At 40.0% G+C, this 144,179-nt stretch overlaps 4 protein-coding genes across 5 annotated transcripts; 1 reads left to right on the forward strand and 3 right to left on the reverse strand.

The window, feature by feature from the left end:
• Window positions 1-370: 370 nt before the first annotated feature.
• si:dkey-119m7.4 (uncharacterized protein LOC560629 homolog) lies at window positions 371-13,397 on the reverse strand. Its single transcript, XM_042503975.1, has 10 exons — window positions 13,041-13,397; window positions 11,792-11,895; window positions 10,665-10,819; window positions 9,955-10,123; window positions 9,242-9,365; window positions 7,498-7,604; window positions 5,525-5,736; window positions 4,419-4,527; window positions 1,144-1,356; window positions 371-455 (listed from the first exon to the last, which is right to left on the reverse strand). The coding sequence occupies exons 1-10, from the start codon at window positions 13,395-13,397 to the stop codon at window positions 371-373; spliced, it is 1,635 nt and encodes a 544-aa protein (XP_042359909.1).
• Window positions 13,398-17,369: 3,972 nt separating this feature from the next.
• Window positions 17,370-39,649, reverse strand: tube1 (tubulin, epsilon 1). Of its 2 annotated transcripts, none has more exons than XM_042503465.1 (13): window positions 39,554-39,649; window positions 39,273-39,346; window positions 36,435-36,487; window positions 36,280-36,337; window positions 35,907-36,022; window positions 34,427-34,548; window positions 33,047-33,234; window positions 32,775-32,947; window positions 31,650-31,790; window positions 28,580-28,720; window positions 27,452-27,626; window positions 26,000-26,160; window positions 17,370-17,729 (listed from the first exon to the last, which is right to left on the reverse strand). In XM_042503465.1, the coding sequence occupies exons 1-12, from the start codon at window positions 39,576-39,578 to the stop codon at window positions 26,002-26,004; spliced, it is 1,425 nt and encodes a 474-aa protein (XP_042359399.1). In that variant the 5' UTR covers window positions 39,579-39,649; the 3' UTR covers window positions 17,370-17,729; window positions 26,000-26,001. The 2 variants fall into 2 exon arrangements, with proteins under 2 accessions (XP_042359399.1, XP_042359398.1); XM_042503464.1 differs by having other exon boundaries at window positions 25,987-26,160.
• On the forward strand, window positions 18,828-25,482 carry ccn6 (cellular communication network factor 6). The gene is made up of 5 exons (XM_042503466.1): window positions 18,828-18,875; window positions 22,637-22,913; window positions 24,089-24,325; window positions 24,924-25,117; window positions 25,201-25,482. Exons 1-5 carry the CDS (start codon window positions 18,828-18,830, stop codon window positions 25,480-25,482), a joined length of 1,038 nt encoding a protein of 345 aa, XP_042359400.1.
• A 1,120-nt stretch (window positions 39,650-40,769) lies between the features above and the next one.
• Window positions 40,770-82,173, reverse strand: lama4 (laminin, alpha 4). Its single transcript, XM_042503348.1, is given in 42 exon segments — window positions 40,770-41,361; window positions 41,452-41,571; window positions 42,975-43,068; window positions 43,175-43,302; window positions 43,824-43,983; window positions 44,766-44,921; window positions 45,029-45,218; window positions 45,349-45,542; window positions 46,481-46,622; window positions 46,930-47,094; window positions 48,125-48,258; window positions 48,404-48,541; window positions 48,818-48,947; window positions 50,810-50,952; window positions 51,048-51,179; window positions 51,744-51,761; window positions 51,763-51,916; window positions 53,026-53,159; window positions 53,270-53,293; window positions 53,295-53,433; window positions 54,698-54,843; window positions 55,655-55,819; window positions 56,368-56,507; window positions 57,100-57,285; window positions 57,918-58,034; window positions 58,133-58,226; window positions 58,313-58,454; window positions 59,698-59,846; window positions 60,437-60,553; window positions 64,461-64,654; window positions 65,401-65,565; window positions 66,309-66,420; window positions 67,219-67,329; window positions 68,580-68,731; window positions 68,817-68,900; window positions 69,381-69,561; window positions 71,453-71,553; window positions 72,114-72,328; window positions 73,694-73,774; window positions 73,870-73,997; window positions 74,120-74,221; window positions 81,616-82,173. Coding segments are annotated over 42 exon segments (5,631 nt in total). The 5' UTR covers window positions 81,724-82,173; the 3' UTR covers window positions 40,770-41,215.
• Window positions 82,174-144,179: the final 62,006 nt, after the last annotated feature.

Consider the following 144,179-nt stretch of genomic DNA (forward strand, 5'->3'; position numbering starts at 1 on the left):
CCTGCACCCTCCAAAATTTTTGAGTTACTGGAGTTGCTATAATTCACTACATATTTCATTCTTAACATTACATTAAGTGAGTGGTTTAAGTCTACAAACAAAAAATGATATTTAAAACACATTCAAACAAAAAATGGGCATATAAAAGCAAACTTGTATAAAAGAAAGTGAAAAAGAGTAAAAAAAAAAAAAAGAAATTAACAAAATACACAAACTCTTGTAAACGTGTTCAGAATCTGGGTTTCTTGCAAAGACACATAAAAGTCTTATTTTAACTTCCACCGGAAGCACTGACGTTTGCCTTTGGAATAGACCTAAAAATTAGTGACTGCCTCATGAGATGTGGCAACTCACACTGCGCTGTTTTTCATTAGTCCGTCCTGGTGCTGCTGACGACGTCTGTTTTCCTCAGAGAGGTCTCAAAGATGACTGGCTTCAATCCGCCATCCTCCTCACTGAATGAGAAAAGATGGAAACATTTGATACAAATCAGGTTTGAGCCTTAGTACAGCTGCAAAACTGCAGAGTATGGATGGAAAGTTTTCCAGTGTTTTATTTCTTTTCTTTGAATAAATGTCGCTTGGGACATGCGTGACCTAACCAACCCAGCAATAAATTGAATTGTGTCTACATAGCAGAATCCATCAGTTAATATTCCACCTATAGATCAAAGCTCTCACACTGAGATTTCAAGTCGAGGTTAACAAGGTTCAAGTAAATCATTAGTGAGAAAGTCAAAGTCAAACTGAAGTCTGAAATAAAACTGTCTACATTGTAATTTAGGTGAACAATGAAGTCATCAGGTAAGGCAAGGTAAAAGCCCAAAATGGCATTCAGAAATTTCATGTTTTAATGCTTTGGTGGCTGTGGGATCAAAAATTGCAGTTTGAATGGATTTTAATGGTGCATTTTTTGTACTTAACAGTAAGAATGTAACAATTTTGTTCACACAGTGTATTTTAGACTTATTGCAGGAGCTAAGTTGGAGATACAGAGATTAAACAAAAATACACAATCTTGCTAAAATGTGTGCCATATGCATGGACACAGACAAAATTATCATAAAATGAAGAATGAAAGTGCATAAAATGCACCAAACAGTCCCTACGGGTTAAAACCAAATGAAAGTGGTGTTTGTCAGACCTGAGGTTGGGTCCCTCCACGTCTTGGATGGTGTCAGGCAGCGGCTTATTGGCTGTCTCTGGTAGCATCAGGGTGAGAGCAGAGCCCAGCAGGGGGCAGAGGCCACACAGCACCATGGGAGCGTGTGGACTGATGCTCCTCAGAAAGTACAGCATAGGAGCCAGGACTCCTCCGGTCCGTGCACACATGGAGCCGATACCGATCCCGTTTTGTCTGTGAGCGACAGGCAGAGAAAGCCACAACCTAAAGGCACATCCTTACTGATTCTGCTGAGTCACTTCTTCTGTTGTGTAGAAATCTGTATCGAACACGATAAGCAACACTATGGATAAAACATGTATCCCACCTTTGTGCAGTATTAACCTGTAAGTGACGGTAGAATTTAGGTCCCTTTTGTAGTGATTTAGCACAAATGCAGGAGGGGAGCAGGGTGGTGGTTTCTGGAGCTCCAGCTCCAGATGTTTTCTCAGCAGCCCTCAGCAGATTAATGCTATTCTTCTGTTTGCCTAATATTCAGTTCACAATATAGAAGACTGCATTCACTAGGCATTGTTTCAATTAATGTTGGTGACACAACACAGTAGCATTCCAGCTTTTTGGGAATTCAGGTTATAATAATGACACTTTACAGATGCCAGTTGATACCTGGGTAAAAAAAATAATTAAGTTACAATGGTCCTGCAATAATGCTGATTTTATGTTGAAACTGTTTTAGAGAAATGTTGATTATAATCATTTTTGCTGTGGCGCTGTTATAAAAGGGATGTTCATCTGTGTTTATCTGTATATTTGCATCTGTACCACACTGTAAAATGCTCTCTGCAGTGTGTTTTCGTATACTCAGTAACTGAGAAGCTAGTTCCATTGAAATAATTTTAAACTGGATGCTTTTTAACACTATAAATTGCATAAAAATGGTATAGGTGTGATCTTTTTTTTTGTGCAAGAAATAGTGTTCCTGGAGTTGCGAAATCTTGTGCTTTTTTTCCCATTTCTTCAGTGTTTGTCCTTTTGTACAACTACACTTGTGTCTACTATTGTTAACATTGAGCAATCTATTGTGATTCCCATGTTTACAAAGCATGCAGTGTTAAGTCTTCCAGTCGACATCGGACTAAACTCTAGGTTGGTTATTTTCTGCTGTGAGGGAGTCAAACTCTTTGACACTTCACCTTAATTAGCAGCTGCTCATGTATGCAGACTGTGTCCTCCTGAGTCTGTCCAGAAGACAGATATGCCTGAATAACATGAGATAAAGACATTGAGTGCTGGGTGATGAATGGACGGCATTCTGAAATCACTTCAGAGACAAGCTGCCAAAGTCTTATCTATGTTCCCTAAAGTCCTTTGTCGACCAGACAATACGTATGGACGGCTGATTGCTTTGAGTCAAACGACTTTTATGGCATCACACCTCAATTACCTCAAAACAATCACAGCTCAATATAAACAGCAGACGGGGTAATAAAACACTGAGCATCGCACAACCTTATCTAGGTTGTTGAGTGCATTCTGTTCTCATTCACTACTTGTACTTAAACAAAAGTAATGCATAATGTTTTGTGTATAGCCCATGAAACTGTGAGCCAGGAGCAATGATCATGTGACCTATGTGACCACGTTGGAGGAGGAAGTCAGGTCACATCTTGTAATGAACATCGAGGCGGTCAGGTCAAACAGACAGTGAACTTCAATCAAGGACACCACTGTTTGTGTCCACTGTGAAATCACAAGTCAGCATTAAGTTATTTTGAGTTTGGACTTTAATGTAATGTCACATCGTCAGACTCCCTTTAAGGCCACATTTAGACAAGAATGGCCCTAAAAATAGCAAAGTCTTTCCTTTGCGTTTAAAAAAAACCCTTCTGTGTTCATATAATAACATTGTGAAAACAAACCTTGTGTACATGGATCCGCAAAAAAAACAATGCTGTAGTATGCATGCCAGGCCAGTAGTTGGTGGAGTAACTTTGACAACAACATATGAGAACACCTGTGCAAAGTGCCGCCCTGACATCATCACTCTGACAGGATCCGTGCGCTGCCAGTTTACATGGAGACAAAAGGGGTTGTGTTTTCAAAAGATTACACCGAACTCAGTTTCAAAAGTTTTGTGTTTTTTGTCATGGAAACGAAAGGCCAAACTGTAACAAAAGTTTATTGTTTAATGCAAGAACAGTTGCCGTATAAACGGCCCCTTACACAACATGATAATGCCCAACTTTGATTCCCTTCCTAATCCTGACCTAATATACAGTAACTGGTAGAGATGCTGTTGTCTTTACAGTATATAATCATTGTAGGATATCATGCAAACTGCTGTTTGACGATAAGTTGTTCATAAACATCAGGTTTCGTTTTAGTAAAACTTTATAGTCAAACCAAATGTGGCTAAAAACCACAGAAAGCTGGCTATAGCTGTGGCTCGAGGTATTTTGCTTTCAGCTTGTTCTGTCCATCCCAGTTTCATGAACGTGATATCTTAAGGTCTAACACTTTAAGGTAATTTCTGCGACTTTGGCACAAACTTTTACTTAAGACTTAACAATGTAAAGGTTAGATTTTGATGGTCACAGGTCAAAGGTCAAGGTCATTGTGGCCTTATATCCATCTAATGATGTTTAAAAAACACCTTAAGGGAATTTCTTCTAATCTGGCACTAACATCCACTTGGGCTCAACAGTGAACAGATAAGATTTTGATGGTCATAGGTCAAAGTTTAGGTCACTGTGACCTCATCTGTCTTATTCCTTTGACCATGATATCTTATGAACACCTTGTAGGAATTTTGCAAATTTGGCACAAACATTCACTTTGAATTCAACAATGAACTGATTGTGGTAGAAGGACAAAGGTCAAGGTCACTGTGACCTAACAGAGCATGTTTTTGGCCTTAACTCAAGAATTCATACACTAATTTTGAAAATGTCACACAAATACGTCATAAGTAAATAATGAGGTGATGGGATTTTATATCCAAAAGGTCAAGGTAAAGTTTACAGAGACATCATAATGCAAAAACATTTTTCTGGCTGTTGCTCCATGCCGTATGTTAAGTAAATATCATAACTCAGAAATAGAAGAGGAGGCATTATTACCAGATACTGAATTGGTGACACAAATCTTCGGTGTCTAATTTGAATTTTTTTGTTTTCACAAAACATCTTTTTAAGCGGAATCGGTAACTTCACTGGTCCGTTTAGGCGCAGAAATGCAAGGTAGTAATTCTAGTTTAGTCTGGAACACACAGTAGTATTTGGGAGGGAAACACTCACCTGATAACAGTGGGGAATACTTCGGCTGAGTAGACGTAAATGATGGAGAGAGAAGCTGTGATCCCGAACTTCCCAATCATTGCGAGCACGGTTTTAATGACAGACAAGTCTAAAGGAGGTCAAAGACAAGGGAGAAAACATTTTTGACACAGACTGGAAAAATGGCAAAAAACATTGACAAATGAAACGTGAGAACCAGCTTATTTCCCACCTGCTGATTACAATTAGAAATAGTAGAGTAGAAAGTAGGGGTCCAGCTATATTGGTTTTTCAGGGCAGATGCTTATTATTAGTAGTTAATGGGAGCAGTAATCGAAAATTTGAACCAATTTGCATTTACAATAAAATTGAAACTCTCTTGCCAATATTTAGAATTAAGAATACAACAAGGTCCAACACAACGCTTTGTTTAACCCTTGAAAACCTGGGCTAATTGGCTTGATTTTTTTTTTTTTCAAAAACATGGGCAGAAGGCAATAAGCAACTTAAGAAATGACCCAGAAAAAAACATAACTATTTTATAAATAAAAAAATGTCTTGCAATTTGAAGGTCATTTCTTGCAAAGTTGCTCATTGCCTTTTCCCCATGTGTCTGAGAGAAATCAAATCAATTTGCTCAGGGTCCAAAGGTTCAAAACCTTGTGGTAGGCATCTGAATGCAGAAAAGTGATGACATCCAGGTTTTAAAGGTTTAAATGCCTTTACAAATGTGAAACTGTAACTTTCAACATCATATACACCAAGTTACCAGCAACTTTCTTTTATAAAGTCCAGTGAAAATCTATATAATCAGTGAATAAAAACAGCCCCCTGACGTTTTCCAAAGTAAAAGCTCCTCCCATGTTGACACTTTCTTTGCACTTTTTAATTAACTGATTTTATCAGCGATTGTCAAAATAAAACATTGATACAGATAATCGGCAAAATGCCAAATATCGGTTCCAATGATTGGCCAGAATGATAATCTGTCAACTCCTAATAAAACGGCCTTAAAGTGTAAGTTGCCACAATGAGAAAAGTCAGTCACAGCAAAAACACACCCCTGAACTGGCTGGTGTTATTGCCTCTGACTGGTCTACAGTTTAGCTGCACGTGTGTGTTCGTACCGCTGGGGATGAAGATGGTCAGCAGGCAGGCTGTGCCACCCACAGCCAGGAAAACCAGCTGGGAGATCTTGCGAGAGCGGTTGAGGGTGAACAGGGTGATGGTGCGTGCAGGCATCTCTACCAGGCCAAAGATCATCTGGGTCAGATAGATGTTCATTCCAAAGTCAGAAATGTTGAGAGACAGGCCATAATACACCAGCATGTTGGCAAACCTGAGACAGATGGAAGAAAGGTAGAAATATAGCATCGTTTTTGGGGACAAACAATGTCTTTCATAGAGCTGTGTGACTCTGTTCTTCATTGTATAACCAGCAACAGCAGCAGACAAACGAGACTACATTAAAACTAGTGCTGCATGATTTGGTAAAAATGTGTGATTACGATTATACTGAACAATATTGTGATTATGATAAAAAAAAAATAATGATATCATGAGTCTACCTTCTTGGTTATCAAGGAAAATGCAGAGAATAATAATAGTTTTGAAGTGTGTATTTCTCAACTCAAAACATAAAAATATTAAGTAGAATGAGAAAAATACAAAACTTTTTACAGTACTGTTTTTAAAATAACTTAACATTTTCCAAAAAACTTTCAAATGACAGCATATGTTAATATTTGTAGAAAAATTAAGCAATCTTCAACCCACTGGTGCTTACGGAAGGGAATACTTCAAAAAAGGAGGAACATATATCCAAAAAACAGAGTGTGTCAGTACACCCTGAAGAAGGTGCGAGCCAGTATGTTTTGGTGTATGTCTAATGTTTCTAGACCTACAAATTAAAGAGCTTTTATGCTTTTGAAACCATCCTAAGTGCTGAGTGCAGTTACATGCTAATAGGCAAGAGTTTTCTTGAACATGTTCCACTTCGTGCAGTTGGAAACAGTCTTAAAAGGCTGAGGAAGCTCCAGCTGACCAGACTCTGGTCTGCCTCAGAACCAGTTTAACCCGTTCATCAACTGGTTTGCAAACAGGTAATAGTATCCCAGACTTGTAGTCTAAATTGCCATGGTGGGGGCAGGGCGCAGACACTTAGAAGTCTTGATTGTTTGTGTAAAACAGGTCCAGAGCGTTCACCCTTCAGGCTGCAATGTTACTTGTTGGTAAAATTTCAGGAAAACAGTTTAGAGATTTAGAGCCGCAAGACTTCTATTAAAAACCACTATACTTAATACCCAGTAGTTTATATCATAAAACAGCTGGTCTGGTTAAGAATTTACTGTTCAGTCTTGCCAACTTGGGTACTTTGAAAAGCAGGATCAGCTGCCATATAACACAGACGATAAATGATTATTATATTTTATTGTAGGACGTTAACTTCATATCTCAACATTTCAATACTTTGACTTTTTTCATAAATTAATTCTATTGGTCCCCTCCACATCTATCTGTGGGTTTCACCATCTCTCAACCAATGAAATGTATTTATAGAAGCTTGCGAACGAACCTCCTATCTCCACTGAATCCCAGAACAAAGTGCTTTTTCTTATTCTTAGCAAAAAATAGCAATTTTGAAGAGAGGAAGTTTGCGCCCAACAGTAGCTATATTTGATGCCATGCTAGAGGCAGACGCTTGTGGGTTATAAACGTCACGACCATCATGCCTGTTTTGATTGCAGGATGCCGAGATGAAATGTATAATCACACACTGAAGCAGAATTATGCCGCTGTGGGTTCGTTCTGTGTAAAAATGTGTAATTCTAATTCATGTTATACAGAGAGATGAGTGCTTTGGAGAAGCAGCGCTCCAGACGGTCAGGAATGTGGGAGGGCAACAAAACTACAAATGCCTCTCAGCCCCTGCGTAAAACAGGGGCTGAGAGGGTCTGCTGTTTGGGTGTGTCACTGTAAAACACATGTTGGTTCAGCTTGGACATCAGGCCAACAAAAGCTGGAGTAACAAGAATGCATTTTTGATAGCGATCTACACACTGCTGTAAAAAGAAAGAGGAAACGCCTTGCTCGTACTCACCAGAGATAAAACACAATCAGAGACTGCTTCCTCATTTTTGGGGTTCGAACAAGGTCTATGAATGAGTGCTTTTTCTTCTCCTCGGTTTTATCTTCAATTTGATAGACCTGGTGAGAAAGCAAGGAAGAGAATTAGGGTTATAAGGTGACATAATGCAGCACACATTTTCATGGACAAGTTTTCAATATTTTTCCATGACTTTTCAAGGAACCAAATATATATACATATATATATATATATATATATAATATATAATAATAATACATATATATATATATATATATATATGTATATATATTTTGGGCTCCACGTCAGAATAAATCAGCAACTGACAGTTTCCTTAACTCCTCCCCTAAGTGACTGTCCAGTTATAGCAGTGTACATGAGGCTGCACAAAAGAACAATAAACAAAGCTTTTCAAACTTTTGAGTGCCGAGTTTTTTCTTTTGTGTGTGTGTGTGTGTGTGTAAAAAACATTTATTTTGTGTGTATGTGTGGCCTATTTCTATCTTAAAGTTTCACTTTTCTGTGCCTCACATTTAGCTGCTCCATCTGTGTCCAGAGTATGCTCTGCACTCCAACAGTATGGTGCAATCAATAACCAAACGGTATCTATATTGCACCAACACTTCTAATGAACGGTGGTGGGATATGAGAAAAACCCTGTCACATCAGTGTTTTTAAAGTGACTTGGTTCTGAGTGCATTAACATGAGCTAATCTTGTCAACATGAGGTGAGGGGGATGGTGAATACAGTTACTGAGCAGCTGTATTAGTCATCCACTTCAGACCAATGTTTGGAACTTGGTGAGCCTCAGTTGTCCTTACTTGAGTATATGTTTATTACATATATCTGATTAGAGAAGCCCTTGGCACAACACGTGCATGGCCAGAGACCCCCAAAAGCTCCCAGTAACAGAAGAGTCATTCAGCTTTAAACAGTACATTTCACACGTCACACAGCTATGCCTATCGACATAGTCAAAACATCTACAAGGTCTCGTCTTTGCAGCATCTTAACACACAAACCTACTGGAGACAGCGAGAGACTCAAAAGCTCCTGATGACATTACTGAATCACATCACACAGTACCGTTACTCATGATTACATTCACATTATTAGGAAATTATTTTCTACGACAGACCAACAGCAAAACTGGTTGTACTTTGAGACATTGGCGGCATTTCCATCGCCATCTTTTTTTATGCCATGACAAAACCGCACCTTAAATTCACAACGTCGTGTACGATTTTATCTGCTACATAGCATCATTAAAAACACTACATATTAGCAGTCTGAAATGTACATTGCTAACATTTTCTCTGGTGATCGCGTTGCCTCTTTTTACACTGCGAAGTTATAAATTAGTAAATTAGTTTTTCACTGCGTGAGAGAATGTTAGTTGTGTGAATCTAATGGTCAGTATTTAAGAGTCCTGTTCTGACTGACATACTCATAATACTAAGACTGACTAGCTCTACACTGCAATACAAGAATTATACTGTTCATTTCTATGTTAAATCTGCTATTATTATTCCCTGTAAACTAGCAAGTGTACCGCACAAGAACAGAAAATGGCATGGACCCTGACAGGTGCAGCAGTGATAACTAAGGGGAGTTGTTTTGGCTGTTTTGGCTGTTTTGGCTGTGATTGGTATTTGTTTTAACTGGAGACATCTTCAAAAGACCTGTCAATTAAAAATATCTATAAACTGTAAATAATATTCAACAAGGCATCTCTACCTGACACATCTTAAAATCTTTGTTGAGCGGCTTCCCATTCATCTGCGCTGCTTTCTGGATCAGTTCCCATGCTTCTTCTTTTCGGTCATTGGACATTAACCAGCGAGCTGACTTTGGCAACACCCTAAAAATGTAAAGGCAAAATTAATCAGTTGACCTACTTACAAACACCCACTGTGCTGTAGGGGGGAACTTTGATAGACTGTGGATTTATTTATTTGTTATTGAAAAAGGGCGTTTGCAAACACTGGGACACAAAATTCATTAAAATGCCACGTTTGTTTGACAAGTGAAAATGAGAATTATGAAAAAGTTGTATAGCAAGAGCAATCTGATCAATTGAGAAATGATTTGATGTTTTATAATATGGCCTTGACATATTTTTTTTGTATTTCCCTATGTGCTTTTTCTGTGTATTTTCTCGGTAATTTATTTAATTATAGATTGCCAAATGTTTTACCACCCTGAGTGGTTCAGATGGTTAACCCCCATAGAGCTCATCAGCATATTGGTGTGCATTATGTGTAAATAGAGGTGTGGTTTCATCTTTTCAAACATTTGACCTGACAAAGATCCCAGCAGGATGGAAAGGTTGTCTTGAATAAACTTGTTTGGCATGAAGTAAGTGTGCAGGCCTTTTTTCTTAAACAATCACAACACAACACAGACAGTGTTTTTTTTTTCATCAATCTGGGTCACTGCTGCCCACTCACCAGATGTAAAAGATGAAGAGGAAACCAGGCGCTGAGATAGCCAGCTGCAGTTTACGCCAGTCTCTTATGAGGTACGCCACTCCGGCCAGCAGAATGTAGCCAAAGCCAAAAAAGTAGTCAGTGATAATACCAGCCAACATTCGCTGCTTGGATCCCGTCCACTCTGTACCTGTATGAGTCACACAAATTAACACATAAGTGTTATTTTCTCAGATCTCAGCTCACCCAGAGCCACAGAGGACAACTGTTATGTTATCTCATCAATATAAGGTCTTTTTGTCTGAAATCGGTGGACTGTCCTTTTAAAAAAACACGTAACCCTGATTATTTATGTACAAATGCAATATTGTTACATAATTAAATGTTTTAAACTGACAGAACTCAAACTGTGCTAAAAAATGTCTTGGGAAAAGAAAAAAGGTACAATTACATTATTATATTTTTAAGCACTTATTTAAAATTTGTCGTTGAATTTTTATATATTTATTTATTTACAAATAATAAGATAATTTTTTGGTGCTTTTTAATAATTTCTTGCTAATGAATATGTAAGCATTTTGTATTACACAAACAGTTATTACTAAAATCTGTTCACAGTCAGGTCTGTCAATTATCTTGATTACCAGAGAGAGAGAGCGAGAGACTCATTACCATGGTTTTACACCACACACACACAATCACACGTCTTTGACACTTTTGGAGACTCTGACCTAGGACGAAGGCATTCATGATGACACCAGAGATGGATGTTCCAACCATAAAGCGAAGGGCAGTGTAGACGTAGAAATTAGGGGCGAAAGCAGCACCGACCCCGAAAACAGCTTGGATAGCCAGGTTCAAGAGAATGACGATCCTGCGACCGTACCTGAAAGAAGACATTTGTCTGAACTTGGACAGTCCATGTAAACTCTGAGGTTGTATCAATGCACAGTTCTGGATTATACACAGAAGCCCTGAGAGACGAGCGAGAAAAAAAATCTGCTGATACATTTTCTCAATCGGATCTAAATTCTTTTCTCTCCTGTGTTTAACTCAAGAACAGGGGAAAAAGAGGTTTAAGTTATAACTCGAAACATGAGTTAAACGCCGTTACCACGACATACGTCTGAGTGAACTAACATGAGCTGTGCGAACAACCTAAACTGTAAATGTTGGCTAGACATAAAAAACGTTTTTCACTCGCAGGCTAATGGGCTAACGTTAGCATGGCTAATGCTAACAGCACATCAGCGCGATTTAAATATATTTCTTGCGAAAAGAAAGTCATGAAAGTGATGTTATATTACTTGCTACCATACAATATACAATATACAGCATGGGGTAGTGATCTACTTGAGCTTATTGTGACTGAAATGTGTATTACAGCAACAAACACAGAAAAATAATTATAAAAGAACAATGTGCACATTTAAAAAAAAACAAAAGAAAACAAAAATTATTAATTAATAAAACCATACAACTTAAAAAATGTCATGGTAAAAAAATTACAGCTGTTTCACATATGAAAAAAAAATGAAGGAACCTTAGCAAGATTATAATAGCAAGCACCTTTTCCCCCCCTTCTGTTCTTAAGTCATAAGAGTCATAAGAACACACAAGAAAACATTTTAAAAAATTAATTTAGAAAATTAATCGTCACGTTTCCCCTCATTCCTTCTCAGGGATTCTGTAAGCAACAGAGGCTTTAATTTTTAAAATATATTGGTGGCAAAATGTTTTTTAAAAAAATAAAGTAGTTTTAGAGTAATGCAGCAGACACATTCCAGGGGCAAGTAGTGAGGATTTACATCCACTAGTCAACAGTGCTCTGAAGATGAATGGATGTCATCAAACGTACTTATCTGCTAAGCTCCCAAACACAACTGCTCCAACTAAGAGGCCAAACATGTAAATTGAGGAGCCCACGTTGTTCAGGCTGGCACTGTCACATACCAGGTTCCACTGCAAGAAGCACAGAAAGTGTTTCAATGAAAACATTTTTGATTTTGGAAATTTTATCTTACTATTCTGACAATTAAATCCTGAAAATGGTGAGTCAAGAATGGTAAGACCTCAAAAGTGTTTTTATAAATGCATGTCATGGATACATTTGAACTAAAGCCTTTGATTTGGGGCCGTATATACATGCATGAACCTGCATGTGGGTGGGGCCAAGTCAGTGTTTTACAAGTAACAGGTAAGTTGCAAGTCTATATACTCAAGTTCAAAGTCAAGTCCCATGCCCCTAAATTTTGGGTTTCAAGTCCTGAACAAGTTATAATGCACTCTTAAACAAATGCAATGCCATTATGTAAATATCCAGATACCATGCTTTTAAAAATTTGCTGTACAAGTTTGTTATAAAGTTATTCAGCTAAGTTAACAGGGGTTAGGCATTGGTTAAATAACTATATTAAAATGGGCCTTGACTTACTGTCTCCATGGAATTTAAAACATTGAACAAAGTTAGAGTTAGATGCATTTTTGTTGGTAATTTTCAAGCCGTACATTTTGTATACTGCTCCTTGTTTTTGTTGATCACTGTGTAGGCTTTGTGTATTGTGTAAACAAAATAATCTTCAGTATCGTTTTTTTCCCAACTGCTGCTCAATAATGTAACATTATTTCTCTTTGTTTCTGTCCTGCAACTTTAGTTCATGCTGTGAAGTCGGTTTGAACAAAGTGGATCAGGGGAATTAAGTGTTGACTTGACGCTGATGTTGTCAGGAAATTAATTCATAGGTGGCACACTTTTTAAATAACATACTTTTAAATATTTGGTAGACTGCTTTGTCTAGTTACATCATTGTGATCATGTAACTGCTCTTGCTGCACAGTCCTCAAGTTCATGTGTTATAAAACTCAGCAGGGTGTATGGGCGGGCCAGATGATGTCTGCGCTGCAGAGGACCATTGCTCAAAGAACACTCTGTTAAAACCTGTATCCAGGGTCACTAGAGACCACCGCAATAAAACGGCAAGGCCCCTTCACATTCCTTAGCAGCATGGACTCCTCATGTGAAACACAACAGCTGAAAACTTAAGTATTTAGTATACTCGAAATCCTGAATTGAGAAGCTGTCAAATATGATGTCAGCTTTCACTCACCTCAGTTACTATGGTGCTTTCAAAAGTCTCTTTGCTGTACTCCCAGCTGCCCCGGCAGCTTTCTGTAGGGTGTCCATCAGCAAGAGCTGCAGCACCACTGTGATTCATGGGAACCGTGCAGGACAGCTCAGGCCAACCATCAGCGTTGGACAAATTGCTGAAGTTAAAGTTCGAAAAGGCGGGAAGATCCGCTGAGGGCGACGAGGAGCGGCATATATGCGGAGGAACAGCTCCAGTGAAGATGGAGACCAGCATGTGGAACGCCAGAAAGATCTGAGGTAGACAGATCCATATGTACAAGATCTTCTGGAACTTCCCAAAGCCTCCAATTAGACTGAGGATTTCATCAAAATTCATCTTTGTGGCTTGTTGTTCAGGCACAACTGTGACTAGTCTGATTGAGAGAGTCCAAAAAAGTGATCCTGAAATGGAGTTGCCAAAGGTGCACAAGCAGATAAAGGCCAAGAGGAAAGTGTCGGTCAACCGTCTGAGATAAAAGACTGAAATTAATGTCTGTACCACGCTGATGATTAACAGGAAGAGAAAGTGTCAAATGCGGTCACACCTGTGTTGTGCTCCATTGTGAGAGCAACCAGAGTCCATCTGCAGAGAAGTGTGCACCTCACAGAGAGGGGTTAACCCTCAGTGTGATGGGAGTGAACCAAAGCAGGAGGGAGGTGTTTGCTCTCTGTGGGAGGAGCGGTTATGTGGGGGTGTCTTGTTCTCCTCCCTCTCTAGTTCAAGAAGTTTCACGGGTCATCTTAGAAAACCCACACTGACTTTACACCAGGAGTTTGTGGCCATCTTTTGATTGAGAACAACCTCAGTCTGGAATCTGATGGAGTGAGGTGGCAAAGGGGTGTAAAAACACTTTTGGGCTGTCACGAACCTGTTATGTTTGCATTGTTTTTTTGAGAAAAAGCAAAGGCATCATTTGGCCTTTGTGCCTCAGCTGTCAAACTTTTTTAGGTGCTCTCAGCGGGACATCAACAGCGGCTGAAAGACACGCACATTCCAAATGGTATTCAGTCATTCATGTGACATGGGATCCCATATGGGGGGTTGGTGGGAGCCTCTAAGCTGGTGACACAAAAGAAGGAGATAAATACAGCAGGGAGGAATTAAAGGCTTGCACATACTTTTTGCATTCTGGATAGAGCTTCAGACATGAACCAATCCCACAAACATGCTTGTGGTTCTATTGAAACTACAAGTGAGGGCCCGCGTCGGTCTCACATTTCACGCAAGTGCATTTCCCTTCACATATCTGTTTTGCACACAGTGTATTTTTACTTTTGACAGCAGGTATAATCATAACTCCAGAGCACGATTTCTTTGGCACCACTTAGCTGTCTTTGTATTCCTTTGAAGACAATGTATGTAAATGTGGGCAATGGCTCTTTCATCAAAACACGCACGTTATCAAAACAAAGGGATTAAATTTGCCTGAAAAACTAGGAGTGAAGACACGAGAATGACACACACGATTTCTAGAGATGAGTGCAATTAGCCCACTGTACACTGCTTCTGCCGCGAGTCAGCAGATTAACTAGTCCGTTAAACTTATTGTCAAGATACCCAGAGGAAAAAGGAAGGAGCTTGGATCAGTATGCAAAGTTAACCGGCAGCTCTGATCAGAGAGAGCTCTCTCTGTCTCTTGGCTGGACAAGAGAAGGGATTAGGCTAGTCATTAGTTCAGTGCACTGGATCCTGGGAAGCCTGGACCAATGTATGTGTCTGTGTGTGTTAATTTGCATGGACACACGTGCATGAGAGTGACTGGGTTAGTGTGTGTGTTTTTAAATGAGATAAGTTAGTACTTAAAATCCCAGTAAATAACTGTAGTTTAATGTTTGTTTAGTGAGTTGCATTTTTTTAGAATAATGTGCAATGTTCATAATGCATGGTGCAAAGTGCTGAACATGTTGGTGGCATTTAAAATTTATTTAGTTATTGAAAAATGTGACTGACGATTTCAAATGGCTATAATTATAATACACAATATTTTTTGGACAACCTTTAACCCTGTGGAATAAATTGTGCTTAATTTTGAATGTTTTGGGTGTTTTCTTACTTTTAGACTAGTTTAACAGTCTAAATGTGAACTTTTGGTTAAACATCAGGCATTAGGAACATCCTTTAACAATACCAAGTGTTGGTTGTAGTATTTGGGGTTAGTTTTTGTCAAAGTTGGGCAGTTTCCACCTTTGAAAAGTCATGCCATGTTCAAATACATCAGCCTCCTCGCCTGCAAATAGTATGATTAAGGTAGAACCTTAGTTCAGTCAGATCAGCTTGACGGGTAACACTAATAAATGAAGACAACAGAATCAGTACACTTCTGTTTGTTCTTAATAAGTTGAAACTCTTTTCCTAATTGGCTTCTTTTTGTCAGTCCTATCTGACAAGCACCTTTCACCTGGAATTCTTCAGAATTCCAGGTGAAAGGTGGTATACAGTATGTTCGATCAAAATATAGTACAAAATGATCTCAAACATTCTGAGACAAGTAATTTTTTTTGTTTAACTAAATTCCAAACATTTATAAAGATAGGTCTGTATGCATTTAAAATCTTACATTTGGCATAATTTGGCATATGTTTCTATGTTCATGAGTGAAAAGCTTACATCCTGACAGTGTGGGGACAAAGCTGGAATACTAGACTAATAGACCTAGCTGGACACAGTGTTAAAGAATCTCACAAAGAACATAATTATGGTCTTTAAGGTCTGGACAGTCATCCTCAAGCATCACCTTTAACAAGGGAGGGGGGTTGTAACACAAGATAATAAATAACAAATTAAAACAGATAATTCAACATTTATGGAAATATGCATATTTCAGGACTTTAATCCCCTTCGCTCTAGAGATAATTTCTTAGATTCGAAGTCTGCACATCAACTGAAGATGTGGAGTCCCCAAAAAATTTGAATCAATGGAGGTGATTACAAAGACTAACAACAAGTGTTTATTGGCGTTGTTAGGACATGTCACAGGGCATTCTTTAAATTCCTTGCTGCTGATCTAATTATGCTTTGTTTTGGGAGTGGTCAATTTTATTGTCAAATTTCCGAGACTTCTGCGGCACACTAAAAATGTGCATAACCCGCTCCTCACAGACTGTTGTTGTGAAATGAAATCTTTACAGATTGTGGACAACAAAAACTGAGCAAGAATGTTTCAACATGCAAAAGCACTGCTTTGCTCTTTATTGTGTGTGTGCGTGTGTGTGTGTGTTTGTCTTTGGGGGAGGAAAGTGCGAGTATTTACAACTGTGGATAACTTTCTACTTGACAGACTATTTAAGCTCTTAACCTCCTCTGCTTCGGGGAATCTCACCTCCTTTATGGAGCTATGAGAAACCACCTGATAAAGGAAAACTACAGTTCAGTTTTTTCCCAGGAATGCTATCACAGATGTTGTGTTCAGACAGATTCCAACACAAGCACCTTTCACCTGGAATTCTTGAAGAATTCCAGGTGAAAGGTGCTTGTCAGATAGGACTGACAAAAAGAAGCCAATTAGGAAAAGAGTTTCAACTTATTAATAACAAACAGAAGTGTACTGATTCTGTTGTCTTCATTTATTAGTGTTACCCGTCAAGCTGATCTGACTGAACTAAGGTTCTACCTTAATCATACTATTTGCAGGCGAGGAGGCTGATTTATTTGAACATGGCATGACTTTTCAAAGGTGGAAACTGCCCAACTTTGACAAAAAGTAACCCCAAATACTACAACCAACACTTGGTATTATTAAAGGATGTTCCTAATGCCTGATGTTTAACCAAAAGTTCACATTTAGACTGTTAAACTAGTCTAAAAGTAAGAAAACACCCAAAAACATTCAAAATTAAGCACAATTTATTCCATAGGCTTTAAAGGTTGTCCAAAAAATATTGTGTATTTATAATTATAGCCATTTGAAATCGTCAGTCACATTTTTCAATAACTAAATAAATTTTAAATGCCACCAACATGTTCAGCACTTTGCACCATGCATTATGAACATTGCACATTATTCTAAAAAAATGCAACTCACTAAACAAACATTAAACTACAGTTATTTACTGGGATTTTAAGTACTAACTTATCTCATTTAAAAACACACACACTAACCCAGTCACTCTCATGCACGTGTGTCCATGCAAATTAACACACACAGACACATACATTGGTCCAGGCTTCCCAGGATCCAGTGCACTGAACTAATGACTAGCCTAATCCCTTCTCTTGTCCAGCCAAGAGACAGAGAGAGCTCTCTCTGATCAGAGCTGCCGGTTAACTTTGCATACTGATCCAAGCTCCTTCCTTTTTCCTCTGGGTATCTTGACAATAAGTTTAACGGAGTAATTAATCTGCCGACTCGCCTGGAATTTTTCAGAATTCCAGGTGAAAGGTGGTTGTGTTGAGACAGATTCCAGGAATCCATGTTCGAAAATCTGCAGCAAAGGTGCCCTCTTGGAAGCGCCTTTGGTAGATAAAACATGAAAAAATGTCCTGTAAGGTGACATACCAGTGGCATATCTAGATACCAGTAAGATGCCCTTTAAGTGGAGAAAATGTGAAGAGGTGCCCTGAATGGAGAAAACACAATAAAGTGTCCTCTAGGGTGTCCTTCAAGGGGTCAAAATGTGATGAATCTTCTTGGGTGCAAAAAGAAAAGGATGCCGTGACCTCCAGGGTGCCCTTAAATAGAAAAAAACATGATGAGGTGCCTTGTAAAGTAGCATTTTAGTGGAGAAAATGTGATGCAATGCCCTCCAGGATGTCCTTTAAACTTTAGGGGTGAAAAAGGTAACACAGATATGAACACCCTGGTGGGTCTAGGGGTTTGTTTGTAGCTGTTGTGAAATAAATCAATACAGCCATTATAATTTAGGCAATAACCCACCATTGAGCTTAACAACAAGTAACCTCATCCTGTGTAGAATCACATCGTCTCCCTCCAACTCTCTGACAGATTCGGGTTCACAAACTGCCTGGAGTCTTTCCACGTCCGCTTGTCTTTAAAGAGCAAAACTCAACTAAATATCATGTTAACGTCTCCCACACTGCAACTCTGATAATCTATAAAAGAAATCTGAAATGCTGTTTGGTATGAACATGCTGTGATGACAACATCACAATTAATCTGAATTTTTTCTGGTCTGTGAATTCCAGAAGGGGCGCTGGTTTTTGCGTGGACGGAGGTGGAGGGCTGGCTCTGAGAGGGACCTCTTTACTCAGTGTAAATAATTATGGAATGTGGACTCAAATGCATGTCAGTCCACATTAGTGGGACCATACAGCTCAGGCAGCACATTAAACAAACAACACACTGTACAATGAATGCATTTATAAAGCAGAATTCTACTGGTGAATTCAGTTTTTGTCCACTAAAGAATAAACTCTGCAGTATTTCTTGAAATGTGCTTTAGTGAGCGCTATGTAGCAGCCTGTCACACATGGCTTACAGATTTTACTGTTAATCGCACCCAGATAATTGTGTGCGAGGTCTGCAGATTAAGAATAAACAAGTGAGCAGGACTTAAAGGCCCTGGAGTGGCCCGGCAGTTATGAAGACAAATATTTCCTCTGGATCTGTAAGGAGGGGAAAGGTGTGTTTGGAGAGGAGACAGAGGGGTGCTTTGTCCCCCTTCTCCGACAGGTCAGCTCTCCCAATCTCTCCAATCCCCATTCCTCTCTCCCTCTCCCTCTGCCAGTCTTCCTCCCTAAATCCCACCTTCCAGCTCCCTCGTCCCCCTGCGCCCTCCTGGAGCTCACACAAACCTTCTCACTTAAGAGATGCTATCGCTTCTCTGCCGTTCCCTCCTGCTCATCCTTGCTCAACAGGTAAGAAAAGCATGAACTTTTTATATTCTAAAACTGCAGACAGACAGGGTTTAGATAGGGCAACACTTGAAGGCACTCAACACCTGCCGTATCTGGAGCAACAAGAAAATACACTGCTGAGATGCTTCTGTTTTCTCTATAGCAGAGCACCAGAGTTCTTCATAAAACTCTTGGAATATATATATATATTCCAATATTTATTTATTTCTACTGGTGTTATTCTAATTTATTGGGCTCAAGGTTAGTATTTCTTTTAGGGAGTAAAAACTTGCAAAAGTGGAGCAAAGTCTGAGGTCTTACAGCTCCTCTGGACTCATTTTCACACCATGAAATGAGCTCATTCAGTAAACCTGGCAGACAGGCTTCAGATTTTTGGCATAACCCTCAGTGACCCTTGGAAGCAGCGAGCAGTCAGGGGAATTGGAGCACAAGTGGCACCGCGCATAGATTGCATCATAGCAAGCAAGCGATCAAAGCCATTAGTTTTACAGGATTAAACACAAGCATATTTCTAAGCTGTTGAGTTATCACCTCTCCCAGCCAACTGCAGTTTTTACCTAATATACACTTGCATTTTAAAGGCCCTCTTACTCTACGAGCAGTTAAGCTGAAGGTTTAAAACATGGCTATGTAACTACTGCAGAAAAAATACTCCAATTGCAAACTACAAAAGAGCATTATATTATTTGTGCTAGTAGTAAAAACCGACCTCTGTCGGGGGTTGTGGGGGAAACTTTTACTGACACCTTTTTGATAAATAAGTTCTAATTTTAAAACATTTCTAGAATTTTAGGAAGATTCTATGATTTTGGGTTATTTCTGGGATTTTAAGACATTAGCAGCTTAGCTCTGTCGAGGGTTGTAGGGGATCCTCCACTGGCACTAGGTTTTGGAACATTTTGGGGAAATTAGAAGGATTCTAGGATTTCAGGATGTTTCTAGGATTTTAGGACATTAGTGGTTTAGCTTTGTCAAGGGGTGCCAGGGATCCTCCACTGGCACTGTTTTTCTTTTGATAATCAAGCGCTATTTTAGGACATTTCTAGGATTTTAGTAAGTTTCTAGTATTTTAGGATTTTAATGCTGTTTATGGACTCTTAAACAGCATTAAACCTTATGCATACTAAAAGTACCACAGAAAAAAAATCCCATCGTGAATCACTTGATTTTTACTGTGAATTAGAAAATGGTCGGGGGCCAGACTTGTCCTGCAGGTTGTAAGTTTTTTATCACTGTCCTGCATTTTTGTTACTTTTAACAAATCCAATTAAATAATCAAAACCAACTATTTAATACAATGTGTTTTTTCATCTCTCTACACTTCACTACACTGTCTGTGACTCTGACTTTGAAGCCCATTGATCCTACTAAAGACATAAATCTTTAAAAACTGGTCACCATTTGTTTGTAATTTTTGTTAAAACTTCCTTGAACACCTGGGCACTGTAGTTTTTAGCGCACATTACTCAAACAGCAGGAAATAGTGCATTTATTAGGGACTATTCTCAGTGGTCAATTAATCCACATTTGGTGCTCCAGTGAGCATTTGGGGCAGCAGGACGGTGTATGTGGGATTGCGTCAAAATAATTTGACACAGAATATCAACCTTGGCTGAAAATAGCACTTCATTAAAGGGCAAAACTAAGTGTGAGAGGGCATTTTATAATCCTGTGGTGCTCCATTAAGGTTTCTGCAATTCAAAAAAACTGCCTCACACTTGGCATGCTCCGACTGACCAACTTTTTCTAACGTAGCAAAACGAGGAGGTGGAAGAAGAAGCTGTCCATTAGAATGAGGGATGGAAGATTAACGCGAGGGAGTCAGCAAATAAAAAAACAACAACAAAAAAACCAAAAAAAAAACCAATGCCAGTTGGAATCTTCACTGCCAACAACATTAAAGTTTGGGTTGGACTAAACGTACTGATACATACTGAACTACTATTCCAAGAGCCTTACAAGTAGTGGGCCAAGCACTAAAGGTAAGGCCAAGGGGTCATTAAAATCTAAAGCACTAATCCCCCCTGGGACCATGAATGCTCTCATTTAATGTTTGACCAATTTGTCTGTTAGAGCGTGAGATATCTAATGTGCAAGTCTGACAGTTTGTACTTGAGGAAATACGTTTTTGAGATACTTTGTCTTAGACTTAAGTCCAAGTCTGAGGACAAGTTGAAATGACCTGGAACTATAAAATCATTAGCAACACTCCACTGGAAACCATGTCCACATTTATGAAAAGATGTTTTGAACCCAGTCTGATCTCAAACATAACTTAGTCTGCTTAAATTATTTTGTGATTTGGAGTCACATCATAGTGTATAACTATAACTATGAATATCCAAATCAAATGTCATAGTAACAGCGAGCAAAACACACCAAAGTGTTGGACGATAAACATATTGACGGACGAATCATACATAATTCATAGACTAAGATAAAAGCGTTACTCAATTGTATTTAACATGTTCTGCTACATATTGAACACCAGCTCTGCAATATACTTTGGTGTATTCAAGGTATTACAGTGTAACAGGGTATTTCAGGGTAGAAATCCTGAAGGTGTGTTTTTCAATACTTTTATAAATATTTAATACTTTCTTTCAACTCAATGCATGTAGTGCACAGCATGCACCACCAGAGCTCAGTCTCTACTGATGAAACAGGCAGCTGAGATGAAAGAGACTGCCATCTAGTGGAGAGATAAGTTACAATTTATGACTGTAAACAGTCGACGGCCAGCAACAGAAGAGAGAGAGACCGTGGGGAATAACAGCATGTTTTTTTTTTGGTTTTTTTTTAACATCTAACTTGTAGAATTAAGGATTCATTTTGTCCAAACCAGAGCTGGTAATTGCTAGAACAGTGGATTTATTAACAAAATTACTAGCAAAAGTAACCAAGACAGTTCGAGTGAATCTTTATTTTGTTTCTGTTGAGGCTGAACGAAGTGTGTGATTTCAAAAGGTATACAGTTGTATTTCTCTGATTGAGAGTGAGCAGTCAGTGTGCGGTGTTCTACTTTGTTTTTCTCATTTTAATAAGAAAAATAGATGTGAAAATATAACTTTTCTTCACATTTTGTGGGTTTCTATTGTGTATTTATTATTCTAAAAAGCTAAAAGTAAGAAGGGCACTTGCTGTTGGATGGGAGGTTAAGGTTGGGTGCATTACTGTAATTTACCATATAAAAATATAAATATCTGGACGGTATGAAATATTACATACCGCCCAAGCCTACTCTGCAAGTATAAATTCAAAAAGGTGGCAGTGACTTTTTTGGGGTGTGCTGACCAACACTGTCCTTGCAAAACATACAAAAGCTAAAAGTGATGCAAATGTTGGTTCTTTTCATCTAAAGCCTACTTTGTGTATGATAAACAGATCAAAACTGAATACAGTAGCAGCAGCTGCTGCGTCAAGAATTGACCAAATGGGGCGCCCATTAGCTCAGTCGGTAGAGCTGGCATCCCATGTGCAGAGGCTGTGCTCGAGACACAGTGGCTGCGGGTTTGATTCCAGCCTCGGCCTTTCTCCCCATTTCACGCTTGATCAGTCCTATCAAGAAAGGCAAAAAAGCCAATAAAAATGATCTTAAAAAAAAAAAAAAGACATCTTCATCTAATACAAGGCAGGATACTATAAATCCCATTCCAATCCACCAGAGGAGTGGTAGAAATTTGAAAGCTCCAGTAAAAACTGGTGAGCAAAATTGGATTGCAAAAGGACATTCAAAATGGATTTTTGTCCTTCTTACTCAGTGCTTTAGCAGGGCTCAGAACAATGGGCAGCTGGCTCCTCAAGATGGGCGAGCTGCGTCTGAGAGGCGGCAGTTCTGCCAGTGGCCCTGCAAGTGTCGGCAAAGACCCCATTGTGCCCCGGGAGTGAGCTCCGTCCTGGATGGGTGTGGCTGCTGCAAGAGCTGTGCCAGGCAGATCGGAGAGCCGTGCAACGAGAGGGACGTCTGCGACCCACACAAGGGCATGTACTGTGACTTTTCAGCTGACCAACCACGATACGAGGTCGGAGTGTGTGCATGTGAGTGCCCATCATCTTTTCCATTAGTAGTCTTCGAAGGATACAAGGAACACTTTTGTCTTTGCTCCCATTTTTGAAGTTGAAGTAAAAGATGTAAGACTTTCGTTTTCCTAAAATTTGGTGACAAATTTGTTAAAATCTGTGTTAGAGCACTTGTCCTCTCTTCTTTTCTAACATCCACCTGACAGGTGTGGCAAATGACAAGATGCTGATTACGCAGTACAGTTAGACTCTGTAACATCTAACATCTGCAGTTTAATTTCATACAACTTAATGCTGCAGATGTCACAAGTTTTGTTGGAACATGCCATTGGCATGCTGTTTCATGATAGTTTGGCCTCCAAATCCAGCATCTTCACCTGCAAGATCATCTGAGATCAGCTGATGCAACAGTTGGTTTACAAAACTGATTTTTTGCACAAACTGTCAGAAAGTGTTTACGCAGTATCTACGTACTATTTGCAGCCGTGCATCGTTGTAACCGACATGAGTGAGAGAAAATGCTCACATCTGATGGCATCTGGCATTTTGAAGAATTGTTCTCTTCAGAGATGAATCTCACATGATCAACACTGAAAATACGTACTTTTAGTCATGTGAAATCTATCGGTCAGAATGCCTAACACTGGGTTCACACTGGACACGGAAGCGCCATGGTATGATAAGTGTTGTGAAGTCGCCCGTTAGCAGTCGCCTGGCCGTTCACACGTGCAGTGCATTTTTCTGCGCTATTCCTCAAGGTCTTTTATATTGAGATAAATATATATATATATATGTGCGTTGAAGCAAACAGGAAATCTGGCGGCTCAAGCAGAAGTCTGGGACGTGCACGATCTCAACCAGCTTGGCAGGACAAAAACAGAAAAAAAGCCATTTACAGCATGTACCCATCGAGCCAATTTCATCGGGATGCTGTCTTTGAACGTGGTATTAGTTCTCCATAATGAATATTTCACATCCTGTCGAAAATAGGAAAATACTTTTGCCAGTACTTTTGAGGTCCTTTTTGATTCCTTTTGTGCGCCTATGAAAATAACTGTGATAAATTCATTGGATCATCACACAAAGGACCAAAATTATACATGTAAAAAGTTTCTCAGTAACATCAAATCAAGAGAGAGAGAGGTGTTTTGCCTGCATCAGTGAGCCCAGATATGTTTCCCTCATCTTCTCAGACATGATGGCAGTCGGCTGTGACCTGAATGGGGCCCACTATGAGAACGGAGAAGGTTTCCAGCCCAGCCCCCTCTATAAGTGCACATGTATTGCTGGAGCCATCGGCTGCACCCCTGCTTTCATCCAGAAGCCTGCTGGCCTCTTAGGCCCCGCCCCGCTGATGGGCAACATGCCAGCCGGCCTGCGCAGCGGCCAGAGCCCAAAGAAGCACCAGCAGGATACTACCTACATGTCAGGTGTGTGTTTATAGAGTAAACCTGCGGAGCAGGGCCAGCCTGGCGGCTTGGAATGCTATTTGCTGTCCTGAGTTAGCTGGTTGGGAAGGGGAGTGGGGCTTTCATTACTCCTGCAGTGTGAGCAGAGGGGGAGTGACTCGCTGTGGTTAGACTGCCTCACAGAGGAAAACAGGAAGATAGATGATTCCAATTATAAACAGGAGGAGGCACTTTTTATTAAAAGTGCCACTTTGATGTACAAGTGTAATTTGCTTCACTTGGCCTGAAAGTGCAGAAACGTATCGATATCACAGCCTGTCAGGGAAACACTAGTATAATTTGTTAATGTGGAAAAACAGCACATTGATTAGATTTTAAAGTCAACACATCTGAGATCCACACAAGGAAACTAAAACCTTTTGAGATGTCTGAAAGACCATTTAAGTTCAGCTGAAGTTCTGCCTAACTCCTGTGAGCACACCTCAAAGGAGACATTTAGATCTTGAAAATTAATGGCCTTGTGGCAGGTGAGACCAAGTATTTGGGTTCAGTGGCACACAGACTAGTCCTTTGTGTCGGGTGTTGTTGACACAGTACCCTTTAACTGTAATACTGAAAGCTTACAGGGATCCTCCTTTAGCCTGGAAGAAGAACTGCCTGATCCAGACCACCCCATGGAGCCCCTGCTCCAAAACCTGCGGCCTGGGCATCTCCGTACGCGTCAACAACGACAACAGCAAATGTGAGATGAGAAAGGACCGACGCCTGTGTCTGCTGCGACCTTGTGAGAAGAGCGTGATGAAGACTGTTAAGGTAACAAGATGGTCAAATCCTACTGAAGTTCTGACACAGTTTTATATAAAATTGAAACTATAATCACTGTTTTTGCATCACAGGTGCCGAAGGGAAAGACTTGCCGGCCTAAATTCCAAGCAAAGAAAGCGGAGAAGCTAACACTCTCGGGCTGCACCAGCACAAAGAAGTTTAAGCCCACGTACTGCGGTATATGTACAGACAAGCGCTGCTGTGTCCCCAACAAGTCCCGCATGATCAAGGTCGACTTCACGTGCAAGGGAGGCTCCAGCACACAGTGGAAGATGCAGTGGATAACGTCGTGCGTGTGCCAGAGGAAGTGCAACGATCCAGGCGACATGTTTTCTGACCTGCGGTTACTCTAAAGGAGAAGTCCAGAGACTCAGACGAACCCTGCTGTGGCAGACTAACGACTGAAACATTCATACTTTTGGTCATTAAGTTCTCCGCAGCAGTGGTGACGTGCCTCTCAGACAGACTCAAACTGAAACTAAAAAACCTCATTTCATAAGAATGGCTGGGATCATTAAATAAATGAAGATGTGTGTTTTAGTTATGATAAAAAAGCTTTTATGAACTCTGTCTTCAGAACGTGTGTGTGCAATAACAACGAGCAATATGGCCAGTACCTCATAATATTACGGTCAGGGAGCCAAAAATGGCAAATTGGGTCGCACTACGGATTGAGTCAAACTCTTCCGGTCTTTTAACATGTTGTTCCTGCTTATTTCCAGACGGAGAACATTTTAATCAGGTCAGAAATTAGACAATATTGTATAACTTATAAAGGTATATACAAACAATGTGGTTGTGTGAAGTTCTTATTGATAAATAATCTCCGCTCTACCAGAAGACAAACAAATATGTACCACAGAGTGGAACCTTCATCTGGCGATGCAGAGTCGGGGTGCATCAGGCATGAGTCTCCCCTTGGTGGCGTCTAAATGGTGGTACTCTTCAATCAGTGAGCTGAGAGAGCTGACGGCCTCTGTGAAGAAGCTCTGCTCCATCCCGTCGACATGCAGGTAGTGGTGTAAGTGAGCCTTTGAAGGAAAAACACAGTTTAGTGTCAGATTAAAGGAGGCCTACGATGCTTTTCTTTATTTGCTATCAAACATATAATGTTACAATGTCTGATGTTCATCCTAAACTTCTCCAAAGTTTCAAATAATGAAATAAACATATGTAAACCTGTGAGCAAAAACCTCAACTTCACACCGTTCTGAAGACTGTTTCCAACGTTGTTGTTTTTTTTACTTTGGCTACTTGTCATGACTGACTTGTAATGTCAGCTCTTACAGTTTTCCTTATATGGTTATCTGTTCAAGGAACATCATTGCAAGTTTTTACATCATGTAGCCTACAATGCTACATGTAGCTACATGCTAACGTCAAGGAAACATGTAAACTTGATTGACAAAGTTTTAAATATTTCCCCAAATTAAGATCATATTCCTGCTGGAACATGTCCGGGTATGTTTAGAAGATTTTATTGGTGTTTTTTTGTTTCGTTTTGTTTTTTAAGCATAAAAAGTGCAGCTATTCTCCGTAACACTCATCTCCTGGCTGCAGAGCTCCAGGACACAGAAGACTCGGAAATGCTGACCATTCAGATCAGACTGGGCTTTTTTCAGAAGTGGGGCTTAAAGAGACAGACTCTAAATCAGAGCGTCTGATAGACAGTGGGTGACAGTATGAGGAAAAATTAGTGTTTTTTGACCATTAAAGCAGGTAAACATGTTCTCGTAGAAAGCCAAGATTTGTAGTAGTGTCAAGTATGAACCTGAATGATAAGCATAACAGGTGCCCTTGAGCCCAATTACACAAAGGCATTTCAATCTGACTGTGATTCTTCTCATTCTTCATGAAGTCTATAATATGTTGAAAAAACAAATGACCGGATTTTCACATTTGTTTGTGACGGCCCACCACGATTAAAACATATTTCTTTGAAGCCCCATTGGAATATATCTACCATTCGGTTATTGAGTGCATCATATTCTCAGAGCATAGAGCTTATTCTGGGCACAGGCGGAGCAGCAGAACATCAGGCAAAGTTCAAGCGAAACTTGTTTTTTCTGCTGGGTGTAAACATTTAATTCTGTAGCGGCTGTTCCTCTAATTTCTCTATCTGATTTGCTCTGATGGGAAGACTATATCAATGATCCAACCTGTGACTCAAACTGCTGCCTGCTAAAGGAAAGAGTTCTACCTATGCTGTGTTCACAGACCAGAAGGGACAGTATAACTTCAGTAATACCTAATAAACTGTAAAATATAGCACAACAATTTTAAATAGTAATCATCACATTTGAAATGATATAACAACGGCACCTTCTTCCTGTAGAGCTTGGTAAAGTGATCTCTCAGCTCCATGAACGTGGGCTTCACACACGTGTTGTTGGCCAGGGCTAACAGGGAGTGGGAGTGACCCACAGGAGGCACTGAACACAGGCCCGTCTTCCAGCCTTCCTGGTTCCACGAGACAAATGGCAACGAAGGCTTCAGTCTGAAGGGAGAAAAATTACTTATCAAAAGCAAGAAAGTGTTGCAGGGAACTGAAAGGATTACTGAGACAATGGGGAACATAAGAGGACATTTTACATTTCATTGATGGAAGAATCTTAATAACATTAGAAACAATTAAATGGAACTCTATCTATTATCATCTGTTATCTTGTGACAGGGTGAAACATATGGGCTCCAACTAAAAGAAAATGTCATATTTGATTAATTACCACTTAAAAATTGTCTAGCTGATAAAATGTCAGAACATTGTGGACAATGTCTGTCAGTTTTCTAGATTCCAAGGTGAGACTGACTTGTTTTGTTAAAACAGCTGTCCAAAACTTACTTGATTAAATAAAAATATTTAATTCCCAATAATAAAAAATAGAAAATAGCAGCTGGAACCCACCATGTTTGGCATTTTTGCTAAATGAAAATGGCAAACAATTGAATTGTTGATGTTAAAATGTTCATCAGCACATTAAGAACTGACAGGAAAAAGCATCCAATTAAGTTTTTCTTTGTTTTATGAAAATACAGACTGAAATTAACAGGAAAATATGCTGCAATATATGCCCAGTGATTATGTGTGCCCTTAAGATTCTTTGAGTGGGCCACATTTCTGCTCTTTCCGTCCTCCTCCCTATCCCTTTCCACCTCTTTTACACCATGGTCACGCAAAAATATGCACTCTCACAGCAGCTTCTGTTTCAGTTTCTCCTGACAACACGCCACATGAAAACAAGGTCTGCAGGGAGAGCGCTGAAGGGAGAGCAGAGGAGAGGTGCGTGATGAATGGACCAGTCATGAATTATTGCTGTTGGGGCTGAATGGAGGTACTATTTAGGCAAGTGAGTGTGAAGGTCATCTTTAGGCCTATCAGGGTGGGTGTACCGATTCGCTGCCTGTTTTGGTAAAGAAGGAGGAGACGGAGAGGGAGGACGGTAATCTGACCTCTCGATGTTCCTGCGGAGGTCAGACACCTGCACGTTGCCCCTGACCATGAGGGCGCAGGCCAGGTAGAGGCTGTGCTTCGGGTTGGCTCGGATTAGCTGGTGGTCTTTACAGAAGGCGTCACTGAACATCTGATCCAGTCTAGAAAAGTAAAAAAACATGACAATCACCTCCGCATGTAATATTTAACTTTGCATCAGCAACAGTAACAGTCTGTGTTGTTTGCTCATCCAGCACATATTGAGCTAATGTAGTATCATTGCATTGAATTTCTATATTCTATATTTCTAATTCATTTTCTAGTGAGAGAAAATACAAGAGAAGTCAACTACAGGTGCACCAAACATTCTTAACCCTTTAAAACCTGAGAAAAGTTGGCTTGATTTCTTTCAAAAACAAAGAAACAAAACAAAGAAGGCAGCGAGCAATTTAACGAGAAATTAGTAAAAGTTATGATAAAGTTACTTGACAATAAGCAAAAAAGAAAAGTAAACCTGCTATTAGATGTATTTCTGGTTTCATTGGTTGTGTTTTGTTATGGTTCCAAATAGTAGTGTCGAATGCTGTTGCAGACCAAATTGCCCCTCTGGGACAATAAAGACTTCTTCTAAGTCACCTATTAGCACAGGTAACAGCCCCTAAACACCATACAAGGACAGGTTTTGTATGTGCTGTGTGCAAATACTCAGAAAAAAGAAAAGGAAAAAAACAAAAGGTTGTTGAAGAAGGAGAAAATCTGCAATAGTAAGACTGATGTTGGCCTACTGTTAAATAACTTTAAACAAAATGTGATTAACTAAATCAGAATAATTAAAATATCAAATTTAAAACAAAATAAAAATATGAGAACCTGGAACAAAGTTTGTTTGTAAATTGTTTCTTGCATGAGGCCCGATGTCTCTGTTTAATGGCTATAGTGAGTGAAATGGCTGTGCAGTTTTTTCAGGTACAGTCGAGTTGGACTTGAGGCTAAAGGGGGCAATGTTAGAGAAACTTTTGTACCTTATTTATCCAGGCAAGATCTGCTGAGCAGGCAAGATATTTTTAAGCAACACCCCGCTCTGCATTCATACAGTCACATTTATTCACCTCAACCACAACCACTACTCGTTTTGACCGATGAGCAGGTCCTCTGGAGCGCATGAGGTCTGCATGGCTCACACAAGGCCACTTTCATGGCAGCTGTTATTGAGAGGAGGAGGGGGGGCAGCTGGGTAAGTGGGTGGATCAAATGGTGTTTTTCCTGTCACAAACCTGCAGCACTAAACTTGTAATTGCCACCATCCGACTTGATAAAATGAAAGCCCGCTTTGTGGTGTTTGAAAATCTTATACATCTAGTTTAAATAATAGTGCTAAAAAGAACAAAAATATAATGTTAAAATAAATTAAGAAAAAAATGGAAAAAAAATACAAAAAACATTCTTGTTTTGGGGGCTCTTCAACAGGTCCACAGATGATTTTTATCACCTCTTAAGGGTAAAATGTGGTGTGTTTCTGTTAAATGATATATTTACATTTGAAAACATAATGTTTCGTTGGAACATTCGTCAAACATGTATGATTTATCATGTTACCATTACACAAAGCTCAGCTGTTTAACCGTTCTAAAACAAAAGAGGAACAAAATAGTTAAAGTTTTTGTTTTACAAATGTTGAGTTTTGTTTTTTGCAATGCACAAGTTTGACAATTTTACTGCTTTAACACATTTGTTATAATGTTATATACAGTAAACTGATATCCAGAAAAAAAATATTAACATTGTGACACTAGTTTTGACCTTCTTGCCTTGCGCTATCATGATTTGTAAAAACTTGACTTTGATATTTTTCATCCTGAACCCAATTTTCCCATGTTTTTGTCTGAGTGACAGTAGTTTCAGCACGTATACAGCCAACATATTTTCACACAAAGAGGGTGAATCAAGGGACAAACCTTGCGCAGACCACAGACCTATTTATTGGTGCAGACTTTGCAAGAATTGCAAAATAAACAGATCTAAAAAAAAGATTAAAATATCTGCTTTGTAACAACATTGGTTTTTAAACCACTGCGAAAGAATTAAAAAATAGCACTTCATTTGTTATTCAAGGTGCAATTCCATCTTTGACCACAATGTGTTGCAATGGCAGAGTGGCGCTGTCTGTGTTTTCACTCACTGACACAAAGAGCAGAAGAAGCAAGTCAAAGTTATGTATGAAGTATTTTTGTACAAAATGGGCACGAGCAGTGGGTGAATGAGACTAAGGGCTTCGTCGTCAATACCCACATGCAGTTTGACTGGGCAACCCATCAAGGAGAAAAATGGATGCAGAAAGAAAGATGGAGTTTTGCTCATTCTGTCGTAGGATGGATTCTGGGGTAATTATAGGGCTTTTTCTGGTTAGATACAAGGGATCTTTCTCTTGTCTATCTCTGTAGGGATCCTTTCCATGATATTGTTAGATATGATAATAGCAATCTGAGCCTGTCAGTGGCAAAAACAAGCACTTTTAGTGGGTAACAGTTAAAAGTGCATTATTGCCCCCAGTGATTACATTATAGCCTGTTTTGCAGCTGCCAGCTGCAGCCCTGTCACTCTGTGCTGGGAGTGTAGTGGTAAGTTACCAACCAGAGGGTCAGTGGTTCAATCCCAGGCCTTTCGACATGTTGAAGTGTCAAAGTGTCCTTGTGTAAAATGCCCCAAAATGAGTGACTTTTCATCTGATAAGCAGGTGGCACTTTATATGGTAACCGCAGCTGCCAGACTGTGTGGGTGAATGTGTGGTTGATGCCTGTCTTATAAAGCACTGTCAGTTGTCCCTTAAACTAGAGAAGTGCATTATAAATACAGTCCATATACTGGCCCATTTTTAAAATTTGTTGTTTCCCTTGTCAGACACAAAAAATGGAAAAATAGAGTCCAGGTTCAAAAATAGCAAAGTTTCCTTTGAAATTCTAAAAACTTAATTTATTATTCTCATTCATCACTACGGTCAACATTAGGGCACGTGCAGAGGGGATGACATAGTTCAAAGCAACCATTAGGTTAAAAAAAAAAAAAAAATGAAATGAGAGCCAGGGAACAGACCTTCTGGTGGGGACACTGACATCTGCGAGTGTGTAGAGAGGGGTGAGGCTGGGCACCAGGTAGTGTAAACGAGGGAAGGGGACCAGGTTCATGGCAATCTCATTCAGATCCATGTTGAGAGATCCCTCAAAACGAGCCGAGCTGAAGCAAAGAACACATAAGGTGACACATACGCCGCATTTAAAGGGATTAAAAAACAGATTAAGAAGTGATTGGTTGTCACAGACACACCGTCATGTGAGCCTGCAAGGTGCTGACACCCCGTAGAAATGAAATTAACTGCATCACAATTGAGACTGTGAGAGCACTGATTTTGTGATCACGCTGTGGCACTGTTATAGTTTTCCACTAATCTGTAACTCACTGTCATCTAGCATTTGAAGAATATTTCTCCAAACTCTTTGTTTTTCTGCCATTTTAGCCTTTGCTTAAGAAACTCTTAACCCCCCAAAAAGTCTTCCTCTCTACTCTTAACAGTTTTTCCCCTTAGGCGCTCTCTAAAGGGCTAGGACGCTTTGTGAATAACTTCTGTCTTCACCAGGACCTAGTCTTAACTTTAAGCGTAGAGTCTTAGAAAACATCATAATTCTGATTTTCTTAGAATTTCACTTGAAACAACTCTTTGTAGTAGGAAACTTTGTGAATATGGTCCCTGATGTTAGCCCAGGTTTACTGGCTCTGAACTGCTTGAAAACAGGAGCAGGTACTCTAAAATTCAATGATGCAGTCTGTTTGAGGTTGAGTTTTTAGCTCATTGAACTCTGTTAATGAAGATTTTTTTGCCTTCACTAGACAAATGTGAATTGGAAGGTTAACCACTTAGAAGCACAGAGAGTTATCTAGCTTTTGTTGATAAACCAGGAGAACAGAGCAGGAACTTGTCTTCAACGTTTGGTGAATAAAATCAGGAGCACTCACTGGTATAATGAAGTAGAATTGTAAATATTATGATATTTTGGTGACCCTCGCACCACTAACAGATTAAAATTCAAGTTCACACATAAAAACAACAACAGTACCAAAACCACGGGAGCTTGTCTAGTGTTAAAATAAACTCTGTGAGACAGGCCTCTTTCCCTGTGCAGACAGGGCTCGACTGTACGAGAGCAAACAGAAACACTATACCTGGTCATATTGAGCAACAGGTTAGCCACAATATTATTCATGGCATCAAAGGGTTTCTCTGCCCCGCTGAGGCCACCCTGCCCGGAGATGATGCTGCTGTCTCTCTTGATCACCGAACCCGGCTTTCCACCGTGAGACATCTGTTTGATCTTGGTGACAATGTCGACCAGCGACTGCAGGAGGAGCAGTGAGGGAAGCAAGAGTTCATGATTTCAGTTTCTACATACTGCAGGGAGAGAGGGGGAATATGAAACATTTACAGTGGCACAAACCTGGTTGTCAACAGGCAGGACACAGTCGGCGTGCTCTGTGAGCTCCCTCATGGCCAGGACGCTGTTGTAGGGAGAGGTGATGACATCATCCTCCGCAGACGGATAGATGGAGGTGACGATTCGACACACATCGGGGAACTCCTCCTCCAGCAGGCTCAGCACTCTGGTCCCCAGGCCAGAGCCCGTACCTCAAATTCACAATCAGTGCATTAACTTTCTGCTGTTACAAGAGTTCTTCAGTTTAAAAGATTTTAGAAACCTCATTTTCCCACCAAAATTTCCCCCAGAGAAACATTTCTTGAATATTAGGGGTTGACAGATATCGGCCTGGCCAATTATTGGGAACAATATTTGGCATTTTGACAATTATCTGTATCGTTTTATTTTAATGATCACCGATAAAATTAATTAATTACAAAGTTGAAAGAAAGTGTCAGCATGGGAGGAGCTTTTACTTTGTAAAACCTCAGGGAGCTATCTTTATTTATTCATTTTTGATTTGAATTTTCACTTGACTTTGACTAAAAAAAGATGTTGATGATAAAAGAAAGTTGCTGTGAACTTGCTGTTTAAAGTTTCAGTTTTGATTAAACATTTACTAAAGGCATTTGAACAAAGTTTTGTGTTGGAGTTTATGTTCCAAACTCTAAATATTGACAAAAAGGTTTTAATTTTTATTGTAAAAGCATATCAGTTCCAAATATCGGTTATCGGTCTTAATAATGAATAATAATTGTATCAACTCTATTGGGTTTGTATAAGTGTTTGTAAAACTGAGGCATATTTGTGCTATATAGAAAAAGTGTCACTCCAAATGCTTTGACATACTCGCACACAAAACATATGATTGTTGGAGTTGAGATTTAAGCAGCCACACACTCTCCACACAATCTGTGCATTAGCCCTTTATTACGGCAAACCTTCTTTAACCCTCTATGGTACCGTGTTGCCTCATGATTTACCCAGTTTTGGCTTTTAACACTAACACAATACATCAGGAGCCAGGGCCCTAATGAAACCAATAGCCCAGTTTATATTGTGTTGTTGAGTCCCTTTTCCGGGGCCCTCCACCTTTGGTTCAACTCCCACTCTCCGCAGAAATGGTCTGAAAACATCTTTTTCTCTCATTTTACAATCTGGAAAGAAATTTGATTCACAATTTAAGAATAGAAACCTACCCTGACATTTAAAAAAAAAATCCTTAAATTATATTAACTTGATTAGATCAAGGTGTGCATGGTGAATACTGGGTAAGAAAATGGGAATATTTACGCTGAAAATGACATTTTTATAACTTTGAAAAAAGGGTTGGGATTTGATAAGTATGCACTTCCTCATACTCCTTTTTAGACATGAAATACTAAAGTTTGTGTGTCTCACCGCCTCCCATAGAGTGAATGAGAAAGAAGCACTGCAGACAGTCGCAGTGCTCTGCTGCCTTCCTCAGCTTCTCCACGATCTGCTCCCTGTAGGCCGAGCCGTACGTCATGTATCCAACGGCCCTGGAGAGGAACAAGCACACTAATGAAGGGAATGAATGTCTTGGGTTTTTGGGAGCCAAAATGGGTTGCAGGTTTGTTTCTGTTAACTTCACATATAATGATGAATATTGTGCATAAGTGAATTTTGGTTCTAGAATGATCAATTCATTATTTTGAATTTGGGTTTGTTTTTCAGCTTCGTTGGAAGTTGAAAATAAGACGGGTTGCTAAGAGCATTTAAACAAGAGGTTGATAGCTGTTTTCAGTTTATTCATGACAAAGCAGAGCAAATGAATCGCATACAGGTGAGTCATGATATTAAAGGTATGTATTATAATCATTAAAACATCTGCCTTTTAAAAGCTGTAGGCGATATGAGGGGGATGCTATGTTCATAGTTTGATTTTTAATACATGAATTAATAAAAAAGCCCCTTACTGTTCTTACCATGCCATACTACCAAACATGGACTTTAGCCCGCCGTGTGTAAGCATTTATGATGTCAAGATGGCGAGTCGTGATATAAAATCTCAGAGTTGCTGAGTTGTTTGTGCAACATGTTCATGTGAATTTTCCCAGTGGGAGTATTCTGAGTACTCTGACATCACATGAATGCAGCATTAAAAATGGTGCTTGCAGTGTTTCAGGGCCTCACTGAAGACTTGTTTCGGCCCTGTAAAAGTTCTCGAAAATGCTTCTATGGGGGTCACTACTGTGATGGAGACATGCACCAACAGGCGAGACCCCATATAAAAAAAAACAAAAAAAAAAACAGAGTTCCTGCAGTGGAAAAGGGCCTTTTATTCTGTAATCATTACATTGTGCAATCAATATTCACTCCATCATAATAAGATAAAGCAGACGTGATCTATTTCCACTTTAATATGCTGCAAAATCCACTCCCAGTGTTTGAGGCATTGCGTCTTAATAAAAGCTGTCAGGCTAAAACCTTTAGAGGGAATATTCATCAGCCCTGTCAAGAAGCACTACTGACCTTTCCCCAAATGATACCATGTAGGCTTTGAGAAAGGGCAATGTGTCAAAAAACAACACCCACTTGGTGATACTGCTTAGCCACCAGTCATCTTCTCCTTCTTTGCTCTGTTGTGTTGTTAGGAATTTGAAACTAGGAGTCTGTATGAGACAGCAGGCTTTATTTCCTCCAGCCAAAGAAAGATTATTTTAAACTTTCACAGCATTATTCTGACTGTTTTATTCCACTGACTCAATCCCTGAACACCACAGTTACAACTCTGTGTGATGCAACAGCACATGGAAATTATCATCAACGAGGTGTATTTAAGAGCTATGGCTGGCAACAGTTGCTAGCGGCTGTGTGATTTTGCGAGCAGACGTGCTGTGGCTCGTCTGTATCTTACCAGTTGTTGCCTGAACCTGACACGTCTGTGAGGAGCTGCGCGCTGTCAAACACTTCTCTCAGCGGGCCCTGCAGGATCTCATTGACCACACCCTCCTCCATGTCCACCAGGACCGCCTGTGGATTCAAATATGTGAGCACATGAGGTCAGCACATTGATTTCATCGCTATTATACCCTGCAGACACGCCTGTGAGCCCCTGCCATCATTCCATGACTCCTTGTAACCTTAACCTTTGGAAGCCAAATCTGTCTTTCTATGAATCTAACCCTCACCTTGACCCTGACTCTAAAATAAGTTGCTACCCCAGTGAGGAGCAGATGATTAAAAAAAATGTGCTGTCAAGCTGTTTTCTAATAATGAGCAGAACTTACTCTGGCCTTCAGATGTTGGATTCTCCCACCAACAACGCAGGCTCCGCCATCACTTTTTCTGGAAAAACAAACCAAATATAACGGAACAATGTTAGGAATACTATAGGCACAAATCCGTACCAACGCAGCAGCTGGATGACAGCAGGTGAGATTACCTTGAGTCTACGTTTCGGAAAAAGCTACTGAGAGCCTCATCATACAATCCTTTCTGTAAAGGAGAAAACACAGGGTATATTAGGGATGACCTTGAGCTTGGCTGGGCTTCACTTGAAGGATAATAATTTAGGTTTATTACAATACAGGTTTTCTTTTTATAGTTATGAACATCATTCCTATCTGCAAGACTTAGTCAAAGCAAGTTCTTTACAATTATTTTGGTGAGTACAAAGTTATCAGAATAGAAACAAAGACCACAAAAACTGCAAAAATAAAAACCAAGTTGCAATAAAATGTACTTTCCCCTTAAATTATGCATGATAAGAGTTAAACAGATTGGGTCAACCATGACTGAACTGAAGCAATTTCTGACTTGTTAGCAGGTTAATCAACTGAAGAGCAATTTCTTTTTTAAATGACACTCAATTTTGTAAATTACAATTCCGTTTAGTATATCTGGAACAAACTACCAGAAAATATCAGGTCTGCTGAGAGTCTGAGTTCTTTTAAGTCAAGGTTAAAGACTCACCTGTTCACTGCTGCCTTTGACTAAAAGGCTTTTTACTTTTTAAATTTTATATTTTACTTCGAAACTCTGCACTGCAACTCTTATTTCAATATATGTTTTTTTATTTTTGGGGTTTTTATCTGTTTTTCCCCCTCTTTTTTTTTTTTAAATCACCTTTTACATGCTTCTTTTCTAATGTTTTAAATGTGTTTCCTTTCCCCCTGTTGTTGTATTTCAATGTTCTGTGTGAAGCACCTTGAATTGCCTTGTTGCTGAAACGTGCTATACAAATAAACTTGCCTTAGTTCAGTAACTGAAGAAGTGTTGTGTTTTTTCTGTATAATATAATAAGTAGTTATGTATGAGAGAGTATGTTTATTCATATGCATGTGTGTGTTTGGTATGCATGATGTCTATACGTCTGTGTGTATCTCAGTATTTATTCATACTTATACATATTTATTCGTATATACAAGTTACCTTTTTGCTCATACTGCATTCTTTGATGCACAATGCTTAAGTTACAATAGGAGGTAAATTTAATCAATTTCTTTGTTAATTGTTTTTTTCTTCTCTATTCAATTGTTGGAGTTTCAACTGTTCTTTCCTCGTGTGTGTGTGTACGTATTTTTCTGACCTTGTGTAAGAATAATTAATAAAGAAGAAAAACTTCAAAAAAGCTATGAATTTATTAAATATGTGTGCCATGGCATAAGTGAGTCTACTCGGACAGCAACTAACAGTTATTCTCATTATTGATAAATCTGTAGATTGTTGTTAAAATTAACTGATTTTTTGATGAAATGCTCATCACATCACAGTTTCCGAGAGGACTTCCCAAACTTTCACTTTCTCACAGTCCAAACACAAATGTAATAAATTGACCATAATATAAAACAGAAAAAAAGAGTGAATTTTCACATTTGAAGAGCCGGAGTTCGCAAATGTAAACCAAAACAATTAATCAGTTATCAGAATTTATGTCAATTAAATATCTGACTCGTTTCAGCCCTTCTTTCACACAAGGTGAGAAACTCAGTAAATAATGTTTCAAACATTTTCCTAATGGTAGTGGTATGAACTGGAATACATGTATGTATGTCATATATTTAAAAAATATTAATTTGAAAAGTTGATTGAAACTAACACTTTAAAAAAAAAACATAAACATCTCGCTGGAGTCAGAAAGATAAAGTCAAAGCTAGACCTTGAAAGGCTCACCCACGCCTTTATTTCCACTAGATTAGGTTACTGAGACAGTTTGTTTGTAGGTCTGTCAAATCTAGCTGTTCAGCAACTACAGCATATTCAGCATGCTCTTGCAAATGTCCTGACAAAAACCAGGAAATATGACCACATTACTCCAGGTCTAAAATCTTTACACATTTGCTACCTGTCACTCAGAGAATTAATTTCAAAATCTTGCTGCTTGTCCATAAATCACTCTGTGGCACCAAAATATATCTCTGACATGCTTGGGCTCTCAGAACATCTGGGGCCGGCCTACTGACCATCCTAAGACTTAGAACTAAACACGGTGAAGCAGCATTTGTTATTATGCAGCACAAATCTAGAATAACCTCCCACATGATCGATAAGTCACGACTCTGACCACTTTTAAGTCAAAGCTAAAAACGTTCCTTTTATCCACTGCCTTCCCCACCCAGTAACTGACTACAAACTTTTTTTAAAATTTAATTTTCAATCACTTTAAATAATCTTTTTGTCTTTTCACCTCCTGTCTGCACTTTTGCCATTTTTATTTTTTAAAACCATTTAGTAATTCATTTACCTCCTCTATCTTATCTCTTCACTCTTTTATTGTAAGTCTATATCTTTTATTATGTTTTTATATTTTATTGCTGTGTAAAGCACTTTGAATTGCCCTGTTGTATGAAACGTGCTACACAAATAAAGCTGCCTTGCCATCTTTAATTTCTCTATTGTACTAATACTGTAGAATGAATATATATAGTATACATTTTATTTCTAATCATAGCAGGGAAGGGATGTATGAATATGAGTCATAACAGCTGAGGGAGAACTGGTGAGAATGTGGATCTTATAGCCAAAACCAAATTACTGGATTATAGCCTTTTCTCATTGTCAACAGCAAGTCCAGAACAGCACAGGTATCAGCAGCTACACTAATTAGTGATTGCTCTAACCCATCATTACTGTTATTGATTACACCTGTGGTTTTTTCCATGACATGTCATGATGTCTGTAAAAATCCAGTATCATCAAATTCAACTTAAGCTTAAACATAATGTAATTAAGCGTCTTATTCGACTGAGTGCCTCCTCTGTTGTGTGTGTGTAGCACTTACTTTATTAACGTGGGCATGTTCTCGCAAAGCAAGGTCCCAAAACCTGCAGCCAACCTGGTTCCCGCACTGACCGACTGAGAAACACGGATTCAAAGTTTAACATCAGTTAGCATAGGTTAGAGGAATGTATCCATGTGTTAAATAAGCCGTAAACCAACTAAACAAGCCTAAAGCGCAGATACCTGCAACACAGCAAGAGACAGCTAAGTGAAGCTAGCTTGTTTCTGGATGCTAACGTTAACTACGTTTGTTTAATGAGCTGCACTCCAGTTTTAACTCACCTTGGACGACAACAGACTGTGTCATGACGGCCAAAACACGCTGGCCCCTTTGTATCGCTGAGCTAAGTCATACTTAATGTTAATATTTGTCCATAACTTGCCATTAAAACGATTTTTTTAAAAAGACTTTTGAACGCCTCGCGCCTCCACAGTGTTTGGACGAGTGCTGATGACGTATTACCATGGAAACGACGTGATTTGCTACGTAGGACGTAAGCTGTCGCACCAGGACCTACTTTTTTGGATTGATACTTATCATAGTTCTAAGTGTCCACTTTTTTTTTTACTTAAACTTATTTTGCAAGACGGCAAAAAAGAAAAGTAAAATACAAAGTGATAAAGCGTAATAAACAACCATAGAAACATGCAACGCAAAGTGTTATTAACAAAGCTCGACACAAACTGAAAATAGTGCAATAATAATAACAATAATAACAAAATTAATAATAGCAATTGATACATTGAAATTAAATTACAGCTTTTTTTAATTGTGTGAGGTAGATGGTGTTCTCTCTGACTGCTTCCCTTTTGAAGGGATTCAGGTGCTAGTTATGTCATGTATTTAACTCCTCAAATGCACATAAGATTTGTAATTGGTTTACTTGTTAAAAGAAGTCCCCTGAAAGACACATTTTGTAAAATATGCCAATTTAAATGTATATGAGAAGAGACGCCACTTAACTTTGGCTGTACAATGATAAATAGCCCACTTATGGCATAGCAAACAAGGAAAACTATTAATTTAATTAGTATTGATTGAAGAAATGCTTTGTATACAGTCAAAATATCAGATTTCACATGTCTCAGCTTCTCAGTTGTTTTTCCTCATGATTTGCTATATGGTTGGAAAATTCACTAAATAAGCAGTAGAGGGCAGTATTTGCATATTTACTGCAACTGGTATTTGATATCAAGACACAAAAATAGAGAAAAAAATAATAGAATATATGTAGCTTTTACAATAGGAAAGTGTGAAGAAGTAATTTCCTTGTAAAGTGCTATAAACTGGCAGAGCCCATCCTGTTTTAATTATATAGCATTCTATGTTAGTCATGGATGATAGCTGATAGACTTTAGATGTCTATCAGTCTTTTTTTCTAATGTAGCAGCTCTGTTTAGGTGTCACTGTCTCTGTGTCACTGTAACAAAAATCCAAACAACATTCCAAATCGACATCAAAATCACAGATAAACAAGAGAAAAAAGCCAAACTCACATGATTGTAAAATATGTTTTATTTATCAGAAATTAAACCGTACAAAAAGGAAAGTTTTTGAACATGAGCTCGTACAAATTGTGCCATTGTAATTATAAGAGGGGCTGGTGAAATACAAAACACATTAACATTAAGTGTCTCATTCACATTATGCACTGTAAAAAAAAAATTAATCTGAACTGTAAATGTAGTCATTTTCTCTTGTAAATTTTTAAGTTTCTTTTCGGTGATTTCTACAATTTGGGAAATTTGGTCGTAATCTTGGCATGAGACGTTTTCGGTCAAAACAATAAACAAGAAATGACGCATTACAGTAAAACAAAGAAATGAGGACGAACATCTGACAGAGTGAATGAACGGTGACAATACTTCTCCTTGTGGTTATGTCGAACAGAGAGAGAGATTTTAATTTGGTCAGTGCTGAATTGGGGATAGTGATGGTTAGTGTTATGCTGCCGGACACGTTCCGACGCTGACCGCTCCGCTGACCAGGACGGCTTTGCTGAAGCTCACTTTGCTGTTACTGATGGTCAGGTTCCTCATACAGCCCACGTAGGGCTCCCTGGTGGCGATACTCTCTGGGAGGAAGAGATCTGAGAAGGAAGAGGAGTGCATCACATGATTAAAAACGTGCTATGTTAGAATAAGAGAAAAAAAAATCAGAATTGTGTTTCCCGGCTCACCTGGAGCACCACCGATGAACACCGGCTTCTTGGTACCTGTGGGGCTCGGGTTCAGAGGTCCCACCACATGGTTTACCTCAGAGTCCACATCCAGCTGAACAACATTGGCATCCCGGATTACTGAAATAAAGCAAGATAGAATGCCTTAGTTTAGCCAAAAACTCTACTTTATACCATAATACTCCAAATATAAGTCTGGTACCAATAAGACGCAGGGTCCCTTTTATTAACCCATTGTGGTTACACATTTTGACAAATACAGTCCTGTCTCAATTAAGGCTCCCTTACTATGCAGTTCATTCTTTAAGTTCTTTGGATGTACAAAACCGGGTTTTTAGCTAACTGCTGGAGATAATGCCAGTTAACTGCTTAGATAACACATACAAATATACATACAATTTAAATTCATTAAATAAAGTATAAATGTTAAAACTTTTGTCAGTATGGACATGCTACACACACTGCTAGCGTGGTTAAATTCTCTACAATCTAATCATTCAGTTGATTTTACTGAAACTATGAGCACCAAAGAAAAAGTAATACTGGCAGAGTGAACGAAAGAGGCAAAAAGGGGTTTAAAGAAACTATTTGATTGTATTTCTATCTTTTCTTAGCAACAGTTTTATGTGAAAGGAATTAAAAGCCCATCCCATATAGACACCTGTCCCAAATATAAGCCTGTTGAGTTCAGGAGTTTAAGAAAATAATGGTCCGGGCTAGTAACTGAACTAATACTATAAAAGCCCTGTGGCTTACTGTTGTGATTCTTAATCAGGGAGCTTTAATATCATAATTATGACACATTTAGTGTGATTATTGTGTATATGAAGGTCTATTTAACTAGTATTGAGTTTTTTAGGTGCTAAAATATGTTTTGCTGCAGCTCCGTCCACAGCAGGACATCATTTAGTTTCTGTGCTGGTGTTGTGGGACTGTACTTTCTTTACCAGAGGAGGGGGGTGGCTGCGGGATGACCTTTTTTTTATTTAAAATAAGTATAAATTACTACTTTCATACCATAATTAAAAATTTTTTTTAAAAAAAACAAGCCTCTGTTCAGTGCTCACAGTTTTTAAATGCCTTTCCCGTTTTGCAGCACCCCTTCCCCCCTCATAAATAACAAACAGTCCCTATCTCTAACCACAGATGGAGGCTGGCTCGGTAATGAGGAGCATGGTCCAGCTAAAGTTCGACTGAGGTGTTAACATGGCAGGATAGCTTGATTTCCAACTGCATTTTTTGGGTGTGTTAGTCCAATTTTGAGAAATTCAATTTCGTCCGATCTCAATCAAACTTACATCTTTACATGTGTTTTAAAAGTACAGTTTTAGTTGCACTAACACAAGAATTCAACTTTTTCTAACATCATGTAAATGTTTTGAATGTGATCTGTTCAGATTCAGATATTGACCATATTTAAAAACTTTTCTTAACAAAGACATCAGTAAACCAATCAGTGTTCCTCTGATCCCTTTTTGTTTTTCTTTAATGTATTTAAGGGGTGTTATTCAGGAAATCCTCACCAGTGATTTTGTGCCAGTTGCCGGCACACAGACCCTGTCTCGGTGACACCTTTGTGAAGAACTCATGAGTCCCATCGTTCACAACAACCACCACCTGGAAACACACACCAACACTGTATCCATACTTTTGAACAGAAGATCCATGTTTGAGTCACATGATTTTACCTAAATATGTAAAGGTGATTTAACCAAAGACTTACCGCCCCTTGGTGAATGTACATAGTGAAAAAGCCCTCTGCTGTGCGCACATGCAATAGCACCCCGGATGCCACACGGGGGCGCACCTCCATCACCAGCTCAAACCTCAGCCCGAGGTTAAATGTCTCATCTGAGGAAAAGAAGCACAGAAAGCAAGATGAAGTGAGTTCTGGGCACCTTATCCACCGCGGGCCTCACGTTTTTTTTTTTTGCTGCGTTAACCAGCCATGTTTCTCTGTGGTGCGTGCACGTGTGAAATAACTCTACTCGTTCGACAGCTGCAGCTCAGTTCGCATGTTCTTTGGGGCCTTCACCTCCCCCTCCCCAGTCCTCTGCTCTCCGTCCTCAGCAGAGACACAGTTTCACCACAGTTGCACAGAGGGTATCATGTTCCCTCGTGCAGCCAAACTCCATGCACATGGGATGGTGAAAGACCAGGGGGGGTGCTTGGGAGTTTTCCAAAAGGAAATCTAATGAGCCATGTAATCTAACAGATGTTCACTGTGCAAACACTTGCCGATCCTGCCAGATGTACTTGGTGTTAAATTTGGGAAAAAAAGACTGCAAAAAAATCAACACTGTGCAAACCTATGTATCCAAAATGTTTAATTCCTTCCGTCTTGAAATAAAAAAATAAAAAAAAACTACTACCCAACACGATGTATCCTCCTGCCTCTGCGAAGTATGTCCCTGCCTCGGAGAGTCCCTCGAAGCATGGAGTGACCCCAAAAGTCTCCGCCACATTGGACAGCCACTGTCCATCCAGCTGAAGGTTCTTCAAACAGCCGGTAAAGCTGTATGCAGAGTTCCTCTAAAGGGACACACATGGAGACGCAAATCAGAAGGTTTACTTATCATTATTATTAAAAAATAACAGGGAGCTCCATACTTAAGTGGTTTAAATTTTTGGAAGAAAACACTGAAGAAATTAGGGACTGCTCCTTATATATGAGAGGGAAAGGGGTGGCACAGGGACGCCACTTTAAATATTTTTTTAAGGACTGGGGAGAGAATGATGTTTTTAGATTTGGCTCAGGGGAGGGACTTTCAACTTTAAATGCTTGTGTTTTGTATAAATTTCAAATATCCTCCGAACCCCAAAAACTACAAGTAGGTTTGATTTCATTGAAAAATTACACCATTTATTAAAACTGTGAAGCAAACTGTGAAATATGGTTTGTCGGTTGGTATCTATCTATCTATCTATCTATAGATATAGATATCTCCAACACTTGACAACTCACACCAAAACAATCTATATTGATAAATAGCACTTGCAGTAGAGAGAAAAACCGGTATATTTGACTTTGGGTTGAACTGTTCCTTTAAATGTTAAGAGGACTTCCTGCTGAGTTCTAAGGGGGACAGGGTCAGCATGTGGTTTCCTGCTGTCTGTGGGAACTAGTGGCGCAGTCCGCTGGTATGACCATATATGTTCCAGAGGACACTAAAAGGTCATAAAATACAGAGCTTTGTGAGAGTTTACTCGGCTATTCAGAGCTACATACCTTGATAGAAAATTCACGTGTTTCATATGACCCACATTGAGTATGTTTTTATTGTTAAGTCTTTCATATAAACTTTAACTCATACCTGAATATTCTTTTGGGCTCTCCCTGGAGGCACACCTCCAACATAAAGGGGACTGCTGACATGCCAGGAGACGTTGCTTCCCTGAGCTCTGTCTTCCAGCACTGTGAGCCCATCAATTATTAAGCGCCCCATGCTCCCATCACGGATAAAAATAACCTTTAGCAGGAGAAGAGAGGAGGTTGTCACTGTGGAAATTGTTGACACATAACCAAACACGCATCCACCCATGCGTACATACGGTATTGACAGATGGAAAGACTTACATTGTGCCATGCACCATCATTGTATTTCTCCTCGCTCCTGATTTTGACTTTTTGGTCTGCTACGTTGAAGGTGTACACGAGCTTCCCGTGGGCAAGGAAGAGAGCCATGAAGTTGTCCTCTTGGACGTCAGATACATAAAAGATGAGGCCAAAGGATGAGTGCGTCTTTAGGGACAAGGACAAGTGGGACCTGGGAGGTGGTAGATGCATTAAGTCAAGCGTGCAAACACAAAGAAACCCTTGAAAGTGCATGTGCAGAGCGAGTGTTTGAGCAAAAATGACCTTGAGGTTACTTGTTAAGAGTTCTCCGCTTGACGTACCTCTCAGAGAAGGAGTCTGGGAGGTCCGTGTAATGATGCCTGCTGTTGGCGACGCCGCCGTAGTGGAAGGCTTGGCGAGTCGCTCTGGGACTTGAGGAGAGATAGCAGGGCTCGATGTTCGGCTCTGATGGCTCTTGCTCTTCACTCCTCAGTTCCATCAGGCCCAAAGGGAGGTTGGACTTCTCCCTACTAACCTATGAGAGTGTTTATTGAATGTCAGGAAATTATTGCAACCACATGTAGAAGGACAGATCATCAGACTAGAATTACGGCCCTGCAGAGGTACGCCTCTGTGAAGATCTGTGCAATCAGCATAGTTTCAAGGTGTGCACCCAAGATTAGTGTCACCAGTTCAACATCTGTACAATTTTTCCCCCTCTGTTACTGAGTTATGAAGTTGAAAAATGGCCAAAAAAGGTGTTTTTGTAAAACAATATAATGTCAATATGACCTTTGACCTTTTGGATATAAAATGTCATCACTTCATCTTTGTAGCATTTGAGGCATTTGTGTGAAATTTTGTCATAAATAGCTCACAAACTCTTGAGTTATGGCCAAAAACATGGTTCGTGAGGTCAGTTCATCATTAAGTCCAACTGGATGTTTGTGCCACATATAAAGATATTCAGTCAAAGCATTCCTGAAATATCATGTTCACAAGAATAACACAGATGTTAGGTCACTTTGGCCTTGACCTTTGACCACCAAAATCTAATCCGTTCATTCTGGAGTCCAAGTGGATGTGTGTGCCAAATTTGAAGGAATCATCTAATTAGATATCGCATTCACAAGAATGAGATGGATGTAAGGTCATGGAGACCTTGACCTTTGACCACCAAATTCTAATGTTGAATCCAAATGGAAGTTTGAGCCAAATCTGAAGGAATTCCTTCAAGCCGTTCTTTAGACATCGTGCTCATGAGGGCGGATGAAAGGTCAGAGTGACCTTGACCTTTGACCTGTGACCACCAAAATCTAATCTATTGAGTCCAAGTGAATGTTTGTGACAAATATGAAAAAATTGAGAACGTTCACAAGAATCAGGCAGACAGGTGGACAGATGGACAACCCAAAAACATAATGCCTGAGGCATTAAAGACAGCATTCCAGCTCCTTTTTTGTTTTGTCCTACCTTCTGTTTGGCTCTAGAAGTGTGCTCCCTGCTCCTTGACAGCAGAGCAGCAGGGGGACGCTGGACTGGACAGTCTTGCAGGGAGGTCTGGACCTTCTCGGTGTATCGCTGGAAGTCCTCAGGCTCAATGTCCCGGTCTTGTCTACAGAAATACATGCAGAAAGAGTGACAGGAGGAGGTAGGGCTGAAGAGACCCTCTAAAAACACCAGCCTGTCTCCATAGCAACAAACTTCATATCCTTAACTACTCAGCTCTCAGCTGTCGTTGTGAGTCTCTTCCTCGGATAGAGGGAGACAGAGTAACTACGCAGCATCTAGAGCCAAATCTTTGATTACAAAGCTGTCTGTGGCAGTTTGGAGAGATACAAAGGGAGGAATTTGGCCTCTTATAGCCAGTTGGACAAATCAGTCTTACTCTCGGCTGTAGTGAAGGTTCAGTGGTGATTTACCTGTTGATGTAGGCGTAGCTGATGCAGCCTGTGAAGTTCTTGAAGCTGCTGCTCGAAGACCCTCCGTAGTAGAAAGTCTTTATATCAGGACCCGATGAGGATCGTGTGGCAGATGCCGGACGTTTCTTCTCCTGCTTGTCTTTGTCGTCTACCACCAGTGAATACCTGAAGTGAATAGTTCAACCAGTCAGTCATTAAATTGTGATGCTTGGTGTTCTCTTTTGTTACCAGTGCACCTTCTTTTCAAACTTCATACTTACTGTAAGTCTGAGGCATCGAGAATTAATGAGCTGAAACATTGAATGTTATCACTTGATTGAATGGGTATCAGCCTCATGTAAGATATGGGCAGTAGGCTGCTACACCTACTAGTAGGTTCAGAATGCCGTTATTAACCCATTTAATGACTATGTTAATTATTAGGCGCCGATGCCTAGTAGCTGCAGTAATTATGACAGGAGCAATTAAGGAAGTCAGATGACATAACGTTAGTATAAAGAGTGAGAAAGTCTATGTTGGGAGAAGGTTAGTGTGATGGATGGGTCAAATAAACATAAGGCTTTCACCCAGGAGACCAAGGTTCATGGTCTGTGTGAAACCAGAAGTCAGTGCTGATTTATTTTAGATGAAATATGTTAAGTTTGTGCTACTGCATTACAGGACAAACATTTTGGTTATTTAAACCCCAACCATTATCTTTTTTTAACCTAATTACATAGTTTTGGCACCTTTAATGAAAACTGCTCCAGATGACACCTGATAAAAAACATTTTAAGGGTTAACAGCTGTGTGAACCAACTAAAAGATGTAGCAGGCCCTTTCTAACCCATATTGATAACCACTGACAATGCCCATTCAATCCAGTGATAAGATTCTAAATGGGTGGATGAAAGCAACTCATAGTCTGCATTCATTTTCAACAATAAATATGCCAGAAAGACCAAATTAAAAACTTGCTATAATCAAATAAAACTCTTCACATAGAGGCTCATATGGTTTAAGCAATTAAGTAATCCTGAGAAAAATCTTACAGAGATGGAGAACTACGTTTCCATGTGTCTAAATTTAAGTCCAACATCATACAATTGAGAGGAAACAGGATGCAGAGATGGTTAAACTTAAAAAAAAAAGACATAATGGTGGACAATAGAACAGCTGTTGGCTGGACACAACAACTGTGAAACTGAATACTCACTTCTGGTTGTTTACGGAGGCCACTAAGAAGTGTGTCCTTCCGTCATTGTATTGTTTCTTGTGTGATTTAACCCTTGTGCCTCTGTTGTTGAGCACAACGGCTCCGTTGTCCAGTGAGATGCTGAACTCATCAGACTGAAGGGGGACAAAATAAAGTAACGGCACATTTACGAATTATTACAAAAATACCCCAGGTAAATTCTTGATGTCTTTTTATGACAAAATGAAACTAAAATGTGATTTTTTGCCCATGTGTATGAAAACAAAGATCAGTGTGTACCCCTTCACTGTGGTAGAACAGGAGTCCGCTGGGCTGCAGCGTTCTGAAGTTGAGTCCACCCTCAAAGTTGTTGAAGGGTGAAATCTTTGCTGTCGATCCCAGGTAGCTCTCTCCAGTGAAATAGGCTTTACGGGACATCTGTCACAAAGAAAACACATCTCACTTTCATCGCCTCATACCTTTCATTCTCTGTTCAGTGCACAGTTCAGTGATCCCCGATGGGAATACTGATTGAGCAAAGTGAAACATGAAACACCTGATTATTTTTTCTCAATTGTAACTGAGGGCTTGTGTGCAGATGTGTGTTTCAGTCATTTTGAGACTGTCCTTCATCCATATTTGGCATTGATTCTGGTGAGACATATGCGGTGCATTATCAGTGACAGTGTGTGAAGTGGTAGAGGTAGCACTTACAAAAGACTCCTCTGGGCAGCCGCTGCTGATGCCAATGGTGCCGGGCTCCTCCAGCAGATTGAAGTCTTTTTTCTGGAACTGGAAACCTTTCACGCAGCCTTTCAGGCCTACGACAGCAGACAGCTCAGGCCTGTGGTGATACACCATCTTATAGTGAAATTCTACACCGGACTAGACAGTGGATTATACATATTTAGACTCCAGGTCACCTGTTTGCCCCAGATTTTGGTATAGCTACCACAAGGACGTCTTTGACAAACATGAAATGTCATGAGTTGAAACTCTACAGTGAAATCCAATGTTTATTTTTAAATATCACAGAAGAATCACAGACTTTTTGGCCACTTGAAGGCAGAAGTTTAACAATTTTCGGTTCCCTCGTCTTTAAGTCAATGGATTTTTTGAAATGCCTGAAAAAAGGTCTGGGGTAAACACATGCTAAAGAGATTTTCACATTTTGTTCTACAACATAAAATATGTCTTTAAATAGTATTTACTCCCATGGTGTTTATGAATAGGGACTGTTCTTTACTTATGAGGGGGAAAGGGGTGCTGCAAAACAAGTCAGGCAAGGGAAATATAACTTACAAAGGTAGTATTTTATAATTAGTTTAATTAAATAAAGTCACATCCCAGCCACCCCCCTCCTCTGATGAATAAACAGCAGTCCCACAACACTGGCACAGAAGCTAAGCAATGTCCTGCTGTGGCTGCAGCAAATCATACTTTTTTTTTTTTTGGATTGTGTTTTTGGGCGTTTTATTTGCCTTTAATCGACAGGACAGTGTAAGCGTAAAAGGTGTAGAGAGAGAGGGGGAGACATGCAGCAAAGGGCCGAGGCCGGAGTCGAAACTGCGGCCGCTGCAGCGAGGACACAGCCTCTGCACATGGGGCGCCGCTCTATCCACTGAGCCACCAGGCGGCCCGTGCAAATCATACTTTGACCAACCCCCCACCCCCCCAAAAAAATCAGTATAATTTGTACACAGTATTTGAGTATTTTCTCCTTCCACAACAGCTGATGGAGGCAGCGGTAGACCAGCAACTCTGCCATTCCGTGGAGTAAAATCACGTAAAATGATGCCTGCCTGTAAGGACTGTCTTACAGCAAGGTAAAGCGATGAAAATATTCTAAATATAGCATAGACTACACTGATATTGTTTTTTTTAAGTGGCTTAAAACCATCAATGAAAGCGGAGTTTGCTCAGCGCTGTTTGATTATATGTACATGACACAGTAGTTTTCACCCTGAAGTTATTGTAAATAAAATGTTGTGATTGTGATTCAGTCTATATCATAGACTGTATAGATAATATAGGTGTATTGCAACTAGCTGAGAGGGAGCATATCTCCACCTGCCTTGGTGGAGTCAGACATACTTCCATTAATATATAGATTTCCCCCCCGCTGCTTGTATACTGGGACAAAGACAGTATTTTAGACAAATGGCCTGATCGAGCTATAAAGGCAGCTCCACTAAACTGCATGAACATACTGTGTTCAGTGAAAAAGCTCTGCTAAACTAGACACAGTTACTGAGTAGCTGGTGAAAGAGAGAAGCATTTAGCAGTTATAAAGCAGATATCTCTCCTGAAATTTGGTTGAGACCAATAAAAGTTAAAGGGAGAGTAAATATTGGACTTGTATCTGTCAGGTGGCCAGAAATATAAATGCCTAATGTTGCTCTGCGCCTGCTGGATGTGTAAATAACATCTGTTGGCAAATACGTTCGCTATAATAATTTTATAAGGTGATATACTGTATGTCAATACTGCATTTACGGCTTGTTCCCCTGCACAGAAGTCGGGGAAAAATCCGTTCACGCAGCATTTATAGCAACTGTGTCATCCAGCAAAGGCAGAATTTTATCGCTTTCAGCTGCCTCTTGGGGCTTCCAAAAGGTGTTCAGTTCAGCTTTGAGTGTTTTGGTCTACACATGCGGTTGCTGGAAAACAGAGCTCTGTGGTGTTGAGTGTTCGGCTTTCACTCACCTGGATTTAAGAACGCTTGTCGGAGCCCCACCTATGTAAATATCTGAGAAAGGCAGCGTGGTTTTTGGATTCTCCATCGATTTTACGTGGCTTTTGTCCACTAGTAGGATAACTTTCTTTGACTGATGGTAAATCACCGACACCTGTGCACACAGCCCAACATTTCAGTCACAGCAACACATCACTCTTTTACAAGGTCAAATTAAAATTGTAAATTGAATGTGAAGAGAAAATCTACCTCGTGGTATCGTGCGTCATTTATTTGCAGCTTTGGTAAGTTATTCTCCAAAAGTTGTGGCCCCGTGCTGAAGCCAAAGTCGTACATAAGGCGCAGGAAGCCGTTCTTTAACTCTAACAGGAAGTATTTATCCTGAAAAGAAGAAGTTCAAATACATTAGGTTGTGATTTGCTTGTGATAAAAGTTAGACTTGTGTTTTTATTTCAATATTAAAAAATGTCTTAAGGTCTTTTGTGGTGAGGTTAAAGATACAAGCACATCTAACCCTTTAAAAGCTGAGCATATTGAAAACAAAAGACCAAGTTTTTTTAAATGACAAAAAATATCTAGTATGTATTTGTTTTCTATTTTTTATTATGTTTTATGTTTTGTTCTTTTGTTTTCAACATGCTCAGCTTTTAAATGGTTAGATGTGCTTGTATCTTTAACCTCACCACAAAAGACCTTAAGACATTTTTTAATATTGAAATAAAAACACAAGTCTAACTTTTATCACAAGCAAATCACAACCTAATGTATTTGATATTTTTGTCATGGTGGTAATGCCCTTTTTTCACTTCCTTTTTTTTTTAAAGAAATCAAACCAGTTTACTCAGGTGTCAAAGGGTCAAATAGCTCATGAGAGGTATCTGAGCGCAGTACAGGAAAACTGATGTCGATCCAGGTTCCAAAGGGTTAAACAGTCTTCAGACTTACCCCATTGACCATGAGGAAAAAGGACGCCATCGTTTGCGACGGTTCGTACTGAGATATCAAATCTTGTGACGACACCAAATTTGCCCCTCCTCTCAATGTTATTGATGAGTGCGAAGCCCGTTCCATCAAACAGGTAGCTCGCAATACGACTCTGGGAAAATGCCAACTTGTACCTGAGAGCAGAAGACAGAATGTTAGTTTTTAATCCGTCTATATGATAAATTCAGAATGTGTCAACATCTTGTCTGGGTACATCCTGTAAATTTTAATTCAAGTCAATTTTATTTATAAAGCCATTATCACAAAACACAGTTTGCCTCAGAGGGCTTTACAGCATACGACATCCCTCTGCCCTTAGACCCTCACATCATCTAAGGAAAAACTCCCCCCAAAAAAAAACCTGTAACGGAGGGAAAACAATGGTAGAAACCTCAGGGAGAGCGACTGAGGAGATCCTCAGGATGAACAGACGTGCAATATATGTTGTAAATAACAATTAAACATATCAAATAGCTGGATTACTAAATGGGAAAAGTGGACAATATATGGGGGCTGAAAACCACTGAATGCCTGTTGGTTTTCTTAATTAGTAGAGTATTAAATAAGAAACAAAATCTGGGGTAAAAGCTTAATTATTTTCTATGAACAAAGCTCCCTGTGCACAGCCATCATGATCGTCAGGTGTTGGTTGGTAGAAGAAGCATTTAAAGTGAAAAACAAAATCACCCCCCCCCCCCTAACACACACACACACACACACACACCACACACACACACACACAGAAGAACCTAAACTGTGACTTTATTGTTGATTTCTGTTTTTTTATTTAATTATTTTAGTTTATATTGTGTGCTCAATTTAGGCTTCATTCCTTAATCTGTGCATAGAAATGCTCTTTATACACACGAAATAAGGGGTAATGCAAAATTATCGTCAGATTCATGACGAAATTCGTGAATTTTTGTTCCTGCTTATGTTGCTGAATCAGAATCATTCTACATTATCAAGGTGTCCAAACAAATGTGTGTGCGTTTTAAAAACATTTACATGGTTTTTTGAGTGATGCCTATTGCGCATACACCTGAATAAAGTGCATTTGTTCACATCACCACAAACTAACTCTGTAGTCTGCTATGTGCACCACTGTAATGTGGATGTGAACGTGTATACTGCACAGTGAGTGATGGACGGGGAAGAGGGGGGTCAAGTGGGGCCCAACAGCAAAATTCTGCCCCAGGACCCTAGAAAAGGCTTAATCTAGCCATGCAAATGTGCACTGTACCTGGGGCACGGTGTTGATGTAGTGACATCCATTTTGTGGGTCTCTTTGAAATTGTACAGACTGATCACTTCGTTGTTCAGCGAACTCAACTCGATGCAGCCCACAAACGGAGCGAGACTCAGAGGAGGTGGAAGCTGGTTAAATTAAAAAAAAACAACAATAAAAAAACGTCATTATTAAAGGAAAATAAAAGATTAATAAGGACTTATTTGTAATAAGGAAAGTTTGTAAAGGGCATTATTACTTTGACATCTGGTGGGACGCCACCATACAAAGAAGACTATATCCTTGGGGTCGATGTCAAACAGCGAGTCAGTGCCCGGAGCTTCGCCTTTCTGGATGAACTTCTGCTCGTCTGTGGAGCCCTGGCTGGGGATGGTCAGGAAGACTTTTCCATGTCGGCCCAACCTGCAAGCAAACAACGCAAAGCACAGTCAGGTTAACGCAATCTGGCTCACACTCGGGAGCAACTTTAAGTATAATCTCATTTCATATCCTGATTTCAACTAATTGCAAAAACATGCTGAAATTCCAAAGTCTGTTTGAGAAAATGTGTTAATGTGACAAGTTCTATTAAATAATTTGTATGTGTGTGTGTGTGTGTGTGTGTGCGAATGAATCTGTACTAGTTATTCTTTCATGAGGCCCACAGTTAACACCTAACCCAGCTGCCAAAATGAAGTAGGGAAGACGCTGGACTTCTGTGTTGGACTGAGGTTAAATTTTGACCAGAATGAAAATCAGGTTCACAATATTTTAAAAGTCTATATTGCTTTTAATGTGTGAATAATGTTGTGTGTGTATACTAATGTGTAATATGTGTGTATTTTAGTGTATTTTTTAGTGTTATCTTTATATGATCTGAAATGTCTGTAAGTAACCATGAAAAGTTTTTCTATGAATAATTTGTATTATTAATTACTATATATATTTTTCACACAGTGTGGACATTAACATTACACTGTTTGGCAGATGGTGGGTTATTCTGCGACAAGATGACGTTGGTATGAGATATTTGGAAGACATTGGCTTTGAGTAACGTAACAACACAACTTAACCTTTGAAACCTAAGCAAATTGGCATAATTTCTCTCAAAAACATACAACTTAAAATGAATGGCCCAAAAATGAGCAAGAAACTAATAAAAAGTTTAAAGAAAAATACCTAAAAATATAAATTAAAAAACATTTAAAAAAAAAAAAAGAAAAAAGAAACAAAACAAAAGAATGACCCTAAGAAAGTGCTAAAAAATATATATTTTTTTGTTCTGTAACACAATTTTTAAATATATATTTAAATGAATTAAATATAGTTTTCTGGACATTTTTAAATATTTTTTTGATAATATCTTCTAATTCCTCCTGGCTAATACTCAGATCATTTCCCCTGTCAGCTTTTTTTCCCCTGCAGTTTGCTGGACATCATTTCTCATTATGTCTTTTTCCTGCGTTTTGCAAATTTCTCAGGTTTCAGGTTTAAATACTAATAAAAAGCACAAGAAAAACTGATGCTGATCCAGGTGTTAAAGTGTTAAACCCAACAAATTATCAACAGCATCTGTTGTCATTAATCATTGAATTTTGGTCAACCAACGTGATGTCCAAATTTCAACCCAACCTCAACGTCGACAGATGTCGGTGGCCAGCTGGGAAGGTTCGTTAATGAATATTACCTCTCTACTTTGATGTAGTTGAAGACTGCAGGCCATTGGCTGACAGGCTTGGAACCCAACGGGATCTCGACATCCTCACCCCCGAGGTTGTACACGTATACCAGGTTGTCATTTTTGATAGCCAGCCCCATGTAGTCTTTCCTACCCTGTGAGAAAACACAGCAGAAAAACCTCATGGTGAGTTTATACCCTGTTCATTTTTCCATCATGGCTTCTTTTTTTCTTTTTTTTTTGTGTGATTGTACACCAGTTCACCACTGCAGTATGAGTTTCCAACAGGGACATGATCATATTTTATGTTATGTAACCTTGAATTATAGTGGTTTATAAAAACACAAACATCCATCATCTGAGACTGTCTATAGCGCTCATGCGGAGGCTATTATTAACACTGAAAAGCTGCGGACAAAAAGCACTGCATGGATTACAGTGGCGGTGAAATCACCAAGGTGAAGCGTGGCTAAAGAGAACAGAGAGGCCTCACACTGGGTAGCTGCGCTGGGCTTACAGTTTTTATGCAAATGAGCTCCGACTTTGAAGGCGCACACACACGCGTTATTGTCACGGGCGTCTCTTGGAGACCTTTTGAAAGGGGCAACTGTGCACTTTCAAAGCTCGTCATTCCTGCCTCCACGATCACAACAAACTATTCATGTCTGCGGGCTGCTCCCTGCCTTTTATCTCTGCCCTGGGCCTCTGGGTGCAAGTTTGTGAAGTTTCAGCAGCAGATTTGGGCCACATACCTATCCCAAAAACCTATTTGACACATACAACAGGGAGGACCAGGCCAGGTTTCACACTTTTTTTTTTTTGTTGAGTTGTCAGCTTAATGTTCATGCCTAATTATTCCCTAAATGTGCTTTTATTTGTTATGAATTAGCATTCCTCCTAGTGAACATTGGTTTTATAGTGGCTGAATACCCCTAATCACAAAGCAACCAGTTTTGTTTTCCTCACATTTTTGTCTCCCAGGTATAAGATGAAACGGTCCTCGATGGGGTCCTTGTCAGGGTCCACTCTCATGAACAAGCTGATGGACGTCACCGTCTTCAGGTCCTCCAGGTTGCTGTGAGGATGAACCTCCACTGAGGACTGACCGTTGAACTTCATGGACACTTGGACCTGAGGAAGAAGACAAACCAAAATGACTTAGAGCTTACAGTGAGATCTATATGGTAAGCTGTGTTTTTACCATAAATTTTAACACAAAAGTATTAAAAATCTTCAATAACCACAGAAAGAAAACATTCCCTGGTAGCCATTAGTATTTGAATATTTGGTCATGGCCCAGAATTTTAATAAGGGTTATTGTTGTTTAATGAATCATGCAAAATTTTATCGGGCTCTACGATCCATGCAGTGGTAATCAGCATGCCAGAAGCTCAAAGAAAACTAGAATTATCGCCTTGTGTTTGAACGTTTGTGCCAAAATTTAAAAGAAATTCCCTCAAGGCCTTCTTGAGATATCGTGTTCACAAGCATGAGACAGATGCAAGGTCACAGTGACCTTTGACCACCAGATCTAACCAGTTTTATCATTGAGTCCGAGTGGATGTTTGTGCCAAATCTGAAAAAATTCCCTAATGCTGTTCTTGAGATATAACATTCATGAGAATGAGACAGATGAGCTCACTGTGACCTTGAGTATGTTCCAAAAATGATGAACTTACTTTCTTGGCCACGCTCCTGGCCTGGGCTATTAGCTCTCTGATCCTCAGGATGTTGTTGGTCGCATTGTTGACAGGTTTCTTCTCCTCAACCACCTTCAGCTTGTCCAGCAGCTCGGGAACGAGTACATTCAGGTTCTCCACTGTAGAGTACATTAAACAAGAAGAAACCAGGGAAAGTGAACAAAACCATGAAATTATTAACATGGTTAATACATATTTTAGGGCATGAACTGGCTGTTAATTGTTTGGTGGCAACCTCCTGTTGTGGTTGTAATAACTATGATGGGAGCAAAGGAGGACATCAGGTGACGTGGTATAAAGAAAAAAGTCAATGCCAGGGGGAAGGTTGACGGGTGGTTGATGGGTCAAACAAACAAAGAACTTTCACTCAGGAGAGCTGGGTAAGTGTCCCGTCTGAAACCAAAAGTCCGGGTTGACTTATTTTAACTTTAGCCGATTGTTTTAACTGACGTTCAATGGTATGTTTCCTAAACCTAACAACATAGTTTTTGTGCCTAAACCTAATGAATACAAAGGGAAACCTTATGAAACCGCAACCGTTTCACAAAGGTTAGTACACTGCCATTAAAAGCACTGATATGTCCTTTGATCCCCACAGAAGGTATGGCAAGCCCCTCCTAATCCATATATAGCCATGGAGCTACAAACCGCAGATATTGGCCATTTAATGAGCTGATAACACTGCTGTGAACAATCCTGCAGTTTTGCTACCTGCTTCCCCAGCAGACACGACAGCCTCTTCATAGGCATCTGTGGAGTATTCGTTGTTTCTCATGTTTTTAGACCACTCCTCCACTTTGGTGCTGATGGGGGTGATGGTCTGAAGGACCTCTGCTGAGCGGTTGAGAGTCCCCTCAGCCACCTCCAGAGTAAACTCCAGGCGCTGCGGTGTTCTGTCTGTAATGGATGCAGATGGTGACATAGAGCAAAATGTTATATGTCAAGATCTTGAGTAGATGGTGAAAGGGGGACAGGCGTAGGAATAATGGCCTGCTGTCAATAAAACCAAACACTTCAAATGGTCAGTTCATCTAAATGACTGAAATCTGGTTTTCTCATTTCTTTATGTTTTTATTTAGTTATTTATGTATTTACAGAAGGGCAGTACAAAAAAACACCAAAAAACCTACAGGGTTGGCAATGCATACATGGAAGTAGACGGAGACAGAAATTTAAACAAGATTAGACAAGACAGAAGAAAACCATATATATAAACAAATAAAAAAACAACATCAAAATTACCAAAAAGAAAACCACCCAAAAAAGATCAGGCATGATGGTATTCTTACAGATGTTTATATACAAACCAGTTATTTTTTATTTTTATATGCTGTGGGTGCTTATTGAGGTCATTCATGTGTTTAGGTGCATGTGTGTCTGCAGCTGCATATAATAATAGTAAATATTATAATAATACTACAAAACTATAAGTGTAACTATAAGTAAAGAAGTAAATATAAAACTAAAGTACAGGAGTAAACAAAAAGACAGGAGTTTAATTACCTCAAAATAACCAAGCACTGTCTTACCTGCATGAATTCCATTGATATCCTCTACTAGATCTGAAAGTTTTTTGGTGTTTTTATCCATCGTCTCTTTGGTCTCCTCGATGTATTTCAGCTTGTCGATCACCTCCGTTTCCACCTCTGTTACAGGGAGACACAGTAAACATCAAATGGACATTGGATAGTGGACACATTAAAAATGAAAAAAACTGATATCTTTTTTTGTGACAGCCTCGTACCAATTTGCTCTGAATGTAGTGAAACAGACTCCTTGAAAACGTTGTTGCTCTGCGTCACCAGGTACCCAAGCTGCATGTTGATCCCAGCGATGGCCTAAAACGAACAACACGTAAAGTTCCAGAGTGTGCTGACAGGTATTACGGTGGATGTGTGCTGCATATTTTTGTGATATAACATACATCCTCAGCTCTTGTGGATAAGTTGAAGGTGGTGAGCGAGGTGATGTTGGCGTCGTCGACGTATTTCACGATGTTATTGTAGACGTTGGCTGCACTAATGGCTTTCTGCACGAAGCCGTTGGCGTCACTCTCTCTCAGATCCCTGGTGGAGACGGGATGATAGATGTTACAGTCTACGGTAATTTCAGCGTTTCTATAATAGCATCAAACATCTCCAGTGCCCGTTGAAATCAGATTAAATCAAAGCTCTGCTAATCAATATTTTTATATTAACAATGGATCAAATGACAGAGTGGTGATTCGACCACTTTCATCAGCTTTGTTTCCTGTCAGCATGCAGCACTGACTGCACACTACATGCACCAAATGAGACATAATGTTAGCGACTAGCTGGTGGAGCATTTAGATCTGAATAGCCACATATTTTTTTCTGGAGGTGGTGGAGACCAAAGCTAGTCTCCACAGGGTCATATGGTAGAAAAACAAACATTAATGTGGAAATCCATGCTGCAAGATGAATAAAGCATGGGATCAGATTGGTAAAAAAGCTCTGACAGACGAATTTTGACACTCCTAAATTGGTGATGGAAATACAAATCAATGCAACAAATCAATGCAGCAAATACATGCGGTTTGACTTAGCATGGACAGTAGTGCCAAAGTAAAAGCCCTCCTAGTACACTGCATGCTGGTTTACTGTCTCACTGGGACACAGAACAGCCAATGTTAATGTTTTTAGAAACACCTGTGCCTTCCTATTGTGTCAAAATGCATTGGGTGACACAGTCCCTCATTACACATTGTCATTTGTTTTGAATGAATCCCATATTACATATATAAACACTTACTAGCACATGAAATGTGTATTAATCCGCAGTTGAAAATAGTTCTAAACAAATGCACTACTGTATATAAACCACTCATACAGATTTTTCCAAAAAAGTTCTGCCCATTAGATATAGAATTTTACAGAGCCTTTTTGAAAAAGAAATCGTCTACAGTCATCTACATTATGTTGGTGAAGATTCTCAGTCATCCAGTTTATGGTAATCCTAATTGCTTGTATTTTAGAAAATAGAGTTTCTTGAAGAAATTTCACCTGTCATCCAAAAGACTTTTTCAGCTCAGTTCAGAACTGCACCACTGTCGACTCAGTTCTGAACTGAGATGAAGAAGCCTTTCGTATGAGAAGTGAAATGTCTTCAAGATGCTAGTTGTATTCAACATAGCACTTAGAGACAGACAATACATTTTAAAATGTTTAGATTTTTTAGTGCCAAATACAGCATTGAAAACTGAAAAAAGATTGACTGTCGCATTGTTGATTTTGCTTTTTTTCATGAGTCTGATCATTAATATAAGTTTAAATCAGCAGGGTGTCTCACTCTTCCAGTTGGTTGGCCTGTCTGTCCAGCTCGTCGGCGTGTTCATCGGCCCTCTGCACCAGATCTCTGTCAGCCAATGCGAGCCGCTCCGTCTTCTCCATCAGCTTTTGGCTGGCGCCATCGATCGACGCATGGTACTCAGTCACGTTCTGAACAGATGGACACATACAGACACATAGACATTTCACTAACAATTTGCAAGACATTCCACTGCTTTGCATTCATCTCCCACTCTCAGAATCCCTAATAATCTCTGCAGCTGTCTTTTTCCTTACATTCTTAGAAATTCTGTTTTTACCTTGTGATTAAGTTAAGTCAAGCCAAGTTATGATTACCCACACACAGATACGCACATGACCAAGCTAACATTGTTATCTCAGGATGACTGTAATTCCCCTCAGAGTAACTCGATAGAGAGCTACTCGACCATGAGGGGAGAGCTGTTTGAGAACACAGTTCGTACAATCTCTGGCAATCTACAAATTGCTTCCAAATCAGATTTCAGAGTTTTAGAAAATGACCCAGGCTGCATCTCAGGAATCCATTTTGCGAATAAATTCAATGCATGCCCTGAGATGCTGCAGCCCCACATCAAAATCTATTAGATTATAATACATACTCCCTCAATCAGTGAGCCATGAAGAAAACTTGATCATTGGGCGGACGAACAAGAGATATTCCATTCTCACCCCTGATCCCTGCTTATGATACCACCATAACTCCAGTCATGGGGCCTCACCTGCACCATAGCATCCACCTCAGCCATGGTGCTCTCTGCTTCAGAGATGGAGTCTCTGGCTACTTCCAGTGTGTCGTTGACGGCAGCGTGGTCCTCTGTCAGCCTCTGCTGCTTCGCCTGGGGGCACAGGGAAATAAACATGATCAAATTTAGCCACATTTCAAGCTTCACAACGAGGACAGTTGAGATAGATGTTAAATGAGAATCTCCGTGTTGCAATAACATGTAAAGCATCTGTGAATGAACATTTTATCATTAAGTCAAATATACTTTTCGACTTTCTTGCCGAAAGTCAGACAAGAAGATATATAAATTTGTACAGTAGCTTTTTAAATAACTTTGGAAAGGCCTCTCTCATATAGAAGAGCAATTTGTGCCGGACTTGGTGTATAGTGAAGGATAGATTCTTCAAATACAGCATATTATGCTAAAAATCCTCAGTAAAAGCTATCAAAATGTTTAAAGCCAGACATGTATATGTTTCATAATAGGGGAGGAATCATCAAGAATGGCAAACAAAATTACATTTTTCCCTAATAATAGCATGTAGCTACATGTAACAGTAAACTTGAAGCCAGGAAATGACTGTAACGGAGTACAGCATCATTTACTACTGTGAAAAATCACAAATAGGCCTATAAGCCCCTATATGAAAATTTTCCCATCTCACATGTTCCAGCAGAATTATGATAAAAAATTCAGGGAGAATGTAACAAGACTGGTGACTAAAATGTATCTTTGCCGTGACTTTAGCATGTAGCTACATGTAGCAGTGAACTTGCACCGAGGGAGTACAGTAAGTACAGCGGCAATTTCTACCCTGAAAATCACCATTAAAAGCTTCTAAAACCCAAATCTTCACAACCCAATGTGCTCCAACAGGAATATGATCCCAAATCGGGGAAAGATTAACAACATCAGCAAACAAGGTTACAATTTTCCCTGACATTAGCATGCAGCCACATGTAGCAGTTTACTCGCAGCTGGGGAATGACTGTAACAGAGTAAAGCGGCACTTTCTACTGTGAAAGTCACCGACAAACGCTTCTACACCTAATTCTCCTTAGCTGAACATGTTTCGGCAGGAATATGATGCAAAATTCAGAGAGAAATTAACAGAATCAGCAACCAAGAAACACTTACAGTAGCATGCTTGGACCATGTACTTTATAAAGTAAGCTGCCATGAGTTGACGTTAGCTTGTCTGGGAAGTGGAAAAAAACTGTTGGAAATAATCTGTCTTTGCTTATAGTAATTACTTTTCCAGACATTCTAGCATCTGACATTGCAACAGTATATATATAGCAGAAAATATGGAAAAGCACAATGGGGACCTATTGTGATTTTTAGAAAAATAACATTAACCTCTTTTCAGGCTGAGTTGTCAATCTTTATAGTGCATTCATAATATACATACTGTTTAATAAGTAGATTCTTCTTATACGAGGTACAGTATGTGGTTGTTGGCCCAACGCGCCTTCAATTTGCCTGCATGACTGAATATGGCACAATGATGAGATCATTTGATTGGCCGTGGTCACCCAGCAGTGTGCACACTGTGTCTGCAGCTGGTGTCGGCCGGTCTGTGCTGAGGCGAGGAAGAGCCCCAGATTAGAGAGGCTCCATGTTTGGTTAGTGCGCCATTCATTGCATTGATTTACAGCAGAGACCCTGATCATGGAGATCCCCACTCCTGATAACACACGCGCTACCAAAAATACACAATCACAGACACACACACACACACACACACACACACACACACACACACACACACACACACACACACACACACACACAGAGAGAGAACTCAGCAGCAGCTGTTCTGCTGGACAGCAGACCCATAATGTCAACCAGGGCATGACGGCAAGGGCTGGATCATAACTTCCTGGATCCAAATTCCAACCACATTTGATTTTACACAGTTGTAAATCCAGAGATCCAAGGAAACAACTTTAAAATACAATAAAAACTCAAGGACTGGAGGTCCATACTAGTGATTTAGCATGTTTTAACCCACCAAAAATCATGCGCATTGATGTTACGGCACACAATTTTCCATGGCGAATGTTTGGATATATGTCCTCTCCTGCTAGGCAGCATGTGGTTTCTACATCTCTCGCTACAGTACGAACACACACAGGATTGAAACTTGCCTTAGATACTGCAGGTAATCCATCACGTTCTTATGTTCATGAGTTAAGTAATATGCCAAAAAAGGATTAAATTCTATCCATATTACTATAAAATCATATTTCGACAGTACTTTCACAATATATAGGATATCTATCTTTTTATTTTTCCAAAATAAAACCAGACATAATAATAACTATGTTGGGTTACCTTCATTAAAGGCCATTTTATGTCTCTTTATGTTGATTTTCTTTCTTGATGATGATAGTTAGCAGTGATATATAGGGAAATTACAAGTTATTGTACACAAAATACACAAATTTGCACCGTCCTGGTTTCCTCTGCAAAAATCTGATGGGATTTTTCCGCTGGATTTTGGATCATTATAGAAAATAAGCTCTGTGGCAAACAAATGTTTATGATACTTGTACATTTTTGTCCAGCAAGATCATCTTTACACAAATGGACACCACTTTTATGACTATTTAGAAGTAAATGCTAATGTAAGGTTAGTTAAAAGTAATGTTAGGCTATAAAAAATAACATTACAGTCATCCCTACAACATTGATAGTGTAAAGCCAGGTACAGCTTGTGATTTTGTAGTCTCATTTGGCCACTTGTTAGCAACCTCCTTTTTTAAGACACTGAAAAGCTTCAAAGTTCACACTGGGTATTTACTGACATATTTTCTGTTGCTGACCAAAACATGAAAGTCTCTTCAGTTTGTGTGGACCACAGACCTCATTTCAGGACATCTAACCAAAAACCCATTGACTCTGAGATGAAGGAACTGAAGGTGCTATAATGCAAATTCATTTTCAGGTTTTTAGGACTCATTCCTCTTTTTGCTCTGTTTTGGTTCCAACCGAAGACATCCCTGTCAATATGACAACATTTAAGGTATTTACACCATTAACTGATGCAGAAAAGGCAAAAAATGTCCTTTATATCCTTTGTGTCCCTTTTTATACCCAAATGAAACCCACAGCTTTGTCTGTAGTTCTCCATTCCCACTAAAGGACTGCACTGGGAAGAATATTTGCTTGTGATCAACAGTAAGATTTTTCATATCACCAGAGATAAACTCCACTGATGTCCATAATTTCACTTAAATATATTAAAACTTCAGCTTAGGTTAAATGTAACCCCGGCCTTTAGGGTAGTGCATCTGTTGCCAGGGAGACTTCAAGACAAATACTAATAGAATATTTATCTCTGGCTACATTAAGGGAGATATATGGTAAATCCTCCCCCCAGAGGTGGGATATATGCTCTTTATCATACACACCACTATGTATGCACTGTATCTATCATATAGCCTACACTGGGTAATGCTTGCTGAGCAGTCCTAAATGCTTTTCAGTGTTTGGTTTTCTCTCTGGGATCAGATGAATCTCTTCTGTGCAGTAATGATTCTGCGTGTTGGCTGGGGGCTTTATCATGGGAAAATAAAGTCATATTTTTTTGTGTGTGTAGGCTTTGGATATTATCATGGGAAAAGAAATGTTGTATTGCAGCATTGCTGCTCCCCCTGTGTGGGCCTCCTCCTAATGTAACAGTGCAAAGCTCCCACAGATGGTTTTGTGTTTCTGTTCTCGGCGCTTAAATACCACCAGTAATAGACTTCTCGGACATGCCTGGCAAACAACAACCACATCTCTCTCTCACAGACTTCTGCATGCACACAGTGCATGCTGAGGATAGGTTCTTCTTGTGTCTTCTAGAGCCAGGTGCCTCAGAGCAATTTAGCAAACTCAACATTGTTTGGTAACATAGTGAGAGGAGATAAAGCAGACATCACTACAGTACACTTCCTACCAGCAGGGAGGATGGAGGGGGTGGGGGTGGGGGGGTCATACAGCAGGAGTCTGGGGGGTCACTGGAAATCACCTCATTCCTATGGAATTTCTGGACGTTGGCCTTGTTCCTGTTCTCTGTCTCCTGGACGGCGCTGGCCGCTTTCTGCAGAAAGCTCTGTGCATCCGACAGTTTGGTGGAGAAGCGGGACAAGATCTCCCTGACAGGTGGGAGGCGGCCGTCTGTGATCATCAACTTCTTCTCCAACTGTCGGATACGCCTTAGCACTGGGGACACAGTCACAGTCATTACTTTATCATTAATGTCACATCTGAATGAAACATGACTTGCTACTGTCGACACTAAGGCCAACGCAATTGACAGCAATGGACTTGCTATATTTCATACACAAAGTATTAAATGAAAAATCAAAAACAATTTTGGCTCAGTCACCCTCATGATCCAGATGTTATCGGGCCATGAAATGGCTGTTGTCTGAGGTCAAAAACGAAATTGGCTATTACCAATTTGTTAAGTTTCAATTTGACTTTCCTTAGATTTAGGTGCATAAAGGATGTGGTTAGGTGCAGAAAAATATGTTTTGTTTTGTTTTCACTTCCTTCTACCCTTAATGTGGACTTTCTTGCACATGGGAAAAAGTTCCAGGAAAGCCTTTTCTTGCAGAAAGTTTCATATAATGGCCTGATAGTGGCCTTCTCAACCCAACAGTAGGTGTGACAGGCCCCCTTATATCGATGACTTTTAATACCACTGATAACGGCCATTTAATGGACTGATAACAGCTAAAATCAGCTGTTGTTTCTGAGGTCAGATGCTACCGCTGATGTAAATGTCAGCTAATATCTGCAAAAAGTCCCTCCTTAGCTTCCTGTTTTTATTTTCATATGCTTAACCAAATAGCACTCTATTAGCCGTTTCATGGGACCTTTAATATATTTGTTGAGAATGATGAGCACAATAGTATCCTGATATTGGGATATTGTGTTGTGTGAACTGCTGTGTGTCTCCTCACAGTCATGGGCTTCAGTGGACTCGTCAGTGGCGATGGGCTCTCGTGGGGACAGATCCAGCGTCCTCATCCAGGTCACCATCCCCTGGGCCACCCTAGTGTTTCGCCTGGCCACCTCTGGATCCACCTCCTGTTGAACACTGTACAGCTCCCAGTCATGGATCATCTCTGTGCACAAACATTAACACACACAGACAAGTTAGGAATCTACATATATAAATTACTCGTATTTCAAGTGTAGACTTCGAGGTCAAATAGTAAGATACTATATATTTAATGAGTTTGAAAATGACTGTGTGCGGGCTGTAAGTCTCAAAGCTAGTCAGCGACATTTATTCTTTCCAGTATGACAACTTCACTGTATTATTATTTTTTTTTAAACTGAGACAAGAAAATCACACTTTAAGAGTGTTTTTGATACATGTAAAGTGAGAACAAATGTAAAATATGGATGAATTTCAGTTTGGGGAGTCAAAATATGAAACTCAGTGATGAGCTGAAATTCTGTTGCTCTCTTTTGACTTTTAAAAACACCTTAAAATGATTACAAATCCTAATGTAAAATAATTATATTGTAAAATAATTCGGGATGATTATATTGTGAAATAAAAGAGGATTATTGTTTATGGTATTTTTTTAAAATTAATTCATTTATTTTGTTTCTTTGGTTTCTTTGTTATTCAGGGTTATCTTTTGGTTGATTTAAGATAGGCACAAACAAGCGCTGGCTTCGGCCTATTCCTTTTTTAGTTACTGATTGAAAAAAAATGTGTGAAATAATTTGTTTCTCATGATGCATGTCACTGAAATAAAATTATTCCTTCATTCATTACACTTGATGATTGCAGGGAATGCATAAGACACTGATGGTCTAAGAAAGTCAGCTGGACTTGACCGGTGCAGTATGGTACCTTCAATGCGTGTGTTGAGATCAGTGAGGTTTGTGCTGAGCTGCTCGGCCACGGTGAGGGTCTCCAGCGTGTCATTATCTAGCTTGTCCCCCAGAGTCTTTATGACGCTCTCCTGGAAAAAAAACACCACAAAAACTAATCAATGACACATCAGTCCGCGGGTGAAGTCACTTCACTTTTAAAGACCAAGCTGGAACTCTCAGATGTCTCATACAAAGATCGACTAAGTCTAAGAAAAATGGTTCAGGTCCAACTTTGTTGGGGCATGTTATGTTTATTAAAACAGTGGCTCCCAACTGGTGTTGCTGTCCAAACGTGGGTCACATGTCAAGTTTGAAAAAAGAAAAGAAAAAAAAGACTTTGTTTTAAATTACAGTGAAATTGCAGTGCAAAGCTTTTATTTTGAAGTGTCCTGCTGTTCAGCAATTTATTGGCATGTTCTTGGTATTATTCGCCCAAGTAACATGCTGTGCCTTTACTGCGTTTTTATTTCACTGATCGTAAAGCAATAATATGCACTTTTTTGGTTGCAGTGCTATTATGTACCAAGTTTTTAGTAATTGAACTTTATTTTTGCAATCTATTTTATTTTATTGTGTTCTAAGCCCACTTGTATACATTTTAAATAAAATTGAATATGTGGTCATTTAACCTTGAACTAATGACTAAGGACAAAAACTGGACCCTGTGACTGGAAACCAGTGACGTAAAGAATGTATAGTGTGTGACTGACACACTGTATAGAAACTTCATACTAATCTGATTGTCAATGTGATGCATATGGAACTAATGAATCATTTGTTCATCAGGGGAAAATAACATTGGCTTGAACTTCTAAAGCCTTTTAAATTCCAGAGACTTCACTTAAATGGTTAATGTGCATTAAATTTAAGATGATGGCTGTGCTGACCGATTCTCCCAGCTCTTTGATGTCCGAGCCCACTTCCTCTGTGGCCTTCTCCAGCTCCCCAGTCTGGACCTTCATCACAGCCGACTTGTTTCTCCAGCCTTGAAATTGAGCCTGGAAGCAAAGCAAATGCATGTAATCAGACCAGCTTATTGAAATGTAAAGAACGTGTAAAAGAAAAAGAACATGTAAAACCTCAGAAACAGTTACACTGCGGCACTGGACTGATCTGTGATCACGTACTACCCCACCAACGAGTCGCTAACATTGTCTGTCATTTGGTATTGGATCGGTAGTGAACAGTCAGAGTTTTTTTTGCTGAAACCTGCTGCATGCTGACAGGAAACTGGACCAAACAAGGTATATGCAGGCATTAAAACCACAAAAATGAGGTGAAATAAGGGAAATAATCTCTAGAGAGTACAGGGGAAATACAGCATCAGGTGATACTTCTCTGTGGTTTTGTCTGCACATGGGACACTTTGGTTTTGGCTATTAAACAAAAAGGATCTTACTCTTTAACAATAAGGTTGATTTGTGTAGGGGTGTCTTGTGTCTGTGTCCACCTCATGTTTTTTTGTAAATGCTGGCGTCTTTTGTCAACTGTTCCCCACGAAGAGCGGGTGTATGCGGCTGCATGCAGCCTTGGTGTCTTTTTTCAGAGCGCCCTGCTTTTTTTGTGCGGCAGCTGCCTGCGCTATGAGGTGACAATCTGAATTTTTTAGAAAGCGGCGGCGATATCGCTGCCTCTTCTTTAGTTAGGCTACTGTCACAATAGTGACGATGTTACTGGTGTTTGTTGTACTTTGTAAGCTTGTTGTTTACTGTGTACTTTGTTATCTTTGTTAACTTATCATCATGTTAGCTTTCGAGTTAGTGTTAATGTTGAGATATCGTTGTCATAGAAACAAAACCCACAAGCAGCGCATCATTAAATAAAAAAAAAACAAAAAACAAAACAAAGCGCCTTGCCATCACATTTCTGCTAAAGAAAAATGCCATGTGGACACTGAGCTGTCAGACACTTAAAATAACAATCTGATCATGTCAGTGATAACAATTTGCACATTTAGTGACATAAATTGTGGGTGCAGACAGAGTTTTTGTATTTCATGTGTTTTGATGTGAAACACTTGGTGCATGTAATTTCTTTCTTGTAAGGCACGTTGGGCTGCATTTCTTGTATGAAAGGTGTTATACAAATAAAGTTTATTATTATTATTACTATTATTATTATTATTACAACACAAAAACATTAGAAAATAGGGTCCAAGTTGGAAAATACTTAACTTGCCGTTAAATAATGTATTTTTTACTGTATTTCGTGCTTTTACATCTGCATTTATTCTTCTGTGTGCGTGTACCTGCAGTCGATGAGCAGTGTAATTGTAGTATTTGATCCTGTCGTTGGCAGCGGCACCAGTTGAGATGTTCAACACGCCGACTTTCAGCTGATCCAGTGTCTTATTGGACAGCCGCAAGTCTCCAATCAGATGCCAAATGCACTCATCACAACCTTAAACCACAGAATATGAACGGGTTACAGCATTACAGCGCAGTTGTAGAGTGGAGTCTTTGTCACAGCTGTTAAATCCACTTACTGATGTTGCACAGGTTGACTGTTGCGGCCTCTGGCAGGCACTCTCCTGTATGCATATCACAGTGGCCGCTCTCACAGTCACACTCTGTAAAAAACAGATGCAGAAGCAATTCGCTCACTGAGAGTGAGACAGATAGTTCGGAGCATCAGCCTAAATTGTTGATCAGCTGTAAACAGGTCAGCGCAGTTATCAAATATAAACCAGCAGATGGTATTTTGGCTTGGGGCTTGCACATCTGTCTTGTTGGCCTCTCTTGTGTGGGACTGATGATTTTAGCAGCTGTGTGTGTGTGTGTGTGTGTGTAGAGAGAGAGAGATTCGGGCTGCATGGTGATGTCATGCAGCTCTCAGCGGAGTCTCCGGCCACAGGGTCACATCTCTCAGCAGATGCTTCACTGACATCATGTGTACTACTGTGGCAGTGGGTGTGGGAACATGAGTGCTCAGCGCAGTTTTTCCTCTGGGAAAGTGTTATCTGCATTGAACATTTCGACAAATGGTCTGGAGTTTTTTTCAAGAGAGCAAGAGAACATTTGACATGTCGTATGACGGACAGATGACTTACTCTGGCAGCCGGAAGGGCTGTAGTCCCAGTAGCCTGGGAGGCAGCGCTCGCAGTAACGACCTCCGGCCCCCGGGCGGCACGGACAGCTGTGGGTGAGAGGATGGCAGGTGGTGCGAATAGAAGCTGGCCCGCATTCGCACCTCCGACAGCCCTGACAGCTGGAGAAACCAGAGTAGCCCTCCTAGATTACATGAATGAAAAACAATGTTAGATCCCAGTGTCTAGATCCATGCTCATTATGAAACCTAGTGTTTTGCATCATTTAACCCTTTAGAAGTTCTGCAATTGGCTTGCTTTATTTTCTTTTTCAAAAACATGGGAAGGAGGCAATGAGCAACTAATGACCAAGACATTAGCAAGATATTAGTAAAGAGTACAAGAAAATTACCTCAAAATCTAAAAAAACACTAACTACTCAAACAAAAAACAAACAAATGGGAACGTTAAAAAAATAAACAAACATGGAAATACCTTGAAAAAAAAGCTTAAAAATACAAAAATTTTGTCAAATAATTTTGGATTTATAACTATGCTAATTAGAAATAAAGCTTTTTCGAAAATAATTTTATAATTTCACAAATTTCTTACTATTTATGCGGCAATCTTTCCAAGTTGCGTATTGCTGTTTTTTCCCTGTATTTTTGAAAGAAATCAAACTAAGGCACAAAGGTTTAAATACTTGTGAAAGGTGCTTGAATGCAGCACAAAAAAAGAATTGTTGATCCAGGTTTCAAAGGGTTAAAGGAGCACTTCACCCCCCAAATGACCTTTTGTATATCAGTTCTGTGTTATGTTTAATTTGAAACCTTCATTTTTTTTCTGGCATAAATGAGATGAAATGAGAATCCAAAGATGGAAAAAGTTCTTTCAGTCATAGGGATCCACATTTAATAACTGCAAAACTAAATCAAAACATCTGTTTACAAACTCATGCAGTATAATCAAAGTATTATCAATCCAGCTGTATGCTCAGTACTTCCCAAACACACAGCTCTTTTGACAGGTAACTGAACTGAGACTGAAACTTATCTATGCTCTCTTCAACGCCAGATTCCACTGACAAAAACTGTAATTTTACCTCTCTGAAAACAGGAGCTGCTTATCTTCCTCATTCAGTGAGTTAGTTTATGTTAATGTGAGACTTTGGTTTTTTAAAGGGTTGGTTCAAACAAACTACCAATCAAGGCAGCGGTAAACCAACAGTTCCTGTGTTCAGTGAGGTAAAGCGCCAGTGGATTCTGGCTTCAATCCTTTTAAAGCCAGAATCCACTGGCCCTTTGTGTTGAAAAGTTTAACTTTTACTTCAGTTTCCTGTTGGACAGAGCTGTTCGGGAAGCATTGAGCATATAACTGAAAAATTGAGACATTTTTGGATCCTTCGTTCACCGTGTAGGCATGCAAGAAAAACGTTTTCTTCACAAATTCATCGTAATACTGGCGAGTAATTGATATACAAATGATCAGTTGGGGGCTTGTAGTATTCCTTTAACTTGGTTACATAATTTCCAAAATTGTTGACTCATACTGTTAATATATTAAAACTTATTCTTATGTATATATTTATTTATTGACTATGAATCATCGATGTCTGTATCATTTGTATTTTTGTATAAAGTTAATAGTGTCAGTATGTTTGACTGAATGTTTAAATGAAAAAGATTGAGTGACAACAAAGAAAAAACTATAAATATTTCAACTAGAAACTTTCAGCAGCAAGCAGGGAAATATTTTTCCGAAACGTTTCTATTTTTTACTGTTCACTGTTTTTTTTTCAAAATAATTTTGGCTAAACTGGTTCGAACTCCCTGCATTTCTAGTTGACAATCTGAATTTTTTCAAAAAGTGCTGCTTTACTTAGGCTACTGTCACAACAGAGATGATGTTACTGGTGAATGTTTTGCTTTTACCACTTACTGTCAATGCCGCAGCGTTCTCAGAGAATTTTATTTTTTATTTGAATGATGCTGCAAAAATAATGGAATTATTCTTTAGCCCACTTCACATGAGATTCTGAACCTCCCAGAAAAAACAATAGTCGCACCATGTACACAGAGTCACATGGCTTCACTCACCTCACATTGGTCACAGAGACGTCCGGTGACGCCCGGCTTGCAGTGACACACTCCCGTCCTGTCGTCGCACGAAGAGGTGCCACATTCATTGCACTCGCACTCTGCAACAGACACACGGTACATTCAATGATGAGAACACTGGAGGTCAACTGACATCACAAGCACGGTGGAAAGGGCTATTTTTGGACTTGTAGAGCCTCTAAAAGCATATGGTAATCCTTGATCCTAAACTGTCACCTTGGCATGTTTTTCCAATGAACAGCTTCTGGATTACAGACACAACACAAAGCTGCTGCATATATATTCACTTTGATACAACCAGGATAAAATATAAGTAAATATGTGGTCAAAAAACAGTAAAACTATCCATATGGTGACTCCAATTGTACTACACTGACCTGGAGGAATGCTGACCTGCTTTCACTGTGTATGTAGTAGTATGACGAGAATGCTCAACAGTCAGCCAGAGCAACTGTGTCAACAAGCTAAATTAATTTCCCGCCTTCATTATACATCCGACTTTGTTTCTGGCTTAAGATGCAAAAACAGAATTCTTCAGGTTTCATAGAACATTAATAAAAAACAATACCTTCACCACAGCATAACCTCCTCTAAACATTATGAGTCTTTTAAGCGTGGATCAAACATATCTTGAATTCACCTCTGCAGTTCTTGGCGCTGATGGCGTCGCCATAGAAACCCGGGGCACACCTCTCACAGTTGGCGCCAGAGGTGTTTCCCCAGCAGTGCTGGCAGTGGCCTGTCACGTTGTGGCACTCGTTGATGATTAGGTTGGGGTCAGAGTTGCCGTTGCAGTCGCATCTCTTACAGGAGTTTCCAATCACCATTGGGTTGCCATAGTAACCCGGGGCACACCTGGATGGGATAGACTGCAGGTGACTGACAATTCCACTGCCTGTTAAAATGAACAAGCTAAGGAAAATCTACTTTTTCATACTTTGATTTTCGGTCTTTGAACCCAGACCCTGAGGATTCATTCCAAACTCCAAATTTTTTAAAATATATATACCCAGCCGGCAGCATGTTTGGGAGTTCTTACTATTTTATGTACCAAACAAATCCAGTGATTAACGTTGCTACTAAAAATGTCGCTCTTCTGCTAAAAACATGTCTCATGTCAGATCATACTGCTCTTACCCATCTCACTGTATTTAATGTTTAATAATGTTTCAGTTGCGTATTTTTTTATTAAATGTGATCTTTTTTGCAATTTTTTAAACTTTTTTTTTTTTTTTTAAATGCTGCAAAACACATATGTGTTTTCAAAGCAGCACCATCAGCTCTGTAATTCGCTTTGCCGGTTAGTCAGTCCACAAATATTTCCCCACCCTTTGGTGTCCACAGTTTTTGCCACAGAAGGCTGATATTTTGCATGGAGGTCAGGAAGGTTTGTAAGAACATGTGTTTGTGTTCATGCTGGGTGGTAATGGGAGAGGCCTTTTGCAAAAAGGTGTTAAACTTCCAAATAGATTCACAGACTTTCCCAAAAATGATGGTCATGGGCCAGAGGACAGTTGATAAACTTCTGGGCAGTTGGGAAAAGGTGGCAATGAGCTGATGCAGTCACAGCTATTGCTATTATTTTTTTTCATTTGCTTGTTTATTGTCCAGTTGCATTGAAGACAAGCAGAAATCCACAAAGATTGTGCCAACCAAACATGATGACTGCTACCACCAACTTGCACATATTTTTTTGTCTTAACAGTGAGAAAGTAGCACATACTCAACGACTGTAAATACAGAGGCAGCACACTGGCTGATAGATGGAAGCGATGACAGATGTGTCTCTTCGCAACTTTGGCAACACAAATTCTTGTGTGTTTCTCTGCTGAATTAGAAATAGATGTTCATCAAAAGGACTTGTTTTGCTGATATTCTCACAGAAAATGCTAATTTTGGATGAGATGGTAGATGTAGAAATCAGAAAAATGTACTGGAAATCATTGTGTCTGTTCACTGTAACAGTAGGTGTGTGTGGGTTGAAAAAGTGTTGATTATAATCTAATATGGAAGATAGATAAGAAGTTGCTACATAAATACATGTTGCAGGTATTCTATGGTGGCCTGCAATGGAATTTGCTGTATGCATGCTTGTTGAATATTTTTTGAATTTTCCCAAATCCAGTAGTAATCTGCAGTTTTCACTGAATAAAGCATTATCAGGTACATCTGATTTATTTAACTTCCCAAATGGTTTTTCACAGCCTGCTCAGCACTGACCTCTCGCAGGAATGTCCAGCATACCCCTCTTGGCACTTGCACCGCAGAACGGTTCCTCCTCTGTCACAGCGCACTGCGAAGCTGGCCGCACACACAGGGGAAAGTATTTCAGAGATTACCCACAGCTTGCCAACACGCAGACTTGTGGCCACAAAAACATGAACAGACTGGCTTACTTATTGGAGGAGACGGAGAGGGGGCAGGCGCAGGGCTGGCAGGTGTGGTGTCCGTCCAGGGAAGGATGCAGCATGTAGCCATCCTCACACATTTCACAGAAATCACCCGTACTGTGGTCCCTGCAGTTCTAGAAGGGACAATATCAGAAAAGTATTAGAGATACTATATTGATGATGGAAATGAAGGGAACTAAAGTGATTTGTTCATTATAATACTTCAGTTTGTGGTGATAAATGTAGGGAAACTTACATAACAAACGCCAGTGATGTCTTCACAGTGGTCTGCATGGCCTTTGCAGTTACATGGCAAACATATTTTTTGTTCACTCAGGAAAAATCCCTTTGCACACACCTGCAGCAGGAAGAGAAATGTGAAATAATACTTCAGTAAACAAAGATAAGAGATGAAAAAAGCCAAGATCACAGTGAACCTAACTTATGGCCCTTTCACCACCAAAATTTCAGTTCACTATTGAGTCCAAATGGATGTTTGTGCCAAATATGAGGAAATTCCCTCAAGGTATTCTTGTGAGAACAGGGCGGATGAGGTCACAGTGATCTTGACCTTTGACAACAAAAATCCAATCAGTTCATCATTGAGTCTAAGAGGACGTTTGTGCCAAATCTGAAGAAATTCCTTCAAGGTGTTCTTAGAATATCGTATTCACAAAAAAATGGGACAGATGAGGTCACAGTGAACTTGACCAAAGATTCATCAGGTCATCCTACAGTCTAAGTGGATGTTTGTGCCAAAAAGGCCTTCTTGACATATCACATTCACAAGAACGTGATGTACGCAATGTCACAGTGACCTCGACTTTTGACCTCTGATCACCAAAATCAGTTCATCCTTGAGTCCAAGTGGACATTTGTGACAAATCTGCAGAATTGTACACAAAGTATTCTTGAGATATTGCTTTCACAAGTTGGGGCAGACGAGGTCTCATGGACCTTGACCTTTGACCACTAAAATCTAATCAGTTCATTCTTGAGTCCATTTGTACCAAATTTGAGTAAATCCACCCAAGGTGATCTTGAGATAGCAGGTTTACATGAATGGGATGTAATGGGCTGGTAATGATGTGGCGGCATAAAAAGTAAAACAGCAGTTGAACCACCGACCATGATGCAGTTCACTTTGAAGTCCTCTTAGCCACTATAGTCCTTTATACTGCGGGTATAATCTGTCCTTCATCGTTCTCAGTAAATGTGCAATATTGAGTAGATTGCCCATGCTTCTTATCATTCCGTGGTAACATCATTGGCTGCCACGGTTTCAACTTTCACTGCTACGCAGATGACGTTCAGCTCTATGTCTCCACCAAATCCATCACCACAGCAACTCACTCCACTCTGACCACCTGCCTCAATGAAATCAAACGCTTGATGCAAGCCAGCTTGCACAACATGTCAACCACATCACCAGAATTGCCTTCTTCCACCTTAAAAACAGCTTGTCGACGCCCTTCACTCTCCCTCTCTGCTGCCGAAACCCTAATCCATACCTTTATCACCATCAGAACTGTCTGGTGCAACAGCACTCTGGTCCATCATCCAAAGTCCTGCATCAAGATTACTTTGGAGTTGAATTATTTTGGTTGCTTAACAACACAACACAACAAAAAAAACCCCAAGAAAATATTAACATCATCTCTTGTTATTATTCTACTGCTTTTAATGTGTAATTAATGTCATGTGCACATTCATGTTTTGTGTATTTTAATGTGTATCTTAGTGTATTCTAATGTATGATCTTTTTTTACTTTTGAAGCGTCTTTGAGTACCTTGAAAAATGCTCTATAAATAAAATGTATTGTTATTACTATTATTATTATTAGGTTGTGGTCATTTCAGGTATTTGTAAGATTGTGTTACATTTTATTTAAAGTGTGTTCATTTTTGTCACAATATAAGCATTTACTGACAGCATAAAACAAGTTTTTTATTTTATTTTCAAAACTCAATGAGTCAACTTTGGGGAAAAAAAGTGAATTCAACTGAAATGAAGTCCAAAGTCACATAGAACGTCTCAGTGGGCTTATAGGCCGACACTGTTCCTGAGCCAGCCTGAGCTCTGTAAGAAGACGAGGAAATAATCCTTTCAGCACATACAGAAGAAATGAAAGAAACCTCATGGGAGAGGCAACCGAAAGCTAGATCCCTTTTACTCAGGCAGATAGGGATGCAAAATGAAACCAGGCGAATACTTGAGAAGTCATGATCTAAGTGAATATTCAAAGAAAAGCTATGCAATGTTGTATTTCTAACATAAGCTCACTCACTTATCAAAACGTGGCTATGCAAATCTCAGCCTCAACTATGAATGAAAAAAATAGCTCTGCAAGCATTCAGTAGATACGGAATAGGCCCACCAGACACAGGCCCAGGGGCCTAAAGGGTCAGGGGGCCCCTGAAGCCAGAGCCTCTGTATAAACTGAGTGTTACAAATATTTCACATGACACATTCACCATGTGAGCTGTTTGGAAATTCCTTGTGAATGGCAGCAGCACCCTCCCATATACAGACACTCATCTTAAGACCTGTATCCTGTCTGATGTTTGTTCAGCACAGTTTCTCAGGACGGTGTGATGTCAGAGTTCAGAGGCATACCCTTCCCAACCCCCTCACGCTTCCCTTTGAACATCTTTGAGCATTTGAAGCAGCACCATTCAATGAAGCGTACAATAGCACTTTGTTTGCAGCAGTCTGTAAGCGCTTCATAGTTTTGACCCTCATGTTCCACTCAGTTAACTGGACACTGATGCACCCAGAGGATGGAAAATTCCACAGACATACAGTCCCGCATGCTTATTTATGATTAACATTTTCCTTTGATTTATTCATGGATGGGCTTTTGGGACAAAGACACGCTTCTGTAGCCAGCAAATGTGAAACACCCTGTGAACAGCAGCACTGATTCTTCCTGCAGATCTCTTTTCCTGTGGCTTTCCCTGACCCACAGTGCACATACACTAATACCATACATCAAGACCATCTGTCAACCTTCCATGTAAACACATCCGAAAAAAAAACTGCAGCTAATGATGCACATGACTTTGGTGCTCACAGAAATAAAGATTAAAGTTTGGGCCCCAAATGGTAGTCCAAGCCATTAGGAGCAATGAACCACAAGTTTATGGGAAAACCGCTGAGATCCTGAGCTACTTACCATTTGTAAAGCCACTTAAAAGTGTTTTGATTTGGTTAAGACCTATTAGCTGTGTGACAGTGTGTGATGGGTCAAACAGCTGCAGTGTGTATACACAGGAGAGCGCAGGGCAGGGGGCTAGAGGGTTACATGGAGGTGCAGCAGATGGTCTTGAGGTAGGACGTGCACTCTTCAGACTCCTCTAAAATGAGAGGAATGCATCTTGAGTATATAACCCAGCAGCTTGTGAAAATAACATTTGCATTCACTGTTTGGATGACTTGGTATCGTAATTATTTGCATTTGTGATTTAAGCTTAAGACCTAAAAAGAATACTCCGACATTTTGGGAAATATGCTTAAAGCTGCTTTATTTCCAGTGAAATGATACGATTAATATCAATTTTAATGTGTGTCAGTATAAGGCTTGCACTTGCTTAGCATATTGACTAAAAGCAGGGATCAACTTAACTTAACTTAACTTAACTTAACTTAACTTAACTAAACTATATGCTTTCCAGCTCGTCCTAAAAGCACTGTATGCTAGGCTATATGTTTAGCAAGAAAAAGCAGACACAGTTACAGACTAGCTGGTGCACAAAGTGGAGCATGTAGCAGCTAAAGGGGCAGATAATTTTCTAAACAGTGGGTAGTACCAAGAGTACCAAGATCCAACTCTACTTTGTACGTCTGTTGTATAAGTGCTGGCAAGCTGACATTGTTTGCTAACAACCTAGCCACACAAATCTCTCTCACTACATTTAGATTGAATTTGAGAGTAAGATGGTGGTTATAAATTTGTTTTGGCTGACATGTTTGTTTGCTTAGCATTACCTGTTTTTGTTTTCCCCCTGACAAAATGTGCTCTACATGTCTTTCCTCTGGAAAAGAGGTTGCAAACCTTAGTCTTGCTAGCCTTGCTAGCGTGACAACACTCTTGCTTGTTTATTGCTTCCCCATTAACCACTGACTCAAATTTAATTATATTGCACATTTTTCTTCCTTGTCATGCCCACCAGTTTGAGAACGATTAGGTGAAACATCATCAGCAAGCTGTTAGTGGCCATACTTTTAATTTTAGACAGAGCCAGGCTAATGTTAGCTGCCTCTGTCTCAGTTTTGATGCTAGGCTAAAAAGTCTTAACTGTAGCCAGGTACTTAAAGCACAGATATAAGGTTAATATCTATCTTTTCATCTTACTCTCAGAAAGACAACAACCAATTTCTCTTGAAGGTAGTCCTATAATATAGAATACCTTGCTGGAAAAAGCAGCTAAAAGCAGCTAATACTGGTATAGCTGGTTTCAGTTGGTTTTAGCTGGTTGAAGGAGGTCTTAGATGGTCCTGACCCAGTTCTTGAAGGTTTTTGATGGTTTAGCTGGGTGGACCACTAGCCAGACACGGTGGTATGACCAGTCTATCAAGCTGCACACATTTATCTTTATGCATATCCTATGACAACAGACTTAACTGATTTATGCCCTTTATTTTCCATACTTCCCGCTCATGACACAGTTATTTCTCCATACTCAAGGACATTGATTTGGTTTCAATTTTACAGGAACTTCAAAGGATAAACCAGCGAGAGTGACCATGTCAAGCTGATACTACCGGCTGAACCATCAAAAATGATGCAAAAACACACCTTCAACTGGTCACACACGCTGATCAACCAGTTTAACCATCTTAAGCTGGTCAAGCTGTTTTATCAGTGTTCGAATAGGATTTGAAAACATGGTGGCTACTTTAATTCATCCCTAATTATCATGGAAATTAAAACAATTGACATTCGCAGCCTTCTGCCAACTATGAGCACACTCAGTAATGTGAACTATTTTTGTGGCCCTCCCACTGTGCCCACTACAGTGGAGAACAAAGATGACATTCAGCATGTTATATAGCCTCTCTCTGTTTGCATGTGAAGCTGCCTCGTCTCAGTATCTAACAGTTTATTTCCTGTGCGGTGAATAAATAGGATACACCACAAGGGTGCATCTCTATGATAGAGAGACGAACAAATGAAGCTGGTATCAAGCACAAAAACAGGATTTGGCTCTGCAGATGAGTGCTGTCCAAAGTCAACACACTCTCTGGTCATCCATGCCCTCCCTCTGCAGTGTGTTGGTTGGAAGTCTCAATGACGGACAATTGAATCTTTAAAATTGTGTTTTATATGGGTAACGTATATGTTATGTGCTCTGTGTGTTTCTGTGTACATCTGTTTTCCTACAGTTTTCCCAGAGTGGGAGTATTAAGTGGATTAAATGTTAAAGCTTTAAGGTTGTATCTCATTTCCGCTTTGCTTCCCAACTGGAGCTGGCTGCTGTATTTATATTGACCTTGAAGAGGGGTTTCAGACACTGGATTTAGTCATGCTAACTCCTCTGAACATCCTCAAGATGGGAAAGATCCTGGGTCATGAGAATCTCATTCCAACTCAATAACTGTGCACAGACAGTCTAGCTGCAGGGGTGAGCCCCCCTCCTGGGAAAACTCAGACATTGAGAAACAAACATGTACAACAGCAAATAAATGACAACGAAAGGTTTAAATTGCACTTGTTTCTCTTTCTACCTTCTCTTTGACATTTTCCCAGGATGTTTATTCATACTGACCAGTTTTGGGCTTAGTCACTATAAAGTCCTAGCCAAGAATCGTGGCTCTCTGGCTCAGTTCTATGTGACCAATGAACACAAATCAACCCCGAAAGCTTTAAAGCAGCCGCATAATTACAGTCACAGTGTCACGGAACATTTCTTTAAAAGGATAAAGTTGTAGGTTATCTATGGCCTGACATCTTGTTCCACTTACTTGCAGCTTGCTTATGTACATTACACAAGGCTGTGCAGCAATTATGACTAGGATGACATCAAAATTCTACAAGAAAGGCTGTCAACCATGGAATCGCCTTGTAGATAAAGAAATCAGGACATAATTTTAGGTTGAGTTTTTGCAAATATGTGATGGCTTATAGGCTTAAGGATAGCTGTTGCTCTAAAGAAAAGCACTAAGAATGGTTTTGCTCAGATTGAGTTTTCAGTATTCAGACGGCAAATTTTTCATGCTGATCGTCAGCATTTTTAAAATTCTTGCTTCGGCAAAATCCTCAATTACAACAATGGTATGATCAGGTTAGGTAAAGAAAGTGGTCATGGCAAATTAATAACGGTTACGGTAGTCTTAGGCAACTAATACATGTGCTTAAGACTAGGGAAAAATGTCAGTCATGTAATTCTGTGATAAGACATCAACTCAATTTTCCTGCATGAAAGATGCCCTACATGCCCATCCACTTCCATGACCTCCACACCACTGTATCGGTTGTACAGTGCAGACAAACTGAGAGGATTACTCATGCAATCTTGGTTTGAAGCCCGTGAATTCACGGTAGCTGTGACCTCCATACCAAATTTCAGCCTCCTAGAGCAAAAACTGTAGCTGCAAAAACATGTGGAAATTGATAACAGACTGACCAAGCAGGCAAGCCATCAACTGACTGACCAAACAATGAAACAAACCACCAAACACCTGTCCAACCAACTAACCTACCGACTGACTGACTGACCAACCAACCAACACTTGTCAAACCGACCAGCAAACCTCGGTTGGCATCAACCGAGCTGCTGGTTGATGCCAATTAAAAAAAAGACAAAAGACGACTGTTAACTCTGTCATAGGCCAGCACAGTATTAGCAAAATTGTGATTGTATGTTGTATTCCGCATGATATGAATAATGCAGATGCACTTGTGGATGTGGGCTAACTGTGGGCATCCATCCATCCATCCATCCATCCATCCATCCATCCATCTATCTATCTATCTATCTATCTATCTATCTAACTTTCAAGTACATCCCTGTCAAGTACATGCATGCATCATTTAATTGTTAAATTTTGGTTTGTGGGTACACAACTTGAATTGTTTGGGAAATGCAGAATAACCAGCAACAACTAAACTGCTATATGGGGAGGTAGTTACAGAATACACTGAATGCCAATTGCAGAAAAAATGGCCTTAAACAGTACCAAAATAGATTTGATAGAATGAAAAATGTACAGAGTATAACTGACCCAGAAAAGACAGTATGATTTCAATTTTTAAAGAAACTTTTCTGCCCAGTTGAAAGTTTGGCCTTTGAGTTTATATCCTTCGGTGCATGCAAAGCCAAGGGAACATTGGCCTGTAGTACCTTATGGCTTCTCATGCCCTTACTGTCTATTGTGCTCCCTCTTTCTCTCTCTCTGGGGTGTTGCTCAACATTTGGCAGCTGGTTTCCATTAGGGAACTGCCAGGGAGGAGCGGGAGGGGCATGACAGTGGTGGAGACAGTAACTCAGAGCCCATCTGAGCTTTAGCCTTGGGGTACGTCTGATGAACACAAAGCAGGACCATTATGAGGTCCACACCGACACATAGAAGTCCAAAGACAGCTTCCCAAACAACCAAAACTAACCTAAACACACCCAAACCCGCTTCATCGTTTACAGTTTTCACCATCAAATTTGTCTACATGATCATCAGCCTCATCATATACACGTGCAGAAGGTCAGAAACTGCTAGCATGCACAGTCAGCAAGCCCAAAAGAGATCAAACTTACTTTCAGCACTGTCTGTTGCTGTCTCCCAAGCCTGGCGGCTGAAGCTGGATAGGCAATCCCTGATAGGATGCAGAGAAGGCAGAGGCAGGACAGAGATTTAGCAGCCATATTTGTGTATTTGCCAGTAGAGCACTGATCCCCCCTCTCTGTCTGCGTCTGTCAGTGTCTCCTGGCTGGGGGAAAGTCTCTGGGCAGCTCCTCTAGCTCGGCTGCTCCCGTTGGCTTCACTTTTCCACCGCTCCGACCTCCAGATGCAGCGCCTATAGTCCCGGCCCCGGCCAGAGTCCTGTAAAACAAACTTGTGTGGACTTCCTCTCTTTCTCTCCCTCCCTCCCTGCCCTGATTCCTCTCCCCTAGCGGACTTGCCTCTCCCCTGAGCCTGTGCCTAAATCACATACAGATGGGAAAGCTGGAGAGAAAGAGTGAGAGAGGGAGAAAGAAAGAAAGAAAGAACGACAGACAGAGAGGCAAATGAGCAACAGAGGGCTTCTGTCTTCAGAGTAGAAGGCAGGCTCGAGGCAGACAGTGCACCCATCCAAACTGCATATCTCCCCCCTGACTCACAGTCAGATTGAGTGTTAGCTCCCCGTCTCCATTTGCAGGTCCGAGGCACCCTTTCACCTTGGGCTCAACAGGCAGCACCCCTCCCTCCGCTCTTCCCCCTCCCTCTGTTCGGCCAGGGTGGGCAGAGGGTCTAAAGCTTCAACACCCACTCTGCACTCCATTGGCAGAAAAGAAACAGCTGCTCTGATATCCTGGCCCAAGCTCACAGCCCCAGACATGAGCTTTCTGTTTGTTTTCCAAGGTCAGACCATCAAAGGTGCTAAATTTATGGATATTGTGCGAAACTCTTAACAGGAAGAGCCAGAGCGTGACACTTCCAGCACAAAGGATGTATTGTCAGAGGCTAAAAACGGTAGTTCCCTTGGATCTGAATTGCTGGATACTGTAAAGGCCAAACGCTTCCACATGCTGAAATAAAAGACTCTAACACTGGTCCAGAGACAGTTGTGACTTCACCACAAAGACCATGTTGTAAGCAGTTCCAAATACGTCCCGAGTTATGTCTGCTGGCCCATAGGCTCACGTGGAAGTTATATGTCTCAAGTGACTAATAAACAGGTTGTCACATTCCAGTTATGTATGGCATAGATGTCATAGATGAGCAAAACAAGGCCTCAGGCGGCTCTATATTTACTATTCCAAACAGAACCAGGGTTATAATTGAAATGACAGAGGAATTATCCTCACCCTTTGTGTGAGAAAACATTGCTACAGCAGCTACTTTTTCAATTTTCAAAAGAGAATAAGCATTTTTGAGCCTATTTCTTTAAACAGCACCTAAGCTTCAAGCCTCTGGGGTGGTGTTTCGCATGAAAGGAGTTGACATTTGAGAGCTGGGGTTGTGCTGTAAACTGACTGTAACATATCACAACCCAGTGTATCCTCTTAAGTTTCCTCCTTTTTCAAAAAGCTCACATAGCTTTGGTTATTTACCCTTTATTTACAACACTCTCTCAAACCTGAACGACAGAATAGGTCAATTCACTGACTTTCCAAATGACATATATGACTGTCCAAACAATGTCCTTATCATCATGAAACGGTTGCTGTTTTGCTATTAAACCTTGTGATAACATTTAGGCAACATAACGACGTGGTTGGGTTAAGAAAAAACATCATAGTTTGGTTTTACTTTTGGCCTTTTGTTACTAATGCGACATACACCACCAGTGTTTTATGCCACACATACTACACTATGTTGTTATTAAAAGAAGTCAAGGTAAACTTGGCGTGAACATCAGTCTCCTGGGTGAAAGTCCTGTGTTCTTCTGACCCTTCCACATCCCTGATAGGATGTCAGAGGCAAGTGCAAAGAGGCAAATCAGTCTGGAATAAAGTGCTGGAGAGTCTTGCACAAGTGGCGAGGAACAATCTGGCAATGAGTGACTGTAAGGTTGGAGTATAAATGCTGGCTGAGAGTAATCAGGAACAGGTGAACTGAGTTGCCTTGATGAGCCAGGGTGAATGGAAAATTACTGATTGAAAGCAGGGAGAACAGGTGGCCAAAAATAAAGAACTGTGCCCACTTATGGGCAGCCACTGCACACATTTAGCTTGTCCCACATTATATAGTAGAGAGGAGCGGACCAACAGTCAAAGTAATGAAAATTGTTTTAAAAAAACTATTTATATAGCATCGTTAAAAACAGAGTTTGACAAACAATGCAAAGCAGAAAAGGGATACACAGACAGCGATACAACAATGGAAAGAAAAACAGTCCAATTGATAAAATCAAAACCAGAAATTAATTACAACCAAAATGTCAACATAAAAAAATGCAATAAAACAGACCAAAAAACAACAGCAACAGAAACAATAAAAGCAATAAAACTACAAATAAAAGGAAATTAAATAAATTAAAGGGGAAATAAGCATTAGGTGTTTTTCTCTCATCAGACCAGTTGTGGTGATCGTAACCCATAGTAACTGGTAGTCCTCTAATCTTAGCACTCTGAACCGCACCACAGAATTTGAATGACATCACCAAGTAACAGATGGGACTGAGTATCAGCTAATCCTGCTGACCCACAGCTGGTTGACTATCAGTCAGTCTGAACCAAAAATTCATGCCCACTGGATAACTTATTTTACTTCCAGTTCAACATCAAACACGTTTTTTTGTTACTCAAAAAGTTAGTGTTGAAAGGCAACAGATTCACTCTGTTTTCAGCTAAATAAAAGCACTACTGTCTTGTCTGTACAACCCTTATACTACCTGCCTTCTGTATGAAACCACTGTGGCACCATAACAAAGTTAATTGCTCTCTTGGGAGTAACTCTAGACTCCAGTTATGCACTTTTGAGTTCAATTTCATCACTTATATAACACTTTCATGCAGAGTAAATGACACACAGGCGGCACTAACCACCAGAAAGCTGATGTGAGGCTTTGCTGAACCACAATCTGTTTACTTCACCAACTCTCTGAGGTGGAGAGGACTTTTCCCTCTCCATGTTTGGCCCCACTGCACATTGGTATTCTCAGCACAAGCGCAGTGTAAACACCAGAGATCACTCACAGGCTCGGGTCGTATTCAGTGATCTAGGAGGGTTTCGCAGCAGCAGCACTGCATTCTTAACTTCTCTACAAAAGGGATGAGTTTGTCCCGGGTGGTCTTCTATGCCAACCTATTGAGCTAAGGCTATTCATGTGATCAAAGGCCACTGCTGGGTCTGGCAGCTGAGTGATACAGCAGGCATGGCACAGTGCAACACTGCCCTCTGAGCCAAAAGCAACAGCGAGAAAGCCATCCGCAGTGCTGCAGTGTGAGTATCACAAGATCTGACTTATTACAGTATAACAAGGCAGTGCCACAAATACAGTATGTTAATGACATGTTATTTTCTGTTGTTTGTCTGCATATTAGAAGGGTCAAAGTATAGACATAGTTTAGATTTTTTGAAGTGGGGTTGGATGAGATACTTGTCCACAGTCAGTGTATTACACACAGTAGATTGTGGTCAGCACGCCCCCAGTTTGGAGAAGCAGGCTGGAGTACTGCCACAGAGGCAAGCAATGTACTGCCATGGACCCTAAAAAATGGCCCATCTAAAAAAATCAGTATCATTTTAAGCATACACTATATTCGGTATTATTTTTTCCCGCTTTTCCTTGCTGTTAGGCAGCCCTTCCCACTGGGAAACGGAAGACATTTCCTTCACCTCCAGTCTCCTTTGACATAAACAGTAATTTTACCTCGCAGAACATGGGAGTTGTTGGTAGAGGCATGGCGGCCTCTCCTGAGAGGGCAAGAGGTCAGAGAGTATAGCAGGTCAGCCCTCTCCCATCAGCCCTCGGTGTCTCCTTACACTCACCACAGAAAACTATAACCTCCATCACAACAAACCCCTCCTCACTTAGATGAGAGCTCTAAAAAAACCCTTCTCAAAATACAAGAGATAAATGAGCTACTGACATTAGACAGTAAGTTTTATGTATGAAATGGCATGATTTGCATTCATAAAGTAATGCAGTAAATATTGTATATAACATGTTTTCATGAGCCAGGAGGCTGTGATCATGTGATCTATGTACTGCAGGCTGTTGGGAGCAAAGGAGGAAGTCAGGTGGCGTGGTATAAAGACCATGGATGTATTAAGAATCTGGATACAGCCATGGAGGCGGGGCCTCGTTCATTCTTATGAAAGCTGCTCATTAGCACATGAAGCAAAAAAAAAAAAAAAAAAAAAGCGAGCGGGTAACTTACACTGGCGGACCAACTGACTTCTGATTTAGCGCTTCGCTAGCTTCTTGCGGCTCTTTTAGACTTTTCAAATGTTATCAAACTTGATGGCTTAAATCCAGACAGTAAAATGAGTTGTTTTGTGGGGGTTTTGACACTCACAAAAAATTTTACATACATCTCCTTCCCAATGTAAGTGAATGGGGAAAAGTCTCTGGATGGTGTAATTCCACTATGTAAAATTTGCATCACAGGGCCTAATTAAAATTAAAGCATGTAAACATTTTCTAAAGGAAACCCAAAATACAAGTATGAAACTGAAAATATGCATGTAAGGTCCTCTTTAAGGACTGGACTGTATTAATAACAGCTGTTAAGTATGTTTAAAGATTGAAGTATCCTTTTCCTGTGGTACAAAATACTTGAGATTTACAAACCACATGATTAAAAACAACTGTCAGATTCACGCAAGCATCCAGTGGGAGAAACATTTAGATACACATCCTGCATAGCTGCCTCTAAATCTGCAAATCATTTGAACAACATGTAAAACTGCCATGCGTGTTTTCTAGGTGCAGCTCTCCTGTTACTCTTACTATCCACTTTACACACTGTTTCACAATTTCTCTCAGTGTGTGAGCTGACTCTTCGGAGAGAAGGGTATCTCGCTCTTGGCAGTGAGCGTTGATTAGAAACAGATGGAAGGAGGAGGGGGTGTGAGAGAGAGCGATTTGAAAAATGTAGAGCAGAGGTCTGACTTGGTGGGAAAATGGAATGATTCAATCTCCACTCACGTAAGCTGTCCTCGCTGAAAATTGAAACCTCCCGATAGACTTAAGTGCCACAAATCACACGTGTAAATGCTGGCAGTGCCGCTGTGATTTGCTGTGCATTTCCCCAAATGTAAGTTTGTCTTATCATCTACTCCGAGTCCAGGCTCTTCCTGAGACAACTGGTAGAAAAACAAGAACCTGAGGCCAAATAATTAAACCTCAGATGGCTAGATTACACAGATATCAAGGGAACAGATCAGCTGAAAATGAGAGCAAATTAAACTCTAATACTGAAATGGAATTTCTATTTTAGATTTAACGCCATCAGTCTGAGTGCCTGACCTGCTGACAAGCATTATTTAAACCCACACAACTTAGTTTTAGAAGTTTAGTAATTATATTCTCAGTTTTTCCAAAGATAGCACATATGTCAGACTGAATTTAGGAAAAAGTAACTGAGCACAAACATCTGGAAAACCAATGTAATGGTGCTGCCATGAAAACACAAATTGGTTTACACATTTTACTCACACAGAGCATCAAATCTATATATATATATATATATATATATATATATATATATATATATATATATGTATGTATATATATATATATATATATATATATATATATATTATTAAGCTGATGGTATGTTTGCACACAAGGAATTGACTCTTGTTTCTAGTAGCTTTCGGTGTTTACACCAAAGCAGCATCTTCCAGAGCTGAAAACTAAAGCCAACATTTAAGTGCCATAAACTGCAGTTCCTCCAATGGCCACTTGAGGCTGGCTCCAGAAACCAGTCATGTTAAAATTCCCAACTTCCCAGCAGAAATAAAAGTGTTTACAGCCCAGCACAAAATTGGGTTATCGGACTATCGGGTTGTTTTTTTTGTCACCTTTTAAATGCCTGTGTATCCTTATGTACCATTCTGTGTCCCCTCTCTTCACTTATTTTTTGTTTGTCACTCACAAGATGAATAATTGACCTGTCGATGCGTTCACAGCTGCTCAGATCACAGAGAGCGATGAGAGAAGCAGCTGTTTGTAAGTGAAAGCAAACTTTAGACCCAGCAGAATGAACAATTAAGTTTCAATTTCAATACGCCTCATGCTCTGCTGTGTCGTGTCTGCGCTTTACATAACTTGATATACTAAAGAAATAGTATATCAATTCCAATAGCACTCACAATGGACAGTGCAGCTCCAAAAATCTAGTTGTGGCAACAGATGTTTTAATCAGGAGCCCGCTAAAAATGTATTAATGTGTGGGGAAACCCTGTTTAGGAAGTGAATTTACCCTTCCTTCGATAGCGCAGGCATGACCTGCCCTACTCTCCCTATGATTGGCTAGTACTTATGACGGTCCTGTTTCTTCCACCTTGCCACCACGGCCTGGCATGTGACCATAGCCATAACCATAATGTCTATATAATAAGGACTTGCTGAAAGGGTTAAATCATATATTTGAAATACAATGTGTTTACACTCATGTAGCCCAGCTGTTGATGCCGTGATGAATGTGAGCACCGTATCTTCCGCCCGCACAGTCTGACTTACAGCAGAACACGCTGCTGTCTCTCTGCACAATCTGCTGTAGCTGTGATATACATGACAGCCTGACGTCTACATACAGCTGCTCTGAGACTCGGAGGACTCACTAACATGTTGTGCATTCACTGACATAGATGAAGTGCAGCACATCTCACAGCTTAAATCATAACAACATCTGTTTTGGACCTACAACCAGCTTTCTCATCATTTCCCAACATACTGATGGAAACCAGCTTGTTCCAGTATAGCCTCTCATGTCTGATTTGCCAAAAGGTGTTGCTATCCAGTACGGTGCGGTCCTAAAGGGCCGATGGGCTAAATCCCTAATTGACTGCACTCTCTTTAATTATTTTATCCATAACTTGACAACGTGCACTGCTTTAGTACATGCAGATGGTTTAGTACATGCATGTTTAGTACTAGCCAGTTGGCAAACACCAACCAGTAAAAACTAGAGAGTGAAAAACCGGCATAGCTTTTACAGGGTAGAAATAAGAGGTAGCGCTCGAGTGGTGCTATAAGGGTTGTTTTTTGAAGTGAGGTGAAATTGTAGTTAATGCTCCTTCTGGTTGTATTCAGAGGTAAGAACATCTGACTTCTGTGGTCACATGGGTTGGAAAACTAGTTAGTTTCTTTCTATATCTGATGTTTTTAGCAATGAAGCTGCAGTTTATGACAGCATATTAGGGCCATTGCAATAAAATAAATAAATATAATATAATATAATATATTCCAAGAAAAACGGAAAAAATACTGAGAATAATTGGTAAATTTATGACTAAAAATATGCATATTCTCAAAAATTAAAGCGGTAAATTTTCTAGACAAAACTTGGACATTCTTAGACATAAAAGTAGTATGTGTAAATTTGTGTATAAATCCACAAATTTACCACTAGAGTTACGAGAGTTTGTTAAAATTCAAGAACAGGCAACACTCGAATATTCACAGAGATTAAAGAGGTAAATTTATGATAAAAAACTTGGATATTCACAGAGATTAAAATGGTAAATGAAAGTGGTAAAAACACAAAAAACTCACAAATTTACTGCCAGAAATTCAGGTGACGTACACATTGATTTACATAAAACACAAACCCCAGTCATCTAGATGAAATTCCTGTGCTTAAGGCATTCATCATAACTTCTCGCTGCCTATATTTTGTCGTTCTTTGCACTAAGTCACCTGACTTTCTGGCTGTAAATCATTAATTCTTTCTGATGAATTTACCACTTTCTATTTATAAATTTAACACTGCAATTTCTGTTTTTTTGTAACACATTTACCAATTCAGAGTTGGTTTTTAAATATGTTTACCACTTTAATCTTGGAGAATATCCTTTTTTTCTACAACTTAAATCTTGAAAATTCAGATTAAAAAAAAATTATCACATGCTAATCCCAGAAAATACTCAGACTTTTTTCTTGTAAATTTACAACTTTAATATTGGAAATTCTGAGTATTTTTTTTTCTTTGTATATTACCTCCTTGCCTCTCTGTTTTTATTTATTTTACTGACAACGGCCCTTATACACTGTCATGCAAGTTAACTTACAATGGTATGATAACCACAAGAAATGGAGGCAAAAAATAAGAAAACCAGACCATAAAAAATAATTATTCTTCTAAATATCAAGTACCCTTGCAATATGTTGTAATGTACTCAGAGCATAACTCTAATTGGCCTTTTTCATTACAGACATATTGACTGGTCATAGCAGGCAGAGCACAGGTGCACTAAATAGCATTAAGAATGGCTCTGTCTATTATCTGGCAGGCACAACAGCAGCTGGATAAATCCCAGATGGAATACAGTCATTGTTAATGTAATTGTTGAAATTTCTGCTGTTAGAAAGCACCCACATGATTGGTTTTCAAATACTGGCCTAAATGACGCTCTCTACCCGGCAAAGCAAAACCTGATTAATATCTGACATGGAAATCATAAAAGACTACTGAGAAGCGACTCTTATCATATGGGGTTTATCTTAATCCATTTCTCTGCACATCATAAAGATTCGGGTTAACTGCCAGGAATTTCGATCTTGGATGTTCCCAGGAATGCTTGCCAAATTTGTTCCTATTTTCCTGGGAAAAATACTTGCAGGATTCCTGTTTTTTTGGCAAGTGTGTGTCTGTATGTTACTAGGAGTCACTGATGAATATTTTATGCGCTAAAACAAAAACAGCAAGAGTGAAAATGTTCTAGCAAGAAACAATATGCGAACAAATTTTCTCAAATTTTTTTTCATATCCAGGATTTGTTCTTATTTTGTTAGTACCCACTGACTTTTTGGGAATCATTAATGTTTTCTAATTTTTGCTCTTCTCACAGGGAAGAGAAAATGTTAGCCAACACAAGGAAAAGTTTTATATTAAAGAAAAGTTTAAAAACATGTATGATTATCATTTAATCAAATTCAGACAATGTTTTAGAGTAATTATAACAAGTGGACTGTTAAGACTGTGTGTCCATCTGCTGTCCAGTGCTGGAATGTAACTAAGTACAATTACTCAAATACTGTACTTAAGTACTTCATGGCTCCAGTCTTGGTCATGTGCTGATGTCTTTGCACACGGCACAAAAGCTGCCCTTCTATAGTGTTTAGGGGGCGTTACCTGTGCTGACAGGTGACTTATGATTAAGTAGGATTCATCATTTAGCACACCTGGTCATCACAGCTTTGGATGTTTTAGAGCGTTTTGGTGCATCTGGAGCTGACTTCTCTCATATTTTCTCTGACTATAAAATTAAGATTAAATATAAAAGAAACTTCAGAGGATGTTGCTGCATGAGGCCCATTGAGTATTCCTAAAAGATCTGAATCCTAACCGGCCAACTGAGACTCCATAGGCTTGGAAACCAGTCTCCAGGCCCAAAATAAAATGAATAAAATGAGTCATAAGAACAGGATGCGGTCCATCGGCGCAACACTCAACATACAGAGGGAGCAGAGGAAGTGTTGGGCTGGCGGAGCGCTCCGCTGCAGCCTCAGAGTGAAGAGGTACATGACAGATAGGAGTGTGGATACTGAACAGAGACGCGTGATGCTGAGGGGAACAGGAAGACCCTTCCTCGATGCTGTGGGAACACAACTGTGTCCTGTTATCACACACACGACAGCAACACACTCATACAAACTGCAAACACATGCAGACGCCCTGTAAAAACACACACACACTCACACACTCACAACATCAAACACACATCTGAAAACAGTTTCTTGTTAGATTAAGATCCGGAAATAAATTAATTCCCAATGTTATAATCCAGCTGAACTGTAAATATGAGCGCACCCTAATGGACAGGGAGTGAAAAGCAGCTCATAAAAAAAAATAAAAATAAATAATGATAATTTATATATATATATATATATATATATATATATATATATATATATATATATATATATATTATATATTTAAATTTAATATATATTTATATATACTTAAGATGAAATGTACTAATTCAAAACCGTACTCAAAAAATGAAATAATTGTAAGAAAAATAAAAAATTCAGAAAAAAAAAGAACAAAAAACCAAAGTTAAAGGTGGTGTCTTTTTCTCTAATTTCTAAATATTTGCTCATGGCTATTCTTGGAAAGAATCTGGAAGTATGATTCTTAAAGATGATTTCTTTTGGGCTTTTATTGCCTGTATTTGACAGGACAGGTTGAGCGTGAAAGGGAGCGAGAGAGCGGGGGCAAAATGCAGCAAAGGGCCGAGGCTGGAACCCACGGCTGCTGCGGTGAGGACACAACCTCTGTATATGGGTTGCTGCTCTATCCACAGAGCCACCAGGCACCCCTGAAAGTATGATGTTTGATTAAAAATTTAACTTAATTAAAAAAAGAAATTCTATCACTGTGTAATTCCGTTTGATGATCTGTTCTGTACTTGGTTACACCACTAAAAAAGTGACATGTAGAAGCTTAACAATAGAATTTTCTGCTTATATTTTTACAATTTCAATGTAACTCATGTTCTGCCAATCAAATAAAGTGAGTGTAACTAAATTGAGAGAGACAAGCAGTCTCACAGTGTGAAAGCAGCAATAGAAACAGAGCAGAAGAGTTAAGTGATAAATCAACAGGATTTGGTCGCAGCAGAGAGTGACTCACTAAGACATCACAGAGCCGGAGTCTCCAGAGGACAGTGTGTACCTGCTGTCTGTCCTCTCCGCTCTGCCGCTGTGAACAACACACAATCTCTGCGAGCTCAGAGGAAACCAGGCAGCATCACACCCTGTCTGACAGACAAATCTCCCCCGTGAGACAGCCTAAACCATCCATCACCCCGTCCTCCCACACACGAGCATCTCTGGGAGGACAGAGAGGACGCAGATTACATTCAGTCACTGTTTCTGCCTCTGTGCTGCTGCCAAAAGCTTCATCCATCCCTCTATTATGTTTCCAGACTGGCCTGCAGGAATTTTGGGAGACAAATGCACTCCGCTAATTGGTTGCACGCTCGGTCCAGATGCTGTCAGCGTCCAATCTGACATAAGTGGTAAATTGCTTTCCGTTTTTGTGAGGTAGAAAGGACAGAGAGTCAGCCGGGCCGCTCCGTCTGCCAAACGCAAAAACACCTGCGCCCGAGCTGAGTCCCTCTGACACCGTCTGGGTTCGTCCTGTGTCTGTGTGTGTGTGTGTGTGTGTGTGTGTGTGTGTGTGTGTGAGGACGTCATTATCACACACTTCAAAGGGACTCACTAACTGAACATGCAGACTGGAGGACACTGCAGAGACAAGGAGAGGACACAATAACAGCAGCAGAATATAAATACACTCATTAGGTTGTCCTTTTTCATCTGTTTCCAAATTGTCAGTGCTGAGGTGATTCATCAAAGTGAATAAAAAATACAGAAATTTGCTGTTTTTCACCCCCAAGTTTAAGATGTGAAGACTTATTGTCAATTTCATGTCTGCGTCTGTCTGTGCATTAACCCTTTGAAACCTTAGAAATTTGGTTTGATTTCTCTCCAAAACATGTGGAGAAGAAAATGAGCAACTAAACAAAACATGGCCCCAAAAGTAGCAAGAGATTAGTAAAAAAAATCCAGGAAATTTACCTACAAATGAGCCAAAAAAAACAAAAAACAAACAAAGACAAACAAAAAACACAAAAATGAAAATGTATTTCTATATTTTTTATGTAACATATTTTTTAAATATATAATTATAATGATTATAAATATACTTTTCTGCACATTTTCCCCCTAAAGCAAATTTTCAGGTAATTTTTCAACTTTTACTAATTTCTTGCAATTTTAGCGACATTTCTCATCATTGCCTTTTTTCCTCATGTTTTTGAAAGAAATCAAACCAATCTGCACATTTTGCAAATTTTTAGCAACAGAGGACCAAATGACTATGCTGCTTTGCTTTGGTTTTACTGTCCACACTTTTTCTATTTTGGTTTTCCCTCATCAACCTAATTACCAGCTATGAAGAGATGCTGTTTTCACCAACAACAACAAAAACAAAAAAAAGGCTCTGTATACTACTTGCCCAGCATCAGACAGCACACAGACACAGTTAGAGACGAGCTGGTGAGCACAATGGAGCTAATGAGACAGATATTTTTCTCAGGAGTTGGTGGAGACCAAAACAGATTTTTACATTTACAATTCTGTCTGATATTAGGTAAACTCTGAGCGTGAGGGGGAAAACAAATACAAATGAGACCTATATAAACAACTCTACAGCCAAAAACTAATACAAGAACTGGTGTTAAGAGAGAAGAAGAAAGAGAAAGACAGTGAGGATGGAGACAGGCGGACAGAGGACACAGAGGCAGTAAGAGAAGAGATTCAGAGATGACGTCCGCTTGAAATGAGACGTGGCTAAAAACAAAGACACACATCAATTATAACGGCCAAATATTTGCTTGAGAGTATCACAGTTTACTTTGCATGGTTACAGTGTTTTGGGGATTAGACGGTTTCTTCCAGGCGTGGGACAAAGTCGTGAGCTTGATTCATCTGCAGTCTGCAAAGACAGCTGAGATCTCTCAGCTGTCAGTCCCACAAAACTCTCTTTTGACTCTTTAAATTGCTTCTATGCAGTGATTTCCACTTTATTTTACACGAAAAAATATTTTTAAATGATTTTTTTCTTCTGAACCACATTCTCTCCAGATCTTTTACCCATAAATATGACGTTGAATGCTTGGGCATATACGCTCCACAATGTTACCTGATCCGTCTGTGTTACCATGCAATATATAAAGCAGCCACACCGCAGGACGTCCATCTCATGATGGACATAATTCCATTTATACTGAGATCATGAATTAAAATTCCTCCAAAAGATCCTCACCAACCTAAGAAATATGAAAAAAAGAAAATGAAAATGATCCAAATAAAGGCTGAAAATTAAAAAAAATATATGTTTTTTTTCTCTGTAAAATAATTTTAAATATATAATTATAATGATTATAAATATATTTTTGGGATGTTTTTTTCATCACATTTTACTTTTTATAGCTGTTTTTTTTTATTTTGTTTTTTTTTCAATTTGTGGGACATTTCATGCCACTGTCTTTTTTTTTCCCCATATTTTTGAAAGAAATCAAACCTCAGTTGCTCTGGTTTCAAAAAACAAAAACACCATCACAGGAAAACTGATGTCGATCCAGGTTTCAAAGGGTTAAAAACATCAAACATTAAGATTTTATTCAGTCAGCTGTTCTATTGGACTACATGTCCTGTTAATTTTATCCATCTTTATTTAGTGTTTTGCCTAAAAAAACAGTCAAATATTGAGATTGAGCCTACATGTCAGAATCAACCATAAAATTGTGTACAATCATGTTTGGTTTGGTTATTGAATTCCCCAGATTCACAGTAATATTACTTCAGATGCGACCTTAGTGTCTGGTGGTAGCTACCACCTTGCTGGCTTATCAACAGACAGAAAATAATACTCTGAATGTAGCTCTGATTGTGATTTATCTTAATCTAGATTTAGCTTAATGAGTCCGAAACTGTCATCCAATCAGAGAAAATCTGCTCAGGAGCTGAGATTGAAACCTTGAACACGGTTTGAAATGATTTCAGCGTGTGGCATCACATCCTTAATTAACAATTAACATCACAACTCCGGGATCTCTGCTAACGAGCATATCAGCCACACTTTAAATCCAAATGCATGAGCACCACGGACACACACACAAACACACACACATACTGACACACATAATGCTCATGCCCCCCAAAACATGCAGACACAAAGACGCTGCTGCTGCTTAGTCAACATCTGCATGAAAAAAAAACAAAGCACTGAATCACACCCAGTGGGATAAACAATCTGATTTGTCATCATCAGCAGTCCTACCACCACCATGGCAGCACACACACACACACACTGGGCCGGTCGTCTGCCAGCCCCCCCCCTGGAGCTGCAGCTACAGCAGCAGACACTCTAGAGGGCAGTGTTGCTCTCAGATTGAGGCGCAGGAACCAGCTGCAGTGTCTCCCCCGGGCCTCCTGGCATGGAGGAAGGGGGCTCTCTTCCTCTTTTGTTTCCCCGTTGCTGCAGGACGGGACCCCTGCCAACCTGCCTCTGAAACACTGAGGGAAGTAAAAACTGTGTGGCAGAGCAGACAGACCTGCAGATTTGTGATCTGGCACGGCTCCCTCAATTGAGTGTTATGGCTGCGGCTATACAGCAATTACGGGCCGGGCCAGTCGATAGAGAAGCATTTTATTTCCTCTCAGGGTGTCGTACGGGGTAAAGGCACGCCGAGGTTAACTGCCATGTTACTGCTTAACACAGGAATAGGAGACGGAGAAGACAACCAGCTGCGTTCAACCACAGGGAGGCAAACCTCGAACATAACCAGCCTGCAGAGTGCATTCAAACTATGAATTATGTATTGTGTATTCTTTGAGATGTCCTTTTCCCCCGCGGTGTCTGTTTCTATTAAAGCATCAGAATGGATAATCTTATCTGTAACACACTGTGCTGCCTGTAAACATGGCAAAACGGTAACCAAACACAACTAATGTATTCCTCTACACAAATATGTATTCTGGATTCATGAGGGTTATAAAGATGGATCCTGGCAGCTGAGGTGTACTGCATGTTTTTGGTCCATTAACATGTGTTGTTGATCCAAATGAATCATAGACGAATTTTGGATCCTCTAATGCTGTGACACTCAACTTATGGCCTGCAGGCAAAATCTGCCCCCCAACCATTTTCTTATTCAAAATGAAAATAAAGTGATTCACACTGAGAATTGCTCTTGTACTTCTAGTATATATAAGGTGCCAGAGTGCATAAAGCAGCTTCAAAACAGCTTGTTTATCAGCCAGTGGAGGACACCCTCCACCTCTCAACTGAGGTTCCAGCTGAGCCACTAATGTCCTAAAATCCTAGAAACATTCTTAAATCTTATAAAACTTTCTAAAATCCGAGAAATTTCCTTAAATTCTAGAAACATCATATTTAAATCCTAGAAATGTCTTGAAATCGCAGAATCATATTTAAATCCTAGAAATGCTCTAAAATCCTAGAAATTTCCTAAATTCCTAGAAACATCCTAAAATCCTAGAGACATGCATGGGGCTGCTGTGACTGGCCCCTGGCTTCCTGTCCTTTTGCTGAAGTGGCCCTCAAGCAAAGAGAGTTGAGTGTCCCTCCCCTAATGCCTCATTTCCACTGAGTGATTTGGTTCGACTTAACTCGACTCAACTTGTTATTGGTACCAGGTGCTTTTCCAGCCCATTCTCATTCCAAAGTCATCAAATACCACCGGTTCACAGTCATTATGGTCCTGACGCCAAATCTCAGATCATTTGACATCACGTGAGAACGCAGCAGGACAGAGCCGGTCGTGTTATTATGACACTCCACCTGTAGCCCCCCCCCCCGGTCCCTGATGTCCTGGAGTACCGTTAAGATGTTTTTGTAAATGCTGGAGCACTCTCCATGTGGATCCATTTGAACTCTGTAAAGGCTGTTGAGAAATGTAAAAGTTATCTTAGATCCTGTGTGTTGTCAAGGTGTAATTAATGTGCAACCTAAAAGTACGTTGTGGTTTTAGACACCTGTGCATATACGGTACAGCATATTTGTATTAGTTGACAGTTGCTGTTGGATGTGTTGGAGGGTTTGGCTCTGCAGGTCTATCCTCAAGTGATGAGGCTGTAACTGACAATCAATCTTGTATATTAAGCCATCACGCCTGCCACTCTCCAGATCCCCGGAGTTGTAAATCAAAGCTTTTCCAGATCACAAACCCCACACTGGAGAAAATGTTCATCTCAAATATCATAGCAAGTGATTTTAGCCACCAAACTCTGATTTATGGGAAACCACTGGAAGAGCTTCCACTAGTAATAAAGGTGGACATTTTCTGCAGCGTCGGACTGCCTCTGACGCCCATCTCTGACCTGTAATGACAAATACATCCCTCAATGCCACTCCTGTCTAATCTGTATTCCAGTACTTTGTGAGGAGAATGAGAAGAGGTCAAGGTTGACTTGAAAGCAAGCTCTATGAAATATCAACTGCCATCATAAAATATTCCAATTTTAAGCATCAGTCAGGTTCAGCCAGATGTGTTGAAGAGCATTGGTGCAAAAAAACGACAAACATCAGCAAAAAGCATTGTAGGAATAATTGCTCGCCGTTCACGCCCATAACAAATTGACTGCTGTGTACATTTGTGCTTCCTGCGACGGACATGTGAGAGGAGATTTAATCTTTTCCCTGAAGCGACCCCTCCCCAGTGACTGCAGAGGTCAAGGGTGCAAATCAACCAGATCATAGACATACAACTGCTGCCATCCACATATGTGGCCCCCTCACACACACACACACACACACACACACACACACAGAATAACATCCCCAATGCATATCATTACCGATCTTTCTCTCACTCTCCAACATCCACTACATTCTTCAAAACTGTAAAAAACACAACCCCCTGTCCACACAGAGTTCAAGAGAAACAAAATATAAAGACACGTAAACACAGCAGACCTGGGATCAGAAGTCGCCTCTGGAGCAGCACCATAACGCAATATTTGCTGTCATAATTGCCCGAGCAGGACTGCGTACCCTCACAAGGCGTAGTAATAATAGTCAATCAAAGGTCGTCAAATAAGCAGCCTTGTTTGCCACGCACTGAACCTCACCCTCTGTTTTTGTTTGAACCCATGTGGAACGTTTCCAGGTTATTAGATCTGCCGAGCTTATTTTTCAAAGACAGAGAAATGGTTAGTTTTTCTCTCAGGGACTGAGGCGTTTCCTCTACTTGTGACTTTCTGCTACTGTGAATTCAATACAGTGTTACACAGCTTAAAGCTCCTGTTACTGTCAGAATATATAGCACTTTATTCCCTGACAGCATTAATGAAAGGAGTAAACTCAAAGATTTTCAAATAAATGTCTGTTAAGTCACTGTATTGCCAAATGAGTTAGGGTTAGGCCCACTGCATGCATTATAGTGACTGATTCATCGTGATAGTGGACTGGCACAAAGATAAAGGTACAAGGTAGTAATTAAAATTTGTCCTTAAATCCTGCTACACAAAAAGACAATGACTGAACTCCTCTGCATTGTTTGTGTGTGTTTGAGAGAGAAAGAGAAGGGGAGAGAGACGGTGGAAGGTGGACTATTGCACGCAATATTTCTGTAAGTTACTGATAACTAAAGCTTAACCAATCCTCCCTGACCGGTGGGTTGTAGGTCTACAAAGACATGACTATCAGCCTGTTTTCAAGGCTGCTTATTGCCATAGGTGCCACCATAAAAAACAACAGAGATTGTCAAGATTGTAACTTTGTCAAGTACCAACGCTCTTGTGTTGTTTATGGTTAGGCAATTAAAACATTAAGGTTAGTATAAGCTTGTGACAAATAACAAAGTACTTAAAAATCAAGTCTTTAACAGGACATGAACTCCTGCAACGTATCCTAATACAATGGTTGATATGATATCTTATAAATTAACACCCCATTAACGTCCTGTTACATATTTAACATAAAGTTAAATACTTAGGTTAGGTTTAGGAAAAGAATAAGAAACATGACGACAATGTACCTTAAAATAACTCAAAGTTCACTTGGTTTCACCGACAAGTTTTCTTTTAGTTCCTAAAACATTATCTTAAAGTTTGAGTAACATTCTCTATGAACATTAAAAAATAATATTTTTTTGTAAACATCATATTACATTATATTTTCATTAACAAAAATGGTTCGTAATCTCATTCCTCAATGACATGTTCTGAATGTTGCTTTGAAAATGTTGCTCCTTTTTTCTCGTGTAACATTGTGGGAATATTTTTGTTTTTGATTTATTGCTAATTTGATTCTGAATATGCAACACTAAAGCACGATATTAACTCAACTGATACAAATGTGTTTCATGAAATTACATCACACAAGGGGTAGTCCTGCTATACATGTTTTTGAAGAGCCATTGGTGGAAAATTTCACTAATACTGGGTTAAGCAAGAAATACATTTCTCTATAAAACATTATGTGGAGTTGACACAACCATAACCTGAATCTGCATGTGTGAATGTGTCTTATGTAAACACGTAAAGCAGAATAAACAGACCTTAACAGATCTTATTTCCATGTCATGAGGTTTGAGGTCTGAAGTGTTTATTTCCGTTTTCCAAATATAATATTTGCAGTTAGCAAAAGAAATCTGGAAGATCATACTCATATTTTATGGTTTTATAAGCAGTGTAAAGTCAACATGAATGCTTAATTTTCTAGTCACTTTTTATTCTCTTTGCAAAGTTGTGCCAGCCAGGCAGTTTGTTTAGCCCAAATGTGCTGCTCTCCAGAGGAGGCCGGCTGTAATATGTGGATGGTGCAGTGTTGACATTATTACAGAATGCCCACAAAATAGGGATTTATGGAACCATTATTCAATTAAGTATGTTTTGAAAAGAAGCCAGTTCCCTTCAAACCTGCTGCGATGGTCCACTTGCCTTGCGCTTCCCAGCTCTGCAGTTTGTGTAACACTGGTTTTGTACAAGAGCAGCACAAATTATATTACACTGTAAATCACCAGAGATGGGACACATTTTTCCATTCCCTCCCAGTCCAAATGGAAAATCCATTCACTTTTAACTCCTATTCATGTAAAAATCTCTTTGTCAGACAAGGTAATGTGCAATAAATTGTAGTCTGGGTTGACATTTGAATGATTAAATCCTATTCAGTACAGCACCGTTTGAAGCACTTTTTCAGTTTTAAACTTGAAGTAACAAAAAAAGGCTCAACAGAAGGAATGTCCAATATGGAGACAAATTCGAGCTGAAATGCTTTGATCGTGCAACCTTGAAAGGCAACGATTACAGGCTCCCACACACACCGTGGGCAAGTCAGTAATCACAAATGATACACTTCCTCCAAAATACTCCCAACGTTCTTGTCAATCTTCCCAATCGTTCACTCTCTCTGTAGAGCCAGCTGTTGGAGAGACTGACCAGAGGCCACTGCAGCTTTCTATACACTGGGGCTTGATCAACACATACACAGCTGTTCCTGGTTATAACCCCCCTCTGTCTTTGAACAAACATTAGCTCTGTTTTATGGCATGAAGAATTTCGTTCCAAAATATGGTATCCTTCATCTGAACATAGAACCACCTGCAGTTACATACTAACAAGTTATGGCACACTGTAGAAGCAGCTGACCTCAATCTTTGGGTGGCAAAATTTCATCAGTAACACCACTTTTTCAATAGAAATATTCTATGTTAAAAGAAAAGTTCAACATTTTAGAAATATGCTGACTGAGTTCTTACAGGGAGTTAGATGAGGAGATCAAAAACCAATCTTAGTTAAGCCTGGGATAAAGATTGGAAACAGCTAACTGACTGTCAAATGTAACAAAATTCAGCTATCAGCCTCTCTAGAGCTCAGCAAAACTTTAAAGAACTTTTTTTTTACAATCCCTGATTTTATTTATTTATTAACTGTGATGTGTTTTTTGAGCTCCTGGATACATGGAATTTCCCTGTGTCTATCCATCAATCTATCTATCTATCTATCTATCTATCTATCTATCTATCTATCTATCTATCTATCTAAAGTACTCGTGATGATGAAGAAAAACTGCTGCGTCGCCTCACAGCAAAGACTACCGCCACTGGCCAACAAGCACGTGCATTTTGCATCTGCTCCGTGCCAACACGTAGCAGTGATTCCTCATTTTAAAGGGGATGGCTTTAGCCATTTGTTTACTTTCTCCAGTTCGGTTTCTCATCTTACTGAGCTGAACTGCAAATGTTAACATGCTAAATTAAGATGGTGAACATGGTAAATTTGCTGAAATCCATCATTCAGAGTCCGTATTACTGACTTCTGATTCAAAAGGTCATTCTCTTCACTTCAGTGTGTGCACTGACATGTTGCTGTGATGTCACGAGTGATTATGTGTGGAAACTCTGGCTAGATGGATCTTTACCAAGTTTCCGAAATTCTGACCCAAATGGCTATTCCAAAGCATTTCTTTTGTTGGAGGTTGTTTTTCCAATCGAGTTCCAAGTACAATGGATTTCAGCGCTATCATACCTGCTTAACCTCAGCTTGTTAGCATTGTCTTGTAAGAATATTAGCATGCTGACTTAAGCATTTAGCTCAAAGCTTTACAGAGCCTCGAGCTAGCATGGCTGTAGATTCTTTGACTTGTTACACTCTTTTTAACAAACTACACAAACGAAACACAACATGTGAATTAGTGGGGCTTTAAAGGAACTGGTTGGCAGACTTGTAAATGGTTAACAGAGCAAGGTGAGCTGTTTCCCTGTTTCCAATATTTATGTTAAAATAAACTAACTAGCTTTTGACTGTAGCTCCATATTTATTGACTTTACCTTTTAGAATTGACCTTTTATTGACTTGTGTATCTCACTCTGAGTACATGCTGCAGCTTTACTACCAACTGTGACTGTGCCACAACACCTGATACAAATAATGCCACGGCTGACTACAGCAAAAAAACATTCCTGTTACATCAAAAATGGAGAATCACAACAATGCTGCCCTTGACATTTGATGGCATGAAGGACTCCTGCTCAACCGATTCATGCGCTCAGTGGCCCTGTAATAAGATTATTTCACAAGTGTGCTCCGATAAACTGGATCCTTGTATGACTCCTAGCAGGAAGTCTGAGGTTATTATCCTGCGCTTCGGTTCAGAGAGGAGAGAGGCAGTTGTGATTAGCCCAGATTTAACGCCATATCCTTAGTGTCCACATGTGAACACTAATCACCCCCAGAAGAGGGAAGGCAAAGGGAAGACAAGCTGCTTTAAGTGGGAGAGTAGGAGGCAACAACTGTAATCAGTCAGGGCCCGCGCGGAATAGATGATGGTGCAGCTGTGCGCTGTTGTGTAATAGGAACAATAAAGACATGTGGTCTATTTTAAAAATCCTTGGAATCACAGTCATTACGGTCATCTACAAGACGCACACCAGGCTCGGCACTAAAAGTACAGTATGAAACCCTGTTAGTGGCTACCAGAGGAAGCAATGTTCATTATACTCTATGAAAAGACGGGCGGGGGCCTAAAACATACTGATCATTGTATTATTCTTAAAGCTGCACCACTTAATAATGTCATTTAAACAATAAGTCAAAAGACTATGTGTGAAGTGAAAAGTGTTACTTGTAGTTATGAATTATCACCAAACTCTTCAGTTCCCCTCAGCTCTATGGAACTTTAAGCATATTTCTTATTATTTTCTGCAATGAAAAATCCAATGGAAAATTGTCATGGGTTTTTTGACATCATCCCTGAGGCACTCAATGAGAAACGAGTTGAACAGTCCATCCAACACCACCAGCCAGAGCACATGGCTCTAGCATGGCATTTGCAGTGACTTTCCGAAACAAATTACAAGACAAGAAGAGTGTCCTTTGTGTGGGATCTGATAAAAGCCCTCAGTGCACTCAGTGATACAGCATAATTACTTTCACAGTACAGTATCATGGCCGTCTTTCAGGATTCTTGGCAGGAAACACTCCCACCCACCCTTGCCCTCTCCTTCGCCCTGTCCTTCCACAGTCTCGATTGTACAGTAAGTGGCAGTTGGTGCAGCACCCCCAGCGCAGCAGTGTGCAGGAGTGCTAATGCCAGGACCCCACATGAATAATGGGAACCCTGTGCAGCGGCCCAGCTGCTCCTGTCAGGCCCCGGCGCAGCCAAAGCCAAACAGCGGGCCCCCTCACACTCTGCTCTGATAACACACTCTGTCATCGTCCAGCCACACAGGAACGGGGCCAATCGCAACTGACCACAGCGTGTGGCGATATCTCAGACCCCTTCCCATCTGCTTCCTGGCCGGGCTGACCTTGGAGGTCACTCGGACAACGGATGGAGGGCCAAGGATGAGGCCAGTGGCTTTGAGTGGGTAACCTCTGAGTTAATGATGGATCACTGTTTTGCAAAAGAAATGCAAAACTTGCAAGGGATATTTTGACTTTGGAGCAAAACTCTTCAAACCCTTGGTTTCCATTTAGTTGCTTTTACAACCAGGGTTGCAGCAATTTACTTGTTTTAAGGTACACCTTGATATGAAATCTGATGATTATAATTATGCGTACATTTGCTTGTCTACGATATTCAGGAAAAAATCAGCTTTTATTAAACACATACTTCCATTAAAAATGGTTTGAAGTCTTAATTACAGTGATAAAATGTGTTACCCTCTGTTTTCATTCCTTTAACCCTTTAAAACCTGTGCAAATTGGTTTGATTTCTTCAAAAACATGGGAAGAAGGCAATGAGCAACAAAAAAACAAGTGACCCCCAAATTATCAAGAAATTGGTAAAAATAAAACAACAAGAAAATTACCTAAAAATGTTTATTTTTGAAAAGAACATACAAAGAAACTAAAGGCAAATAAGACCTGGAAAAAATGCTTATATTTTCCCTAGATTTTTTTTCTATTTTTTTCCCCCTAGACATTTTCCCCTTGCTTTTTAAAAATAATATTCAAATTTCTTGCAATTTGTGGAGCATTTATTGCCAAGTTGCTCACTGCCTTTTATTTATTCCCTTGTTTTTGAAAGAAATCAATCATGTTTAGGGTTCAAAGGCTTAAATACTTGTAGCACAAAAATGTGATGTCACTCTCGGTTTCAAAAGGTTTAAGGTTCATTCTGGCTGAGTAATAATAATTCCATAGTACTGCTATACCATAAAACTGCGATATTTTCTGAAATGGTTATTGTACTGTGAAACACTGTTGCATCTCTACTGAAAAGGCAGCATCCTATTTTCTTCCTTCCTCTTGTATGTATCTCTGAATGTTTTGATATTGACATTATGCATAAAAACAATATAGAAACTACTGTGTTTAACTGTTTATACCCATGGTGATATTTATAGAAGCAAAGCCAGAGACACAATAAGCAGACAGATCATGCGGACAGACAGTCAAATGACAGCTACTGACCTACTGTTATAAAAGTGCCAAGAACTGTCAGTGTGTGAACGGCACTGACTGACAGGAACTGTCGGTGTCGTTTCATGACTGCAGGGCTGCGCAGCAGTGTGTGCAGACTGCACATCAAGCTTCACTTCAGTGTTACATTGAGAGTAAATGACAACATATCATCCATCATGCTACAGGTCAGATGATGTGATGGAGAAATGTTTATCCAAACTCAGAGGTTGTTTAATATGATGTTTTATTTTATCTCTGCATGGAAAGCAGCTCATGTCAAAGAATATTTATTTTGCTCAAGAATACCTCAGCAGGTGACTGTTGTACACTTTCTTTAAAAACAATTGGTTTTACATGTTGAGGCTTTGAAACCTCATTAAATCGGCTTGATTTCTTTCAAAGCTTGGGAAGAAGGTTTGTTACGGTACTTAAGTTAATTTTTGAAAGTAACTGTACTTTACTGGAGTTTTTTTTCTATCTTTTTTTTTTACAGTGCAGTCCCATAGGCCAATGTGTAGACCAATGGGTTACGTCACAGAGCTTCTTCCTTTATTTCATACATTCTACAGAAAAGTGTAACAGAGCCACTTGTAAGGCTCTTAATTTGCGAGTCATGTCAATGCAATTAATTGACTTGTGCTCCAAAATATCATGGTCAAACAATCTGCAATTGATCTTTAAGTCAAGACATGAGACTGTTCCAAAAAATGTTGTGCCCAGTGCCTAATGCCAACTCTACCTCTAACTGCAGCTTACACATATGTTCAGTAACAAAGAGCTACAACAATATGTTTTTTCTTCATCAAGAAATGCAAAGGGTGGAGAGCCGGCGTATGTACTAAGCGTAAGTAGCTTGCTAAGATACACACCTTTACTTCTTGCAGACAGTTTACCACCATCTGTTAAAGAGACTTAAATTCCTGCACATATTGTCTTTAATTATAAGCAGCCTGTTCAATGGTCACAGTCAGCAGGGTGTGGGTGGGAATGTTGACCCATTTTCTAATGGAGAATTCAATTACACTTATCGTTGTTTTTGCTTAACCACGATGGAAATATTACCTTAACTGTGACTAAATTGTTTTATTTGCCTTACATTAAAGCCTCAGTGACACGACGGATTACCTTGTCAGCTAATGCTGCATATGAAAACAACTGGACATATTTCAGTAAATGCCTATAATGTACTTTTTTTCCTCCCAGAGAGTGGAACCCAGTAATACAGCATTGTGACAAGATATGATGATAATAGAGTTTTTGGTGGTTTATGGGAATTTATGGTAGCTCAAGGTTATATCCAGCCCCCTGCTGTAGTATTAGCTGCTCTAACACTGTGTTTAAACTTACAAGAAAAGCAACACCATTTCCTTGTTACCTTAAAATGTTAGTTTTTTCAGCCTAACCATAACCTTTAATCTGAATTATTGTTGTTTTTTTCTTTTTTGCACTTTGGGGAAGTGGGACTAGCTTAAAACACAATATAGCTATTCATCACCTGTTGCTAAGGAGAATTCTTTGGCAGTCAGTTGGCTCTTTATACCATGAATGTAAAAAGAGAAATACGTATAAAGAGAACTGGATACAGTGCTGGCAGCCAGCAAATGATTATCCCTGGTCTAGAGAATCTAGAGCAGCACCTTCCTGCTGCTGCTTGAAACAAGGTTGATAAGAATGGAGTTTTTTTCAACTGCGAGACTGCTTTTTGTGTCCCGTGTGAAACCAAAAGTCAACAAAGTTACTTAAGTAACAATGTAGTGTGCCATATGTCATTACTTTACACCACTAACAAACATACTTGTTTTGAGCAAAAGCATGTTGCTTTTGTCCAAACCTAACCACATACTTTTGGTTCCTAAACCTGGAGAAGGAAACCCAGCGATACAATGTAACAGACTAATGACGCTTTGTTACGGTATGGTTGTTACAGTACTAAAGTATTATTGTAGTGCTCATGTCACCTGCCCCAGAGACTACGGTTGAAAATTAGCCAACTTGGCTAAACCAGCATATTTACAGAAATGTCCATTAACTAATTAATTGTCTCTGTATTTTAAACCAATAAATAAATAAAATAAATAAATTAATATTTTTTTAAAGTAATTGCCCTTTACTTGAGCTTTTATATTTCTGTCAACTTTCACTTTTACTCCACTACATTTTTCCTAAAAAATCTGAGTTAATTTCTACAGAATAGGGAGAAATGGAAGAAGAAATAAGGAATTTGGGGATAGATGGCCAAATGAAGGAATGAGAGGGAAGGAAAACCTGGATTTTGTTTGTTAAATCCAGTTGTGAAGACCTTGTTTTCCTTTAGTGTAAAGTACTCTCTATTTTCAAGTGGTGTATGAAAAAATGAACTTCATCATCCTCAGATTTTGTTTTAAACCAGCTTGTACTTTTACTTTCATTACTTAAGTACATTTAACATGTTAAACATACTTACGATACTTATGTACAGTAAATATCAGATATTTTAGGACTGTTACTCAGGTAATTATACAATAGGTGACTTAAACTTCTACCAAAGGTAAGATATATGGCTTTCAGGAACTTCATTCACCATGAAAACTGAGGATTATTTTGAAAAGACATAATGCATATAACAAGTAAACAGTGTAAGTGACACGCTGTCCCTGAATGTCCAAAGCTGACACCGTGTAGAGCCAGCGACCAAGCGTCAGTATGTGAGAATGTGTTGGGTAATGCAGAGTCAGGTGAATTTCTGTGGGTTTATCACTATGAGTGTCACCTCTCACAATACGCACAGTCATTTTATCTATGGTAAATGTGAAAAAACATGGCCTAGCGCACTTTTAAATGTAATTTGTGGTAGAGAAGCACAGTCAGCATGAATACCAGAGATTTACTAGTTGTCCCTACAGTGACGATGTTTGATTGGAAAGTTTTCCGCTTCCATTTATCCTGAGCACAACACATTTCAAACTATTGTACAGTATATTATACACATATAAAACTATATGTTGGCATAAGTGCCTATAAGGATGCTGGGAATCGTATGGGGCAGGTGGGGCAACTCACTGTGGGAAGCAGCCAGCAGAGGGGTGGGCGGAGGTGGGGTGTACCACTCGGCAGCTTTACTGACAGGAAGCGGGTCGGCTCTGTCCCCACATTCCTCCAACAGATGTTTGACAGAGAAAATATTTTCACAGCTGGAGCGGGAAGCGAGGGAAAATATATGTTTTACGATACATCACTCTGGAGGTGGGTGAACTGAGGGGGAAAAAACACTCCACATGCGTGATATTTTACTGTACATGAGCGCATGTGCTGTCCTCAAGGCTGGTCCGGGGGAATCCCATTGGAGGTTCAGTCACTGTCTCCTCCTAAAATCTTCCCATAAGTCCCTAGGTTCATGTCCCTGTGTTGATGATAGGAAATGTAATCCATTCATCATCTGCTCTCATTAATGTGGGCTTACCCATCTGAGTAAGAAAACAGCACCTGGTCTCTATCAATAAAACATCGCTATAATGTGGAGTGTAGGATGATGATGATGGTGCTGCTGATGATGAGGGTATAGGAACCACAAAACTGTATTTTCCAGAATTGCATGTGAATGCTGAGTTAAGCAGTAAAAAGTAGGAGCTGTACCCGTCTCTACTCTGAGTCCAAACTGCGCAACAGAAAGAAAACTCTCCTTACTGTTTTGCAGCACTGTGCAAAAAGTGTTGACCGAAGCAGAGCACTTTCACATCTCTTTTCTGGCCAAGTCAGATGTTAGAAAGTGAGAAGTGGTCTCCATTGACTGAAAGAGCAGAGAGACTTCCAGCTGGAGTTGACTGTACAAGCCGCTGTCTCCCAGGAGAGACACTTCCCGCCAGTCTGAGCTCTGAAACCAGAATCACCAGAGAGCAATTATTCTCTCCTTCCTGGGCTCGCGTCCTGAGCTGTTTGGACACAACTGAAACTGTTGAGATGACAATTTATCACTCCTCCGCAATCCTTCCCTACAACGCCAACCCACAAACAGTTCAGCAAACAGCTTATGTGGCAACAGCTATGCTATCTACTCTAGAAAATATGACATGTATCACTTAAATGCTCTGACATATCCTTAACCTCTAGTTAGCCTGGAGAAGTTTTCTAACGGACGAACATATGTTCTTTTTAACAAAAGAGCCTGCCATGCATTCATTGAGTTTTAAGATTTACTCCTATGGGACAACAAGTCCTAATACTAAAGACTCAAAATTAGTCATTTTGCATTTTGCAATGTCGTCATCCTGGCTGGATGGCTCTGTTTGTTAATGCCTTCCAAGTTGACACATTGCCTATGATGTTTTTTGGTCTATTACCTCCAGTTGAGATGCAGTTAAGTTTAGGGCAACTACCTTATGAGGGTTAAGCAAGGTTAAGTAGGGTTTCCCTCATTTCCCTCGTTCTCATTTCAAATTCGACAAATACCACTTCTTTTTTAGTGCTCTCGGTGTGAGATCCTGATGCCAAAAGCAACCTTTCACGTCAACATACTACGCCACTGGACACAGTATCAGGTGAGGACGTGGCTGAACATAACTGTTCGCGGTGTTATACTCTGCTGGAAGGCTGCATAGCACCTGCCGCAGCAGCACGATAATGCAGATGGTCAGCGTCAGTTGGGTATGAGGCCAAATGGAACCTGTTGTACCCACATGATTCGCCGATGGATGGGGTCAGGTTGAAACGCTGCCGGTTACTACAAATATAAGGAGGATGAAGGACAGTATGGGCTGATGTCTGAGTGACTTTGAGGTCGGGTGGAAGGGGAATTGGATGGATCCAACAAACCCAGGGCTTCATGCAGAAGTCTGTGATGTTTTTTTCTACATCTTACCATGTGCCTAACTATATGTGCCAGTATCTGCTTTTGTTGACGTCCCGCCGTTAGTTGACATGTGCTTTTGTGGCCTAAACATAACCATGTGCAGCGTAATCCCACCATGTGCATTTGTTGTAACAGTGAAGTTGGTCTCAATCACTTGTGTATCTCAAATGAGTCATGAAAGATGTTAAACTATGACTGATAGGGTCCAAGATGTAGTCTAACATGGAAAGAAGTTAGGATATTATGACTGCCTTATTGGACACTGTGATCATTTTATAAACCAATGAGTAGTCAGAAAAGGGTTTGCAGGGACGTTACAACTGCATGTGACTTCATCCTCTGAGTTTGAGAGAGAACAATCACTATTTGCATGACCACAAATTAAAAGAAAAATGCTTACAATCCTTTGTATCAAGCCTTTGATCAAACAACATGCTGCTGTCTTTCTGGTGGGGAGGGCATCACATTGCTCAAAGTCACCGTGACGTCAGCCCATACTGTCCGTTTACCTCGATATGAACTCTCCTGAATCCCCTGTGTTGTGACAGCTGTGAGGTCTGTGTTTGAAGATCCTCTCAGTGGAAGGAAAACATGGCCTGGAAGAGGATCAATATCCCTCCTGTTATTATTGCTGGTGTGGCTGGGATGGTTGTGGAGTCTAGCCAGGGCCAGCAGGTAGCTGTCAGTCACAGACCACCTGAGGAGACCTTGGCCTCTGACAGTGGGAGGTTGAGGTTGGACTCAAGGGCTTGTTGAGATTAGTACTTCATTTACAGCACATAGGCAATGTGCAGGAAGTTGACAAAAGGTACGGATTCACACCATATTCCTTAATCAGGCAGTTAAAGCTGTACCAAGACACCTTAAGTAAGGCACCAAACCCCAGTTACTAACAGTACAACACACTTCCAAGGACAAACAATGTTGGACAGTAGCTGCATAGGTCCCAAACATTTTTGGTCAAAGTACTGTTTCAAAGGAAAACAATTAACTTTCATACTCAACTTTTAATGATAAGAAGCCCTAAAATTACTCGAAAAAGTGAGAAGAAAAAAAAAAAAAAGCATCTGAGCAAATCCACTAAGGATGACCATAATATATGGTTAAAATCTCAGGTATAAGTGGCCCTTGGGTTCAGATCTTATTGTTTTCAAGGCCAAGAATTAACTTTTACATCCAACTTTAAGGAATGAGAAGTCCTGAAACTCTGAGTACATCTGAGCAAACTCAGTCCACTGAGGAAAACCTTGACCTACAGTTGAAAGCACAGGAAGAAGTAGATGGTAAGTTGACTTCTTTTCTGTCATACTACTGTTTTAAAAAGCCAAGCATGATTCAAACTGCACAACTTTTTGAAGGTAAAACAGACAACTTTTTAACTCCCCCCCCTACAAAGTTTCCAAGTGGTATTTTTATTTGCACTGCTGTTGCAAAGACAACCGGATTGCTTTTAGTTTTGCTGAGAGCCTAGTTATAGGGCTTTTTCTTTTGCTGAGTAGAGTTTCCCATTTATTCTGCTTGTTCCATCAACCACCATTTCTACTACTGGGGATAGGAAGATTGCCTATTGTTCTGACGGCCCAAAATTCTGAGGCCCGTTTGTCTGAAAATGTCCCATTGGCAGAGAGCTCATCCCTCTGACCGCCTGTTATCCCAAAACAAACATTCATTGCACATTGAAAAGTCCCATTTCACACACTCCCTGCTGTTAGACAACATTTGTACATTATTATGTCGCGAATACACTGAAACATTATATTTCTCAACGACGCTGTGGTGAGCGTGTGGTTAGGTTTAAGCAAAAACACCACTTGTTTATGGTTAGGAAAAGATCATATTTTGGCTTAAAACACCCACTTTTTGTGGCACAAAAAAAGCAGGGATGGGTCGATGAAAAACACTCGGATCTGTGGGTCAAACACTGCTGGGAAACTGAAACTAGAGAATTGGCATTTGTTTTGGAGTAGAGGGCTGGTCACTAGAAAGGGGCTTTCAATCTAATGGAACATTTTTGGTTCGATGGGGCTTCAGAATTTGTGCTGTTGGCATGATGGCATGGCACCGGGGAAATGTGCAAAGAACTTGTCAGAATAGCTCCTGATAGTTACCACAGAAAACAGAACGCTTAGTTTCACATTGGTTAACGCACTTCCTTTGTTTCGTAAGGCAAGCCATCATTTTCTCAGGATCATCATACCTGAACGATGGCAGACAGAACTGGAATGGAAGCGAGGCTTATAAGGAACAGTCTAAATGCCAGTGGTGTCATTATTTTATAGCCCTTACTTTTAATAAATATTCATCGTAAAATGAAAGTTAAAACAAAGACTGCCATTTTAGCTTTTTTTATCCATCACTTAAAGCATTAATGTTTGTATCTTCAGTGCATTGAAGAGAATAATCGCCCTGAAACTGAACTCAAGTCAACCGAGGATGAAAGCGATGACGGCAATAACAGACAGATCACAGCACTGATTCACCTGATAGCTTGCTCATTGTGAAAACGTGCTGATGAGTGTATTCTGTTTGGCTTAACCCCTCTTTCCCCTCTCCGATTACAGCATCATTGCTTATACAGGTGCATGACCGACGGCTCTATTCATCTGTGTCACTACAATGACTTTGAACTGAAGGCTTGTCAGTTAACAAGGGAACTTTGCCCATTTTGGGTTTGATCCAAAACAGGCGAGAAACGATCTTCCTGCTGCATCCAGCTGGCCTCGCTGTTTGGCTGGACTCCTGGCTGCCAGAGCTGCGCTGGCTCATCTCCCGCTCTGGCTGGCCAGACTGACTCCTGGAGCAGCACAGAGCACTGACCCCGTGACCGCACAGCTCAGAGTGCAGGACAGAGTGCGGCGGCAAGCAGTGTTACTAAATGCTGATAGAGTATAGCAAGTCAATGCTTAAAACTTGGCTGCAGCGAATGTTATTTTAAAGCAATCCCTTGTGAGCCACTTTCAGGGACAAGATAAAACTCCTGCTGGAGTTTTACAAAGACATTTCCTTGGCATTAATAATCAGCAACATTTCTTCTAGCTGGTGACTAAACCCTAAAAATTAAAGAGTTTGTTGGATGTTCTGTACATAAAACAAATGTGTGTTATTTTTGTCTTTTTTGCCTGTTATATGCATGCTTTGACCCCAGGTAAGAGATATGGAGTAAAGATGTCGACCTGTTAACAGCTAAGCATATTTTAACATGTTACACATGATGGTCTATAGGTTTATTTTGCTGCTCTTTAGTTTTCTGCACTGCACCCTACCAACGTCTGGTGGGAGCTAGCTGGCTCAGCACAGCTAATTTGGCAGTTATCACTAGTAATGCCATCGCAACCCAACAACATTGCTTTGAAAACACTGTGCCCACCCTCCAATCTCCCCCAAAGTCACGCTGGTGGGTGGCACCCCTTTTCGAACAAAAACTAGCAAACCTGCTAAAAATACAGACTGCTTTCCAATTGCCAGTAAAGCAGAGCCGTGTACTGAATAACTTTTCTGCATGTGTTTTTTTTTTGTTTGTGTGTCATGTTCAATGTCACAGGCAGGCTGTAAAAAAGGGAAACTGCAAGAAGCAGCATGGAGGCCAGTGAAAAAGTTATGGTGGTCATTGGTTGGGTCGAGGCAGATTATAATTTGTGCATCTGGCTGGATAAAGGACTAAAATTAGCGTGTGTTGTGTTTTCATCAATGCCAATCAGTGAATCTTTGAATGAGTGGCGCCTTTAGCGAGCTCCCTTCTGACCCAAGCGGGTGCGCAGTGCAGAGCGGCCAAGACTGACATTAGCTAACCAATGGAGACCAGAGGTTGGGCAGTGAGCACAATGTTTCAGCACCATAACACAGTTAGCAGGCTCTCTGTCAGCAAAGCCAACCGAAAATGAAATAAAAGACAAGATACTTAGGCTACATCACAAAAATTAAAAATTTCACCACCTCTAAATGAGTAGTGCTCTGAAGCTCAACAAGTCAATGGCGTGCAGAACTAAAACGACAAGCCTCTTGAATTTATTTAATTTTGCTCTATCTTTTCTTAAAAACTGATCAATTACCATTTAATGGGTGCTCGGCTAATGAAGGCAAATTTAACCAAAACTGAATTTCCTAACATGAAGAATTGTATCGTATTGCATTGTATTGTATCGCATTGTATCGTATTGTCTCGTATTGTATTGTACCGTAGCATGGTGGTTTGTATAATATTTGAGACTCCTTAAAATCCATTTTATCATGGTACTTAATCTTAACTGGCCATGACAAATGGAAAACAACATAAAATGTGAGGAATGGTCAAATGGGTTCATGAGTCCATAATTCAACAAATCTTATATTTTAATATGTAACACACCGCAGTTAAAAAAATATTTACTGTCTATCCATCAGCAGTTAGGTATTTGGCATGCCAAATGAATTATGCAGCATTTTCTGTCACTATGCAACATGACTTCCCCTCTGAGCGACCCCTGTTTAGTTTCCCTCTTGCTAGGATATTGCCTAAAACAAACGTGGGGTGCCTGCAGCCCTGCCTGCGCTTGTTTAACAATTTAGTTGTTTGCTCAAGTTTGTCGGGTCGGACTTCTGCATGTGGCTGGTACTGTGCTGTCGGGGAGAGAAGTTTATAATATACTTCCTGTCACTGTTCCAGTTACACTAAGAACTTTACCACATGTACACATTTCGCAAGGCTTAAAAACATTCCACACCACCACACATGCATAAGCATGCAAACGTAACTTTCCCACGTTGTTTTTTAAATTTGACACACTGATGTACCTGTTGAGCTGGATCCTGATACTGTGCACGGTATTAAGTTGGAGCATTAATGCACCCGTTGAACCCGATCCTGATCCTGTGAACTGTGTTGTGATGACACAGAAAAGCATGCCATTTAATATTCTCTGTACACAAGTAGGAAGGTGATTCTTCCTGTCTATTGGCGCTGACTTGCAGATCAATATGTGCTGTGTAGGTTGAACTGTACATTGATAACTGTGAGTGATGCTTTACGAATTCAAGCGGTGACAGAGCTTGTTATAGCAGGAGCTCCACCTGACCTGAGGCCAAACTGTCACAGTGCCAGGAAAATAGCGATTTTATTACAGTATATAATCTCTCTGGGGCGATGGGAATCTGCTGTACAATACAGCTCAGGATGAGCTGTAACGGTAGTTCAGGTTGGCTCGGATTCAAAAGTGAAAATAGAAGCCCTGGAAGTGGGTGACTAGAGTCCAGGAGACAGTTTCTTGCCCGCTAACTGTCAAGCTCTTTTCTGTGCTCCACAGGCCCAGCCTGGACCGCAGCCTCCCCGTGAAAAGAGCAAGGATTAAGACAGTTAGAGATAAAGACAAAGGGGACACATCGCCTCTCTTCCCCTGAGAGCTCCCCCCAGCTGCACAATGATAGTGAACAATGGGATGATGTGATCTTTTGGCCCGCGCCGGATGTGTCATCTCGCGCTGCTGTGCAGAACTTCCCAGCATTGTGTGCGGGCCTCTGCCATTGTGGCAGAGCAATACTAATACTTTGCAGATATTTCACAGTGGGTGAGTGCTTTCTTTCCGCCCAGGGAGCCTGGAGTTCCCTCGCTGCCAGGGTCAGGAAACAGGGAGGCCTGCAGAACTGCAGCTGGGGGAGGAGGAAGGTAATGGCCTGTGGTCTCCCTCACAGTCTCTGTTTCTCTACCATGTTTGGAGAACTTCTTAGACACCTTGTAAACACTCAGTTACTCTAAAACCGAGAAGTCTTTTCAGAGTCTACACAGGTATCAGTCTGGGTTTAGGCCCAAAAACACAATTGTATCTCCTGCTTCTTCTAAATAATTATATGTTATGCCTTTAATAGGGCCTCTGACACTGTTTACTGTCATTATTATTTCACAAGTATTTAAACGTTGGAACCTTGAGCAGATTGGTTTGATTTGTCATCGTAAGTAGTGATACTGACATTGTTGAATCTCAGATGCTGAGATCGCTACTGGTTATTACTTTGGTTTCAAACTTTTTTATTACTTTGGCTGTGCGGCACTTCTTCTGCCACTAGACGGCAATACCTGTGACCAATCACACCTGAAGCACTTTTTGCACTTACTAAGGGTTTTTTTCCGTAAGTCTAAATTCTTGCTTGTGTTGTATGTCGCTTTGGATAAAAGCGTCTGCTAAATGAAATTGTAGAATTGTAGAATTGTAGAATTTTCAAAACATAAGGGAAAAAACTTTATTTTTATGACAATAATTTAGTGTTATAGTGTGCAACAGCTGAATTGTTTAAAACTGTATCAATGTCTAAGCTTTATGAATATGGTTCTCCAGAAATATTTAGATGAAACCACATTAAAATCCAAATTCGAATTACATCTTATCGCCTCCCTCGACAGAAAGTCAGTGGACCATGTTTTTAGAAATCCTTGGTCAAGCTATTTCCATGATCGAAAATTAAGCTTGAAGGTCAAAGCTGTCACAGCAAACAACAGTATTTAACAACACAGATTCTAAATGATATGAAAACCCATTGGATGAGCAACCGTCACTCTAGCTGAGGAGTTATTGAAATGGTTGAAAATGAGAGACGAGACGTTGAAATAAGGTTTGTTTTTCAAAGCACCGTACAGTGGTCCTTGATTTTCCTCCAGACAACAGCTCCCGTAAAACATGACTGTGACCTTTACTAAATGTTGGATGACCTTTTCACAGGATCTACACTGAATGTTTATTTATAATGCTCCACTTAACACGCTGCCTTCTTGTTACGGGGGTGTAATCCTTCAGTCCTGGTTGATAACACCTGAAATGTCGCAAAATGAAACCACCTTATAAACTACAGTGAACAGTAAAGAGGAAACATTATACGAATGGATTGCTGATGAAATCAAGTATGGGGTTTGACACAGACTCGACACAAAATTCATGCAAAATCTGTGTGCAACAGGATTTTTTTCACAAACGTGTTCACCATATCTACTTTAAGGTCAGAGATCTTGAGATTTTGAGGTTACCAGTCAGCATTTAGACAACATTACATCATTTTCTCAGAATGCTTATTGTCTATTTATGCTGATTCCATTAACTGGTTTTAGGGTTTTCCCAGTTTTAATGCTGACAAGAAGCCTGGATGAGACTTTAGGTGAGATGACCGGAAAAAAAGTGCATTCTCCAAATGTTACGGTCCATCGCCCATCTTTAGAGCACGCAAAGAAAAAAGCCGAAGCAGGAACTATGGATATGCAGATGTGATATTTGTCATGTCCACTTAGTGCTGTCTGCTCAGAGGAGACCAGAGAGGAAACGAAAGGGTGGACAGAGGAACTGACTGTGTGAGAGCAGTCAAAAGGAACATTGCCCTTGGGCCTGTGAAAGCACATTTTTCTCTAATGTCATGGAGATTTCTTTTGCTAATGAGCTGTATCCACGGCTATCAAGTGACGGTTGTTCCTTTGATTAATTAAATCATGGTCAGTTTTGTGGCCCCTACACTTGGGATGTAAGCCTTTATGTAACTGTTAGTGGAAAACTAGATCCACTTATATTTTGTACTTTGAACCAAGTTCACACTACATGACTTCAAAGAGCCCAGATAGCTTTAGTGTTCACACTACACAAGTTGCTGTCTTTTAATCAAGAGTCTTGAAGTTGCCATGAAGTTGAAGTTGCCAGTTACAGGGGGTCACTCACTACAAGATCTCTCATCAGGAGGAATCCCTTATTAGTATGTTGTATGCAGTATGGGTCAATTTGTTGACTGAATAAATAACGGATTTAGGTACCACAACATCACCCATTGGTTTGTAGAATGCCGTTTTGAAGCCTCAAATTTGGTGTTTCGGTGGTCGTCATCTTGGATTCTTGCTGAAAGCCTGCCACTGAAGCTGCCTTGTTCTTAAATATAAGTAACTTTGGGCTTAAATGAAAAAGGGTGAATTATAAAAAAATCACCCCTGTACAGTTTTCAATGATGTTGTACTTAGTTACAGAGACCAAAACTGCTTTTTGTGGCCATTCAAGTAACTGGCCTTTCTGACAGTTACGAACCGACTTCATTTTTCAGGCCCAGGGTTTGCTGCTTGGTCATACCAAAACCTTCAGTAGGGGAGCTGCTTTCTAAAAAATATCAAAGTCAAAAAAGTGAAAGCAGTGTGGTTGGTAAGTTATTATAACCTGTAGAAACGTTCTGTGCAATAGTCCACCCTCCACCTTCTCTTCCCCACTTTCTCTACTTTCCAAACACACACAGGCACAGCAGTGATGCTTGTCCATCCTGAACTTGTGTCTTATGCTGACAAAGACCCAGACAAGTCCAAATATTTAGCCTTCTGGATATCTGGGGAGCAGCACTGGAAAGCCTCTCCCTCACGTCGTTGATCAGCTCAAACATAGTGCTAGAACGCAGAGTTTGATAACTATAAGGATGAAGTTAGAGCCTTCTGTCTGTACTCTGCGTTCATTTAATCCATATTTATGCATATTTCTGCAAGCTTACGGATAAAGATGAAACAGAGCAGTACCTCCAGAGATCATGGGGGCATGTAGTGTAGTTCATGTGATCGAACATAGAAGACAAAGAAGACATTTAAAAAATGTCAGAATTGAACAAATTGGTATTACAGTGAAAAGAATTCTCCATCTACAGGTTGCAATGTATTTAATGGCCTCAGAGACCACCACTGTCTACAACATTGCCTCTCAATTAAGGATACATTATTACAAACTCTTCTGCTGTCTCCTTGTTTATTGTGTAAAACTTTTGACTCTGCCCTCTAGTGCCATATATTGGCTATATCTATGCTATCATAAAGGATGCATGGAAGTAAGAGGGCAGTGACATTTACAATGTTTGAAACAGATATATCTATTTTTGCACATAAAGTGAGTATAAATGAGCCTTAACAAGCAATAGAAACACCTCAAATAAGTTAGTTGCATGTGTGGAATGAAAGCTGGACCGGCCCTTGCTTATATTACCATTTAAATTAACTAACTTGTTAAACAAGCTGTTCCTGGGCTTTGATTAACACTGTTTGCTGACAGCTTTTTGGGCCATATGTAACCCTGGAGGAAAGAGTAGAGGCATTACTTACTGTAAGACTGAATAAGCTTTCACCTTCTGTGCAGGTAAAGGAAAAAAATGCTGGAATTGAACATCAATGAAAGATGATGCAAGGACAGAGCTCTTTGAAAGGCCTCACAGTCCAAATAAGAAGCATAAGAAGCTGCAGTCCAAATGATTCTAACTGCTGCGATGGTATTGCATGTAACGTAACACCCGAGCGGAAAAGCCAAACAGACTTTAGCCCATGGCACTTAAAATGAGACATGATCCATGAACACTGGCTTGGCACTGTAAATGTATACACCTCAAAGAGCTCAGGCAATGTTAGCTATGCCCTGCGGGTCATGACTTTGGTAAATGGAATGGAATCCAAGGAGGAACTACAGATACAGTAGGTACAGGAGGAAGGAGGGGGGGTCTTTATCCTGGAGGAGAAACCACAAGACTAAAAGTAATCTCTTCTTTAACCAACAAAACAGACACACTCTTTGTGTTTACATGCACAGTTAAATCGAGCTACAGTTATGGCTTGATTATGCCATTTAATTGGATTAATGTCCTTGCCCCTTTCATCTGCTATTGGACTTTCTTCTGGTTGACCTGTTTCATCACATACCAAGCAAGTTAGCAAGTGGCAAACGGCCTGCAGTTTGAACGATGAAATCATAACTTTTCACACGTACGCTTTACTTGGCACTTTTGTTTTGTTTTCTTTCCTTACTCTTCTTTTGTTTTTTCCATCTTTCTTCTATGAATTTATGCGGTTTGACTTCTCGATCAAAGCCCAGTGCAGGTACTGTGGAGCATGCGCAGTGTGCCAGTACTGGTCTGGTTGAGGTGTATACATGAAAGTAAATAGACCCCTAACTGCATTGTCTAGGTGTTGGTCTGACTTTGAGGAATTTGACTTAGTACGATTTCAGTCTAACATGTTAACATATATTTTGAAAGTCCAGTCTCAATCATACTAATACAATAATTCCACTTTTTCTAACATCATGTAAATGTACTGACAAATGATGAAGTGATGAATGTAATGAATGTGAGAACTAGACCTAAAGCTTTCAATCATTTGCCTAATTCTACAAATCTACACTAGAGATAAGAGGAAAGAGTTCTCATGGAGCTCTTAAGCTCTTCTTAACAGGCAGACAAACAGAAGAAAGAAAGGATTCGGGCTGCTCAGCTCAATAAGTTTCTTTCTCTCCATAAAAGGAAAGTGTGGTTTTGTGTGAGAGCTCTGAGACGATAAAAAGCAGCTCTTCTCAAAAGGATAACGAAACAGCTGTTTTAGCAATGCACAGAAGTGTGAATGCAACTTTTCATGTTCAAGACAGGCCGTGCAGATGAAAGGCTCCTTTCATGATCCTTATGTGCAATAAAAAATAGTCCCGTGCAGCAGACTGGAACTCAGGGGAGGTAGTTCCAGGTGGCCTCGGTTTGGCACACAATGTCAGGGGGGAAACCAGTTGTGACTGTGCTAATCTTGCGAGTGGGAACTTTACAAATGCCAGAATAGAAATTTATAATTGCAATAACTTGAAAGCATTAGAAGTTTGGCTCCAGTAAAAACAAGCTGTGAGGAGCGCTTGCATCATCACAAACGCACTTGTCAATGAAGAGTATTTTCTCACATGTGGTTTCAAGTGTTTGAAGTAAAGTAAAAGGCGCGACTATGCCAGTGAAGGCGGCATTCTGTTGTCAAACTGCGGCTCTGCTCAACTCTCTCAAGTTCAAAGTGGAGTGCTCCTAGACTTATCTCACTGCCACAAGGGACCTCATTTATGACATTCTGAAGCCTGGTGGGGCCTGATTTCAACCAAACAACACCCCATCCAGAGTTTCAAAGGGCCCAAAAGAAATGTATCTTCCTGCATTTTCAGACTACAGCGAAGCTTAAATGCTCCAACTACTGTATATTACTTGGCACAAATTTCAATCTCAGCCACATCTGTTCACAGTCCTGCTCGAAGGAACACACATGCACACAGACGCACACATCTGATTGGATGGAAAGAGTCCTGGAGAGCATGTGAAGTGGTGTGGAGGTGGTTTGAAAAGGGGCTTAATGAATTCATAAGTATAACAGTATGGATCGGGCTGAATGGGAGGCCAGGCTGTTTGATGTGGAGCTCTGGTTCTGGCCGCTGCCAACAAGTTGAATGGAGGAGGCAGCCTTTGCTAACGTAGAGGTGATTGTCCCGCTGTATGTGTTTCCGTGGCAGCAGAGGTCCTGTCAGCAGCTGCTGTCAGATGAACACACACATTTGTCTTTATGTTGAATTTTCTCTGTAAATCCTGTCATAATGACTTTTTGCACCAGACATCAGATAATGTTAAGAAATTATTTTGAATTCTAATTATTTCATTTTTCTATCACCTTCACTGGCAATCTATGAAAGCCTATACCTATATGTAGTTTTTTTTAATGTAAGCAAACGCAAAACATGGACAAGCTGCTGATGTAAAACAATTTTACAGAAACTAAAAAGGACTCATGACCTCTGCAGATTTTTACATTGTTGTTGTTTATAATATACACTACTAATGTTGATAATCCTACAGTTAGAACATTAAATACATATAATTATTGATGGATTGATTTATTTTCTCTCCCCTCTCCTTTTTATTCTGCCTCCATAAATGTTTACTAGCGCTAATGATGAAGGCCAGGAAATTGGGCTGCCTAGAGTTGCATGGTAATGTGGTTATGTGCATCTCATCCTCACAGATGATTAATGTGTCTCTAGATCGTGGTCCACAATCGGATACAGAGACCGTAAGATAGGAAGACAAAACTTGTGAAGACATGTCAATGTAATGCTGCAACAATTTAAATATATTTCTGCTGATATTTCATAGTATTTTCCAATGCACTACCACTGCCAACTCTGACATTTGGTCAGTGCCCCTTCATTTTAGATCATAGTTATAACACCCCTATAGCTACAGTTTTGGGCACATAGGGACATTTGCTCAGTTTCTGCTTGTTAGATGCATACAGTGTCTTTTCAACATAAACTCAAACCAACATAGGTTTACTGTCTTTTTTTAGGTTTAGGCAACAAAGGCACATTGTTCTGTTAGCAAACAGATCATGGTTCAAGTTAAAATAAGAACAGTTTTTACTTATGTAACGTATTATGATGAATGTCACATGGAATAGATACTATGTTACACAGTTAAAATAACTCAACATTAATTGGTTTCACATGGGGCGTAAGCAGCAGTCTGCTTGGCGAAAGTCCTGTGTTTGTTTGAATTATACACCCCCTCGCCCTACATCAGTTTCTCAGAACATCTAAAAATGATGCGGCTCGTTGCAGCTCGTAAAGAGCTGGGTACCAGACGTAAAGAAAATGACTTTAAAGGATTGGTTTTTGACAGTCATCTCGTTGTTGACAAATTTTGCAACAAATCTGAACTGAATACATAGTTATATATCAATGTAGATGTGTCTCTGCCCATCCAATGTGTTTTGTAAGTCATGCATTTTTTTTCCAATAAAAGACAGAGTCCAAGAAAAAAAAAAAAAGACCAGGTGAATTATAGCAAAGTTCACCAAAAAAAAATCTCAGTATCTTGCTCATGTGGAATCAAACAAAAATGTTGAAAATCAGCACATTTGAAATATTTGCTTTTCATTTCCTATCTGTAAAGAAGGTTTAAGGTTAGGGAAGACAACATCTGGGAAAGATATCATCCTCTTTCTTTGCTTTGTCACGTAGTTACTGTAACCATGGCAACGGGGGGTCTGGGCAAAGGCAGCGCTCAACAGGAGAAGCTGAGCTACGTTTCTGCTTAGAGGCAGTGAAATAAAAGCCCGCTGTAGATGAAAGGAAGCTGCACCAAACTTGATTCATCAACACATATTTGACTAAAAAAAGGAAACTGGGGTTCATTTCTTGCAAACTGTCTGCACAGCGCTTAGAAATGAATTTTTAACCCTTCTGTAGCACATGTCCTCATGTTGTTATCACAACACATGAAAGCTCAGTCAGATCTCGCTCTGACAGCCATCTTAAATCCACTCATAGATCTCAGGGGACCGGGTTTTTATGCATACTCAATATGCTCGCAGCTCCTTCAGCCCACACTGTCGCCATGGCAACCACGGACCACCTCTGGCTTTTAGTGCATCTGTCAGCCGATACCCCCTCACACACAAACACACTGCCATCTTGCTTCTTTGTAGCATGACGGTGTGTTTCTGCAGCAGCAATAGAAATTCTATTAAATGTGATTTTTTTTATGTAGTAAATATAACACGGAACAAATTTTGTAAATCTTGTACGTTTGTAGATTTTACTCCATCGTTTATCTCCTCTCCAGTGCCACACACAACAGAGTGAAAGCAAGAAGAACGCTGAGATGGCAATGCAGAACTCATTTGTTTTTCACACTTCTTATCTGAAGAGGGCAGCCTTGAGCCTTTTCTCGTACCGCCACGGTGACACTCCATCACCACAAAAAAAAAAAAAAAAACACGCAAACCTGCTGTGTCACAACCCACACTATGAATGTAGGACCACCCATCCAGCACTAAAAGTCCCTGGCTGGGATTTAAACCTTACTGACCCCCGCCCCCACCCGTCAAATCACCTACAAAAAAAAAAAAATATTCAGTGTGCTGGTATGCATGCATGAATGCGTGTGAGCGTAGAAAGGGAAGGAGAGGAGGAGGAGAGCAGCTGAGTGGAGCAGCTCTCTCATCACTGAGTAATGTTTTACGCCGGCTTTTTTTTTTTTTTTTGGGGGGGATCTCAGAAAAGAGTGAAACAGCATTGTGCGTTCAGCTGCACCGAATGTGTCTATTCTCCCCTCGCCCTCCTCTCTTTCACTGGCGATCTTTCTCTTTTGTCACCCTAAACCCTCCCCGCCTGTCTAAAGTCCCCCCCACTCCTTTCGCCCTCCAACCCCACCCCTCTAAACCCTTCTGAAGTCCCCACACTTCATCTAAAAAGGCAGTGCAAGGAGTGGGGGTTCATTCGAAGGGGGTGGGGGGGCGGGGAGGGTATGTTGGGGGAGGGGCGTAGTACTGTTGTAATCTGCAATTGTTACAGTCTGGAGCCTTGCTACGCTGTCACCATCCCAAATTGATTTAACCATCAATGGCAGCATCCATTTAAGGGCTTGCTAGTGCTGTGGCCCCGGCTGCCCAAATTCGGCTGAATGTGCAATGAGCCCCCTTTTGCTCTCTTTCCCACCATCGTGTATCAAAGGCTATTGTGTCCAGAGAAAGTAGAGGGGTCACCCATTTACCCCCTGTGGGTCAACCACGAGCTGGGACAGAGGGGAAAGTGAAGTAGGAAGGAGAGCGGCAAGGAGGAGGAGGAGGAGAAGGACTAGAAGTGCAACATCAGGACAGAGCACTTCCAGTTGTCGGTACAGGAGGAGATAAGTGTTTGGTCCTGACGTCAATGCGGCCATTTCATAGGACAAACTGAAAATATTTGGAATTTGAGGCATCTGTGTTGTTATCACCGGCTTTCCCTCCACAGTTGGATCCGTCCCCAAGTTTGTGTTTACCACAGCTGGAGTTCACCCAAGAGATTCCTCATAACTCAATACCTGCACTCGTTTTTTAATTTCTTTGCCTCTATATAAGTCTCATCTAGAGTTAGAATTACCACCTTGCATATGTATGCATACATCCATGTCTGTGAAAACATGGATGCTTCACACATCTTCAAACCAGCAGCACAGAAAATCCATTAAATCAGCTCAGTGTCATGGTGGACATCCAAAATTAGTGTCACCAATTCAGAATTTGACCAGATGTCTCCCCGTCTGCGCCTGAGATGTGATACTGAGTAATGGCCAGAAAAGTTTTTTTTATATCCTATTAAACATTTGTGTAAACATAATTAATGTATGAATCCTTGCATTGGAGCTAAAAACATTTTTTGTAAGGTCACAGTGACCTTTGACGATCAAAATCTAATCACTTCATCGTTTAGTATAAGTGGATGTTTGTGCCAATTTTAAAGAAAATCCCTAGGTGCCTTCTTTAGATATTACGATCACAAGACAGATGCAAGCTTGACCTTTTGACCACCAAAATCTTATCACTTCATTCATGAGTTAAAGTGAACATTTGTGCCAGATTTGAAGAAATTTTCTCAAGGTGTTCTTGAGTTATGGTGTTCACGACAATACGACCGATGCAAGGTCACACTGACCTTGATCTTTGACCACCAAAAGTTAATCGGTTCATCGTTGGCTCAAAGTGAACGTTTGTGCCAAATTTGAAGAAGTTCCCTGAAGGTGTTCTTGAGAGATCACATTCACTAGAATGAGAAAGATGAGGTCACTGTGACCTTGGCCTTTCACCTATGAGCATTCTTTAGATATTGCATTCATGAGAATGGGATGAACAGACAACCTGAAAACATAATTCCTCCGGCTTTGTCTATTGCCAGCGTGCAGGTATAATAAGCCAGGAAAACTAAGACTCTCGTGCATTGGTCAATTTTTTTAATGGTTTCCAACACAGAGGTCACATGACTGACCTGGATGATTGATGGCTTCAAGTGGCTCCAACTTCAGCCTGATCAGTTGGACTAATCATGTTACCCTATCTGCTTTGCTTGGAGAGGAACGTGAAAATGAATATTCTCTCCAGTAAATCTTGGTGGTGCACAGTAAAAAAGGGGGCAACGATGATCTGCTTGATGTTCAGAGAAAGGACGAGTCATTTGAATAATGCGATTAGGGATGAGGTAATACTACGCTGGCCTTCCCGTGTAGGGTCCACTGATGCACAGTCCAGGATTAACACAGATGTGTGTTACTACTTGTGAGTAGCTGTGAAAAGAGAAAGCTGACAGGCTCTCTGTGTGTAGAGCAGATATTTTCAAGTGCTTAAACTACTAATGCTTTAAAGGGTCGGTTTACCAAGCCTGGCAGATGGTTTGAGGTTTAATTTTAAAGTTTTTGGATATCATCTCTGGAGTTTTTCGTTGTGGCTCTCACAGGTTTGGAAAGTCAAACTGAAAAATATCAACAACATCTCGCTCTCCTCAGACATCACTGTTTTAATCAGGGCTTAAAGAGGGCCGGTGCTAACTGTTGACACTGAGGTCTGAGGATTTGTATTGTTCAGGTCTAGTGGAAAAAAAAAGTTCAGGCCAGGCTGCTAAATGCAATTCCAAGTCACAGATATCTCCTATGTGCTGAAAAAAAACTACAGAAGTGTCAACATGTCGGGCAAAAAGGCAAAAAAGCCACCATGACTGATATCGAAATAAAATCCAACATTAACTCTGATTCAGTCGATTTAACTACTTTGTAATTGAAAATGAGCTATAAACTGTTACGTTTCACCTACTAACAAACTGCTTTGGAAGTTTCTTGGATTTTAGGATTTCTCTGATTTTAGGACATTTTGCAAAATTTTGGACTAGATTACAAGTTTTTTGGATGTATGTCAGATTTTAGGACATTTGTAGGATTTTAGGATGTTTCTGCAATTTTAGGACATTAGGGGATTAGCTTGGACCCCTGTTGGTGTGCTCTATTGTGATGCTGTTTTAGGCACTCTGACACCTCGTGTATACTTTAAGTACAAAAACAGTTCTGACTGCAAATCACTTTATTTTTATCGTGAATTCGAAAATGGTCGGGGGCCAATAGTACCCTACCGGGGGCCAGATTCGGCCCACAGGCCATTTTTTGAGTATCACTGCAATAGAGGAACGTTTTCAAAATAATCTAGTTAGACTGGCCCTGAAAATACCAAACTGAGGCTCACAACAGGACCCATTAGAGGCCTTTGGCTGATAAAAGCCATCTGAAATATGCTTTCTCATGCAAATGAGATGAAGTTCACCTTCAAAACAAAGTCAGCAATTTGCCATCTGCCGAGTAAACAATGTTTGATTATTGTCACAGTAATGTTAATTACATCAACAAGCAGGGCTTCTTGGCCTGGCAAGATGTTTCGACACTTCTGCGCTCTGCTTGTGTGCCAACAGTCACATTCAAGTGGTGCATCTCCTCGTCCAATCAGATCACTCCTATAGGACTCTGGGTTTCTATAGGACCTCAGACAAAAGTGACTCAAATCCGGCTAACAATGGGACATGTCCTGAATTCACGATAATGCTCCAATTAGCCGCACAGACGCCATTCAACAAAGTTCTGCGCCGTAACTACATTTTGTCAACTAAATGGGGTGAGACTCCAGGGAGGGACTGAACACTTTATTACTCCACTCAGCGGCTCATATCCTGGATGTCTGGAGAAGCTGTTTTTCTCTCCGTGACGGGTCTCAGGTTTACGTGCATGGCTGTTACTCTATCTGCTAATTGTCCAGGAAGAGCTCTATTGGAAATATAACTTGAGACAGAGTGTTGAAGTTTTAAATGGCGAGCAGGGAAAGCAGAGAATCCCTCCATCTCTAAAGCAGCCTCGGGCGACTGCAATTATGCATAGGATATCTTTGGGTTGGTTCATGCGCCAGAATACAGATGAGGCTGCCTTTCACATTCCTCTCCCCTACAAAGAGAGTATCACTCCCTTGTCACCCAGCAAAGGGCCGCTGCGCTCACTCCCTTTATTTCAGTTTTGCTCCCGAAGTTTCCATGGTAACCTAAATACTATTCAGCCCTTGCAAGCAAAGCAGTCCTTGCAGGTGGCTGTTCTTTAAAGCAGAGAGCTCCACTAATGCAGCTCCTTCAAAACAACTGTTGAGTGAAAGTGGCTTAGAATGTGTCGATCTTAGACGCCAAAATTTTTCCTGTTGATTCAAAGCTCGTTAAAAAAAAAAAAAAAAGATAATCAAGCTGGATCTTTTGGGTTAATGCTAGAGTTTATTGAAAGTGGGGAGTGTTTGATGAGGTGTCTGTATGAAGACATGAGGCTGGTTAAAAGGATTGAGCTTTATTAAGCCTTTAATGACCCATTTGATTCTGACTCTCCGAAACAGCTCTCTGATATGATGGGGGAGGGGAGCGCTGGAGTAATAAGACTGATGTAACATGAGTGTATTTCTATGGTGAGCTTGTCGCTGAGTAACCAGTTGCCTTGGCAACCCTTTCCTTTTCACTTACCCTCCACCACTACTCCCCTGCCAGTCTCTCTCTGTCTCTCTATAATGGGAGGAGGATATTAAAGCCTTCTCATCGAGACTTTAGATAACTACAAGGCCAGTGTAATCTGCTCTCCCGCACAGGTCCACATAAACTACACAGGCCCCCGTGTCATCTGCCATATGGTCTTGAGTGGCTCTCAGAGGCGTCACTGCCGTGCTGTGTCACTGACTCATAAATTGGCTGTGCTCAGTGAAATGAGACCTGAGGGCTTCCTAACATTCAGTATGTAATTTAAAGAAAATTTTGGAATTAGCCCAGATCACCCCACAGATGCAGTGCTGCACCCCCACTGTCAGACCCATGATGGACAGTTTAAAGCTGTGGAGGAGCAAGGGGTGGAGCTCTGAGAACCCGAGGACACTGTCCACAGACAGCCTGTCACTCAAAGTTGCCCCACCCTTAATGATACATAACTTTAAGCTCTAATAAAATGTAACAAGGTGAGTGATATAAGTTACAGTTGTCCTCGACATTGAAATTAGTGTTTGAGAATAAAAGTGTTTTTTTGAACCTGCTGCTCATGTTAACCGCTGTTAACCCCCCCGGAAAAACCAGCTAAAAACCAGCTTATGCTGTTTTCAGATTTACACTATGACCAACAGAAATATTTTGTTCTGCATTAGACTGCTAGATCTTAAGTTTTTGCCTCAAAATGGCTTCATTTTCTGGCCCAGATATCAGTGTAACAGTCCCCCCTCGTCACATAAACCACATATGGTTGCTCATGGGGAGGACAGTAGATTCTCTCATGCATCAATATTTGACAACTCAATAAATAATGAACAGAAAGAAAGCGGAATATATTTATAACTCCTAATTATTGAGGGCATTTTACACCCTTCTTCTGGAATGTTTTCACCATTTTATACATCTATTTATGGCACACAGACAGCATCATACACCACACTGTTTGATGCTAAACGCCTGCCATTGTGTGTGTGTGAACTGGTGTTAAAGTAAAACCACAGCGCCAGTGCAGTCCTCTGAGTGTGTTTCTGTGTTCGGGGATGGCAGTGATGAACGGTGCCACACATATCACTGTGTCACTGTGGTTATGTCTGAGAATGCTGCTCTTGTTGTTTCAAACACAGCAATATATCTCCTTTATGTTGGTGGTGTAATTAAGAGCGAGCATTACAAGGACATTCTTCATCATTGCAGACAAATGTGTCTGTGCCATAAAATAGCTTTCTTGTTCTGGGACTGAAAAGACTCTTTGGCTCTGAGTTATTCCTGTTTTATTATCCGTTTCCACTAAGTGGGGGGGTAGGGAGCTCAAGACATGTTAGAGTAATGGCACAAATTAATTAATCACAGCAAAATCCAACCAGGGTCAATGATGATTCTGTCAATATGATAGAAAGAGGGTACAGAAGGTACAATTTCCACCTTTAGATACATAAATACAACTTCATATTAATGTAGCTATAGTTGAAAAAGTTGAATTACTCCATTAACAACGCTGTATTTAACAGACTATTTCAATGTTTTCATGAAAACCATGTCTCAAAACATACATTTACGTTTTTTCTGTGAATGTGTTTTGGACAAAAATGCAATTGTTGCCAAACTTACTTTTACTGGTGACATGTTTTAAACACCAGGGAGTGACACTCATATACTACACATAAGTCATAAGGAAAAGATCCATGGATGTATAAGATGAACTAGAGTTGGCAGGGGGCCCCCATTTATTTCTTGTGAAAGTTGCCCAGTGGCACATTGACCCCCCAAAAATTGAATTTAATTAATTTCTGAGGTATGAAATCACCTGGACATTCTGGGGTTCATGGATCAAGTGCACTAGAGACTTCTGGCAGCCAGTGGGCTAACCTCCGGGTATGCCCTCAGCTAACTTGACAATGGGGGTAAAATCATTTATTTGTGCAGTTCTTCTCGACTTTTGAAATGTACTGGACTAAACTGATCAAATCCAGATAGTGAACGAAGTCATCAGACTGATAGCCGATGGGTTCTGAGATTGGGATATGCTTCGTATAGAGACTGGAAGCAATGAAGCAGTTAGCCTGGCTCTGTCCAAAGTGACAAAATACACCTACCAACACCTCTAAAGCTTTCCTATTTACACAGTGCACCTTTGTTTGAAAAATAATGTACAAGTTTCTCTTGCAAACCTTCTGCTCACTATGACCTCCACTCTCTAACACAGTGAATGGATGAAAATACAGCAGCTGCACAGCAGACGTTTCATATTCAGTCATGAAACAATGCAGACCTTTCCACCATGGCTCTTATCACAATGAAAGAATGTAAACACAGTTACTAGGGGAAAACAATACAAGCACGGATAGAGCGTACTTTGCTAGAAAAGGTTGGTTGTACCCTAGGACTTAGTAGGGTACAACTTGTTTTTGTTCCTTGTAAGGTTGCTGATTTGTTGGTTGGTGATAGGTAGAGATATCAATTTCCTCAGTCATACAACTGCTAATAAGTATATTTACTGGGTATATCAAGTATATTTACTGGGTATTCACCTTGTTTAATGTAATCTTTAAGAGACATGGCTGGTTATGAACAGGTTAACAACTCAATGAGTACATTCCAAATTGTAAGCAAAACTCCTGCTTCATCTTCCAATTAAAAGAGTTGATAGGAGTTTGCTGGCTTCCTCTCCACCGAGACTGGTGTGATAAGTGGAGATGCTGATTTCTTCCTGATGATCCTGTGGAAACACAGCGCACCCCTCTGAGCTCTGTTTTGATTATAGCACCGGCTGCTCCTCACGGGCCAGGCAGCAATATGCAGTTCTGATTAATTTATTCTAGTTTTGGAACGAATCCCAACACTGCTCCTACTGAGCAAGCAGAGAAATACCCTCTGGGTTTCAGATCAATAGGGAACTCGACAAGAAAACAAGCGCGTGGGTTATTTTCTGTCCGTTTACTTTTCATTCTTCCAGCAGAAACTCAGAGAATAAAAGCAGGGATGATCTGGGCTTTGATTCAAATGTTCCAACTACCAACAGATTTAAAGGTTCTGTATACGACATCAGAGCATTACTAGAGCAGAACACAACTATGCTATGTTGCTATGTAAACAGACAGTATAGCGATGGAATCCTGAGAGGAGAATGAAGTCATGCTACCTTTGTTTTCCTCGGTCTGCTGACACTCTTTACTGCATTCATCCCAAATTTATGTATATATATACTGTATGTATAGTATTGAAGACAATAAATCATTATGTAAAGCTACTGTATACATAAGACAGTCTTTGAGATTGTGTTAATTGTCGTGTGTTGTAATGTGTTTAGTCATACTGGGAGCATTATGTAATTTGTCTAATGAATTATTGTTAATGAAAATAATGGAGACTCCAGGAAGTGTAGCTACTGTTTAATACAGACGCTAACAGGGATCAAAATATTGGAGATTACTAAGGGGTTCTATGACAATATATTCTTTTTAATAAAAAGTTCCTATGTAGAATACAACATTCATTCGGTTGCTTTGCATCTTTTTGTCATGCAGGAATACCTTGTTTTGGCATAGCCTATTATGGACTTTATTCAGATTTATGGCCCAGTTTAAACCATTTGTTGGAAAAGTAATGCAAAAAGTAATCAGATGTCATAAGTTACATTGCTTTGATGAAGCAATTAAACATTTACATTACTTATTATAAATTCAATGGCCTCCTGGGTCAAAGTCCTGTGTTTTTTGACCCCTTCATCCATGCCGACCACCTTTCAAACCAGACTTCATTACTCTTTATATTACATCATCTGACTTCCTGCTTTGCCCTCTTCATAATTGCTAAGGCCACTAGAGGTCATCGCCTACACAGAACGAAACATGGGTCATAAAAAACTGTTTGTACAAATGACCTATGTCATTTTTGGGGGAGGACAGTCGCTATCTGATAGTGGAGACATTTCAGTCCAACTGACAAAAACCTATGCCATTAGAGTGAATAAGATTTTACCTAAAGACATCAATCTATGGTTGTTAAATCAATTATGTGAATACAAAATAGTCGTATTTCAATGTATCAAAATGTAATGATGGGATGATTGGTAAAATCTCAGCAATGAACTGATCATACCTCACTCATCATGTCACTTGGGAAAATAGTGGGACTCTATGAATCTGTCTTAATGATGAAACCTCTAATATTAACTCCTGTGAGTGAGTTCTCAAACATTATTTCCCTTGTGCTGGATATTCTGCCTGTGCTGCACTGATGGAGATGCAATGGAGGGACGCGTATTGGGGGTGGTTTTCACAAACTGAGAACACGCGCTGACATTTTGCCAAGTCAGTGTTGCGCAAATCCGATCATTCATAACAAAATCAGGCAGCTCAGAGTAACTATTTATCCAGCTGAGAAATTACACAAATACATCTGGAACAAGAGGAGCTGCAGCAGGGGATCATCATTTTAGACATGTGGTTTCCTGGTTTGGTTTTACAAGGCAAACGCAGGATTGTATGCAACAGCAGAATGAAAAATACGCCTGGCTGAGCAGCAGTAAGACATGCACATAAAATTGTCTTTATTTTACTATTACTTCAGGTTTGTGGAATATTAACCCTTTCAAAACCTGAGCAAATTGGTTTGATTTCTTTCACACAGGGAAATAAGTCAATGAGCAACTTAGCAAGAAATTACCAAAAAATTCTTTTTCTTTTTAATTTTAATAAATAGAAACAAGTTCTCTGGACATTTTCATTTTTCTTATTTTATTTAAAAGTAATTTTCTAACTTGAAAACTTCTTAAAAAAAATCAAAGCATTTTGCTCAGGGTTCAGAGATTTGAATACTGAATGCAGCGCAAGCAAAAGCGATGAAGCTCCATATTTCAAGGGGTTGAGGGTTTAAAGGGAGGAAAAAAGGGCACAAAGGTTTCTTTAAAATGACAAATCTCTTGTGTAAATGGAAGTATGTTTATAATACTATAAACTAGGGACTATCAGAGGCATGTTGTCCTTTAAAGGTCTAAAGTTTCACTTCTAGCGCTGGAAATTTTTTTGTGACAAGGACCAAACATCTTTTTTTCACTTGTATTTTTAACTTTAGCCTCTCGAGTTACAAACTCCAACTGCCTGTCTCACATTCCAAACGTTAGGTTGGAAAAAAACACTTGTATGTGAAGTGAATCCCAACAGGTGGCCAAAAGACTCCCAAACTCTCTGTGCTGGTATCTCCAGAGTGTGTGTCTCACTACAAGTTGGAGAAAATCGATGCAGCTCGAGCATGCAAGGGAGAAGAGGCGAACTAGTGTGTTTGCCACCCTGGAGAATCAGTTAGAGACACTCTACAAAAGCCTGCTTGTCCTCCTGCTGATCCAAGAGTGCAGCTGGGATCGATGATTTACAGCGGCTGCACCCACAGGTCCCTGCAGTGCTCATCACATGGCAGTGGGAGACACTGAGGGTCACGGCTCAGACCAGGGCTGGGGGAGATTACTGAGGAATGAGGCACCCCCACTCAAGACTCCCAACCATGAAACTCTGAGAACAACTGCTGCAGAGGTGACTGTGGACTCAGAAGGTCTGTCTGCTTCCAGCAATTTGGGGAAGTGAAATTTTCCAATATAGCAAGAATAATAAGAACTGCACAACATTGCAGTGTCATTTAAGGGCAGCCATTTTTTTTTTATTCACAGGTCTCATATTATGCTCGTTTTCAGGTTCATTTTTGTTTCTTGGGTTTCTACTTGAACATATTTACATGCTTCAATACTCACAAAACTCTTTTTTCTCATATTGTCTGCCTGAATATATTCATCCTCTGTATGAAACACTCCACAACCAGACATGTTCCAGCAGGAATATGATCTAAAATTGGGGAGAAATTCCCCACATCCGCATCTAAGATGACAGGTTTCTCTGCTGTTAGCATGTAGCTACATGTAGCAGGGTGTTTGCATATGGAGAATAACTGTAACCGAGTTATAGCAGGGCTTTCTGCTGTGAAAAGTCACCGTCTGTACTGATATATTCAAAACTGACATGTTCCAGTATAAAATATGATGCAATATCTGTGATAAATCAGCAACATCTGCAACAGCTATTAAAGTTTCTCTGATGTTAGCATGTAGCTACACATAGCAGTGGGCGTGCATACGGACAGAATGACTGTAACCGAGTACAGCAGGACAGCAGGACTTTCTGATGTGAAAACTCACCAATTCAACTGTCCTGTACTAAAATTTTCAAAACTGGACATGTTCCAGCAGAAAATACGATCACTGGGAGAAATGAACAACATTGGCCATCAAGATCAGGGTTGTAAATTGGAATTTGAAGTTAAAATGTTGGTCAAACACATTACATAATCAATGACAAAGGGTACTGCGGGAAATATGATCAAAGCTGCATACTGCTTAATTACATATGATACACCCATTAAATGTTGATGTCAACAAGTGAAATCTGACATCGAACTATGTCCAAACAGACACTGTCGGTATCTACAATAGCACTCCTGTTAACCCCTTATGCCATTGCATAAATTCAGTAACAAACTTGGTTGCACCCTAGACTTCAACTGCCACATTAATTGTGCTTATCCTTGAAAAATTGGTATTGCTTGAAGCTTGGTCATGTAGTGACTGTTTATAGGGCTAGTTGGCATGCTACCATGACTGGCAAACTAACAGCTGAGAGGTTAGCCATCCAATCTGCCAGATTGCAAGCTGCCTACCTCGGTTGCTTACTAACCGATATGTTAATGCAGTTCAAGAGACATATCTGCACTACTGGCTTCTGTTTTATAGCTGACTGCCATGCCACTCCAGTTTTTATTTTTCTTTATGTGAGCTGTTTCTGCAGCAAACCAGGGTTATTTAAAATTCTTATATATTTTGGCCTTTTCTTTGACAGTGTCGAACCTTGACTTGGACTTGCCACGAAGGAGGTAAAACAGCTTTGCTTTAGATACTTAAACACATCTGACATCTTTTCACAAAAGCAACCTAGGACTAGGCCTGTTCAAACAAACAGTTTGATGTATGTAAAATCTATGGCAGTTATAAAGGTAAAGGTTTTGTGCAAAAATCTCCTACATAACATGCAAGACAGGCCAATTAACAAAAGTAATAAACGCAGAAAGCTTCAGTGCCACTTTAAGAAACAGCTTTGCCCTCTTTCAACTTGGACTCTCGCCCTCTCTGCCTCATTACACAGCCATCCTTTCGATGCCTGCACCTTACATCCCACGCTTTGATTATACATTCTTTACTTCCCCTTCAACAAGTCTTCAATTCTTTTGTTTGCCTGTTGTTGGAATGGTTTTTAATTAGCTTCACAGGGAGCAACTGAGGTCCATGTTAACTTAAAGACCTTCCGGCCTGTTGAGCAAAGATTTGGATTAATTGCAGATGACTTTCACCATAATTCAATACACAGAGTTAAAAAAAACAACCTATGTATATAAACTGCACATTAGTATGCATGACAAGACTATATGTCATGTTTTGAACTGTGATCTTTGGAGAAGAAAAATGCCAATCAGCAAGATAAATTAACCTGCGTTTCTCCAACATACCTTTGAGAGATTACCTAAGTCAACCCATTCCTTTTCATACAATCAGCTCCCACAGGAAGCAGCTTGTAACTAAGCCTATGAATGACACAGACAGGAAGTGTATTGATAGTAGCTCTGATTCCCCTGGTGGGTGTCTACACATGAATGCAAGGCAGATCTAAATATAACCCGCTCCTTTTCCTATACAGATGGCTGGCAGCGAACACCAACTCACAGTGCTTCAAAGCTCATGCCCAGGAAGAAAGTGTAGACCTAGAGGGTGTTGCTGCATACAGAATACATTTCTTACATCAATATTTCATGAGCCGATACAGCGCACCGAGTATTTCCTTCCATTTCAATTTTGACCAGAAATAGTGAAAAAGGGAAGCGTGCCCTGGTGCCAAGGTTCAGACCGACACTCAGTGTCTAACGCAATCAAACACACTCTCTAACCTCTCATACAAATGATGTTAATTCCTGTTAAATAAAACTTATTTCAGTTTGATTTTTAACAGTTTAAGATTTTCCACGTTGATTTCTGAGAGCGTTAATTGCTGAACTATAAGACCTTGTTGTACTTTGTGTATCTTAAGGGCAACAAAGTATCACGAGGACTTACTAAGCTACTCTAGGTATAGAAATTTTAACATGACAACATGCCTTTGCACACCAAAAACATATTATTTGTGTGAAATTGTCGAATATTTTAAATATGTGATCTGACACTGTGTCAATTACATTTACAGACTGACTCCAAAAGTTTGTACATTGTCAAAGTTTTTGGTACAGGTTTGATTTCATTTCATTGTTAAAATACCTTTTTTTGATCGAGAAGAAGTAAAGAAAATTTGATTCATTTGATTAGCAATGAACTTAAGTATGGGACAAATTGAAATTTTGACATGTCAGTGGCTGTATATAAGCTTAAGGAGATGAGACTTATACCATCTCATCCTCTGGGCATCAGAAAGCAATAGTTGTTCAGATATTTCAATACAAAATTACAACAAAAATGTCGACCTCATTGGGACCGTGAATGTCTATACAACATTTTGTGCCAATCTGTCAAGATGATGTTGATATATTTTACAGGTGTTTACAAGTGTAAACTATGATTGGCTGCTGAAACTAGACAAAAAGTAGGACGTAACCAGGTCATGAGGACACATCCTGTGTGAACAATGAATGTCTCTGGGCATCAGAAATGTGTGCACACATTTTATTGCAATAGTTGTCAAGATATTCCAATAAAAACAAAACCTCCGGGGACCATGAATATCTGTAACAAAATTTGTGCAAATCCATCCAAAAAAGATGCTGAGATATTTTTAGAAGATAAGAGAAAAATTTGACTAGCTGCTCACACTAATGAAAAAGTGAGGGGACGGCCAAAGTCATTAGAATATATCCTCTGGGAACCATAAAAGTTTGTGCAAATCCATCTACTCTAAACCTAACCTCTGCAAGTTTATGTCGAGTTTGTAACTTTCATAAAGTACATAACGTCATTTGTGGGGTGCAACTTTGTAGGATGCCATATGAATAGTTGGATGAGCATATATTGCAGTCAACTTCCCAGTTTAAAGGGGGAACTTATTCAATTTTTCAACCTGGACACTATTCTCCCAAAACTATTTTGGAAATTGGTCCAGTATTTAGTAAGGGGGCTGCAGCTAGCAGTCACAAAACAAGCTGCAATGTAACCACTAAGGGCAAAGTGCTTGTTTTGCCACTGACAGGTTATTGTGAGACAGCATTATTAAAAAGATCAATACTGAGATAGACCATTAAAGAGTAAGTATTTAACCAGAAACAGCCCCAAAATCCCAGTCCATACCAGTTATAGCCACATTAACAGGTGCTAGCCATTCTTTACAAAACAGTTTTGCGCATTAGGCAGTAATGCAACTTTCCAGTTAAAATTACCCAGCGAATACTCAAAAATGTAACTTTCCAGTTCAAATGGAATGCACCATGACTATATGCCAGACACTGGAAGCAAATGTAGCAACAAATAAACTCTAAGTTAGAATGACTTTGTGTGGTGAAACCCTTTTTAATTTAGTGAAGGGTATAACTCCACTACCTAAGTAATAACTTGGCCGAGTTTGAATTTTGCACAGCCTGTGCGACTGGCTCTAGGATTTTCCTGTCTGAAACCACGCATGCCTGAAATAACTCTAAATGTCTTTTTGGCAATCCCCAATTACAGCACAGAAAATTATGTGTATTTGCTGGCTTTGGCTGAAAAGCTCAGGGTAACTTACTTTATAGACCATAATCCAACTCTATAACCTCTTTGTGTATCCCCACACACAACATCAGTACCACTCTCACAGCAAGAGCACCCAAAGGTCAAGTAAAATAGGAAGAAACTTCAAAGCAGCAGAGCAGCAGAGCCTGTGATTAAATATTTATCGCGTAATATACAAGACATAAGAATATAATTTTAAAGAGCTCCTGGGATCAGGGTTATTTTTAGTAACCACTGAATATTTTACTTCATTTCTCCCTCTAGTAAGCATGTGACCTCCCTTTCTCTGTTTCTCACACTAACTATGATGGGAAACCTCTAATGCCCCTTGTTCCCTGTGGTCTTGTGTTTGTTCAAAGCATCTCACATGCTTCTCATCATATTTAGGATCCTTAAAGTTATGTTCCTGAAGATTTCAGTCCTGGTTCATTTGGTAACAGCGTAATTACTGGTCATATCAGGAAATGTGTTTTCAAAATGTAGCAAAATGATGTGTATATCAATCACTGACTCCAACTACTCTGTTAAAAAATCACTAAAAGATGGAGCAGTGCTTCAGTTTAAAGGGCAGCAAACAAAATGTGGGCTAAAAGCATGAATTATATTTTTACAAACAAGACTTCAGGGGTTAGTATGCTTTGAAAAAGGAGCTTTCCAGATCTTTCAGATGTTTGCTCCTCTTCAAGTGTGGCCATTTATAACATTTAAAAACTTGTGCATATGATGTCAGATGACACCTTTTGTACAAATTTCATTCTGAGCACAGTGAAGCCCTGAGAAAGAAGTCAAAAATGACATCTAGCATGATGATACTAAAGTAATATTCGAATGACATGCAATTTGACATATGGGTATAATTCTAGTCTTCTAATACAAATATCACATGAACTTCTTTTTCATGCAGCAATGCTTACTTCGTATCCTTTCTCAGAAGCAATTCATTTATGTATTACTACCAGTTCTCTTACAAAGTTTACAGCAGTTCTGCAAAATGCTTGCGTGCATGCTTGTGTGTTTTGTCATCACACCCAGTACACGCATTTATCATTTCCTGTGAATGCATGTATCTTTGTTTTCCCCTAATGAATGGGTACACAATTCTGCATAGTCCTTGAGCAACAAATTTATTTTATGACCTTGGGGTAAAGGAATACTTCACCCCGCAAATGACTATTTGTATATCAATTACTCACCCTGTGGTATGTTGAATTTGGGAAGAAATCTTTTGTTTTTCTTGCACGACTCCACAAGGACCGAAGGATCTAAAAACAGAGAAAATCCTTGATGAATTGAAGTACATGGGGGCCATGTTTCACAACAGCAAAATCAGTCTATATCAAAACATCCATTTACAAACTCACAACACTCTTGCAGTATAATCCAAGTCTCATTTATCCAGTCTTACGCTCAGTACTTCTCAAACACGTGCCTTTTCAAAAACCTTCACAGCCAGACTACATCTACAAAAACAGTTATTTTCCCTCGCTGAACACGGGAGCTGCTGGTCTACCATTGCTTTAATCAGTTAGTTTGTTAGTGTTATTGTGTGACTTTGGTGTTTTAATTGCTTAGTTTGGATTCAAGTCTCCTTCATTCATTTTACAACATGGGGTGAGATATTGATATACAAATGGTTATTTTGTAGGCAAAGTATAGTATATATGTGTATGTTAACCCGAAATGGCATTCCATATGCTTATAGAGACCTTGAGATGCAGTTCAGCTAAAAAAAAAAAGTGAGTGGATCTCGGGTTAAAAATAACTGGAATCCTTTGTGTGCTATTTCTGCTTAACAATTTGCACCCCTGGATCAATTATTTTCTGGGAAAGGAGGACTCTGCCAGTAACTGCTATACCAAGATGCAATTACAAAATGCAAATTCTGGCCATGTATAGCATAAACATGTGGTTTTATACAATGAAAATCTTCTCTAAAGGATTGATTTTGTTTTGGGTTCAGCCACATTTCAAGTCTTTTTAAAGTTGTCACTGGCATGAAAATAAAAAACCTGACACACTGACATTGCAATTGCCTCAAGGAGTTATTACCGTCTTGTCATGGCTGTGATGGATGTCCTCTGTATTTTTTGTTGTTCTTTTACTATACATCCTTGACATTGATAGGCATGTATCTGTCTTTTCAGCAGAGTTCATAGTGACATTAATGTAGTGGGTTACTGTGTGAATATAATATGACTCCGCCTGACAGGAAAAAAAAAAAACACATCCAAAATGCTTAAGGTGTGTTTTGAGCTCGAGAGGATCCCCTCTATCACACACACACACACACACACACACACACACACACACACACACACACAGAGCCATGTAAAAGCTAGCTATTACACTCACATTATCTGCTGGATTATGGTGCTTATCTGCTCACAATAGAGGTTCTCTGTAGACCTTTTGTTGCAGACCTTTATATCCTAGCAGGATGTGCTATACATGCACTAAAGAAAGATGAATGATTTTTTAAAACTTGAGAAGGGAATAGAGCATGATACTGTTGGATAAGTCAGATAAGATAAAAGTTAAAATACATATAGTGTGAATGTTTTCTGGCAAACATCAGCCATTCAGTGTATCTCGCTTATTCTGATTTATCTTTGAATGGAAGATAGATATATCAGGATTTTCTGAGAGTTCAATAAGATACTAAAAAGCTGAAGAATCAGATATGGAATTTCCCCTGTTGATCTTTTAAATGAAATAAAGCAGTATCATCGACGTAGCAGTTTGATAAATGTGCTTAATCTCTGCTTTAAACCAGTAATAGTTGTTTCATTTCAACATATTGTGAGGAACCTTTCAATCATGTTCGCTATTACTCTCTCCTGTGTGTTCGTGTTTATTTTCCAAATTAGTAACGCACAAGTCCAAGCACGCAGTGAGACAAATGTGGTCCTCCAACGCCCAAAAGAGCAGCAGATGGTAGATAGCTCAGGACAGACAGCCAGCTTCCACCGCAAACACATTAACTTCATGGGTGCATGAAGCCACACTCAGTCAAGGAACTTGATTGGATTTGCAGGAACACGGTGTTATCATTGGTTGTTCAGCCATTTATCTGTAATATAATGAGAAGGATATTGAGTTCTTTTTCCTGCTTTCCATCCGGTGGGTATGACATCATAGTCTGGACCGGCGATAAGATCATAACCTGATTATCTGATAAGAAAATGGGAAAGTCGCCACAGATACTACAGCTCTAGTATACTTCAAAATAAAGGGCTAGAATGTAACAGGCGTTCATTTTTATGGAAAAGTCCCCTACTCCAGCTTTAAATCTCTGCTTAACTTCTTCAAATTATGTATCCTGGGATGTCACACCCATAACCTCCACTTTCTTCTTCTCTTACCAACGCTTTAGCAAAAGTTCACCCTGATTAAGGTTTTATAGGCTTTAATTACAAAGTGCTCCGTCACAAAGAAGACCCTGTCTTCTCATATTCCAATCCTTTTGAACAAATTCTCTTTACTTTTCCCCCAAAGGAAGAACTGACCTTTGTGAAAGCCACCACACCTCGCACAGAAGATTTAATAGTTCAACTCTGTTTTTCTTGCAGACACAATGAATTCATGCTAAAGCAGCACAGTCTAAGTTTGTAAGGTCTAAAAGAGGTATTTATTTTTAACTACTCACTATGACAGAGGATGTCACAGTCATTTGAATTCATGGGGCACATACAGACCAATTTGATCTCAAGTGGGCCAGACCAGTAAAACCATTGCACAATAACCAATAAATTACAACACCTACAATTTTTTTCAGCTGATGATCAACCTGAGATGTCTTCACAAGTGCATCAATATCTGGTGTGGAAAGTCTTCCAGTTGGTCATATTGGACCCTTCACCGAGCTATTTTTTTCCCCAGTGGGCTGAGTATTTCATACCCCATGCACTTAAACATTTAAAAGCATCTCACAGATGATTTACAGAATCATCGGTATCATGGTGCATATATTATTTTGCATGGCGGGCATGCAAAATAAGGTTGTGGTATTGCGTTGCAACAACCTCCAAAAGTGAAAAATGAAGCCAATGTAGAAGTGCTACAAACAGCAGTTCCTTTAATGGCCCCTTGAGGCTGGCTCCAAAAGCCAGTCACTCGCCATAAATCGCCATGTTAAAATGCCCAACTCTACAGCATGAATAAACATGTTTACAACCTGCTACAAAAACACTTTTGGTCTTGATAGCTAATTTGCCCCTTCATGACAAAAGGTGTGTGGGTTTTTGTATATCTCACCTGACTGACAGGTGGGTGCCATCAAATATAAAGTAACTACCATGGCGATAATATTAGTTAGGTAACATAAACATAGCGTAACCCCTGATTCAAAGTGTATAGCATATGATTAATAATTTAAAAAATACTTTATGTTTGTTCTCAGTTCATGGAAGTAAACTGGTCACCTAAAAAACCTTGTGCTCTGTGTTGATTGTGACTGAAAGACCCTGTTAGGAGTCAGATGTTCAGTTTTTCTGGTAAATTACGCTACATTTCGTTTTATTGTTTTACACCTATTTTTTTGATAGTGAAAACTAGCATTACCATCATTATTATCGCAGTTAACAACAGCTGTAAACGCTCTGCGTTAACTAAGCTAGCAGTTAGCGTTAAGGTCATCTCCGTCCTCTCATCCAAATATGGCCACTTCTGGTTCCAAATAAAGCAAGATGGCAATGATCAAAATGCAAAACTCGTGATCGCGTGATCGTGAGTCCACAAATCAATGGGTGGCGTCACCATGGCTACATCTATTATTTTTTACAGTCTATGGATGTCACGGAAATGAGCCAGTCTTGTCGAAAGTCATTCATCACACATCTCCTGGCATGCAGTAATTGAGGAACACTGCTGGACTGTAGTTGGAGACATTTAATTTCCTGCTCACAAGCACTTAATACTGCGGTCAGCGCCCTGGGGACACAATCAATATAATTAAACAATGTTTTATCTCCGTAAATGACTATGTAGTGCTCCAAATGTGTATCAAACACTGGCTCGATTCCAGTGTCAATCCAATAATGCTGTGCTCACATAAAGGACGTTTAACATAAACATTGGACAAGAGTCACGGTCTGTTTTCACTGAGATTTATGTTTGACACATACCATTCAAACCCGTCCATGCTTGGTTCACTCTCATCCCATCTGTCTTTCCTGTGTGAGGAATTAGACATCTGTAACACATCTCTACTGGCAGATTTATTGGTTGTTTCGCCTGGCTTAATGGTGCACTTGACAGCTTTCTCTGGCTCAGTGAGCAGGCCAGCTCCCGGAGAAACCCTCTTTGGATCCTTCAAAGTGACTTACTGTGTTACCCTGTCAGCCTGGATAGGCCTGTTGATCCTGGCCTTCACTGATAACTACAAAAAAGAGTCTGGAGTGTTCAGTGGAGAAAGAGTGGAGGTGGTGGAATAGACCAGAGCTCCTTCTGCGCTGCCTGTTCAAGACAGGAACGTTGCACCGTTATTCTGCCCCGCTGTTCTAAGGTACAATAGCAGCAGAGGTAGTAGTGAGCACTGGGCAAGATCAGCCGCCATAGAATGATTGCTATTTCTATGTCATGCCATTCTTAGTGTTTAGAAAGCTCTGTCTGATGCAGCAGTTATGTGTTACACTAGAGGCCAACGTTGATGCGTCCTCGTCATGCCCAAGCAAGGTAGAGGGCACGCACATCCAAAGGACTTATGATGCAGTTGCTGGATCAAAAAAAATCAGACTGTAGTAAAAGCTCCCTGTAAATTTTAATTGTGCAACGTTTCGATCTAACATAGATCTTCGTCAGGATTTGAAAATGCCTGATGAAGGGGGGGGGTAGGTTAATTTGTTAGATATCACACAAGTCATGTATGTGCATTTACATAAGATGTTTGCATGAGGAAACATGGCTTCAGTGTGGAGAGGCAGAAATGATTTAAACACGTCTCTGAATGAAATATCTAAGTTAATATAATATAATGACTTCATTTTAAATAATGTAAGCTGTTAAAAACAAAACAAACCTATGCCTGTCCATTCAACAGGCTAGTCTTATTATTGGTTTATTTTGAACATATTTAAAGCTGTAATAGCAGGCTTATATTCATTGTGACTGCTCAATGAACTGCTTGCTCATTTTTCACGTCCTGGCTATTATTCCACCATCTTCACCGCCATCCACATGGCCAAATCTCTGCTCCTGCAGGTTCAAAAGGACCGTGCGTCCCCCTGACCGAGAGGACAACAGATGCAGCGCACTGCCTGCTTGAAATGCAGCCATTAATCACAGCAGTGCCGCTAATGAAAGGGACTTACTCGGCGGAGCAAGAAAAGGGAAAAACAGGAGCACCTCTTATTTAATTAAGAGGGAAAGCACATATTGACAATGACTGGCAGCACTGAGGGACTCCCCTTGTCCAAGTGGAAGCAGATTGTACTATTCATTTGGAGGCTTACAGGACATTTTCAGGGAAACAGTCGGATACACAACATTGTTAATGCGCAAATGGAAGACAGATTGTGCATTCTTCCCTTGACAAAAGTATCTACTGCCCATATTAGCACATTGCTGCCGTCTCTATCCTCTCCAGGGAACATGGAGTCATTAACTAATTGCCTGCAATGAAACATGCTGTAAATGTAGACTATTCAGCACATTAACAACCACCAAATCTTGGGAGTTTTTCAAACTTTCCCTGGCCCCAATATAAACAGTGCCCTATAAAAGTGAAACTGAATCCATTAATGTTTTGTCCAACATTAACCTGAGAAGTGTGGGCCATGTGTTACGGGTCAAAGGCCATCGTAGGGGTGTGTGTGTGTGTGTGTGTGTGTGTGTGTGTGTGTGTCTGTGTG

The sequence above is a fragment of the Plectropomus leopardus genome, chromosome 16, assembly GCF_008729295.1.
Source record: "Plectropomus leopardus isolate mb chromosome 16, YSFRI_Pleo_2.0, whole genome shotgun sequence".
NCBI lineage: Eukaryota > Metazoa > Chordata > Actinopteri > Perciformes > Serranidae > Plectropomus > Plectropomus leopardus.

What these genes read in the sequence shown, in the direction of transcription:
- si:dkey-119m7.4 (XM_042503975.1), bottom strand. Translation starts at nt 13,397, where the DNA reads ATGAATTTTGATGAAATCCTCAGTCTAATTGGAGGCTTTGGGAAGTTC. An exon ending in AAAGCACCATAGTAACTGAG is followed by an intron (nt 11,896 to 13,040) that starts GTGAGTGAAAGC and finishes TGCTTCTTGCAG; the next exon opens with TGGAACCTGGTATGTGACAG. An exon ending in TTTGGGAGCTTAGCAGATAA is followed by an intron (nt 10,820 to 11,791) that starts GTACGTTTGATG and finishes GTCTTCTTTCAG; the next exon opens with GTACGGTCGCAGGATCGTCA.
- ccn6 (XM_042503466.1), top strand. Translation starts at nt 18,828, where the DNA reads ATGCTATCGCTTCTCTGCCGTTCCCTCCTGCTCATCCTTGCTCAACAG. An exon ending in CGAGGTCGGAGTGTGTGCAT is followed by an intron (nt 22,914 to 24,088) that starts GTGAGTGCCCAT and finishes TCATCTTCTCAG; the next exon opens with ACATGATGGCAGTCGGCTGT. An exon ending in GGATACTACCTACATGTCAG is followed by an intron (nt 24,326 to 24,923) that starts GTGTGTGTTTAT and finishes TAATACTGAAAG; the next exon opens with CTTACAGGGATCCTCCTTTA.
- tube1 (XM_042503465.1), bottom strand. Translation starts at nt 39,578, where the DNA reads ATGACACAGTCTGTTGTCGTCCAAG. An exon ending in ACAGTCTGTTGTCGTCCAAG is followed by an intron (nt 39,347 to 39,553) that starts GTGAGTTAAAAC and finishes CGTGTTTCTCAG; the next exon opens with TCGGTCAGTGCGGGAACCAG. An exon ending in CATTCACTCTATGGGAGGCG is followed by an intron (nt 33,235 to 34,426) that starts GTGAGACACACA and finishes TGTGAATTTGAG; the next exon opens with GTACGGGCTCTGGCCTGGGG.